Below are 144,179 nucleotides of genomic sequence, written 5' to 3' on the forward strand. Positions count from 1 at the left end.
TTATGAAACGATTCAGGGAAGTCATACAATACAAATAATAATGACAACAACATGAAGAAAATATTGTAATTATACTACAAATGCTACTACTACTTATAATAATAATAATAATAATAATAATAATAATAATAAAAATAATAATAATAATAATAATAATAATAATAATAATAATAATAATAATAGTAACGATAATAATCATAATAAAAATTTGGTGGTTTTGGTAAGGACGTGCCTCGTATGGGCCAGTAAGCCTTCTGCAGTGTTCCTCAGTTCTTATGTTAATTGGAAGGAAAAGAATAAAAACAATTGGAGAAGCATGGCGAGAAAGATGAATAAGCATAATTATAAGATAAACATTATTATTATTATTATTATTATTATTATTATTATTATTATTATTATTATCAAAAAAAGCGCTAAACTACAAGGGCTATAAAGATAGAGAACAGAGTAAGAGGAAATGAAGTAGTAAGAAGGAAAATGGAAAAAAAAAGTTTAAGATGAGAATTGTGAAATATGGAGTGAGCAGAGAGAAATAGAGAAAAAAGAGAAAGAACTTGAGTAGGAAGAGTCGGAAGTGGAAGAGGTCAATAATGACCAAGGAGCCAGCCATAAATAACACAGCAGCAGCGTGATAATTAATGTACTCTGACAACGAACGTAATTACAAGGGTCAGCTGATTACCTCAGTATTCAATATTGGTCTAAGGTTAGTGAGTTTATTGATTCACTGCCTATCTGTCTGTCTAATTGTCTATATGTCTCTCTGTTTGTCAAGCTGTTTGTATGTCTATCTCTCTGTCTCTGTCTTTTTTTTTTTACACAGGGTTTGACAAGGTTAAGGATCCCTAGCCTTATTGACAAGCTATTTACAGGTTAAGGATTCCTAACTTTATTGGCAAGCTAAGAGCTGTTACCTACATCAGCTCATTTGAAAGCGTTTTTATTGTTATGAGACATACAAGCAGGGAACAGGATGAAGTTGGAGCCATCTGTGGGCCAGCATTTTCATTTGATTAACTTACTTTATCTCGTTGACATCATAATGCTGTACGAATGTGTTCCATACTCGAGTCATCCTGGGTATATATGATCTCAGATGGAGTGATGTTCTGGAGAAGGGTACAGCCAGAGTGAAGTTGCTGCTTTCTGCCCGTCTTGTGGTACAGAAGCTTGTTTCTCGCTGTTCTCGAAGACGAGCCAAGTGTAGTACTTTGACAATGTTGGCCTTGTACATAACAGTAAGGCCACCCACATCCCTCCTATGTTGAAGGCTCTGCTGAAATGACAGATCTATCCAGGATGGGTCCAGGTGAGAGATGAGACGTCTTGCTCTGTTCTCTACTCTGTCAAGCAGTCGCAAATGAGAGGGGAAGGGGGGGCAGGCAAACCAAGAAAGTGGAGCATACTCAAGGTGTGAGCGTACTTTTGCCTCGTACAGAATCTTTCAACCCCTACTGTCAAGCAGATGCGAGATACGGCGAAGTGCTGTAAGCTTCCTGGTTGCCTTGTTTGCAAGATTTACAACGTAATTCTTCATGGTCAGTTTGGAGTTAAATTTCACCCCAAGTTCTCTCTCTCTCTCTCTCTCTCTCTCTCTCTCTCTCTCTCTCTCTCTCTCTCTCTCTCTCTCTCTCTCTCTCTCTCTCTCTCTCTCTCTCTCTCTCTCTCTCTCTCTTTCTCTCTCTCTCTCTCTCTCTCTCTCTCTCTCTCTATCTCTCTCTCTCTCTCTCACTAATTTTCGACTAACAGAAGGCTTTTCACTGGGTTTGGGTTAAGAGTTCCTGCCGTCATTTACAAGCTAAGAACTGTTCCCTACCTGAACTCATGTGAAAGCCAGGACGGAACCTGTTATGCTGTACGAACATGTTCCATTCTCGAGTCATTCGAGGAATGAATAATCTCAAATGAGGTGAAGTTCTGTCTTCTCGCTGACCTCGAAGTAGTCATGTGTTGAACCTCGACAATATTGTCCTTGTAAATTATTAATATATTATTATTATTATTATTATTATTATTATTATTATTATTATTATTATTTTATTATTTTATTATTTTTGTTATTATTGTTTTTATTATAATATCTTACAGGAATAACATCTTATAGGAATGAGGAAGAACCAGTTGTGAGTGTGGGGGAAGTGTGTGGTTCAATGGGTAGAATCTAAAGGGGTAAGGCAGCTGGGATTGATGGGATAAAGATAGAAATGTTAAAAGCAGGTGGGGATATAGTTTTGGAGTGGTTGGTGCAATTATTTAATAAATGTATGGAAGAGGGTAAGGTACCTAGGGATTGGCAGAGAGCATGCATAGTTCCTTTGTATAAAGGCAAAGGGACAAAAGAGTGTGTAAAAATTATAGGGGGATAAGTCTGTTGAGTATACCTGGTAAAGTGTATGGTAGAGTTATTATTGAAAGAATTAAGAGTAAGACGGAGAGTAGGATAGCAGACGAACAAGGAGGCTTTAGGAAAGGTAGGGGATGTGTGGACCAGGACCAGGTGTTTACAGTGAAACATATACGTGAACAGTATTTAGATAAGGATGAAGAGGTTTTTGTGGCATTTACGGCTTTGGAAAAGGCGTATAATAGGATGGATAGTGGGGCAATGTGGCAGATGTTGCAGATGTATGGAATAGGAGGTAGGTTACTGAAAGCAGTGAAGAGTTTTTACGAGGATAGTGAGGCTCAAGTTAGAGTATGTAGGAGAGAGGGAGATTATTTCCCAGTAAAAGTAGGCCTTAGACAAGGATGTGTGATGTCACCGTGGTTGTTCAATATGTTTATAGATGGGGTTGTAAGAGAAATGAATGCTCGGGTGTTGGTAAGAGGTGTGGACTTAAAAGGTAAAGAATGTAACACAAAGTGGGAGTTGTCACAGTTGCTCTTTGTCTGAAGAGAAGTTGCAGAGGTTGGTTGATGAGTTTGGTAGGTTATGTAAAAGAAGAAAATTAAAATTGAATATAGGAAAGAGTAAGGTGATAAGGATAACAAAAAAATAGGTAACGAAAGATTAGGTATCAGAAATAACAAAAAGGCACAATACCGTGACTGGAACGATACACAAATAACCCGCACATAAAAGACAGAAGCTTACGACGACGGTGTGACTTTGTCAATGGTCCAAGTCGGACCGAAACGTCGTCGTAAGCTTCTGTCTTTTATGTGCGGGTTATTTGTGTATTAGGTATCAGATTGAAGGGAGAGTGTATGGAGGAGGTGAATGTATTCAGATATTTGGGAGTGGACGTGTTAACAGATGGGTCTATGAAGGATGAGGTGAATCATAGAATTGATGAGGGGAAAAAAGTGAGTGGTGCACTGAGGAGTCTGTGGAGAGAAAGAACTTCATCCTTGAAAGCAAAGAGGGGAATGTATGAGAGTATACTTATACCAACACTCTTGTATGGGCGTGAGGTATCGGTAGTGAATGTTGCAACAAGGAGAAGGCTGGAGGCAGTGGAGATGTGATGTTTGAGGGGCAATGTGTGGTGCGAATATAATGCAGAGAATCCGTAGTTTGGACATTAGGAGGAGGTGTGGGATTACCAAAATTATTTTCCAGAGGACTGAGGATGGGTTATTCAGATGGTTTGGACATGAAGAGAGGCTGGAACGAAATAAATGACTTCGAGAATGTATAAATTTGTAATGGAGAGAAGGCGGGGTAGGGGCCGGCCTAGGAAGGGATGGAGGGAGGGGGTAAAGGAGGTTTTGTGTGCGAGGGGCTTGGACTTCCAGCAAGCGTGTGTGAGTGTTAGATTGGAGCGAATGGAGACAAATGGCTTTTAGAACTTGACGTGCTGTTGGAGTGTAAGCAAGGTAGCATTTATGAAGGGATTCAGGGAAACCTGCAGGCCGTACTTGAGTCCTGGAGATGGGAAGTACAGTGTCTGCACTCTGAAGGAGGGATGTTATTGCTGCAGTTTTATAACTGTAGTGTAAAGCACCCCTCTGGCAAGACAGTGATGGAGTGAATGATGAAAGTTTTTCTTTTTCGGACCACCCTGCCTTGGTGGGAGACGGCCGATTTGTTAATAAAATAAAAAAAATAATTATTACTATTATTATTAGTAGTAGTAGTATCAGTAGTTGTAGTAATAGTAGTAGTTGCAGTAGTATCAGTAGTAGTTGTAGTATTAGTAGTAGTTGTTGTATTAGTATTAGTAGTTGCAGTAGTAGTAGTAGTAGTAATAGTTATAGTAGTAGTTGTAGTAGTTGTAGTAATAGTTGTAGTAGTAGCAGTAGTAGTAGTAGTAGTAGTAGTAGTATAAGATAGTAGAGAATCTGGAATGGTATATAAATGACAATATATATATATATATATATATATATATATATATATATATACATATATATATATATATATATATATATATATATATATATATATATATACAACATCGCTTTTTAGGGTGTTTTTAAATTTAGCCAGACTAGACTTTCGTATTTTCAGAAAGTTCTCAGTAACATTTGAATTTTCTTTCTCCAAAATGTTAGCTTATAGCTCGAGAACATCTCATTCGATCAACTTCAAATTTTCAACAGGGCAAGATTCGAAGGACTGTTTGCATGAGTGACCGCCACCTCGGGTTGTGTTTCCATGTGATAACTAGTGGAAATCTTCAGTGATGGACTTCAACCTGACAACACTCGTATGTCCCACGTAGAAAGTTGTTGTATTTAATGAAGGCGTCCCGTAGCTCGATCGCTAGAGCACTCAACCCACACACTGAGGTCCGGAGATCGAATCTCCGGTACGGCTGGAAAACATTAGGAACGTGTTTATATAAGACACCTGCTGTCCTTGTTCACCCATCAGTATAAATGGGTACCTGGGTGTTAGTAGACTGGTGTGGGTCGCATCCTGGGACAAAACTGACCTAATTTGCGGAAATGCTCAGCATAACAAGCGGCTTTCTATATAGTAGTATGTCACTGATGTCAGCTATGGTCTGTATACCTTGTACATGTACTGGTAGTAAATAAAGATATTATTATTATTATTATTATTATTATTATTATTATTATTATTATTATTATTATTATGTAGTAGTAGTAGTAGTAGTAGTAGTAGCCATGGTGCCACTTTTTATCTCGACATGGTACAGTATTAACTCTGAATGCCTCTCTTTCCATAAGCGCTATTATGACCCATTCTGGTTTAGTGCTTTTCGTTGATTAAATTAAAGCTATTCCTCTCAAGAAACGGATAAAAACATTCTTGGCTTTAGGCTGGGTAGTTGCTCATTTTATTGAATTCTGAGCAATAACTAGAGAATGCCTTTACAGATCGGCCCTAAACTCTCAGAATTCATATGATTTCCTCAAAGGAAGCTACGCATCAATTTTAAATTGCGTAAGTTTCAAAATACTAATTTTAATGGCTCTTCTGATTAGAAATGACCCACAAAGTTTGTCTTTATTGGTTAAGTCATTGTTATGCTGCGATAAATAACGTCATTATACGTCATTATACGTAATACTTTGTTTTGTGGGACATGAAATATGATGAAGAAATGGTCTCTGAAGATATAAATGGTCTGGGGAAGACATAAATGGTCTGGGGAAGACATAAATGGTCTGGGGAAGACATAAATGGTCTGGGGAAGACATAAATGGTGTGGGGAAGACATAAATAGTCTGGGGAATACATAAATGGTGTGGGGAAGACATAAATGGTCTAGGGAAGACATAAATAGTGTGGGGAAGACATAAATAGTGTGGGGAAGACATAAATAGTGTGGGGAAGACATAAATAGTCTGGGGAAGACATAAATGGTCTGGGAAAGACATAAATGGTGTGGGAAGACATAAATGGTCTGGGGAAGACATAAATGGTCTAGAAAAGACATAAATGGTGTGGGGAAGACATAAATAGTCTGGGGAAGACATAAATGGTCTGGGGAAGACACAAATGGTCTGGGGAAGACATAAATGGTGTGGGGAAGATATAAATGGTCTGGGAAAGACATAAATGGTCTGGGGAAGACATAAATGGTCTGGGGAAGATATAAATGGTGTGGGGAAGACATAAATGGTCTAGGGAAGATATAAATGGTTTGGGGAAGATATAAATGGCGTGGGAAAGACATTAATGGTGTGGGGAAGACATAAATGGTCTGGGGTAGACATAAATAGTCTGGGAAAGACATAAATGGTCTGGGGAAGACATAAATGGTCTGGGGAAGATATAAATGATCTGGGGAAGACATAAATAGCCTGGGGAAGACTTAAATGGTCTGGAGAAGATATAAATGGTCTGGAGATGATATCAATGGTCTGGGGAAGACATAATTGGCCTGAGGAAGACATAATTGGCCTGGGGAAGACATAAATGGTCTGGGGAAGACATAAATGGTCTGGGGAAGACATAAATGGTCTGGGGAAGACATAAATGGTCTGGGGAAGACATAAATAGTGTGGGAAAGGCATAAATGGTCTGGGGAAGACATAAATGGTCTCGGGAAGACATAAATGGTCTGGGTAAGACATAAATGGTCTGGGTAAGACATAAATGGTCTGGGAAAGATATCAGTGGTTTGGGGCAGACATAAATGGTCTCGGGAAAACATTAATGGTCTGGGGGAGGATATTATAAATGGCCTGGGGAAGACTTCATAAATGGCCTATGAAGACATAAATGGTCTGGGGTTGACATAGATGGTCTGGAAAAGACATTGTAAATGGTCTCGGGAAGACATAAATGGTCTGGGGAAGACATAAATGGTCTGGGGAAGACATAAATAGTCTGGGGAAGACATAAATGGTCTGGGGAAGACGTAAATAGTCTGGGGAAGACGTAAATAGTCTGGGGAAGACATAAATGGTCTGGGGAAGACATAAATGGTCTGGGGAAGACATAAATGGTCTGGGGAAGACGTAAATGGTCTGGGGAAGACGTAAATGGTCTGGGGAAGACATAAATGGTCTGGGGAAGACATAAATGGTCTGGGGAAGACGTAAATGGTCTGGGGAAGACATAAATGGTCTGGGGAAGACATAAATGGTCTGGGGAAGACATAAATGGTCTGAGGAAGACATAAATGGTCTGGGGAAGACATAAATGGTCTGGGGAAGACATAAATGGTCTGGGGAAGACATAAATGGTCTGGGGAAGACATAAATGGTCTGGGGAAGAGATAAATGGTCTGGGGAAGACATAAATGGTCTGGGGAAGACATAAATGGTCTGGGGAAGAGATAAATGGTCTGGGGAAGACATAAATGGTCTGGGGAAGACATAAATGGTCTGGGGAAGACATAAATGGTCTGGGGAAGAGATAAATGGTCTGGGGAAGACATAAATAGTCTGGGGAAGAGATAAATGGTCTGGGGAAGAGATCAATGGTCTGGGGAAGACATAAATGGTCTGGGGAAGAGATAAATGGTCTGGGGAAGACATAAATGGTCTGGGGAAGACATAAATGGTCTGGGGAAGACATAAATGGTCTGGGGAAGACAGAAATGATCTGGGGAAGACATAAATGGTCTGGGGAAGAGATAAATGGTCTGGGGAAGAGATCAATGGTCTGGGGAAGACATAAATGGTCTGGGGAAGAGATAAATGGTCTGGGGAAGACATAAATAGTCTGGGGAAGAGATAAATGGTCTGGGGAAGAGATCAATGGTCTGGGGAAGACATAAATGGTCTGGGGAAGAGATAAATGGTCTGGGGAAGACATAAATGGTGTGGGGAAGACATAAATGGTGTGGGGAAGACATAAATGGTGTGGGGAAGACATAAATGGTGTGGGGAAGACATAAATGGTGTGGGGAAGACATAAATGGTGTGGGGAAGACATAAATGGTGTGGGGAAGACATACAAGGTGTGGGGAAGACATAAATGGTGTGGGGAAGACATAAATGGTCTGGGGAAGACATAAATGGTCTGGGGAAGACATAAATGGTCTTGGGAAGACATAAATGGTGTGGGGAAGACATAAATGGTCTTGGGAAGACATAAATGGTGTGGGGAAGACATAAATGGTCTGGGGAAGACATAAATGGTCTGGGGAAGACATAAATGGTCTTGGGAAGACATAAATGGTGTGGGGAAGACATAAATGGTCTTGGGAAGACATAAATGGTGTGGGGAAGACATAAATGGTCATGGGTTAAAAAGGCTCCTAGTACATTGTGATGTATTATAGCTTACAGTTAATTATGAACTCATTTAATAAATGATCATCAGTTGTTTATGATTTATAAATACATTAATTATGTAGTCATAAAGCACTGTCAGTCTGAAAGCTTCTAAGAAATCAGCTGTGTAGTAAAATTTGTGGAAAGGTATTAGTTTCGTAGCCTACAGACTATCTTGGTGCTGGAGAAGAGAACAGACGTTAGTTGTGTAGTCTATAGCCTACCCTGGCGCTGGTGTAGTCCGGCTCCTCAGGGCTTTTAACACATGAGACCACCAAATATTTATGACCAATAACTCTACCCACTCTCCCTCTCTTCCCTCTCCTAGTCTTCTCCTCCCTCTCTTCCCTCTTTTAGTCTTCTCCTTCTCATTCTTCTTTTTTTTTTTTGCACAATGTTGTTGTATAAGTAGGTTAAGTAATATAACCACGTTTAAGTAGCTAAGAGATTGTTTAAAAGCCTTCAATAACATTATCTATTAATTCGCTATGTCTCCTTGAAATAGTTATTATATTCTTTTAACACGCCAGCCTCCTTCCACCGAGATAGTGACCCAAGAACAAGCAAACACCGTCGCTGTTACCATGTATAGGAGTGTAGATGGTTCATTACCTTTGTAACTTGCCATGATTATGACCAGATCTACCTGGAGTTCATTACCTTTGTAACTTGCCATGATTATGACCAGATCTACCTGGAATTCATTACCTTTGTAACTAGTTCAGCTATCATAACTTTGGGGTCCAGTCCCTGGATCCATTATGTACCTCTGAAATCTTTTGACAATGTTTATAAAATTGCTCACAAACAGTGTCCAGAATATCTTGCTGTCAATTTTGTCTAGGTTGGGAACCAAAGCAATCATAGTACTAGGGGGAGAGAGCACAACTTTGTAGTACCCACAGTCAGTGGCCAGGCTTCAAACACCTTTTATTGTATAGCAATAAAGGAATGGAACAGACTGCCCGCACATGTCAAAGCCAGTCATAGCATGAACCAGTTCAAGAAGAGTGCCAAAAGGTGTCTGATGAATGTAGCTACAGAAAGGGAGGGGAATGATTTTCTAATTTTTAGTTAACATACGTGTAAATTTTACCTTATTCCTAGTAATGACCCTCGTATTGTAGATAGTCTTAATGACCCTCGTGTAGTAGATAGTCTTTTTAGTATGATAATAAGATGTTATCTTCATTATAGAATAATAAGAAAATATTATAACCTTTATATTATAATAATAAGGTAAAAGGACACCAATGGAAATAAGTCACTCTGACTGACTTTTTTGGGTTATCCTAGGTTCTCTACACATATGCTGCTATGTATGATAATTCTATGTAACTGTATTTGTGTATACCTGAATAAACTTACTTACTTACTTACTTGCCCACAGGATGGGTATGGGGTACATAAACATATTAAACTGTTACTCCTTCAATCTGTCTTGTCAGCAGCGTACTGCCTGACAGTTCAAATTACTTTACCAACTGCAGCATCCTTCAGACTGTGATGAATGGTTTTGAAAACTGACAAGTTGAAGAACTGAGTGTCTCAATCCTTCAGACTGAAAGATAAGATTTTTGTTAGTGCAATAACCAAAACGTGCCAAATAAAATCGTATAATATACACACCACACATTGCAGTCAAACACGGCATCTCTCCTGCCTCCGCCTCCTAATCTCTGCAATATTCAGAACACATGCTTCATTCCTATATAAGAGTGTGGTGCCACTATAATCTTTAAAGTGTCAGGAGCCCAAGACTGTTCAACTGCCTCCCAGCATACATAAGGGAGATTACCAATAGACCTCTGGCTGTCTTTAAGAAGGCACTGAACAGGCACCTATAGTCAGTACCTGATCAGCCAGGCCGTGGTTTATTATCCCCACAATTACCTCAGTGCACCATCCACTTTTTACCTCTCGTCATTATTATTGTTCTCTATATCTCTCAGAGAACCATCCATCGAATAACTGAAAATTATTTCTTTCAATAATAAATATTTACATTTCATCAGTGAAAGTGGTGTAAATATACAGGAAAATTTAAATACAAATGTGTTGTTGTAAATACACACACACACACACACTCACACATATTTATTTATTCATTTATTTTTTTGGTTATTTATTTTAATGGTACAAGGAACATATGCTTACATATTTATGAGTACCAGAATTTCCATAAATGTAATATTTCGGAATGTTTGGAGAAACACAAATATAAGTAGTGGATATTCTTGAGCACCTCGGACTCAGGTCGGGAACCCACGATGCAGCAGGTATTCCCTCTCTGGATTACCTCACTGAGGAACTGGAAGAGAAAGGTAGCAGTCCTCGGGTCTCTGGTGGTTTTGATGAGTCTGAAGCCCAGGTTTTTAATGAAACAAGTGGCAGGATTCATCCAGGAACCAAGTGTTTCTGGACCTATAGGGACGAAGTGGCACTGGTGGGCCAGATCCCTGTATTTGTTGAGGTCGTGATCTTCTCTGTGATCAGTAGCACCGCCCTGCTGGTCACAGAATGTATGGGTCGGCCTATGTAGATACACATGTATACTGCAGTTCCACACCAGCAGTCTTCTATTTGTCCAGGGATATTGTGTGATCCCAGCATCCAGGGATATTGTGTGATACCAGCATCAAGGGATATTGTGTGATCCCATCATCCAGGGATATTGTGTGATACCAGCATCCAGGGATATTGTGTGATCCCATCATCCAGGGATATTGTGTGATTCCATCATCCAGGGATATTGTGTGATCCCAGCATCCAGGGATATTGTGTGATCCCAGCATCCAGGGATATTGTGTGATCCCAGCATCCAGGGATATTGTGTGATACCAGCATCCAGGGATATTGTGTGATCCCAGCATCAAGGGATATTGTGTGATCCCATCATCCAGGGATATTGTGTGATACCATCATCCAGGGATATTGTGTGATCCCAGCATCCAGGGATATTGTGTGATCCCATCATCCAGGGATATTGTGTGATCCCAGCATCCAAGGATATTGTGTGATCCCATCATCCAGGGATATTGTGTGATCCCATCATCCAGGGATATTGTGTGATCCCAGCATCCAGGGATATTGTGTGATACCAGCATCCAGGGATATAGTGTGATACCATCATCCAGGGATATAATGTGATACCATCATGGTGATAGGCAGGCACATCCAGGGGGCTGGGTAGTACATATCTAGGTTCTCTCTAAGCTGGGCACAGGGCTGTAGCAAGGCTTCTCTTGACTTCACTACTTTTTACATGCCAGCCTTCGAAACTTGAACAGTTCACAACATGCAGACCGTACAGGTCGACTACTGTTGAGCTGCAAATAGTACCGTAGTAGGTAGCCTGTGGGTCAAGCCGTGTGCCAGCCACAGAGAATGAGAATTGTTTAAAAAAAGTCACCCGAGTGACACGCACTCACTGCTAAAAGGCTAACTTTCTCATTAGCAGAGCTGCTGCAGTCTTTTTCATGATGGGCTGTCCTAAGTGGAATGTTTATTATTGTTTGTTGTAGTTATAAGCTGGTGATTAACATGCTTAAAAGTGGCAGACATCTTCTCTCTTGTATAAGTAAATGACAGAGTACAGTCGTCAACATAGGATGGGGATTCTTGGACGGGAAGTAGGTCAACCTCACTTTCATGTGGAAAACTGTCACCACAAAGTGGATTGTCGACTCTCTCTCTCTCTCTCTCTCTCTCTCTCTCTCTCTCTCTCTCTCGATCGCTCGCTCGCTCTGTCTGTCTGTCTGTCTGTCTGTTTGTCTGTCTGTCTGTCTCTTTTACCCAGGGTTTGACAAGGTTAAGGATTCCTAACTTTATTGGCAAGCTAAGAGCTGTTATCTACATCAGCTCATTTGAAAGCATTTTTATTGTTATGAAACATACAAGTAAGGAACAGGATGAAGTTGGAGCCATCTGTGAGCCAGCATTTTCATCTGATCAACTGACTTTCTCTCTCTCTCCCTCTCTCTCTCTCTCTCTCTCTGTCTCTCTCTCTCTCTCTCTCTCTCTCTCTCTCTCTCTCTCTCTCTCTCTCTCTCTCTCTCTCTCTCTCTCTCTCTCTCTCTCTTTTACAGAGGGATTTACAAGATTTATGGATTCCTCACTTTATTTACAAGCTAAGGGGTGTTACCTACATCACCTCATTTGAAAGTCTTTTTATTGTTATGAGACACACATAGCAAACAGTATGAAGTTGGAGCCATCTGTGGGCCAACGATTTCATTTGGTCAACTGACTTTATTACATTGATGTCGTAATGCTGTTCTAACATGTTCTAGAGTCATCATATTAATAAATGATCTCAGATGAAGCAATGTTCTGGAGAAGAGTACGGAGTGCAGTTGCTGCTTGCTGCCCGTCTTGTGGTGTAGACGCTCTCTTCTCGCTGTCCTCGGAGTGGAGCCAATACTGGCCTTGTACATAACAGTAAGGCCATCTACATCCCTTCGGTGTAGAAGTCGCAGATGAGAAGGGAAAGGGGAAAAGGGCAGGCAGTCCAAGAAAGTGGAGCATACTCTAGGTATGAGCATACTTGTGCCTTGTAGAGAATCTTGCAACGTGGTTCGTCATAATCAGTTTGAAGTTAGATTTCACCCTACGGATATCAACTTCATCCCACGGGTACCAGTACTCTTCTATTATTTCTTACCACCGATTCAGCATTACCATCATGGTGCATATTGAACCATCATTTGTGTTTTTTTACAGGAGCAAATGTGACCTACCATCGTTTTCCCCAGGCTGATATAGCTGTAGGCTGGTGTAACTTAGAGCAGCTGACATTTCCTTTCTTGGATAAGTAAATGTCAGATTACAGTCGACGGAATATGCATGAGATTCTGGGATGAGATGGAAAAGGTCATTGAAGTAGACATTCATTAACAATGGCCCGAGCAAACTCCCTCGTAGAACGTTTTCACCAGTAGTGTGTCTTGTTGACTCTGTACCATTCACAACTACTCTTAGGTAATCACCGAGGAGGCATAGAGCAGAACAAGCAACTCCTGGTGCTTGTAGTTTTGCCAAGAGTCCCTGGTGCCATTCTCGGTCGAAAGCACCAGCAATATCCAGTGCTACTACACTGCTGATCTTGGATCCATCCAGCGACTCGTGCCACTTAATGGAGAGGTTTAACAGCAGATTAGCACTTTTATTTTTTACACAGGGTTTAACAACGTTAGGTTAAGGTTCCTAACTTTATTTACAAACATCAGCTTACATAAAAGCCTTTTTAGTGTTATGAAACATACAAATAGGGAACATAATGAAGTTGGAGCCATCTGTGGGCTAATGAATTCATTTGGTCAACTGACTATATTTCGTTGACGTCGTTATGCTGTATAAACATGTTCCAGACACGCGTCATCCTAGGAATAAATGATGTCAGATGAAGCGATGCTCTGGAGAAAGGCACAGAGTGTAGTTGTTGTTTGTTGCCCATCAAGTGGTGTAGAAGTTCGCTTCTCGTTGTCCAGGGAGTGGAGCCAAGTGTAGTACTTTCACAGTATTGGCCTTGTACATAACGGTAAGGCTGCCCACCTCCCTCCTGTGTTGAAGTCTCTCTCTCTCTCTCTCTCTCTCTCTCTCTCTCTCTCTCTCTCTCTCTCTCTCTCTCTCTCTCTCTCTCTCTCTCTCTCTCTCTCTCTCTCTCTCTCTCTCTCATAAAATGGTTTTTGAGAGTGTAGGTTACGTGTCTCTCCTTATTTACAAGTTATAATCTGTTATATACTTCAGTTCATTTGAAAGCCTTTTATTGCTACGATACATATAAACAAGGAACAGGATGAAGTTAAAGCCATTTGTTAGCCAGCGATTTCATTTGGTCAATTGACTTTAGTTCATCGACGTTGTAGTGCTGTACGACCATGTTCCTGATAAAGGCACAATAGAGTGTAGTTGCTGTTTGCTGCCCATCATGTTGTGTACATGCTGTCTTCTCGTTGTCTCCAAAGTGAAAATATCTATCTTGCACTGAACAGTAAAGCCCTGCACATCTCTCTGATGCTGAAGGATCTGGTGATATGACAGCTCTATCAAAGCTAGGTCAAGACTTCAGATAAGTAGTCTTGTTTGGTTCTCTGTTCTGTCTAAAAGTCGTTGATGAGTCGAAGAGCAGGCAATCCAGGAAAGTAATGCACACTGACGGCGTGAGAACTCTAGTGCCTTGTACCGAGCTTTACATCCTCTGTTGTCGAGAAGGAACGATATACACCTTAATGCGTTAGCTTCTGTGCTGCCCTGCTTGCAAGCTTTACCACTTGGTTCTTCATAGACATTCTGGAGTCAAATTTCACCACTAAGGTATACACCTCATCCCCGGGTTCTACTACTCCTTCATTTAATCCTGCCACTGTATCTTTTCAGAAGCAAATGAAGCCTGCCATCGTTTTTCCCAGGCTGACATGACTGAAAGCTGGTGACACAAGTGCCTGGCAGCAGCTGGCATTTCCTTGCTTGATAAGTAAATGTCAGAGTACAGTCATCTGCTTAGGCATGGGATTCTAGGATGAGTTGATGGAGGTCATCGAAATAGACATTCCGTTACAATAGACCAGGCACACTTGTAGAACACTCGCACCACTGAGTGTCTTGTTGACTCTATACTCTTGAGAACTACTCTTAGAGACCTTGTAAGTAATCACTATGGAGGTGTAGTACTGAGATACAAATTCCAGTGCTTGCAATTTTTGCCGTGAGTCTCTGGTGCCATACTCAGTCAAAAGTATCAGCAATATCCAATGCTACTACACAGCAGCAGCAAAGAGACCTTTTCTTAAGCATATTGACGGTCACAAACAAACGAGTGGCAGTAAAAAAAAATTATTTGCAGAGAGATTACTGTCTCAAGAATCTTGACAGTGATTGACAAGTGACACTGTTCTGTTGTTGGTGATTTTTGCTCTGCTCTTCTTCTTATAAACCAGGACTGTATTTACCTTTCTCCACAGAGAAGGTTATAATAATCTGCACATCTACTCGACAATCTTGGGCTCATCTCATCCGAGCCTACGGAGATTTAAAGAGATACATTTCATTCTGTCTTACTGTTGCCTTTGACAAATTTGAAAGTTCTTGCGAGGTTCCATAACTGAATCAAGAACTTGTATCTCAGCATCACAGTGTTCAACAAACAGGTCAGTATTTTATTATTGCTGGTATGGATAGTTTCGATGTGGAACAATTTCATTAAGTAACTATCCTTGCCGGTCCTTGACAAAGGACTATCTGGTTTCGGAACTCAATCTTTTTGATGGCAATTTTCATTTCGTGTCAATCTTCCATCTACAAATGGCCCAGTTCTGGGGTTCTTTCAAAGGCTTACCTGTGCAGGTTCCTGTTATAGACAGTGGGATGCCTCTTGTACCTTCTCCAAGCTTTCGTTGCTTCTCGGCATCGAAAGCCAAACCAAGGCTGATTTTAATTATTCGATACAAACTGCTCATGATGGATGTACTTGCAATGAAGATTAAGCATATGTTTAGAGAAGAGAATTCCAATCGGCAGCAAGCTCCGAGCAAAGAGCCGGCCAGGTTTCTCTCCCGTGACAGCCTGATTATGTTCTGATTCTTCACCTAGTTCCAAACAGCACCGTAATCACATGAACCAACATAACGATAAATTAGACACATGTGCAACTCTTGGATATCTTTATTGCGGAAACGTTTCGCCACACAGTGGCTTTATCAGTCCATACAAAGGAGAATCTTGAAGAACAGGAGGAGAATGAGGTAATCAGTCCCTCAACCTTGAGTCGATGTGGTCAGTCCATCAATCTATTCAAGATTGATGGACTGACCACATCGACTCAAGGTTGAGGGACTGATTACCTCATTCTCCTCCTGTTCTTCAAGATTCTCCTTTGTATGGACTGATGAAGCCACTGTGTGGCGAAACGTTTCCGCAATAAAGATACCCAAGAGTTGCACATGTGTCTAATTTATCAACATGTCGGTTCTCTGAACCATTCATCTACAAACCAACATAACCAAGAGGAAAGATAAGTCAACAAATTATTCATATCACACACTGTAAGTGAGTCATCAAAATTCCTCTTAATATGTTGGTTAAAGTCACTAACAATTATAATCTGTTGATACACAAATAACCCGCACGTAGAGCTTCTCTCTTCTATGTGCGGGTTATTTGTGTATCGTTCCAGTCACGGTATTGTGCCTTTTTTTGTTATTAATCTGTTGATATTTATGCTAAAACAGAATGGAGTCCCAATTTTTCATCAGGAATTTGATAGTCTTCTTCCTGCCTTTGAAGTCTGTACGTTGTATTTGCTAGTTTGGAGCTTATAAGGTTTAAGCATAGTCTGAAGAAATTATTTCTTGATTAGGAATAGCAGTGCCAATGTGCAGGGCATGTTACACTTTTATCAAAGTATATGCCAACGCCTCCTCCCTAACCTTGCCTGGCTCGTCGCATCCATGAAGTGTAGCCAGGAATTCCAGCAAAATTATCCGGAATCCTGTCGTCTCAATAACGGCGATCATGTCGGGACGATGAATGTTCACGATGCTGTACGTGAGTTCACCAACATTGAATTTGAAGCCCTTAATGTTGACAGGATGATACTACGCTGGCTTCTCATGTTTGTATTCAACTTGACTCAACAGGAGACAGGTAGGCCACAGTAGCACCCACTGGAATGTAGCTCTCTGGTCTTGATTAATTCACGAAACCATCTGCTGAGCTGAGATAGGAGTAGCTGGTAAGGAGACGTGTAAAAGTGTCCCTTCTCCTGAAGTTGGTGGTAGTTGGTAGTGGGTAGTTAGTAGCTGGTAGTGGGTAGTAAGTAAACGTCATATTCTCTCCAACTCTAAAGAACTGGTGATCTTATATGTAATGGGACTCTGTTCTGTATCTTCTTGTGGTTGTAGTTACACCTGATATCTCGCAGTTATCAGCGGTGTGCCTCCGGTAACAGTGGGAACACTGCTGTAGTATGTGGAGGGTGCTGCTCTGTTTCCTGCATCACTTGTGTTTCCTGCATCACTTGTGTTTCCTGCATCACTTGTGTTTCCTGCATCACTTATGTTTCCTGCACCAGTTGTGTTACCTGCACCACTTGTGTTCCCTGCACCACTTGTGTTCCCTGCACCACTTGTGTTCCCTGCATCACTTGTGTTCCCTGCACCACTTGTGTTCCCTGCACCACTTGTGTTCCCTGCACCACTTGTGTTCCCTGCACCACTTGTGTTCCCTGCACCACTTGTGTTTCCTGCAGCACTTGTGTTTCGCTGATAATTCGGCAACTGATTTCTTAGTGTGTTGTGGTGCTAAGTCTGGTTCTGGTGGTGCTGGTGCTGATGCTGGTGCTGGTTCTGGTGGTGCTGATGCTGGTGCTGGTTCTGGTGGTGCTGATGCTGGTGCTGGTTCTGGTGGTGCTGATGCTGGTGCTGGTTCTGGTGGTCCTGATGCTGGTGCTGGTTCTGGTGGTGCTGATGCTGGTGCTGGTTCTGGTGGTGCTGGTGCTGATGCTGGTGCTGGTTCTGGTGGTGCTGATGCTGGTGCTGGTTCTGGTGGTGCTGGTGCTGGTTCTGGTGGTGCTGGTGCTGATGCTGGTGCTGGTTCTGGTGGTGCTGGTGCTGATGCTGGTTCTGGTTTTGGTGCTGGTTCTGGTGCTGGTTCTGGTGGTGCTGGTGATGATGCTGGTTCTGGTTTTGGTGCTGGTTCTGGTGGTGCTGGTGCTGGTTTTGGTGCTGGTTCTGGTGGTGCTGGTGATGATGCTGGATCTAGTGCTGGTTCTGGTGGTGCTGGTGCTGATGCTGGTTATGATGCTGTTGCTGGTTCTGGTGGTGCTGATGCTGGTTCTGGTGCTGGTGGTGCTGGTGCTGATGCTGGTGCTGGTTCTGGTGGTGCTGGTGCTGATGTTGGTTCTGATGCTGGTTCTGGTGGTGCTGGTTCTGATGCTGGTTCTGATGCTGGTGCTGTGCTGGCTCTGATGCTGGTGCTGGTTCTGGTGGTGCTGGTTCTGTTGGCGGTGATGATGTTGGTGCTGGTGGTGCTGGTTCTGTTGGTGGTGGTGACGCTAGTGCTGGTGATGTTGGTTCTGTTGGTGGTGGTGGTGCTGTTGGTGCTGGTGATGCTGGTTCTGTTGGTGGTGGTGGTGGTGCTGGCTCTGTTGGTGGTGGTGGTCCTGGTGGTGGTGCTGGTGGTGCTGGTGATGCTGGTTCTGTTGGCGGTGCTGGTGGTGCCGGCTCTGTTGGTGGTGGTGCTGGTGATGCTGGTGGTGGTGCTGGTGATGCTGGTGGTGGTGCTGGTGATGCTGGTTCTGTTGGCGGTGCTGGTGGTGCCGGCTCTGTTGGTGGTGGTGCTGGTGATGCTGGTGGTGGTGCTGGTGGTGCTGGTTCTGTTGGCGGTGCTGGTGGTGCCGGCTCTGTTGGTGGTGGTGGTGGTGGTGCTGGTGATGGTGGTGGTGGTGCTGATGCTCCTGGTGATCACATACGTGGTGAGTGTTGTCCTGGGTCTGGGTTGGTAGGATAGCAGACTCCTCCTCTTCTTCCTCCTCCTTCTCCTCCTACTTTTTCTTCCACCTATCACTTCCACTTTCTTTCCCTTTCCTCTTTCGCTGCAATTTCTTCCAAACTTTTCTCCACCTTTTTTCCTTATCTTTCTGTCTTGCTTTTTCATGCTTCCTCTACACTGCCATCCTTCCCTTTATTTATTCTCCCTTTTCATCTCAGCTTTTCCTCCCTCCATTTTCTTTAACTCCCCCTCTCTCCTCTCCCTTTCTCTTCTCCCTTCTTCCATTCCCCTCATCCTTTCTTCCCCTCCTGTTTCTCATCTCCCCTTCCTCTCCTTCCTTTTCCCCTCATTTCCTTCGCTACTCCACCTCCTTTTCACCCCTCCCTCGGTAACTCCATTCTCAGCTTTAACTCCATTTTTCCACTTCACTTTACCCCTCGTAACGCAGTATTAAAATTTACCTTCAAGTTTACGACTCTGTTGTTGGAGGATCTTATAGGTGCTGGTTGAGGCAGGAGAGAGTTTCATTGGAGAGAGGCAGAAAAAAATGGCAGGGACTTTGAGGGATATCGGTGGGGTGAGGGAGATTATGGTTCGACGGTGATTATAGAAGAGGTGGAAGAGGGTGAGTGTCGGAGAGTATCCCTTTGGAGCCTGTTTATTATCTTTCTTTTTTTATGGATATGTTCAGTTTTTCAGTAAGAGTAAAATTTGATGCATTAGCAAATTGCTGCTACACTATTCTATACGACAGCAATGTTACCCTTTTATGTTCCATCACACAAGGTAGATTTCATACTACCTCACTTGGGAGACTTCAGCAGTGTAGTCGTCATATCTTCCAGACTAAGTTCGGCAGCTGAAGGAGATTCAGAAATTTCATCGCAGAGGATCTGGAGTTTCTAGTATTCTTTTAATTACCATATCTTAGGATGACTTATCCCACACACGGGGAAAACGGACACAGCTGGGCACCAAAACTCATGTATTGTAGCCAGAAGAAAAAGATCTGGCGAGAAACTGGAACATTACAATACATACATATACACGCATACTTACAATTATACATACCAGAGTGAGCCATGGTTTACCCGGAGGTGTGCTAGAGCATGGAAAAAGTATAGGAGGTAGAGAACTCAGGAAAACAAGTTGGGATGAAGAGCAGAAATGAATGTGCATGGACAAGGAGAGAGGCCCAGCGACAATACGACATACTGTGGAGAAATTTTCTCCAGGAGGGGGGTATCAGCCCCCTTCAGCCCTTTCAGCCCTGAGGGGCCACTAGAAGGGGCGAGCGTCTTGTTTACTGCTAGAGTGAGTAATTGATCACAGATGCTATGCGTGGTCAAATGACCTCTGCTCCTTGCAGGGGTGTTGCAACGTGTATTTTTATAAGAGACAGTACATCTCTTATTTAGCAGGACAATTAAGGAAAATCCTGCTCCCACTTTATTACCATAGTAAAGATATTGTACATTGTTGTCTATGATTAAGACAGCAAGAAACAAACATTCTGCTTTGCTTCATCGAGGAGGTGTCAAGGATGCAAGGTACTAGGTCAGCGTTTTTTTTGTGTATTAGGGCAGTGACGGCATGGAGCGGTGTGACGACGCTAGACTAACTTTGACTCTACTACGAGACACTGACGCCAGGATAACCAGCAAAGGACACTGATCTGTGCGTTAGTGTGAATAAAGTGTCTCACACAACACAATAAACACTTAGAGAAGTGTGATCAGCTTCTCTTGTGATACATTGTGAACAATAAAGACGAATCTTGTTGAACATAGTGTACCAGTGTGCGTTTCCTAGACAATGGAAGACGTGGACATCCAAGGACACTTCAGCTTCTATCAAGTCACCGATATCTGTCGAAGGTGTTGAGAACACCATAGCTCACGTTACAAAGAGCAAGGTATGTTACGAATTTCTTGTAGATCGGGGGATTGCACAATTCTTGAGTCACAAGGAGTTTGTAATCAACCTATAATCGGCAGTAAGGTGTGGACTTTTGAGTCCAAACAAGTAAGTATTATGTCAGCCATCATCGAATGAAATATGCTGGCATAACACCCCCTAGGGGTAATTTATACTTACAAATTGTATCTCTTGACAGCCCACTGTTGTGATGGTTTCGACAGCATCTAGACCTCGTCTGCAGGGGCGGCTGTGTAGACGACTTGCTGTCATTTATCAGCTAAGTGTTCATTATATGTCATAATAAACATGGCAGGTAAGGCCAAAAATTCTCAACAGAGCTTTGGTCGTGCTCGAACCGGATAAAGACCACACTGTGGTCCAAATATGTTGTACTACAGTGTACAAATAACCTATGAGCCAAGGTCCTTCGAAAAAAGCTGTAAAACTAGTGTTTTACAATATAAATCAGTATAAATGAGTCCCTCCAGACTCAATCACAGAGAATGGGCAGCCAAAAGAAAACGGGCGCTCACCCAGCGTTCACCCAAAAGAAAACGGGCGCTCACCCAGCGGACACCCAAAGAAAACGGGAGCTGGGTGACTCACCCACACCCTGCATCAACTGCTCCAATCTGGAGAAATCGCTGAATAAGACAACACCCAAGTGATGTTGTTTGTCTGAGTGTATATATATACACACAGTGTTTATAATGTTTATAGACAGAAATTAAGAGACAAGATTGTGTTAAAGTTTGTTTCTTATAGATCTACCTGTTATATTAAAGGAACTTATATATAAAGTGTAAGCTTTCAAATATATATTAACAGTGAAATTTATATATGTGTAAGTAATATTCACGTGTGATTACAGTTATACAGTGACATTTATAGTGTATAGTGAATGAAGTGTATAACGTTATTTACGATTAATCATCATGGTCAGGCTGACACAGCAAACTCTAAGCCGTAAACATCAGCCACATGTACCCTGTACCCTCATGGTCATTAACCCTGAGGTTAAGCTTAGTGAGTCAGTAGTGTCTGACTCGATTATCGCTGACTTAAGCATAACAAAAACTCAGCTGTCTATAGCAGTACAGTGTTTTATAAACACTCTAAGTGTGGTGCTAGAATTTTCAGTATACCATTAAAATGGCTTGTTTGAAAACTCAGTTTCAGTCTTTACAGACTAAGATTACACAATTAGAAAATCTAATTTCAGTCTGTCTAGGATTAACTCAAGATACAAACATAGATTTTGATGATCTTGAGGTCAAGTTTGAATTATTTACACAACGTCTGGAAATAATTAATTCAGACTATACACATTATGAAAATAAATTTCTTGAATCAGATCCATCTGAAGATGAAATTAAAAATGTTTTGGATACTTTTAGTGATCAACAATTAAGGTGGACAGGAGTACAGGCTATCTGCCGTAAAACTCTGTCACAGAGACCTACTAGTGGTCAAACACCTGTTACACCTGTAACAACAACAAGTGTCCCATTACCAAGCTTACCTACATTGTCATTACCTATTTTCCAAGGTCATAATTATGAAGAATTCATTAGTGGTTTTCAATCCATAGTAAATTCACGAACTGACATAGATGAGATTGCTAAGTTTAATTATCTTAAATGTCTTGTGAAGGGAGAACCCTATGAACTGATTAAGTCATTTCCGGTGGTTAAAGGCAATTATCAAATAGCCTTACGTGTCTTAGCAGACAATTACTTCGATGCTGACAAGGCTAGAGTTAGACATGCAGTCTTAATATCAAGCTTGAAGCCACCCAAACATTGTTTTTCAGACTTACAGGCATTTAGAATCACATTAGACAATAGTCTCAGATCTCTAGGTGCTAAATATGACCTAAGACAATGTGATTGGTTTATCAGTGGTATTGTACAGGATAAGCTGTCACCACAAACTATTGAACGATTAAATATTATGTTCAATAAACGCTATTTCACTCGTGAAGAAATTAGCAATGGTTTACAAACAATAGTTTCATGCATGCAAGCAACGAGACAAGATGAAAAATCCACAAATCCAGTGGATAATAAACCTTCAACTCAGTATAAAAAGAGTATACCTACTCCCACTAAACCACATAATGGGAAATCCCATATAGGCATTTATCAAGCTGTGAATACAACAGACAGTAAACAAACTGTCACACATAAACGTACTCCAAAATGTGTACTTTGTGATGGAACACATTGGACACAGTATTGTATTCAATACACATCAATAGAGGCACGTAAACAACGTATTCATCAGCTGAAAAGATGCATCAAGTGTTTAGGTGAACACAAGGGAGGAAAATGCTCACTGAAGAAGTGTTTTAAATGCAAGGGTATGCATCATACAGCATTATGCCCAAATACTTTTGCTGAACAGCAGCAGACTTCCACAGAATCAGGAAGTCAACAAGCAACAGCATTAAATGTGAGAGATAAGTTTAAAGCAACTGCTCTCCCGATAGCTCGAGTTGAGTTATCTAATAAATTACACAAAACCAATGTGCTAACACTATTTGATCAAGGCTCACAAAGGTCCTTCATAAGAAGATCAGTATTGCAGAAACTGAATAAACAACCCTATGCCAAAATACAGTTAGATATAGCTGGTTTTTTCCATAATTCTGGTAAACAGACATATGACCTAGCCAAAATCACTGTTGGTCTAGGAAACAGGAAAAAGACAGTAGAAGCTGTGGTAGTAGATGATTTGCCTAAATCTGTGCAGATCCAGGGATTAAAAGAAACAGTTGCAGCACTGAAAGCAGCTAAGGTCAAGTTAGCCTGTCCTGACATACAGACGGACACAATTAGTCCAATTGATTTAATCATTGGAAGTGATTATTATCACTGTTTTGTGCAAAATATAGTAAGTAAACATGATGTTCACTTGCTGAAAACAGCAGGAGGCCACATGATATGTGGTCCTATTCCCTCTCAAAGTGGGAAAGAAGCTGATATTGATTCAGTGGAAAATGTACTAGTTACGAGAATAACCGCTGATCATGTACCACAGCAAAAATTATCATTACTGGAAGAAATGAATGAACCAGTTGATAAGTTGTGGGATTTAGATGCGATAGGTATTGATGTAAATAAACCAAGCCCACAAGAGTCTCAGACTTATAACCAATATTTGGACACTGTCAAATATAAAGATGGACAGTATTGGGTTAGGTTACCATGGAAATTAAATCCACCACATCTGCCTAGCAATTATCGCATGGCTTTCGGACAGATGAAAGCACAAATACATGAGCTCAGGAAGAATCCAGAGCTACTGACTGTCTATGATAATATCATACAAGAACAGTTGGACAATAAATTCATTGAGGAAATAGTCGAAGATAAGTTGAAGACAGAAGCTCATTATCTCCCGCACCATGGAGTCAGAAAAGATTCTGAAACCACTCCACTACGTGTTGTATATAATTGCAGCGCACGTGCAAATAAAGATGTAGCAAGTCTTAATGACTGTCTGATGACCGGACCCTCACTAACTGAGAAGCTTGGAGACGTGCTTATGAAATTTCGCACAAACCCATATGCCTACACGGCTGATATTTCCAAAGCTTTCTTAAGAGTAGGACTACAAGAAATAGATAGAGATTATACTCGATTCTTGTGGCCTGAAAACCCACATGATCCTCAAAGTCCTGTGAAAACTTATCGTTTCAAATCAGTATTATTTGGTGCAACATCCTCTCCATTCTTACTAGAAGCTACTCTAAATACACATTTGAAGAAATCTGAAAGTCCCTTCAAACAAACCTTAAATAAAAGTTTCTATGTGGACAATCTTCAAGGTACTGTGAATAAAGAGGAGGATTTGAAATCCTTATACAGAGAAGCTAACAAGGAGATGAAAGAAGCAAATATGCCTCTAAGGATGTGGAATACAAATTCAAAGCAATTAAGGGAACTTATCAAAGAAGATTTCCCTGAAACTGAAATTCCTGATTGCAACAATATGCTGGGACTTAATTGGAACACACAGGAAGATACTCTGAGTCTCAAAAAGATAAACAATAAATCATGCAGTACACTCACTAAACGTAGTTTACTGTCAGAGGTATCACAATGTTTTGATCCTCTAGGACTCGTCTCACCAATTACCATAAAAGGTAAAATGCTTATGCAAGATGCATGGAAACTCAAAATTGGATGGGATGAGAACTTGCCTCTAGAAATGAGTCAAGCATGGGATGAAATATCCAAGGAGTTTAAACAACTTCATCAAATTAAATTTCCCAGACAAATAGGTCAAGAGGGAAACAAGTACACATTACATGTGTTCTGTGATGCGTCAACCAGAGGTTATGGCGCTGTAGCTTACATAAGTAATGCTGAAGGAAGTACACTAATTACTTCAAAGGCCAGGGTAGCACCCTTGAAGGTCAGAACAGTACCACAATTGGAACTGACAGCACTCTATGTAGGTACAAAATTAGCTGTCTATCTCAACAAAGTACTTGATCATCTCACTATTGAGAAAACCGTGATCTGGAGTGATAATGAGGCAGTTCTCCAGTGGTTAAGAAATAATAAGAGTAAGTTGGTCTATGTACAGAACAGAGTAGCAGAAATAAAAGAGATGCAGAGAGATTATCTCTTTCTTCACGTCTCTACCCAAGAGAATCCAGCTGACATGTTGTCACGTGGTGTCCCACTTAAGAAATTTGTGGATAATAAATTATGGCTCCACGGACCGAACTGGCTCTCTGATGAAAATAACTGGCCTCAGCAAAAAGCTCACATTATGCCAGAAGAAACAGTCTGCTTGAACACAGCAGAAATAAGTTGTGTAAATACTGCAGACACAACAGAAATAGTCATTGATGGATCTAAATACTCATCTTTGGGTAAACTCTTAAGAGTTACAGCTCTTGTCTTTAAATTCATTAAAGGAATTAAACCTGATTATGAATGTCTTGAACCCATTAAATACTGGGTGAAACTAATACAGAAAGATGTTTTCTCTACAGAATATAAATTTCTAGAAACACAAGATAAATCCCCAAAGAAACTTGCCATGATTAATTCTTTAGGACTTTATCTCGACTCAGAAAGGATTATAAGATGTCGAGGAAGAATTCATAATTCTTCACTACCTAAAGAAGCCATACATCCAATATTGATCCCCAAGAATCATTGGCTAACAAAACTGATTGTGCAAAACGCCCACAGTAACGTGTTACATGGTGGGGTAGCTGACACGCTTTGTCATATACGACAATCCTACTGGATACCTCAAGGTCGACAAAGTGTGAAAAAACAAATAAAGGACTGTATTACTTGTCGTCACTACGATATGCGAGTATGTCAGTATCCAGGTCCACCTCCATATCCCTCTGAAAGAGTTTGTCATGTCACTCCATTTGAGGTGACAGGTGTAGATTACACTGGACCAATAATTTTAACCAAAACAGTTGACAAAGTTCCCATCAAGGTGTACATCTGTTTGTTCACTTGTGCTACAACTAGAGCAGTACATCTAGAAGTAGCCACTGACATGTCTGCTGAAACCTTTATCAAATTATTCAGAAGGTTTGCAGCCAGAAGGGCATGTCCCAGACTGATGATTTCAGATAATGCAACGAACTTTGTTGCTGGTGCTGCTTATATAAGCAAGATCTTTGATCAACCAGAAGTACAACAGATGCTGAATCAACGCAGATGTCGTTGGAGATACATTCCTCCTAAATCTCCATGGCACGGCGGATTTTATGAAAGAATGATCGGCATTGTAAAACGTTGTTTAAGGAAGACTCTTCATCGTCAGAGAATAGACTTAGAAGAATTCCGTACAGTTGTGACTGAAATAGAAAATAGAGTCAACAACAGACCTCTAACTTATGTTACCGATGATCTGGACAATTTAGAAGTGTTAAGTCCATCTCATTTACTCCATGGCAGAAGGCTCGAACCTGTTCCTCCCATGAATGATAAAGAAATCATAGAGGATCCTACTTATTTCGAACCTGAGCAACTCAGACGTAAATTCAAACACCTTAATAAAGTGATTGAACGTTGGGAGAAAATTTGGCGAGAAGACTATCTCACCTCATTGAGAGAACACTTCTATGGAGCTGGTATTCCTGAAAATCATAAGTCCTTAAGACCTGGTGACATAGTGATTATCGACAATGATGGTCCGAGGTCCCAATGGCCACTTGGAAAAATTGTGACCATATATCCTGATGCAAATGGAATCATCAGGACAGTTGATGTTTTGAGCAAAGGTGTAGTGAATAAGCGGACAATAAATAAACTAGTGCCGTTAGAATTACACAGTGTTGAAAACAAAATTAGTGATTCTCCAGACACCACACAGACTAAAGCTGTTCAGAAAAGACAAGCAGCAGTGGTGGCGAGTGAGAAAATTAAATTAATGTTAAGTGATGAATAGTTCACCTGCAGCGAACCTCCGCCGCCCCCCAGTGTGGAGAAATTTTCTCCAGGAGGGGGGTATCAGCCCCCTTCAGCCCTTTCAGCCCTGAGGGGCCACTAGAAGGGGCGAGCGTCTTGTTTACTTCTAGAGTGAGTAATTGATCACAGATGCTATGCGTGGTCAAATGACCTCTGCTCCTTGCAGGGGTGTTGCAACGTGTATTTTTATAAGAGACAGTACATCTCTTATTTAGCAGGACAATTAAGGAAAATCCTGCTCCCACTTTATTACCATAGTAAAGATATTGTACATTGTTGTCTATGATTAAGACAGCAAGAAACAAACATTCTGCTTTGCTTCATCGAGGAGGTGTCAAGGATGCAAGGTACTAGGTCAGCGTTTTTTTTGTGTATTAGGGCAGTGACGGCATGGAGCGGTGTGACGACGCCAGACTAACTTTGACTCTACTACGAGACACTGACGCCAGGATAACCAGCAAAGGACACTGATCTGTGCATTAGTGTGAATAAAGTGTCTCACACAACACAATAAACACTTAGAGAAGTGTGATCAGCTTCTCTTGTGATACATTGTGAACAATAAAGACGAATCTTGTTGAACATAGTGTACCAGTGTGCGTTTCCTAGACAATGGAAGACGTGGACATCCAAGGACACTTCAGCTTCTATCAAGTCACCGATATCTGTCGAAGGTGTTGAGAACACCATAGCTCACGTTACAAAGAGCAAGGTATGTTACGAATTTCTTGTAGATCGGGGGATTGCGCAATTCTTGAGTCACAAGGAGTTTGTAATCAACCTATAATCGGCAGTAAGGTGTGGACTTTTGAGTCCAAACAAGTAAGTATTATGTCAGCCATCATCGAATGAAATATGCTGGCATAACACCCCCTAGGGGTAATTTATACTTACAAATTGTATCTCTTGACAGCCCACTGTTGTGATGGTTTCGACAGCATCTAGACCTCGTCTGCAGGGGCGGCTGTGTAGACGACTTGCTGTCATTTATCAGCTAAGTGTTCATTATATGTCATAATAAACACGGCAGGTAAGGCCAAAAATTCTCAACACATACCATCAAAAACCAGATCTGAGCCAAAGTTGTTATAGAGTCACAGCAGAAGGAAAACAACAGTTAAGTCGTGAAATACAGCAACAGCAGCAACCTCCAAGCTCCGTACTTTTCTCCAACTATCAGAGCCACCAATGCTCCTATGATGACCTAGTTACAAGCAAAACTGCACTACCCAACGTAGCACCCAGAATGACCAAAGATTACCAACAGTGAAACCTGCAAATCGAAAATAATAGAGATCAAAGGAAGACTGCCCTCAAACCCAAAGCAACACCCCGCTGCCAGCCGAACAACGTAACCCTAAGCTTTGTATAACTACAACTTCTTAACTACAACAATTCCTGTAGTATTATGAGGGGCAATCTCAGAGGAAACAGCACCAAGGCCAGCAAGAAAACACCGAAAAATCACATATTCAAAAAGTGTAGCCAGGAGGACGCCGGCCCAGCTACCACCCCTCTCACTACCGCTCAAGGCCACACCACAACAATAACAACAAACATGGCTGCCGCGTGATTGACATGTGTTGATTTACCTGCAGGGTGAGCCCATCTGTCATGTCCGTCCAGATGACAGCGTGGGGTGGGAGGACAGAGATCAGAGTGATCCAGAGAGTGAACAAAAAGAAAGTGGGATAAATAGTAAATACATAGTTAAATGTGACGGAAATAGGAGAATAAGAAAGAGGATCCAAGTACTAGAAAAAGACTTCCTGACCTTCATCATAAAGTAACCACCGAACCCATTGATGTTGTGTGTCTACAAGAGTGCAGTCCCTGAAAAATCCCAACCCCCTAAATTACCATCATTTGTTGCATATAACCTCAAATCTACTAACTCTTGTGTTCTGTATATTAAAAAATCACTTCCCCATCAACTTCTTGCACATAAGAAAACAGAGGGGCTACAATATCACGGTGTTAGGATTTATATAGGGAACTCTGCTCTCAACATATTTAATTTGAATGCTCCTGCTGATAAATTTAATTACTTGGAGCTCCCAACTTGTGCTCATTCTGAGCCTACTCTTATTATTGGCGATTACAATGCGAGACACAAAAGCATTGGAAACTCACAGTTTGGTAATCATAATGGTAATCAACTGTTGTCACTCTTAAACAGTCATGATAATGTCCAAATTGTAGGTGACCTTGAACCCACACATATCTATGGAGGCGTCCTTGATCTGTGTCTGGGCTTCAACATTACTTCTGCCATCTGTGAGTCTTCCATTGTAACAGATATAGTGTCTGATCATTTCCCTAGGCTAACCTCTCTAGATATTGGTAATACTACCCTTCCTGGTGGGATATTCAAACGGAAACGTTTTAATGTTCCCACTGATCAGCATGATGACTTTGTTGCACATGTGACTGACTGGTATAATTCCTATGAGTGTTCATCTGTAGAGACCTTTAACAATGATCTTGTGAGCAGTATTCAGAACTACTTAGAGCCGTCACTGAAACCTCTTGGTACTCTAAACCCAACAAACTTCCATAATAATCATACCTCCTTCAAAAACCATACTTATTACAATGATTCTAAACTTCGTACACTGAAACGTACTGCTTGCAGACTAGGCCTAGCCTATAGAAAACATCGTACCCCTGGAATGCTGAGGCTCTTCCAAACTGCCCTTGCTGCTGCCAGAGAGCGTATGACAGAGCTGCGGCAAACCGACTGGGAAAAATTTGTCAACGGTCTTAATGCTCACACCCCACTTAGCCGGGCATGGAGGGACATAAATAGAATTAAGGGTAACCGAACTGGGCAGATCGCGCACCCTCATCCCTTGCATAGGGCGAATGAGTTAGTCAGTGCTTGGGCTGCTACATCTAGCTATGACAATCTTCCCAGTACCACACAGGCAAAATTAAATGACAAATATGATGCAAGGGAGAGACTTGTTTGCTTTATGCTCAGCAAGGCAGATGATTGCAACATTCCTTTCACTAATTATGAACTTGATGCAGCACTAACTAAGGGCAACTCCACGTCGCCTGGTGAGGATGGTATTACTTACAACATACTCAGATTGCTGTGTCGAGTACCAGGTAATCCCTCAATCTTGGACCAGCAGCCTCATCATTCCAATTCCTAAGCCCAATCAACAAAATGCATTTCGCCCAATATCTCTTACTAGCTGCTTGTGTAAAACATTTGAGAGAATGATTCTTAATCGTCTCATGTACAGAATCAAACAATTTTTGTCTCCCCGGTTACATGGTTTCATGCATGGAAGGAGCGTGCATCATTGCATAGCCACCTTTCTCACCCTGCACACTGACAGCTCCTACACTACCTTCCTTGACCTTAAATCCGCTTTCGATGTAGCCAACCGACATGTAATAATTAGTGAACTTGCCAGAATGGATGTTGGAGGATGGCTTCTCCGCTGGATTAAAGGCTACCTGTCCAACAGAAAATCGTCTGTGTTGTTCCAGGGACATAGAAGTGTAACTAAAGACTTTGAATTAGGAACCCTACAGGGAGGTGTGCTCAGTCCCACACTGTTCAATATTCAAATTAATGCATTACTTAATGCTATGCCTAGTCAGCCCCATAATTATGTGATTAGTTTTGCTGATGATATAATGATTCACACCACCGGATTCTCCAACACCCAAAACATTCTTAATCATGTACTAGCCTCGTATCAGGACCTGGGGTTGATAATCTCTACTGATAAAACAAAGATACTCAATAGGCGTCCTCCTCGACAGAGAGGCACAGTTCGTCAGATCCAATTGCATGATGGGTCTCTTCTAGAATATGTAAGCAGATACAGGTATCTAGGCTTTGAGGTTCCACTACTTGGACCTGTTGTAACAAGACTTTGTCGCCAATACAAAGAACGACTAAGAGCACTTAGAGTTGTGGCAGGGCTTCACCCCAGGTATGGTGCTAATGTTAAAATTGTGAAAATGATGTATCTTGCTTATATTAGATCATTGGTTGATTATGCTGCGCCACTACTTGCTCTTGTGTCTGACTGGAAGCTTGGAGGGCTGGAAAAACTGCAGAACGAAGCAATGAGGATCATCCTAGGATGCCCTCGTACTGCCAAAATTTTAAATATGCAAAAAGAACTTGATATTCCAAGCATCAGAGATCGTGTTACTGAAAGAAATATCCTAATTGGGGTTAATATGCTCAGGCAAGCTCATTCAAACCCCTGCACAGAAGCCCTCCAAACTTTCCTCAGCACTGGTGAACACTCCTCCAGATGGATCGAAAAGACTGGAACCGACCTCCGCATGAATCAGATACATGATCTATGTCAAGTAAGGCAACAGTGGCACTTCTCCGCTCCATGGAATATTACCCCATTCCAAACTACCATTCCTCCATTTCCCCCCAAACTACTTCTTAAATCACAACCAAAACTTCGCCTTGAAGCCAAACATGAGGCCTTAAGCTGTATTGATAACTTAGTCACACAGCACACACTCTCGCAAATTATTTACGTTGATGGTTCTGTTCACCAATCCACTGGTGCAGCTGGTAGTGCTGCTGTTGTCGTACAGAGTGATGGCTCTCTTAAAGAAATTGGAGCACGCATCAATAATTGGGCCTCTACCCTTCAGACAGAACTGTTTGCCATACTCCTTGCACTGAAATGCATCTATGTATCAAAGATTGACAGTTTAATTGTAACTGATTCTCTGTCATCCATAAATGCTCTCAACTCATTAAGCATAAATTGTGGCATGCTTGTGTCAGAAGCCAGACACAGGTATGGTAGGATTGTGGACAGTGGAGTCAGAGTGCACATGCTGTGGATTCCATCTCACATTGGTCTTCAGATGCATGATAGAACTGATAAATTGGCTAAGCTGTATGCTTTCAAAGAGGGAGTAGATTACAATCTTGGCTTGTCAGGTAGTAGTTTGAGAACAATAATACGAAAAGAACTTCAGCTGAATTTTATGGACTTAAGGCTCAGGGAGATTGACACCAGTGAGTCCATCTATCATCATTCTATCATGCAGGAGGAGCCACATGTCTATGGTGCATCCAACAAAATAAGCAGACTCTTGGATGTCACTACCGCCCGGCTCCGGCTGGGTTACAAGTATCTTTGGCAGGTTAAATCACCACCACCAGATGTAGACCAAACGAAATGTAAACTTTGCCAGATGGATTATTGTCACACCCTGCGTCATTATGTACTGGAGTGCGATAAAATTAATGAATTTAGAAACAACTCACTCAGAAGTGTTCAAGAAATGGCTAAGTATTTTATCCACAGTGGTATATTACAGACCATTCTGGAGAAATACCCTGACTTTGCTAGCTGTAAATAAAGCATTACCACATATGTGCATGTGTGTGTGTGTGTGTGTGTGTGTGTGTGTGTGTGTGTGTGTGTGTGTTTGTGTGTATGTGTATGAGTGTGTGAGTGTGTGTGTGTGTGTGTGTGTGTGTGTGTGTGTGTGTGTGTGTGTGTGTGTGTGTGTGTGTGAGTATGAGTGTGTGTGTGTGTATGAGTGTGTGTGTGTGTATGAGTGTGTGTGCGTGTGTGTGTATGAGTTTGTGTGTATGTGTGTGTGTGTGTGTGTGTGTGTGTGTGTGTTTATGTGTGTGTGTGTATGAATTTGTATGTGTGTGTGTGTGTGTGAGAGAGACTCAACAATCAACATTTGCACCAATAACTCACTACAGTTGTGACCGGGTGTGGAAGTGTGAATTGCTCATTACTCTAAAATTTGTTCATGATTGCAGCCATGTATACACGTAAGTAACCATTCTTACAGTATTCATTACCTTTGTAACTTGTGAGTTCATTACCTTTGTAACTTGTGAGTCCATTACCTTGTACCTAGTTCAGCCATCAAAACTTTGGAGCCCGGTCCCTGGACCCATTGTGTACCTCTGTAATCTGTAAATACCTTTGTAACTTGTCATGATTGTGACTAGACCTACCTGGAGTTCATTACCTTTGTAAATTGTGAGTTCATTACCTTTGTAAATTGTGAATTCATTACCTCTGTAACTTGCTCAGCTATCAAAACTTTGAGGCCCAGTCCCTGGACCCATTATGTACCTCTGTAATCTTTTGACTACCGCCCACAGGATGGGTATGGGGTGCATAATAAACATATTAAACTAACTGCCACCAGCCCATCCTCCCCTCTCTTCCCCGGATTCAACCTACCAAGTAGTCTCTCAGGTATGACCAACGATCCAGATACCCTAAAGTCATGCATCTCCACCTTAGTTATTGAAAATATGAATCTTCGAGAGACGCTAACAAAACAAGACACCAGGATGACACAACTCGAGAACAAAATCCTCAGTCTTGAACAAAAGTTATCAACACCAGGAATGACTAACTGTGACAAGACCATCCAAACAGTCATAAATAGCCATATAGAACAAATAATATCTCTTAATACAAAGGTTGAGGAAGCAGTAAAAGAATGGAAGAACAACTTAGATAACCAGTTCAGTGACTACTTTGCTCTCCAAGAAGATAAAACTGAACAAGATAAACTATCGGACGCAGTAATAGTTAACAGTCCACTTTTTCCCAGTGATATGAACCAAACGAACAGTAAAGAAATTACTCTCCAGATCATAAGGGACCAAACAAAAGTTACATTACCAGAGTCAGAAATAAAGGAAGCCAGGTTACTAGGATCCTATGATAGAAAAAGTGTTATGCTTAGATTCCACTCACATGACAGGAAAAAAGACTTAATAATTGCATCTATTAAAGTAAAGAAAGATGTATACATAAACGAGTGTCTTACCAAAAAACGTCAGAACCTCCTGTATAGAGTCAGAAAACTTAAGCGGGAGAATAATGACAATACACCAATGCTTCACACGGGATGGGAAAATTCTAGTTAGGAAAACGAATGTAGGTCAACAACTGTACACAATCACGAACGAGAATGATCTATCACGATTTCTCAGGGATACTAATCTTACAGAGAATAACTAAACAATGTCCAACTTAAAAGCCTACGTAATGTAGTGTATGTTTTGCTCCATTATTGTTCAAATTTCATAGTACAATCTCTTGTGCAAGACAGGTATACAATACCGACAAGATGAAAGTTAAGACACTTGTGCAACATCTGGTTATCTTTATTGTAGACGTTTCGCCATCCAGTGGATTTATCAATACAAATTCTTGGACATAATTAGAAAAAAGAACTATATACAAAAGATGAGGTAATCAGTCCCTCAGCCTTGGAGGTGGTGTTTACAACACCGTGGTTGTAGAGATTCTGAATCTCTACAACCACGGTGTTGTAAACACCACCTCCAAGGCTGAGGGACTGATTACCTCATCTTTTGTATATAGTTCTTCTGTTTTCTTATTATGTCCAAGAATTTGTATTGATAAAGCCACTGGATGGCGAAACGTCTACAATAAAGACAACCAGATGTTGCACAAGTGTCTTACAATCTCTTGGTAATTAAATAATCAACTACCTCATTATGTGATTTTACTAGTAAGCATAAGTCACCTTATGTAATTTTCTTATTTACTATTGTTTGCTTAAATATTAGCTGAATTGATACTTTCTCTGTCCATATTACTACCTCATATTTTTTAAATACTATCAATTGATTTTACTTACTAAAATTAATAATTACCATTTTTACTATCAGTACAATTTACTCTTAACATTTTTGACATCATTTAATTACCATTACTTGTCTAATTACCATAACCTGTTTTAATACCACATTTACTATCTTAGAGTACTCTTAAATACCTTGTACTGCCAAATAACCTCTAGTATAACTACCAGTGCAATACTGAATCCAAATAACTGTTCTTAAAATTTAATACTTGAAATAAACATTACTTTTTCACTTTTATGTAATCATTATTACTTACTAAAATTTTATTAAACATCATATTTACTACAAGTCAATTATACTTTTGTATATTAATCATTATTTTATACTTTTCATAACATTTTATTGCCAAATTTTCAAGTTTGTATATTCAACTCCAACCTTTATATTATCCTTTGTACCTGTGTACCTGTCTACCATCTTACCATCATATTATAACCAAGTCATTGCCATTGTTATTTTTTACTTATAATTCTTTTGGTACTTTAATTTGTGAATTTTATTTTGTAAATTTAAATCTAGTTATATTCTTGATCTTGTTAACAACCTATACCAGACCCTAGTGCAATTGTTCTTGTTAACAACCTATATCAGACCCTAGTGCAATTGTTCTTGTTAACAACCTATATCAGACCCTAGTGCAATTGTTCTTGTTAACAACCTATATCAGACCCTAGTGCAATTGTTCTTGTTAACAACCTATATCAGACCCTAGTGCAATTGTTCTTGTTAACAACCTATATCAGACCCTAGTGCAATTGTTCTTGTTAACAACCTATATCAGACCCTAGTGCAATTGTTCTTGTTAACAACCTATATCAGACCCTAGTGCAATTGTTCTTGTTAACAACCTATATCAGACCCTAGTGCAATTGTTCTTGTTAACAACCTATATCAGACCCTAGTGCAATTGTTCTTGTTAACAACCTATATCAGACCCTAGTGCAATTGTTCTTGTTAACAACCTATATCAGACCCTAGTGCAATTGTTCTAGTTAACAACCTATATCAGACCCTAGAGCAATTGTTCTTGTTAACAACCTATATCAGACCCTAGTGCAATTGTTCTTGTTAACAACCTATATCAGACCCTAGTGCAATTGTTCTTGTTAACAACCTATATCAGACCCTAGTGCAATTGTTCTTGTTAACAACCTATATCAGACCCTAGTGCAATTGTTCTTGTTAACAACCTATATCAGACCCTAGTGCAATTGTTCTTGTTAACAACCTATATCAGACCCTAGTGCAATTGTTCTTGTTAACAACCTATATCAGACCCTAGTGCAATTGTTCTTGTTAACAACCTATATCAGACCCTAGTGCAATTGTTCTTGTTAACAACCTATATCAGACCCTAGTGCAATTGTTCTTGTTAACAACCTATATCAGACCCTAGTGCAATTGTTCTTGTTAACAACCTATATCAGACCCTAGTGCAATTGTTCTTGTTAACAACCTATATCAGAAGTGCAATTGTTCTTGTTAACAACCTATATCAGACCCTAGTGCAATTGTTCTTGTTAACAACCTATATCAGACCCTAGTGCAATTGTTCTTGTTAACAACCTATATCAGACCCTGGTGCAATTGTACTTGATAACAACCTATATCAGACCCTAGTGCAACAACCTATGACCCTAGTGCAATTGTTCTTGTTAACAACCTATATCAGACCCTAGTGCAATTGTTCTTGTTAACAACCTATATCAGACCCTAGTGCAATTGTTCTTGTTAACAAATATCAGACCCTAGTGCAATAGTTCTTGTTAACAACCTATATCAGACCCTAGTGTAATTGTTTGTTAACTTGACCCTAGTGCAACAACAACCTATATCAGACCCTAGTGCAATTGTTCTTGTTAACCTATATCAGACCCTAGTGCAATTGTTCTTGTTAACAACCTATATCAGACCCTAGTGCAATTGTTCTTGTTAACAACCTATATCAGACCCTAGTGCAATTGTTCTAGTTAACAACCTATATCAGACCCTAGTGCAATTGTTCTTAACAACCTAAAACAGACCCAAGTGCAACAACCTATATCAGCCCCTAGTGCAATTGTTCTTGTTAACAACCTATATCAGACCCTAGTGCAATTGTTCTTGTTAACAACCTATATCAGACCCTAGTGCAATTGTTCTTGTTAACAACCTATATCAGACCCTAGTGCAATTGTTCTTGTTAACAACCTATATCAGACCCTAGTGCAATTGTTCTTGTTAACAACCTATATCAGACCCTAGTGCAATTGTTCTTGTTAACAACCTATATCAGACCCTAGTGCAATTGTTCTTGTTAACAACCTATATCAGACCCTAGTGCAATTGTTCTTGTTAACAACTATATCACACCCTAGTGCAATTGTTCTTGTTAACCTTTATCAGACCCTAGTGCAATTGTTCTTGTTAACAACCTATATCAGACCCTAGTGCAATTGTTCTTGTTAACAACCTATATCAGACCCTAGTGCAATTGTTCTTGTTAACAACCTATATCAGACCCTAGTGCAATTGTTCTTGTTAACAACCTATATCAGACCCTAGTGCAATTGTTCTTGTTAACAACCTATATCAGACCCTAGTGCAATTGTTCTTGTTAACAACCTATATCAGACCCTAGTGCAATTGTTCTTGTTAACAACCTATATCAGACCCTAGTGCAATTGTTCTTGTTAACAACCTATATCAGACCCTAGTGCAATTGTTCTTGTTAACAACCTATATCAGACCCTAGTGCAATTGTTCTTGTTAACAACCTATATCAGACCCTAGTGCAATTGTTCTTGTTAACAACCTATATCAGACCCTAGTGCAATTGTTCTTGTTAACAACCTATATCAGACCCTAGTGCAATTGTTCTAGTTAACAACCTATATCAGACCCTAGTGCAATTGTTCTAGTTAACAACCTATATCAGACCCTAGTGCAATTGTTCTAGTTAACAACCTATATCAGACCCTAGTGCAATTGTTCTAACAACCTATATCAGACCCTAGTGCAATTGTTCTAGTTAACAACCTATATCAGACCCTAGTGCAATTGTTCTAGTTAACAACCTATATCAGACCCTAGTGCAATTGTTCTAGTTAACAACCTATATCAGACCCTAGTGCAATTGTTCTTGTTAACAACCTATATCAGACCCTAGTGCAATTGTTCTTGTTAACAACCTATATCAGACCCTAGTGCAATTGTTCTTGTTAACAACCTATATCAGACCCTAGTGCAATTGTTCTAGTTAACAACCTATATCAGACCCTAGTGCAATTGTTCTTGTTAACAACCTATATCAGACCCTAGTGCAATTGTTCTTGTTAACAACCTATATCAGACCCTAGTGCAATTGTTCTTGTTAACAACCTATATCAGACCCTAGTGCAATTGTTCTTGTTAACAACCTATATCAGACCCTAGTGCAATTGTTCTTGTTAACAACCTATATCAGACCCTAGTGCAATTGTTCTAGTTAACAACCTATATCAGACCCTAGTGCAATTGTTCTTGTTAACAACCTATATCAGACCCTAGTGCAATTGTTCTTGTTAACAACCTATATCAGACCCTAGTGCAATTGTTCTTGTTAACAACCTATATCAGACCCTAGTGCAATTGTTCTTGTTAACAACCTATATCAGACCCTAGTGCAATTGTTCTTGTTAACAACCTATATCAGACCCTAGTGCAATTGTTCTTGTTAACAACCTATATCAGACCCTAGTGCAATTGTTCTTGTTAACAACCTATATCAGACCCTAGTGCAATTGTTCTTGTTAACAACCTATATCAGACCCTAGTGCAATTGTTCTAGTTAACAACCTATATCAGACCCTAGTGCAATTGTTCTTGTTAACAACCTATATCAGACCCTAGTGCAATTGTTCTTGTTAACAACCTATATCAGACCCTAGTGCAATTGTTCTTGTTAACAACCTATATCAGACCCTAGTGCAATTGTTCTTGTTAACAACCTATATCAGACCCTAGTGCAATTGTTCTTGTTAACAACCTATATCAGACCCTAGTGCAATTGTTCTTGTTAACAACCTATATCAGACCCTAGTGCAATTGTTCTTGTTAACAACCTATATCAGACCCTAGTGCAATTGTTCTTGTTAACAACCTATATCAGACCCTAGTGCAATTGTTCTTGTTAACAACCTATATCAGACCCTAGTGCAATTGTTCTTGTTAACAACCTATATCAGACCCTAGTGCAATTGTTCTTGTTAACAACCTATATCAGACCCTAGTGCAATTGTTCTTAACAACCTATATCAGACCCTAGTGCAATTGTTCTTGTTAACAACCTATATCAGACCCTAGTGCAATTGTTCTTGTTAACAACCTATATCAGACCCTAGTGCAATTGTTCTTGTTAACAACCTATATCAGACCCTAGTGCAATTGTTCTTGTTAACAACCTATATCAGACCCTAGTGCAATTGTTCTTGTTAACAACCTATATCAGACCCTAGTGCAATTGTTCTTGTTAACAACCTATATCAGACCCTAGTGCAATTGTTCTTGTTAACAACCTATATCAGACCCTAGTGCAATTGTTCTTGTTAACAACCTATATCAGACCCTAGTGCAATTGTTCTTGTTAACAACCTATATCAGACCCTAGTGCAATTGTTCTTGTTAACAACCTATATCAGACCCTAGTGCAATTGTTCTTGTTAACAACCTATATCAGACCCTAGTGCAATTGTTCTAGTTAACAACCTATATCAGACCCTAGTGCAATTGTTCTTGTTAACAACCTATATCAGACCCTAGTGCAATTGTTCTTGTTAACAACCTATATCAGACCCTAGTGCAATTGTTCTTGTTAACAACCTATATCAGACCCTAGTGCAATTGTTCTTGTTAACAACCTATATCAGACCCTAGTGCAATTGTTCTTGTTAACAACCTATATCAGACCCTAGTGCAATTGTTCTTGTTAACAACCTATATCAGACCCTAGTGCAATTGTTCTTGTTAACAACCTATATCAGACCCTAGTGCAATTGTTCTTGTTAACAACCTATATCAGACCCTAGTGCAATTGTTCTTGTTAACCTATATCAGACCCTAGTGCAATTGTTCTTGTTAACAACCTATATCAGACCCTAGTGCAATTGTTCTTGTTAACAACCTATATCAGACCCTAGTGCAATTGTTCTTGTTAACAACCTATATCAGACCCTAGTGCAATTGTTCTTGTTAACAACCTATATCAGACCCTAGTGCAATTGTTCTTGTTAACAACCTATATCAGACCCTAGTGCAATTGTTCTTGTTAACAACCTATATCAGACCCTAGTGCAATTGTTCTTGTTAACAACCTATATCAGACCCTAGTGCAATTGTTCTTGTTAACAACCTATATCAGACCCTAGTGCAATTGTTCTTGTTAACAACCTATATCAGACCCTAGTGCAATTGTTCTTGTTAACAACCTATATCAGACCCTAGTGCAATTGTTCTTGTTAACAACCTATATCAGACCCTAGTGCAATTGTTCTTGTTAACAACCTATATCAGACCCTAGTGCAATTGTTCTAGTTAACAACCTATATCAGACCCTAGTGCAATTGTTCTTGTTAACAACCTATATCAGACCCTAGTGCAATTGTTCTTGTTAACAACCTATATCAGACCCTAGTGCAATTGTTCTTGTTAACAACCTATATCAGACCCTAGTGCAATTGTTCTTGTTAACAACCTATATCAGACCCTAGTGCAATTGTTCTTGTTAACAACCTATATCAGACCCTAGTGCAATTGTTCTTGTTAACAACCTATATCAGACCCTAGTGCAATTGTTCTTGTTAACAACCTATATCAGACCCTAGTGCAATTGTTCTTGTTAACAACCTATATCAGACCCTAGTGCAATTGTTCTTGTTAACAACCTATATCAGACCCTAGTGCAATTGTTCTTGTTAACAACCTATATCAGACCCTAGTGCAATTGTTCTTGTTAACAACCTATATCAGACCCTAGTGCAATTGTTCTTGTTAACAACCTATATCAGACCCTAGTGCAATTGTTCTTGTTAACAACCTATATCAGACCCTAGTGCAATTGTTCTTGTTAACAACCTATATCAGACCCTAGTGCAATTGTTCTTGTTAACAACCTATATCAGACCCTAGTGCAATTGTTCTTGTTAACAACCTATATCAGACCCTAGTGCAATTGTTCTTGTTAACAACCTATATCAGACCCTAGTGCAATTGTTCTTGTTAACAACCTATATCAGACCCTAGTGCAATTGTTCTTGTTAACAACCTATATCAGACCCTAGTGCAATTGTTCTTGTTAACCTATATCAGACCCTAGTGCAATTGTTCTTTAACAACCTATATCAGTTAACAACCTATATCAGACCCTAGTGCAATTGTTCTAGTTAACAACCTATATCAGACCCTAGTGCAATTGTTCTTGTTAACAACCTATATCAGACCCTAGTGCAATTGTTCTTGTTAACAAGCTATATCAGACCCTAGTGCAATTGTTCTTGTTAACAACCTATATCAGACCCTAGTGCAATTGTTCTTGTTAACAACCTATATCAGACCCTAGTGCAATTGTTCTTGTTAACAACCTATATCAGACCCTAGTGCAATTGTTCTTGTTAACAACCTATATCAGACCCTAGTGCAATTGTTCTTGTTAACAACCTATATCAGACCCTAGTGCAATTGTTCTTGTTAACAACCTATATCAGACCCTAGTGCAATTGTACCAACAACCTCTAGTGTTAACAACCTATATCAGACCCTAGTGCAATTGTTCTTGTTAACAACCTATATCAGACCCTAGTGCAATTGCAAGTACCATTTTAATTTGTATTTTTATATTATAAGTTTATACCTAGTTGTACTTAGCTCATTCTAGCTCAATACTTAGACAACACCTAAACTAACTATACTTAGTTCTACTTTAGCTCATTCTAGCTCAGTACATAGACAACACCTAAACTAACTATACCTAGTTCTACTTTAGCTCATTCTAGCTCAGTACATAGACAACACCTAAACTAACTATACCTAGTTCTACTTTAGCTCATTCTAGCTCAGTACATAGACAACACCTAAACTAACTATACCTAGTTCTACTTTAGCTCATTCTAGCTCAATACTTAGACAACACCAAATTCATTATATTAGACCTTATTGCAATTACAAGAGTGAGTCTGGTACCACTTGTAATTTGTTTTTTTTTATAGTATTAGTTTATACCTAGTTGTACTTTAGCTCATTCTAGCACAACACATAGACAATATCAATTTCATTATGTTTATTAGTGACTATACTCTACATGACCAAAGTGCTTTAGCGGTATACTTATCCAAACCTCCCACCACTACAGATATCAGTATTAGAACTCACCACATAATACAGGATATAAACAACCACTATTTAAACCTTGAAGATGAATGATCACGATGACCCTGATCTAAACCTCCATAATCTAACACACAATCAAAACTTATTGGAAAGTAACTGCCTTTATTACACAGCATCACAAGCCAGCACTATCCTGAACACTGCTCAAAGTCTCTCAGTTCTTAACTACAACATCAGGTCCTTAAGCAAACACTATGATGACTTCCTAGCACTCCTTGAATCACTAAAGACACCCTTCTCCTGCATTATTCATACTGAGACCTGGCTTAAGCAGGACACAATTGATATCTACACACTACCAGGATACACAGCAATCCACAACTGCAGACCATACCAAGTTGGGGGTGGTACTGTAATCTATTACTCTAACCAACTATCTTGTATTAGCACTAATTGCTTTAGTGATGAATATGGGGAATACATTTTCACTAATTTTACTGTAAAAAACCTCAAGACGCCTATAACAATCGGTGCCATATACCGGATACCCCAAACAAACATCCCAAACTTCAGTGAGAATCTAAAGTCACTAATAACAAGAACAAGCACCACCTTCTCTTAGCTGGAGACTTCAATATCAATCTTAGCCTACCAGATGATCAGACTGTAACTGATTTCGTCAACAATATGAACAACACACTTCTCATACCAACAAGAACTAAACCAACCAGGCTCACTGAGACAAGTACAACCATAATAGACCACATATGGACCAATATACTAGCCCCCCTTAAATCAGGGATAATCACAGACAGCACTACAGACCACTACACAACCTTCCTCTTAACAAACATTAGTAAGCCACCACTCGAATACAACAAAGTTTCATTTAGACTCCATGACGAGGCCTCAATAAGGAAGTTCACAGTAGACCTAGAGACTGTTGACTGGCCTACAGAATTCTCCAATGCCAATGGTATTGACGATTGGACAGACATTTTTCTTAACAAAATACTTAGACTATACAACAAACATTGTCCCATAAAAACGAAACAGATCACGAATAAACGGCTTGGTTGCCCATGGCTAACCAACAGCATTCTGAAATCCATTGACAAGAAACATCAATATGAAAAGCAATATAGACAGGGCTTAATACACAAAGATATTCTTAAACAATATTCATCAGTTCTCACCAAATTAATAAAGAAAGCCAAACAACTATACTACTCCAGTAGATTCACTGACACAAGAGGAGATATAAAAAAGACCTGGAAAACACTTTCCCAGATTCTGGGGACCCACAAACTAAAAAAAAAACAAGAATATTGTTCTAACTAAACCTCATGAAACACCACTACATCCCACTGACACAACTAACAAGATAAACGACTTCTTCTCAAACATAGGATCTAATTTCGCCAGTAAAATCCCACGTACCAATGCCCGTGCCGGGGACTACCTAGATGGGAATTTCCCAAATTCCTTCTGTCTTGTACCAACTGAGCCCACGGAAGTCACCGCGATCATAAAGTCACTTAAAAATAACTCGGGGAATCTGTCTCACGTCCCACCATTATTGTACAAGCGAGCGGCCCATGTCCTTTCACATGCTATTACATTACTTTTTAACAAGTCACTAGAAACTAGCACTTTCCCGACACTACTCAAGACAGCAAGGGTTACACCAATACATAAAGGTGGTGACCCTACAGACGTAAACAACTATAGGCCAATATCAAACTTACCAGTGCTATCCAAAATCTTCGAGAAACTCGTGCACAGGAGACTATATTCATTTATAACGTCACAAAACATACTCAACCCCTGCCAGTTTGGATTCAGGAAAAATAAAAGCACTAATGATGCTAGACCTGCTTTACAAAGCACTGGAAAATAAGGAATATCCGCTAGGAATTTTTATTGACCTAAGAAAAGCGTTTGACACAGTAGACCAAGGCATCCTACTCCACAAACTTGACCACTATGGTATAAGAGGCCATGCGCTTGCATATTTTAAATCCTACCTTTCTAATAGGTATCAGTATGTCACCATTAAAGACACAGCCTCATCAATACGGCCACTTGATACTGGAGTTCCGCAGGGAAGTGTCCTTGGACCCCTGCTCTTCCTCATTTACATCAATGATCTTCCAAACATATCCCAACACCTGAAACCCATTCTCTTTGCTGACGACACGACTTATGTCATCTCCCACCCTAATTTTGCCACCCTCATCACCATTGTTAATTAACGAGGAGCTGCTCAAAATATCGACTTGGATGACAGCCAATAAACTTACACTTAACACTGGCAAAACCTACTATATTATGTTTGATAGCAGAGCAGGTGTTGCGCAACTTAACATTAAGATCGACAACACTCTAATTGCCAGACATAATGAGGGCAAATTCCTTGGCCTATACCTCGACAACAACCTAAATTTCAGCACCCATATCCAACACATAACAAAAAAAGTATCCAAAACAGTGGGGATCCTCTCCAAGATGCGATACGCAAACTGCCCTTCTCACACTATACCATTCACTTATATATCCATACCTCACCTATGCTATCTGTCTTGGGGTTCAACTGCAGCAGCACACCTAAAGCCAATAATAACCCAACAAAAAGCCGCAGTAAGAATAATCACTAAATCCCATCCTTGGCAACAACCCCCCCCCCACTCTTCATAGATCTTAACTTACTCCCTGTTCAGAACATCCACACTTACTACTGTGCAATCTGTATCTACAGGACCTTAAATTCCAATATTAACCTTGACCTAAAACGCTTTCTTGATAGTTGTGACAGGATCCACAGGCATAACACCACACACAAACATCTCTATGACATTCCCCGTATTCGACTAAACCTTTACAAAAATTCAATGTATTTCAAAGGACCTAAAATCTGGAACACCGTACCTGAAAACTCTAGAACTGCAGACACATTCATCACTTTCAGAATTATAGTTAGAAAACATCTTATCTCCCTGATCCACCCCGACAACTAACTACATGATAACCACCTGGTGGTTCACAATTACACTCACTCACCCACTGACTATAAACCCAGAAATACTAATCTTAATCTTAAAATAATAAATCCTAACTAGTCATAAGTTTGCCTATGATTCTCCAATAGACATTTTGTATTGTGCCAAAACAAAAACATTCACATTGCTAAACTCACAAATTATAATGTAGTCACCTAGCCTTAATACCATAATCTGTAAGGATTTAATGTTAAGAATTAATCTAAGTCTGCTCGAAATGCCTAGCCATGCTAGGTGTCCTAGTGGCCCCCTCTGTAATTAGTATTTTATAACATGTAAACCACACAATACCCAAAGCCTGTAAACCCCACATTGTAACCCATATAGAGAATAAACTTGAATTGAATTGAATTGAAAAAAGTAATCAGGCTGAGGAAGGCAGGAGGAGCTCATGGGGAACGACCGGGAAGTATCTGAAGAGCTCACCTCAAAAGGTATTCGCACAGAGATAGAAATACTTCCAGCAAACCGAAGCGATAGGGTGCACCAGCATGCTGGACACACTACATACAACCGAGGATGAGGTGAAGAAACTGCTAGGTGAACTAGATACCTCGAAGCCGGTGGACTAAGACAATATCTCTCCGTGGGTCCTGAGAAAGGGAGCCGATACACTGTGTTCCACTCACAGCAATATTCAGTATATTTATCGGAACAGGGCAACTGCCTGAGGTGTAGAAGACAGCAAATGTAGTTCCGATTTTTTTTAAATAAGAGACAAGCAGCACCATGCTACAGCCCAGTGTCGCTGACATGTATATTACATAGAGTTATGGACAAGACTATCTATCAGGAGAAGAGTGGTGGAGCACCTAGAAAGGAACTGGATCATACATGACAACAGTTCGGCTTCAGGGATGGAAAATCCTGCGTCACAAACCTACTTGAGTTCTACGACAAGGTAACGGAAATAAGACAGGAGAGAGACGGAGAGAGAGTGATGGGTAGATTGCATCTTCTTGGTCTGTAGGAAGGCTGTCGACACAGTACCACAGGAGACTGGTTGAAAAGCTGGAGAAGCAGGCAGGAATAGCAGGGAAAGCTCTGCGATGGATCAGGGAATACCTGGCAGGAATTAATAACGTGTGTTGGCACGTGAAAAGTTGCCAGGATGTATGTATGTGTCGAGTGGGGTTCTACAAGGGTCAGTCCTAGGTACGGTGTTGCTTCTGGAATATGTGAATGACATGACGGAAGGGATAGACTCAGAGGTGTCCCTGTTTGTAGATGATGTGGAACTAATGAGAAGAATACAAGCGGACGAGGATCTAGACAGGCAGCAAGCCTGATCCGACAAATGGCTCCTGGAGTTTAAACCCGCCAAATGCAAAATTATAAAGACTGGGAACGTTCAAAGAAGACCGCAGACGAAGTACAGCCTAGTGGATCAAAGGCTGCAAAACTCACTTAAAGGAAAAGGATCTTCCGGTGATTATCATACCGAACATAAGTATCGACTGAGGTGCACGTCAACCAAATAACTCTGCAGCATATGGGCGCCTAGTAAACCTACGAATAGCGTTTCGATATCTATGTAAGGAGTCGTTCTGGACCCTTACACCGCGTACGTCAGGCCCATACTGGAGTATGCAGCTCCAGTTTGGAACCCACACTTGGTCAAACACTTAAAGAAATTAGAGAAAATGTAAAGGTTTGCATCAAGACTAGTCCCAGAGCTAAGAGGGATGTCCTACGCGGAGAGGTTAAGGGAACTCAACCAGGCGACACTGGACGGCAGGAGGGATAGGGAAAACATGATAACGATGTATAAAATAATGAGAGAAAACGACAAGGTGGACAGGGCCAGAAATGGAGCACATCTGAAAGTTAAAAAATTCAGATGAGTCGTAGGGATGTTAGGAAGCATTTCTTCAGCCTTAGAGTTGTCAGAAAGTGGAACAATCTGGAGAGTGAGGTAGTGGAGGCAGTATCCGTACACAGATTTAAGAAGACCTACGAAAAGGCTCTTGGAGTAGTGAGACACTTGACCTAGTAGCGACCAGTGAAGAGGCGGGGCCAGGAGCTGTGAATCTATCCCTGCAACCACAAATAGGTGAGATTATACATACATAAATACATACACATACATACTTACATACATACATACATACATACATACATACATACATACATACAAAAAACATTAAAGCAGTGAGTGAAACAATTTATCTGGCTTGTGAGAGTAAACTTAAGACATCGTCTAGATCCACCCTGTGCTAGTGAAGTCACAACAAGTTGTGACTTCATAATGCTACCGAACAGATCAAAACTGAACCCTGGAAAATTATCTAAGGAAGGGGAGAAAAAAATTGGAGACGAAGGGAATGAAGAAAGATGCATAAATAGCATCAATATCAATAGGCTAAGAGACAGAAGATGAGGAAAAAACTTTAGTGAAAGTAGTCCCAGGCAGCCGTGATATATATAAAGCATGCAGAGGTACTGGTGACATGCAATGATCCTGAAGGGAAAGGAAGTGGAGGTCGCTTATCATATAGTCTCCAGGAGGCTGAAGGAAGAACAAATGAAATATCGGTGGTGGAAAACTAAGCTATTGAGGAAGCCAGTGTGTGCCAAGTATCAAATTATCAGAGAATCGGAATTTACTCATGGGACAAAATGTGACTCTTTTAACAAAACTGGCATAGGACGGGACTGTGACACGAGAAAAAAATGAAAAGGCAGGTGTAAAACTCTTGACGCATGTACCTAGATCAGGACAGTAGAGGTAAGAAGATGGAATAACTACTGTTGGGATAAAAAAGAAACATAGAGACTGGAAGGAAAATCAGGGAACACAGCGAAAGGGCGATGGAATACCCTCTAGGGGTCCACCACTGAAACCCTTGCAAAGATGATCCTCAAATCCCAGTCATTGTCTCCACCCAAATAAATACTCACAAAATGTACGGGTTGGGACATTTATTCGAGAAAACGCTTCTCCACTAGTGGATTATTCTTCTTATAAATGTCCTGAACTGTACATAAATGTCTTTTTTCACACATCTTGTCGGTATCACAATACCATTTTTCAATAAACCGTAACCCTTTCCAGTGCAAGAACCATCCACACAACCACACTTCATCTCAACATCCATTCTCCCTTTCCATCCTCCCACCCCTTCATCCAAAATCCTAACCCCTTAAAATGCAAAACCCATCCCTACACTTGCTCCTCACTCTTACTCCAACCCTCAACCCCCTACCTCCCCGATATGTCCTTTCAGCCCGTGTTCAGTAAGGACCAAGTAATGAGAGCACAGTATCAGACAGGTAACCTGAAGATGCGGAACTCAAATGTGCTTGGAATAACAAACAATGACAATAAATAGAACGAAGGTATATCAGAGATATTCCCAGACATAGATCTCACAGAAATAAAGTAACACAGAGATAAAGCTTAACCAACAGGCATGACCTACTTGCACTAGTGGGGTGTGTCCACTGGTTACTCAGCTTCCTGCTGCCCCACCTCACATGTCTGCAGCATATAAGCCGCTTCTCCGCACACACGCTATGCATTTCTAAAGGTTAATGGACTGAGCACATCGACTCAAGGCTGACGGACTGATTACCTCAAACTTCTTATTTTCCACCATTCATATCTGTACCGGACTGAGGAAGCCACTTTTTGGCGAAACGTCTCCAAATGTTGCAAAAGTGCCTAATTCTTCTTACAGAGATGATAACAGATGCAATAATCGCAGATGGATATTAGTTTGTGATGAAAGATAGAGGAAGCAAATTAGAAAAGAGTGGAGAGATGGGGAGATACGAAGAATAAATAAGGAAAAGTCTAATGACCGCTTGGTAGGCACACTCAAGACCTGGGAATCAAAGACAGTCGTAACAGTGAATACGACATCAGTAGAACAATAATGGACACTACTGAAGATGGCCAGAAGAGCTCACGTCAACGAAGTACAGCTACTGGTCATGACCGATATCAACCACTAGGAAACAGACTGGGAGACTCTGGATCCACATTGGTGACCGAAGAAGAGATCTGAGACGCTGGAGGTGGTGTTGAAACACTTTGTGCCCACAAGATAGTGGGACAAACCAAACCATCAAGGCTGGACTTGGCATTTTCTGTAAGTGATTCTTACATAGATGTCATTGAAAACCGGAAACCCCATTGGTATTAGCGACACACAGTACTGAGTACCAAATACCTTGAGGAATTAACTTTATTAACCAAGAGGCTTGTGGCCGTGGCCTAGTGGCTAAAGCTCTCGCTTCACACGGCGAGTGTCCAGGTTCGATTCCCGGCGAGGGTAGAAACACAAGTGTAACTGATGTGACATTTTATCGTGAACAAAGAGGCTGCGGATGTGTTAAAAAAAAAGAGGTTAATTTAACCCCCATTTTAGAGATTAAAATATTCTCGACACATATGAACACTCGGTTATCTTATTTCTAAAAACATTTCGGCAATCAGTGGCTATACCCATTCAATACAGAGGTGTTGTAACTTTAAACATTAGAATAAGAGGTAATCAGTCTATCAACTAAGATGAATTTGTGGTCACTTATACAGGAATCAGAGGAGGTGAAGCAGTTGAAGGTAACGTCACTGTGAGCGGACCCACTAGTGGGAGTAGATCATGCCCAAGGATTGGATCAGAGGTTAGCAAACAAGTTGAAGGATATATCTTCTGTACCAAAACTCCATGGTATTGGTGTCAGACGGGTATAACAGCAGAAGAGGTATGCAATATCGACCAGCTGATGAACAAGACATGTACAACACCTGGGTATGATTATTCTCAGGACGTTTCACCCACCAGTGACTTTATCAGCAATACAGAGGTATTTGAAGGTGCTGAAAATAGAGACAGTGAAACACGAAAAAATCTGTCCCTCGACCTAAATGAAAAACATAGACAGGAAGACAGTAGGAGTCATGGTATGTGCCTTTCTGTTCTTTAGAAGTCAGGTGAGATGAAGAAGTTTACGAAGCTCTGACCCAGTTCTTGGTCTCGACCTTTTTCCACTGGTAACTATGAATTCAACTGCTGCACCTCACCAAACTGCTTGTTTCTTGGGTGGCATTGAAAATAGGGATGGTCAAATGTTTGTTAGTGGGATGAATTGTAAAGGACCTGCCTAGTATGGGCCAACAGGCCTGCTGCAGTGTTCCTCCTTTCTTATGTTCTTATGTTCTTATAAGCTACCATCTTCCTGTCTTTACTTCAGATTCATCATCTAGGCGGCTAGAGGACTGATTACCTTGTCTCCTACTGTCCCCACTTTCAACACCATCGAATACCTTTGTATGTACTAATGAAGCCAGTGGATGAGAAGAAACATCGGTATGGAGATACGCAGCTGATGCTCATTTGTCGTTTTCATCAAATTGTATTCTCGTATGATGGCTAAATTGTCAGTAGTGTTACTGTATACTTGTGTAGTATACTTAGTTAATCCCAGCTACTTATAGTAGCTACTTATAGTAGGCATAGCAGACTCGTGAGGTGTAATAACCCTAGTGTTCTCAATAAACATTAAACCCCATTAATCAACAAAGATAAGGATAGGGTTTTAGATAAGAATATTCTGTCACCTCTGACGTTCCTGCCAACCCAATTCAAATTTCAAGAAAAGTTATTTCGTATCTTGACCTCCAAGCTTAAGTGCTAACATTATTAACCTATAATTTCTCTTCTAGCTATAATTTACCTACCAGCTTTAATTACCTTCACAGCAATACATTCCATTTCAGTTGTAATTTCCCCCAGCTATAATTTTCCCCAGATATAATTCCCCCAGCTATAATTTCCCCCAGGTATAATTTCCCCAGATATAATTTCCATCCCATGTGCAGTTCCTCACCAAAAACTTTGTCGATGTGTCCTCTTATTGAATAGTTAATATTAAATCCGATGTTTTAGTCAAATGTTGAAAAAAACAGAAAAATGATAACTCTGCATACAAAAGCCTAAACCAACGGAAAATTTTCGGAAAACGAAATTTCACCAAGACGGTCTTGCTCTCTGAAGATTGTGGCCAAAGAGGCTTTATACCTCAGAGCCGAGTCCCAGGCTTCCAGTTTCCGTACCTTCGCTCACACGGAAGCAGGCAAGCTTCACCCTTATACCCCGGGGGCACAAAGGTCACCAAACGACCTGAAGAAAACGCCGAATGAATGCGACAGAGCGACGGAGAATAATGGAAAAACTCGGCTTAGCTAAACTTGGGCGGCACGAGACTGTATTTATCAATGTTTGTGATATATTGGTGAACGTTATGAAGAACATGTGAGGATTGTTCTTTATAAGGCAGGTGTTTGACTGTATTTATTAAATATATTGCTAGTATTATAGTACCAAGTCTGGAGGTTATTATTGTTTGTGTGTGTGTGTGTGTGTGTGTTGTGTGTGTGTGTGTGTGTGTGTGTGTGTGTGTTGTGTGTGTGTGTGTGTGTGTGTGTGTGTGTGTGTGTGTTGTGTGTAGTGTGTTGTACTCACCTATTTGTGGTTGCAGGGGTCGATTCATAGCTCCTGGCCCCGCCTCTTCGCTGATTGCTACTAGGTCCTCTCTCTCCCTGCTTCATGAGCTTTATCATACCTCGCCTTAAAACTATGTATGGTTCCCGCCTCCACTACTTCACTTTCTAGGCTATTACACGGCCTGACTACTCTATGACTGAAGAAATACTTCCTAACATCCCTTTGATTCATCTGAGTCGTCACCTTCCAATTGTGACCTCTTGTGTCTGTGTCCCATCTCTGGAACATCCCGTCTTTGTCCATCTCGTATATTCCGCGCAGTATTTTATATGTCGTTATCATGTCTCCCCTGACCCTCCTGGCCTCCAGTGTCGTCAGGCCGATTTCCCTCAACCTTTCTTCGTAGGACAATCCCCGTAGCTCTGGGACTAGTCTTGTTACAAACCTTTGCACTTTCTCCAATTTCTTGACGTGCTTGACTAGGTGTGGATTCCAAACTGGTGCTGCATACTCCAGTATGGGCCTGACGAAAATGGTATACAGAGTCTTGAACGAATCCTTACTGAGGTATCGGAACGGTATCCGTAGGTTTGCCAGGCGCCCGTATGCTGCAGCAGTTATCTGATTGATGTACTCCTCAAGAGATATGCTCGGTGTTATACTCACCCCCAGATCTTTTTCCTTGAGTGAGGTTTGCAGACTTTGGCCATCTAAACTATATTGTGTCTGCGGTCTTCTTTCCCCTTCCCCAATCTTCATGACTTTACATTTGGCAGGGTTAAACTCAAGGAGCCAGTTGCTGGACCAGGCTTGTAGCCTGTCCAGGTCTCTTTGTAGTCCTGCCTGATCCTCATCCGATTTGATTCTTCTCATTAACTTCACATCATCCGCAAACAAGGACTCTTCTGAGTCTATCCCTTCCGTTATGTCATTCACATATACCAAGAGCAGCACAGGTCCTAGGACTGACCCCTGTGGAACCCCGCTTGTCACAGGCGCCCACTCTGACACCTCGTCACGTACCATGACTCGTTGTTGCCTCCCTGTCAGGTATTCTCTGATCCATTGCAGTGCCTTTCCTGTTATGTGTGCCTGATCCTCTAGCTTTTGCAGTAACCTCTTGTGAGGAACTGTGTCGAAGGCCTTCTTGCAGTCCAAAAAAATGCAGTCGATCCACCCCTCTCTCTCTTGTCTTACTTCTGTCACCTTGTCATAAAACTCTAGTAGGTTTGTGACACAGGATTTTCTCTCCCTGAAACCATGCTGGTTGTCAATTATACACTTGTTTCTTTCCAGGTGCTCCACCACTCTCCTCCTGATGATCTTCTCCATGACCTTGCATACTATACACGTTAGTGATACAGGTCTGTAGTTTAGTGCCTCATGTCTGTCTCCCTTTTTAAAAATTGGGACTACATTTGCCATCTTCCATACCTCGGGGAGTTGCCCAGTTTCAAATGATGTGTTGAAGATCTTTGTTAATGGTACACACAATATCTCTGCTCCCTCTTTAAGGACCCACGGAGAGATGTCTGGTCCCACCGCCTTTGAGGTGTCAAGTTCGCATAGCAGCTTCTTCACCTCCTCCTTGGTTATATGTACCTCATCCAGCACTTGCTGGTGCACCCCCCCTGCTCTGATTTTCTGGAGTCCTACTGGTTTCCACTGTAAATACTTCTTTAAATCTCGTGTTGAGCTCCTGACATACCTCCCGGTCGTTTCTTGTGAATTCCCCATCACCCTTCCTCAGTCTGATTACCTGGTCCTTGACTGTTGTTTTCCTCCTGATGTGGCTGTACAACAGCTTCGGGCCAGTCTTGACTTTCAATGCTATGCCATTTTCGTATTGCCGCTGAGCCTCCCTTCTTATCTGTGCATATTCGTTTCTGGATCTTCGGCTAATCTCTTTATTTTCCTGAGTTCTCTGTCTTCTGTACCTTTTCCATTCTCTAGTACACCTAGTTTTTGCCTCCCTACACCTTTGGGTGAACCAAGGACTCGTTCTGTTCTTCCCATTATTTCTGTTTCCCTTGGGAACAAACCTCTCCTCTGCCTCCTTGCATTTTGTTGCGACATAGTCCATCATTTCTTGTACTGGTTTTCCTGTCAGTTCCCTCTCCCACTGAATGTCTTGAAAGAAGTTCCTCAAGCCTGAGTAGTTCCCCCTTTTGTAGTTTGGTTTTTCCCACCCTATTCCTGCTGCTCTCCCCACTTGGAGCTCAACTATGTAGTCGAAGCACAGAACCACATGATCACTAGCTCCCAGGGGCCTTTCATACATGATATCCTCGATGTCAGAACTACTCAAGGTGAATACAAGGTCCAGTCTTGCTGGTTCATCCTCTCCTCTCTCTCTGGTAGTGTCTCTAACATGTTGATGCATGAGGTTTTCCAGTACCACATCCATCATCTTGGCTCTCCATGTTTCGGGACCCCCATGGGGCTCCAGGTTTTCCCAATCAATCTCCTCGTGATTGAAATCACCTATAACTAGTAACTTTGCTCCCCCCATGTGTGCTCTCCTGGCCACCTCGGCTAGTGTGTCGACCATTGCTCTGTTGCTCTCATCGTATTCTTCTCTTGGCCTCCTGCAGTTCTGTGGTGGGTTGTACATTACCGCAATTATCACCTTATGTCCCTGAGACTGGATTGTTCCTGCTAAGTAGTCCCTTTCGCCCGTGCCGTCCATTCCTTCCATTTTCTCAAACCCCCACTGGTTTTTAATGAGCAGTGCAACTCCTCCTCCCCCTCTCTTCCCTCTGTCTTTCCTGAGGATTTGATATCCGGATGGAAAGATTGAATCTGTTATTATTCTGGTGAGTTTTGTTTGTGTGTGTGTGTGTGTGTGTACTCACCTATTTGTGGTTGCAGGGGTCGAGTCCAAGCTCCTGGCCCCGCCTCTTCACTGGTCGCTACTAGGTCACTCTCCCTGAACCGTGAGCTGTATCATACCTCTGTTTAAAGCTATGTATGGATCCTGCCTCCACTACATCGCTTCCTAAACTATTCCCCTTCCTGACTACTCTGTGGCTGAAGAAATACTTTCTAACATCTGTGTCTTCAAATTCCAACTGTGTCCCCTTGTTACTGTGTCCAATCTCTGGAACATCCTGTCTTTGTCCACCTTGTCAATTCCTCTCAGTATTTTGTATGTCGTTATCATGTCCCCCCTATCTCTCCTGTCCTCCAGTGTCGTCAGGTTGATTTCCCTTAACCTCTCCTCGTAGGACATACCTCTTAGCTCTGGGACTAGTCTTGTTGCAAACCTTTGCACTTTCTCTAGTTTCTTCACGTGCTTGGCTAGATGTGGGTTCCAAACTGGTGCCGCATACTCCAATATGGGCCTAACGTACACGGTGTACAGGGTCCTGAACGATTCCTTATTAAGATGTCGGAATGCTGTTCTGAGGTTTGCTAGGCGCCCATATGCTGCAGCAGTTATTTGGTTGATGTGCGCTTCAGGAGATGTGCCTGGTGTTATACTCACCCCAAGATCTTTTTCCTTGAGTGAGGTTTGTAGTCTCTGGCTGTGAGGGAAAAGTTCAATAGATAGGAGTAGCGAGGAAGTATATAGTAACAATAGCTTCATTGCTGGCTACTTGTTAAGGTAGGTTAAGTCCAGCTCCCGCTATTCCCCCCCCCCCTTTTTCCCCCTCCCCGAAAGTGATAGTTTGATTGCCGGCTGCTTGTTAAGGTAGGGTAAGTCTAGCTGCCGGTATCCCTTCCCCTCCCTCTTCCCCCCCCCCCCGAAAGGTGACGTGTGGGGCTCCGGCCAAACAGTAATCACTAGACTCACAAGCTCCCAGCACTACTGTAAGTACACGCCTGATCATATTTTAGTGGACTTATTGGTTGAAAGCTTCACTTTTGACCAATAATTAACTTAGTCCTTTCAGTCTTGATCAGTTAAATGTTTTAATAATCACCACATCTTTTAGGTATTGTACTTATCATGGAGAGTGATTTCTTAAGCAGAGGGTAATCTGTCTCTCTTTACAGCTTTGAATGACAGAGAGGGTCACCTGCCAACCAACGAGAAGAATAGAAGGAGACGGACTAACGTCCTGAGACATCCCATGTTTAATCTACTTACCTGTTATGTAGGCCAACGCAAGACCTAACCCTTCATCACAGCAGTGGTAACGAACCTGTTTTCCTGTCATCTGAAGTAATTATTCATGGCTATACTCTGTGAAGAACGAGCCAGTGGTGGTCACCAACATCTGCTACCTCCCCCCCCCCCACATCAGCAACGGCTACGATTTCAACAACACTCAGTGTCACCAACACTTGACACCCCATTACCACGATATACCTATATTAGCGTTGAGTTCAAATGTAATTTTTTTTTTCATTTCATTTTTCATTTTTCTTTCAATTAGGATACCCATTCATGTTTTATTGTTTTACATTTTCCGTTTCTAAATAATAAAGTGTTTATCATTGTCTGTTATTATTTCTTTTTCTATTTATTAATTTTCCTGAGGAGGAGCCAGCCTTGGTAATACTGACTGAAGTTGTTACAGGGCTGAGTAAGCCTTCACACTGGCCCCCCTAGACTGTACTCCGTCTGCGGTCTTCTTTGCCTTTCCCCAATCTTCATGACTTTGCACTTGGTGGGGTTGAACTCCAAGAGCCAATTGCTGGACCAGGTCTGGAGCCTGTCTAGATCCCTTTGTAGTTCTGCCTGGTCTTCGATCGAATGAATTCTTCACATCAAATTCACGTCGTCTGCAAACAGGGACACCTCAGAGTCTATTCCTTCCGTCATGTCGTTCACAAATACCAGAAACAGCACTGGTCCTAGGACTGACCCCTGTGGGACCCCGCTGGTCACAGGTGCCCACTCTGACACCTCGCCACGTACCATGACTCGCTGCTGTCTTCCTGACAAGTATTCCCTGATCCATTGTAGTGCCTTCCCTGTTATCCCTGTTTGGTCCTCCAGTTTTTGCACTAATCTCTTGTGTGGAACTGTGTCAAACGCCTTCTTGCAGTCCAAGAAAATGCAATCCACCCACCCCTCTCTCTCTTGTCTTACTGCTGTCACCATGTCATAGAACTCCAATAGGTTTGTGACACAGGATTTCCCGTCCCTGAAACCATGTTGGCTGCTGTTGATGAGATCATTCCTTTCTAGGTGTTCCACCACTCTTATCCTGATAATCTCCATGACTTTGCATACTATACATGTCAGTGACACTGGTCTGTAGTTTAGTGCTTCATGTCTGTCTCCTTTTTTAAAGATTGGGACTACAATTGCTGTCTTCCATGCCTCAGGCAATCTCCCTGTTTCGATTGATGTATTGAATATTGTTGATAGGGGTACACATAGTGCCTCTGCTCCCTCTTTCAGGACCCATGGAGAGATGTTATCCGGCCCCATTGCCTTTGAGGTATCTAGCTCACTCAGAAGCCTCTTCACTTCTTCCTCGGTTGTGTGTACTGTGTCCAGCACTTGATGGTGTGCCCCAACTCTCCGTCTTTCTGGAGCCCTTTCTGTCTCCTCTGTGAACACTTCTTTAAATCTCTTGTTGAGTTCCTCACATATTTCACGGTCATTTCTTGTTGTCTCTCCTCCTTCCTTCCTTAGCCTGATTACCTGGTCCTTGACTGTTGTTTTCCTCCTGATGTGGCTGTATAACAGCTTCGGGTCAGATTTGGCTTTTGCTGATATGTCATTTTCATATTGTCTTTGGGCCTCCCTTCTTATCTGTGCATATTCATTTCTGACTCTACGATTGCTCTCCTTATTCTCCTGGGCCCTTTGCCTTCTATATTTCTTCCATTCCCTAGCACACTTGGTTTTTGCCTCCCTGCACCTTTGGGTGAACCATGGGATCGTCCTGGCTTTTTCATTAATCCTGTTACCCTTGGGTACAAACCTCTCCTCAGCCTCCTTGCACATTGTTGCTACATATTCCATCATCTCATTAACTGGCTTCCATGCCAGTTCTCTGTCCCACTGAACCCTGTTCAGGAAGTTCCTCATTTCCATGTAGTCCCCTTTCTTGTAGTTTGGCTTCATTCGTCCTGGCCTTCCTGCTTCCCCCCTCCACTTGTAGCTCTACTGTGTATTCGAAGCTTAAAACCACATGATCACTGGCACCAAGGGGTCTTTCATATGTGATGTCCTCAATGTCTGCACTACTCAAGGTGAATACTAGGTCCAGTCTTGCTGGTTCATCCTCTCCTCTCTCTCTCTCTTGTAGTGTCCCTTACGTGTTGGTGCATGAAGTTTTCCAGTACCACCTCCATCATCTTAGCCCTCCATGTGTCTTGGCCCCCATGTGGCTCCAAGTTCTCCCAATCGATCTTCTTGTGGTTAATTAAAGTCACCCATGATCAGGAGCTTTGCCCTGCATGCATGAGCTCTTCTGGCCACTGCAGCCAGTGTGTCAACCATCGCTCTATTGCTCTCGTCATACTCTTGCCTTGGTCTTCTGCTGTTCTGTGGGGGGTTATACATCACTGTGTGTGTGTGTGTGTGTGTGTGTGTGTGTGTGTGTGTGTGTGTGTGTGTGTGTGTTTGTTTGTGCTTGCTTGTGTGTTTGTGTGTTTGTCTGTGTGTTTGTGTGTGTGTTTGTGTGTTTGTGTGTGTGTGTGTGTGTGTGTGTTTGTGTGTGTGTGTGTGTGTGTTTGTGTGTGTGTATTGTGTGTGTGTATTGTGTGTGTGTGTTGTGTGTGTATTGTGTGCGTGTATTGTGTGTGTGTGTGTGTGTGTATGGTTCTGGGTGTGCATGTGTGTGTGTGTGTATGGTTCTGGGTGTGCATGTGTGTGTGTGTGTACTCACCTAGTTGAGGTTGCAGGGGTGTGTGTGCGTGTATTGTGTGTGTGTATTGTGTGTGTGTGTGTGTGTGTGTGTGTGTGTGTGTGTGTGTGTGTGTGTGTGTGTGTGTGAACTCACCTAATTGTGGTTGCAGGGGTCGAGACACAGCTCCTGGCCCCGCCTCTTCACTGATCGCTTCTGGGTCCTCTGCTTCCCGAGCTTTGTCATACCTCGTCTTAAAACTATGTATGGTTTCTGCCTCCACTACATCACTTGTTAGGCTATTCCACTTCCTGACGACTCTATGACTGAAGAAATAATTCCCAACATCCCTATGACTCGTCTGAGTCTTCAGCTTCCAATTATGACCCCTTGTTTCTGCGTCCCCTCTCTGGAACAACCTGACTGTGTCTACCTTATCTATTCCACGCAGTATTGTGTATGTCTTTATCATGTCTCCCCTGACCCGTCTGTCCTCCAATGTCGTCAGTCCAATTTCCCTCACCCTTTCTTCGTAGGACATACCCCTGCGCTCCGGAACTTGCCTTGTTGCAAACCTTTGCACTTTCTCTAATTTCTTGACTTGCTTGACCAGGTATGGCTTCCAAACTGGAGTTGCATACTCCAGTATGGGCCTGATGTACACCGTGTACAGTGCCTTGAACGATTCCTTACTAAGGTATCAGAACGCTATTCTCAGGTTTGCCAGGCGCTCGTATGCTGCAGCAGTTATCTGGTTGATGTGTGCCTCCGGAGACATGCTCGGTGTTATGGTCACCCCAAGATTTTTCTCCTTGAGCGAGGTTTGCAGTCCTTGGCCACCTAGTCTATACTCTGTCTGCGGTCTTCTTTGCCCTTCTCCGATCTTCATGACTTTGCACTTGGCAGGGTTGAATTCAAGAAGCCAGTTGCTGGACCACGTGTCCAGCCTGTCCAGGTCTCTTTGAAGTCCTGCCTGGTCCTCATCTAATTTAATTCTCCTCAATAACTTCACATCATCTGCGAACAGGGATACCTCTGAGTCTATCCCTTCCATCATGTCATTCACATATACCAGAAATAGCACCGGTCCTATGGCCGACCCCTGTGGAACCCCGCCCGTCACAGGTGCCCACTCTGATACCTTATCCCGTATCATGACTCGTTGTTGCCTCCCTCTCAGGTATTCTCTGATCCATTGCAGTGCCCTCCCTGTTATACGCACCTGATCCTCTAGTTTCTGCACCAGTCTCTTGTGAGGAACTGAGTCGAAGACCTTCTTGCAGTCCAAGAAAATGCAATCAATCCACCCCTCTCTCTCGTGTCGCACTTCTGTAACTTTGTCATAGAGCTCCAGAAGGCTTGTGACACAGGATTTGCCTTCCATGAATCCATGCTGGTTATGGTTTATAATTTTGTTCCGTTCCAGGTGCTCCACCACTCTCGTCCTGATAATCTTCTCCATGACTTTGCATATTATACAGGTCAGTGACACTGGTCTGTAATTTAGTGCCTCTTTTCTGTCTCCTTTTTAAAAAATGGGAACTACATTTGCGGTCTTCCATACCTCAGGTAGTTGCCCAGTTTCAAGGGATGTGTTAAAGATTGTGGTTAATGGCACACACAGTATATCTGCTCCCTCTCTGAGGACCCACTGGGAGATGTTGTCCGGTCCCATTGCCTTTGAGGTATCAAGGTCACTTAGCAGTTTCTTCACCTCATCAGTTGTGTACATATCGTCCAGCACCTGTTGGTCTATTCCCTGTTGGTGCCCCCCTCTGTCCTATCTTCCCAGAGTCCTTTCTGTCTCCAATGTGAATACTTCCTTAAATCTCCTGTTGAGCTCTTCGCATACCTCTTGATCGTTTCTTGTGAGTTCCCCACCTTCTTTCCTCAGCCTGATCACCTGGTCTTTGCCTGTCGTCTTTCTCTTAATGTGGCTAAACAGTTTCGGGTCAGACTTGGCTTTCGATGCTATGTCATTTTCGTACTGTTGCTGGGTCTCCCTCCTTATCTGTGCATATTCGTTTCTGGCTCTTCGACTGATCTCCTTGTTTTCCTGGGTCCTTTGCGTTCTATACCTCTTCCATTTTCTAATGCATTTAGTTATTGCCTCCCTGCACCTTTGGGCAAACCAAGGACTCACTTTGGTCTTCCCATTGTTTCTGTTGCCCTTGGGAACAAACCCTTCCACTGCCTCCTTGCATTTTGTTGTTAAATACTCCATTATTTCATTTATTGTCTTTCCTACCATTTCTCTGTCCCACTGCTCCTCCCGCAGGATGTTCCTCATACCTGTGTAGTCCCCCTTTTATAGTCTGGCTTTTCCCGTTCGACTCCTGTTACCCTCTCCACCTGTAACTCTACTATGTAATCCAAACTCAGGACTACGTGGTCAATAGCTCCGAGGGGGATCTCATATATGTGATATCATCAATGTCTGAGCTACTCAGGGTGAACACAAGGTCCAGTCTTGCTGGTTCTTCCTCCCCTCACTCTCTGATAGTGTCCCTGATATGTTGATGCATGAGGTTTTCCAGTACCATATCCATCATCTTGGCTCTCCATGTTTCGGGGCCCCCATGAGGCTCCAGGTTTTTCCCAATCGATCTCCCTGTGATTGAAATCACCCATAACCAGTAACTTTGCACGTTTGAGCTCTTCGTGCCACCTCACCCAGTGTCCACCATGAGTCTGTTGTTCTCATCATTTTCCTCTCTTGGCCTCCTGCAGTTCTGTGGTGGGTTATACATCACAGCAATGACTACCTTATGTTCTCCAGATTGAATTGTGCCTGCTATGTAGTCCCTTTCTCCAATCTCGTCCAAGTGTGTGTGTATGTGCGCATTTGTGTGTGTGTGTGTGTGTGTGTACTCACCTTATTGTACTCACCTAATTGTGGTTACAGGGGTCAAGACTCAGCTCCTGGCCCAGCCTCTTCACCGAGCGCTACTAGGTCCTCTCTCCCCCTGCTCCATGAGCTTTATCATACCTCGTCTTAAAACTATGTATAGTTCCTGCCTCCACTACATCGCTTGCCAGACTATTCCACTTCCTAACTACTCTATGACTGAAGAAATACTTCCTAACATCCCTTGTTTCTGGGTCCCATCTCTGGAACATCCTGTCTCTGTCCACCTTGTCTATTCCACGCAGTATTTTGTATGTCGTTATCATGTCTTCCCTGACCCTCCTGTCCTCCAGTGTTGTCAGACCGATTTCCCTTAACTTTTCTTCATAGGACATTCCCCTTAGTTCTGGAACTAGCCTTGTTGCAAACCTTTGCACTTTTTCTAATTTCTTGACGTGTTTGGCCAGATGTGGGTTCCAAACTGGTGCTGCGTACTCCAGTATGGGCCTGACGTACACAGTGTATAAAGTCTTGAACGATTCCTTACTGAGGTACCAGAACGCTATTCTCAGGTTTGCCAGGCGCCCATATGCTGCAGCAGTTATCTGGTTAATGTGTACTTCTGGCGATGTACTCGATATTATACTCATTCCTAGGTCTTCCTCCTTGAGTGAGGTTTGCAGCCTTTGGCCTCCTAGCCTATACTCTGTCTGCGGTCTTATTTGCCCTCCTCCGATCTTCATGACTTTGTATTTGGCGGGGTTAAATTCTAGGAGCCAGTTTCTGGACCACACATCCAACCTGTCCAGGTCTCTTTGTAGAGCTGTCTGGTCTGCATCTGATTTAGTTCTCCTTATTAACTTCACGTCATCTGCAAACAGGGACACTTTTGAGTCTATCCCTTCCGTCATATCGTTCACATATACCAAGAATAGCACTGGTCCCAGGACTGACCCCTGTGGGACCCCGCTTGTCACTGGCGCCCATTGTGATACCTCATCACAGACCATGACTCGCTGTTGCCTCCCTGTTAGGTATTCTCTGATCCATTGCAGTGCCCTTCCTGTTACACATGCCTGTTCCTCTAGCTTCTGTACTAATCTCTTGTGAGGAACTGTGTCGAAGGCCTTCTTGCAGTCCAAGAAAATGCAATCAACCCACCCCTCTCTCTCATTTCTTACTTCAATTACCTTGTCATAAAACTCTAGTAGGTTTGTGACACAGAATTTGCCTTCCATGAATCCGTTCTGGCTGTCGTTTATAATCTTGTTCTGCTCCAGGTGCTCCACCACTCTCCTCCTGATAATCTTTTCCAAGACTTTGCATACTATACATGTCAGTGACACTGGTCTATAATTTAGTGCTTCATTTCTGTCTCCCTTCTTTAAGATGGGGACTACATTTGTCTTCTTCCGTACTTCAGGTAGTTGCCCAGTTTCAAGGGAAGTGTTGAAGATTTTGGTTAGTGGCACACGTTGTGTCCCTGTTCCCTGTCTAAGGACCCATGGAGAGATGTCTGGTCCCACTGCCTTTGAGGTATCAAGGTCACTTAGGAGCTTCTCCACCTCCTCCTCAGTTGTGTGTAATTCATCCAACACTTGTTGGTATATCCCTTGTTGCTGTACCTCACTGTTTTGTCTTCCCGTTGTCCTTTCAGCCTACACTGTAAATACTTCCTGAAATCTCATGTTGAGCTCCTCACATACCTCCTGGTCGTTTCTTGTGAGCTCCCCACCTTCCTTCCTCAGCCTGATTACCTGGTCCTTGACTGTTGTCTTCCTCCTGATGTGGCTGTAGAGTAGTTTCGGATCAGACTTGACTTTCGATGCTAAGTCATTTTCGTACTGCCACTGCGCCTCTCTCCTTATCTGTGCATACTCGTTTCTGGCTCGTCTACTAATCTCTTTATTCTCCTGAGTCCTTTGCCTACTGTACTTTTTCCATTCTCTAGAGCACTTAGTTTTTGCCTCCCTGCACCTTCGGGTAAACCAAGGGCTTGTTCTGTCCTTCCCATTATGTCTGTTACCCTTGGGAACAAACCTTTCCTCTGCCTCCTTGCATTTTGTTGTGACAAAGTCCATCATTTCGTTTACTGATTTTCCTAAGATAAGATAAGATTTCGTTCGGATTTTTAACCCCGGAGGGTTAGCCACCCAGGATAACCCAAGAAAGTCAGTTCGTCATCGAGGACTGTCTAACTTATTTCCATTGGGGTCCTTAATCTTGTCCCCCAGGATGCGACCCACACCAGTCGACTGACACCCAGGTACCTATTTACTGCTAGGTGAACAGGACAATAGGTGTAAGGAAACGTGTTGGAATTTCCACCCGCCGGGAATCGAACCCGGGCCCTCCGTGTGTGAAGCTGGAGCTTTAGCCTCCAGACCATCTCCTGCTCCCACTGAACCTCCTGCAGGAAGATCCTCATTCCTGTGTAGTTCCCCCTTTTATAGTTTAGCTTTTCCCTTTCTACTTCTGTTACCCTCTCCACTTTTAGCTCCACGATGTATTCAAAGCTCATAACTACGTGGTCACTAACTCCAAGGGGCCTTTCATATGTGATGTGCTTAATGTCTGAGCTACTCAGGGTGAACATGAGGTCCAGTCTTGCTGGTTCATCCTACCCCCTCCTCTCTCTGGTAGTATCCCTAACATGTTGGTGCATGAGATTTGCCAGCACAATATCCATCATCTTGGCTCTCCATGTTTTGGGACCCCCATGTGGCTCCAGGTTTTTCCAATCAATCTCCCTGTGATTGAAGTCGCCCATGACCAGTAACTTCACTCTACTTGAGTGAGCCCTTCTTGCCACCTCAACTAGTGTCCACCATTGCTCTGTTGCACTCATCATATTCCACTCTTGGCCTCCTGCAGTTCTGTGGTGGGTTATACATCACTGCAATGACTGCCTTGTGTTACCCTGACTGAACTTTACCTATGTGAAAGAAAAGTTCAACAGATAGGAGTAGCAAGCGAGTATATAGTGACGATAGTTTGATTGCCGGCTGCTTGCTGAGGTAGGGTCGGTCTAGCTCCCGCTTTCCCCCCCCCCCCTTTTTCTCCACCCCGAAAGGTGACATGTGGGGCTCCAACCAAACATTAATCACTCGACTCACAGCTCCCAGCACAACTGTAAGTAAAAGCCTCTGCTTCTATTCTAGTGGACATATTGGTTGAAAGCTTCACTTTTGACCAATAATAAACTTAGTCCTTTCAGCCTTGATTTCCATGTTATGCTTTTAGATAATCACAATTTCTTTTAAATATTGTACTTATCATGGAGAGTGATTTCTTAAGCAGTGGGTAACCTTTGTCTCTTTCTATCTTGGAATGTCAGCTCGGGTCATCTGGCAACTAAAGAAACAGCGCTGAAGGAGACGAACTATACCTAAGTTCTGAGACGTCACCATTTTATCTGCATACCCAAGTGTAGTCAACCCCAGGCAACTACCTCTCATCTTTGCAGTGGTGAAAAACCTGCGTTCCTATCATATTGACGGACTATTCAAGGCTAGAGACTGTGAAGAACTAGTCGTTGGGTTGTCACTCAACACCTGTGACCCCCCATCATCAGCAACGGCTACAATTTCTACAACACGTGATGTCAACAACATCAGACACCCCAGTCTAACTGTATATATTAGCGTTGAATTCAGATATTTTTATATTTCATTTTTCATTTCTCTTTCAAGTAGGATAAAAATTCATATTTAATTGTTTTATATTTTCATTTCTAAATAATAAAGTGTTTATATTTGACTGTTATTATTCTTTCTATTCATTAATTTTCCTGGGCAGACGCCAACCTTGGTAATACTGAAGTTGTTACAGGGCTGAGTAAGCCTTCACAAGTGGCGACCTTGCCAGGATCAACTCTACTGAATCAAGATTCAACTCCATCTCAAATCTACCATTGGAACTTCAATGCCGCATACCACAGATGGTTACCACCAGCCATGAGTAATCATTCTCTATGGTAGGACTACAGTACAGGCATTTAAAAGATATGGTGGTTGTTATAGTCTCAATTTATTGTAAGTCAAGTCAAGGCAGGATATACTAGTTAATTCTGTCATCTTTATTCTTGAGCTTGAAACGATTTGGAGGATTAGACTCTAGGGACCCGAGATTTTCCAGTGACAAGTTGTTTCATTGAGCTCTGTTTATTATATCAAGGGAACTGTTGTAGGACACTCTTGATTTTTTGGTGAGAAGATTGGATGGTCAAGGGACCCCATTCTACTTGCTGTTTGGTCGGAGCTGGCATAGAACCCTCTGTTTTCTTTCATACATACTGTTTAATCGAAACAGGGATCGAACCCTCCTATTTGTTTACAGTTTGAGCGGAGCAGGAATTGAACCCTCCGTTTTCTTTGATATACTCGTTTCATTTTCTCCTGGTAGTTTAAGTTATTCTTGCAAGTATGAAGGAATACCAGTTTTGGATGAATGCTGGGAGTAAGTTAGGAATAACGGGGGAAAATTGAGAAGTTTTCATTAGTGTTAAGATCCAGGAAATAATTGAAAAGGAAAGAATTGAGAGAGAAGAAAGACAGAAAGAGAAAGAGAGAACCAAGAAAGACAAAGAGAAAGAGATGAGAAAAAGGAGAGAGAGAGAGAATCGAGAGAGAGGAGAAAAAGGAGAGAGAGAGAATTGAAAGAGAGGAGAAAAAGGAGCCTGACAGACTTGATCATGAGGAGAGAGCTAAAGTATGTGAGGAACAAGTTAGGTTAAGAGAACTTGAGGAAAGAGCAAAAGATAGAGAACATGAGTTAAGAGAAAGAGAAAAAGATCGTGAGGTAGAGAAATCTCACCTTGAATTAGAAAATAAGAAGTTAACTTTTACAAAACAGCAATTAGAGGAAGGAGTAATTGAACATCATGCAGCTAGTGCACATATTCCAACACCTAATTTACCTCCCTTCGCAGAGGGGGAAGACATTACTTCATACATTATCTGGTTTGAAAATACCGCTACCCTCTGTGAATGGCCAGCTGACACCTGGGCTACCAGGTTAGGAATGTTATTTTCCGGTACAGCTTTGAATATCTATGCAACTTTGTCGCAGGATATCATATGTAATTATAGCCTACTTAAGAAAGCAATCCTTAAAGCATACCAAAAAAAAACACAAATTCTTATAGGAAAGATTTCAGGTATGCCACCTTACAGCATGGCCAAAACTTTCAGCAGTTACAGGTAACACTCTTTAGTTTGTTCGACTTTTGGATAGAGTTCAGGAATTGATGACAGTTATGAATCTCTTAGAGACTTCATGGTTGCTGACCAGTTCCTGACAGCTCTTCCTCACCAGATACGAACATTCATTAGAGAACGTAACCTGATTAAAGCTGAGGAAGTTGCTGAGGCCGCTGACTTGTATGCTGAGGCTCACAATTCCTATAAAGGCCTAAAGGGATCGATCCCTAAGGACAATGGTTCACCTGAACCAAAGATTATGAAGCCTACAGTAGAAAAAAAGTCACCAGCTATTATACCAACCTGTCATCTGTGTGGTGGTATCGGACATAAACGTCCCGATTGACCTTCCAAGAAAATAGAGAAAGTTGGTAGATGTTTTGTTGCCGGTAATGCCCAAGCACCCTTCTGTTCAGGAGCAGTTAATGGTATAAAAGTCTCAGACATATTACGTGACACTGGATGTACGTGCATCGTAATTTCAGATAAACTGTTCCCTTACTTTAAAACCTCTCGTGTGTCCTCTGTTCTTTCAGATTACTTGGGTCGTGAAAATACTTTCCCTGCAATACGTTGTTACTTGAAAACTAAATGGTTCACCAAATGGACTAATGCGGTACTAGCCCTTCAGAGGCGGATCTTTCGTCACCACCCGTAGATCTAAGTTTTCCAGCTCTTCCTTGCAAGTTCAATAATCCCCTTAACAATTCTGCACTGGAAGCTGCATTGTCTTGTACTGTTCATTTGGGGGTGGAAACAGATGATACTGCTCTCGATAGTGAGGTAGCAGGATCACCTGTCCACTCGTCAGGTGAAAATAAGGGTATTGCCTCCAGCACTCTCAATGTTTTGACTAGGGCTCAGACCATAACCCAGGCTTCTCCTACCTCCTCTTCTCCATCCGTAAGTACTTTTATTTTCCCAGATTTTATGTCCAAGGATGACTTTGTCAATATACAGCACAATTGCCCTTCACTTCGGAATTGTCATAATCAAACTTTTAACAACAAAGTTATCCATGGGAGATACGTATCTCATAAGTTTGAATATATTAATGGTACCTTATATAAATCTGTATTTAAATCTCATTCTTCAGTGATAGATTATTCCCTCCTTGTTGTTCCTAAACCATGTCGAGAGACTGTTCTTCAAATGGCTCATGATTTGCCAGTGACCGAACACTTAGCTCATCGTAAGACGTGGCATAAGCTCAAGCACACTTATTTTTGGCCAAGAATGTACTCTCAGGTTACAAAGAAGTATAGTTCTTGCAATAGGTGTCAGGTGCTTACTGCACAAAATACACACACTCCTAGTTCCTGTATAGTTATTAAATCTAAAACTTCCCTCCTGCAGAAACGAGATACTCCACCATAGAAAAGGAATGTTTGGCTCTTGTGTGGGGTATCTCCAAGCTTAAATTTTATTTACTGGGAAAAGAATTCATTTTAGAAACGGATCACAAACCTTTGATATACCTAGAAACTTTTAAGGGAACCAACAGTCGCCTCTTGAGGTGGACATTGGCTCTCCAAGCTTTTAAGTTCCATATTGTGTATATCAATGGTTCATCCAATTATTTCTCTGACTGGTTAAGTCGTGACAGTCAGTAGAGGATTTGTTGTCTTACACGACTTCCACATGTTAGAACTTTTTCCTCGCCTATTCTTCTTATACTCTTTGACTATAAGTCTTGGTATGGGGGAGTGTGAGGGAAAAGTTCAACAGATAGGAATATCGAGCAAGTACATGGTAACAATAGTTTGATGGCCGGCTGCTTGTTAAGGTAGGGTAAGTCTAGCTCCCACTATCCCCCCCGTCTCCCCCCCCCGAAAGGTGACGTGTGGGGCTCCGGTCAAACAGTAATCACTCGACTCACAGCTCCCAGCACTACTGTAAGCACACGTTTGATCATATTCTAGTGGACTTATTGGTTGAAAGCTTCACTTTTGACAAATAATTAACTTAGTCCTTTCAGTCTTGCTTTATGTTAAATGTCTTAATAATCACCACGTCTTTTAGGTATTGTACTTATCATGGAGAGTGATTTCTTAAGCAGTGGGTAACCTGTCTCTCTTCACAGCTTGGAATGACAGATTGGGTCACCTGCCAACCAACGAGAAGAATTGAAGGAGACGGACTAATGTCCAGAGACGTCCTATGTTGTATCTACTTACCTGTGTACATGTATGCCATCGCAGGACGTAACCCCTCATCACTGCAGCGGTAAAGAACCTGCTTTCCTGTCATCTGGACTGATTATTCACGGCTATACTCTGTGAAGAACGAGCCGTTGGGTTGTCACCAACACCTGCGACCCCCCCCCACAGCATCAGCAATGGCTACGATTTCTACAAGACGGTGTCAACCTCCACCAGACACCCCATTATCAATATATATATATATTAGCGTTGAGTTCAAATGTCATTTTTTCATTTCAATTTTCATTTTTCTTTCAAATAGGATATACCTTTCATGTTTCACTGTTTTATGTTTGCTTTAATAAATAATAAAGTGTTTATCTTTGTGAATTATTTCTTTTTCTATTCATTAATTTTCCTGAGGAGGAGCCAGCCTTGGTAATACTGTCTGAAGTTGTTACAGGGCTGAGTAAGCCTTCACAAGCCCATACTCTGTCTGCGGTCTTCCTTGCCCTTCTCCGGTCTCCATGACTTTGCATTTAGCGGGGTTAAATTCAAGGAGCCAGTTACTGGACCACGTGTCCAGCCTGTCCAGGTCTCTTTGTAGTCCTGCCTGAGCCTCAGTTAATTCTTATTAGCTTCACATCATCTGCGAACAAGGACACTTCTGTGTCTATCCCTTCCATCATGTCATTCACATATACCAAAAATAGCACTCGTCCCAGGACTGACCCCTGTGGGACCCCGCTAGTCACAGGCGCCCACTCTGACACCTCGTCACGTACCATGACTCATTGTTGCCTCCCTGTTAGGTATTCTCTGATCCATTGCAGTACCCTTCCTGTTATATGCGCCTGATGCTCTAGCTTCTGCACTAATCTCTTGTGAGGAACTGTGTCGAAGGCCTTCTTGCAGTCCAAGAAAATGCAATCAACCCACCCTATCAGTGAAGAGGAGGGGCCAGGAGCTAAGTCTCGCCCCTGCAGCCACAAATAGATGAGAACAAATATGCACACGCACACACACACACACGCGCACACACACGCACACACGCGCACACACTCACACACGCACACACTCACACACGCACACACACACACACACACACACACACACACACACACACACACACACACACACACACACACACACACACACACACACACACGCACAAACATCACAAACCCCACCCACACCGTGACAACCCCAACGCAAATGAACAATCCAAACCAAAACCCACACACTGTCCTCTCTGCCCCTACCCTCCACATCACAAACACCACCCCTACAGCAGCTCCCTATGGGCACTCTGCCCTCACCCCCCATCACAAACCCTACCCACACCACAAACCCCCATAGGCCCCCTCCAGGGCTCCTGCTCCCCCAACCCCAATATTCTCCCAGGACCACCATGATAGATAAACTGAAGGTTTGTCACACGATCACAGACGGAATAACGAATAAATACGAGGAGTGGCATGAAAGAATTAGAAGTCCCCAGACATCATAGCAGTCACAGAAACGAAACTCACTGAGACAATAACAGACGCAGTCTTCTCACTGGGATATCAGATCCTGAGGAAAGATAGTAGAGGGGGAGGAGAGGTCGCACTTCTCATAAAAAGCCGATGAAGTTTTCAGGAAATGGAAGGCATGGACGAGACTGGAGAAAGGGACTACATAGCAGGCACAATTCAGTCTGGGGAACATAAGATAGTCATTGCAATGATGTATAACCCACCACAGAACTGCAGGAGGCCAAGAGAGGAGTACGAAGAGAACAACAAAGTGATGGTGGACACACTGGCTGAGGTGGCACGAAGAGCCCAATCGTGCAGAGCAAAGTTACCGGTTATGGGTGATTTCAACCACAGGGGGATCGATTGGGAAAGCCTGGAGCATCATGGGGGTCCTGAAATATGGAGAGCCAAGATGATGGATGTGGTACTGGAAACCCTCATGCATCAACACGTCAGAGACACTACCAGAGAGTAGTACTTCAGACATTGAGGACATTACATATGAGAGACCCCTTGGAGCTAGTGATCACGTAGTTCTGGGTTTTGTTTACATAGTAGAGTTACAAGTGGAGAGGGCAACAGGAGTCGAATGGGAAAAGCCAAACTATAAAAGAGGGGACTACACAGGTATGAGGAACTTCCTGCGGGAGGTTCAGTGGGAGAGAGAACTATTCGGAAAGTCAGTAAACGAAATGATGGAATATGTAACAACAAAATGCAAGGAGACAAAGGAAAGGTTTGTTCCCAAGGGCAACAGAAACAATGGGAAGACCAAAGCAAGTCCTTGGTTTGCCCAAAGGTGTAGGGAGGCAAAACCTAAGTGCATTAGAGATTGGAAGAGGTACAGAAGGCAAAGCACCCAGGAAAATAAGGAGATCAGTCGACGAGCCAGAAACGAATATACACAGATAAGGAGGGAGGCCCAGTAACAGTACGAAAACGACATAGCATCGAAAGTCAAGTCTGACCCGAAACTGCTGTATAGCCACATTAGGAGGAAGACAACAGTCAAAGACCAGGTGATCAGACTCAGGAAAGAAGGTGGGGAACCCACCGAGGAGCTCAATTCGAGATTTAAGGAAGTATTCACAGTGGAGACAGGAAGGACTCTGGAAAGACAGGACAGAGGGGGACACCAACAAGGAATATAGTAAGAAGTGCTGAATGACATACACACAACTGAGGAGGAGGTGAAGAAGCTACTAAGTGACCTTGATACCTCAAAGGCAATTGGACCGGACATCTCCCCGTGGGTCCTTAGAGAGGGAGCAGAAATGCTGTGTGTGCCATTAACCACAGTCTTCAACATCCCTTGAAACTGGGCAACTACCTGAGGTATGGAAGACTGCAATTGTAGTTCCCATTTTTAAAAAAGGAGACAGAAAAGAGGCACTAAACTACAGGCCAGTGTCACTGACGTGCATAGTATGCAAAGTCATGGAAAAGATTGTCAGGAGGAGAATGGCGAAGCACCAGGAATGGAACAAGTTTATAAACGACAACCAGCACAGATTCATGGAAGGCATATCCTGTGTCACAAACCTTCTGGAGTTTCATGACAAAGTTACAGAAGTAAGACACGAGAGAGAGAGGGTGGGTTGATTGCATTTTCTTGAACAGCAAGAAGGCCTTCGACACCGTTCCTCACAAGAAATTAGTGCAGAAACTAGAGGATCAGGCGCGAATACCTGACAGGGAGGCAATAACGAGTCATGGTACGTGATGAGGTATCAGAGTGGGCACCTGTGACGAGCGGGGTCCCACAGGGGTCGGTCCTAGAACCAGTGCTATTTTTGGTATATGTGAATAACATGATGGAAGGGATACACTCAGAGGTGTCCCTGTTCGCAGATAATGTGAAGTTAATGATGAGAATTAAATCAGATGAGGATCGGGCAGGACTACAATGAGACCTGGACAGGCTGGAGACATGGTCCAACAACTGGCTTCCCGAATTCAACCCTGCCAAATGCAAAGTCAAGAAGATCGGAGATGGGGAAAGACGACCGCAGACAGAGTACGGGCTAGGTGGCCAAAGACTGCAAACCTCGCTCAAGGAGAAAGATCTTGGGGTGAGTATAACACCGAGCGCGTCTCCGGAAGCACACATCAGCCAGATAACTACTGCAGCATATGGGCGCCTGGCAAACCTGAGATTAGCGTTCCGATACCTAAGTAAAGAATCTTTCAAGACAGTGTACACCGTGTACGTCAGGCCCATACTGGAGTATGCAGCGCCAGTTGGGAACCCGCACCGAGTCAAGCACTTTAAGAAATTAGAGAAAGTGCATAGGTTTGCAACAAGGTTAGTTCCAGAGCTAAGGGGAATGTCCTACGACGAAAGCTTAAAGGAAATCGGCCTGACAACACTGGAAGACAGGAGGATTAGGGGAGACATGATAACGACATACAAAATACTGCGTGGTATAGACAAGGTGGACAGAGACAAGATGTTCCAGAGAGGGGACACACAAACAAGGGGTCACTCTTGGAAGTTGAAGACTCAGATGAGTCACAGGGATGTTAGGAAGTATTTCTTCAGTCATAGAGTTGTCAGGAAGTAAGAATAGTCTGGCGAGTGATGTAGTGGAGGCAGGAACCATACATAGCTTAAAGACGAGGTATGATAAAGCTCATGGAGCAGGGAGAGAGAGGACCTAGTAGCAGTGGGTGAAGAAGCGGGGCCAGGAGCTGAGTCTCGACCCCTGCAACCACAATTAGGTGAGTACATATACACGCGCGCGCGCGCGCAAACACACACACACACAGGGATGTTAGGAAGTATTTCTTCAGCCACAGAGTAGTCAGGAAGTGGAATAGTTTGGGAAACGATGTAGTGGAGGCAGGATCCATACATAGCTTTAAGCAGAGGTATGATAAAGCTCATGATTCAGGGAGAGTGACCTAGTAGCGATCAGTGAAGAGGCGGGGCCAGGAGCTTGGACTCGACCCTTGCAACCTCAACTAGGTGAGTACATCTAGGTGAGTACACACACACACACACACACACACTGATAAAACGAATTAAAACTCGAGCGTGTATGTAAAGTGGTTTTGCCTTTTTTTTCAAACGTGATCCGAGTTTGTCAATTTGAGCAGCAATCCATGCCTGAAGTTCATCAGTTCTGACGATTGATTTATCCTTCGTAATTTATGAACGTGATGACTTGTCTGCATGCATATTGCTCATACCGCCAGACCAGAAATATTCACTAATTACACTCGCAGCACTGACTTTCCCGTCACATAAAAACGTTAATTTCTCTACGTAGTGTGTGCAGTGTTTCGTCAGAAAAAATCTACATTGTGAGTATAGTGAGTAAAAGAGATAATGCACGATATTTTGTAATGTTTTTATAAAGTATTCGTAGAAGTTCAAGATATATGAATCATGGTCGTCCTCGACCATGATTGACTGGAAAAACTCAGTCTCTCTCTCTCTCAGGAACAAGGCACAGAATACAGAATTAAAACATATTTATACATGTAGACATGGACCAAAAAAATTTCTACAGTGAGGGAAAAAAAAGGTGGGGTGTGGTAAATATCGTGGTCTGTTACAACCCAGGAGTCCCAAAGGCCTGTTATCCTGGGTGTAAAGGGAGCAAAATAAACACAGCAGAAAAACTTTTGACTTATATTATCCTTCACCAATTTAGAATAGAAGTATGTACACTATATACACTATGTATAACAATAGGTATTAGTGCACTCCACGGTAAGCATGGCAGAATAGAAGCCACTAGAGAGCAGACCGTGCTTCAACCAGCTCTAGAATGGGAATGACAAGGGCAGACAGGTGAGTGGTACCCACAACACCTCTGCGATTGCCAAAACCATCTTCTCATTGGCTGGAACCTGGGTACTGATTGAACGACGGGGCCCCATCGTCAACCCTTAGCCAATGGTTCGCTGGTTGGGGGAGATAGCCTGTCAATGAGGGTGTGTACATGCGCCGAATAAAGATTTCGTACTCTTTGCATGCCACACCCCCACCCAGAGAGGGCTCAGAATTAGGCTGCCACCTCCCAGTGGTAACCGTGCCGCCATGGCACCAAATAATGGGACTGCCTTTCCACTCAACCATCCAACTCTTAGATATAGCTCAGCTTTTTTCGTGACAAAAAGCCAAACCCTAAACTCAGAGCCAGACAGCAGTCAGTCGGGCTAACATAGGTCCAAGACATGGGTGGACGGTAGCCCGTGTCCCCTCACTAAAAAAAACCCACACAAGGGGACAAAAAAAAGAACTTAAACTGGTCACCACAGACACCCTAACACATCCTAACCTAATATATAATTATAATTATAATATAGAGTAACATTGTTAGACTCTAGATAAAGAGTCTGCCAACTTATTTTCTTTGCCGGCAATGTGTAATATTCTGAGAGAATAAGGTTTCAGTCATAGACTCCATCTCATGAGCCTCGTATCGTAGTCCTTCATGGCTTGAAGATATACTAGAGGGTTGTGATCACTGTAGACAGTGACCACCTGCATAAACGTAACATCGTAAACACGTAAACATCGAAGTGCTCCAAGCAAGTACCAGCGCGAGGGTTTCCTTTTCAATGGTAGAGTAAGCCCTCTGATGCAGCTGGAACTTGGCAGAGAAGAAGGCTGCAGGCTGCAACTCCTCATCCCCATTTTGCAACAATACTGCCCCAACCCCAGACTCACAAGCATCAACCTGTAATGAGAAAGGTTTGGAGAAGTCTGGAGACAAAAGTATGGGTGCAGTGCACAGTAATCTTTTTGCTTTATCAAAAGCGCCTTGACAATCTGGGGTCCAATCAAAGGGAACTTTGTGACTGGTAAGAGAGGTAAGAGGGGCTACGATATCTGAAAAATTCTTACAGAATCTTCTGTAAAATCCTATAATGCCTAGGAAACGTTGAAGAGATTTCCTATCATGTTGAACTGTATAATCTTTAATTACAAAATTTAGGAGCAACTTTACCACTACCTACTTCATGGCCTAGAAAAGTAACAGTGGCCTGGCCAAAGAAAGACTTAGATAAATTAACAGTTAAATGGGAACTCTGAAAGGTCTCAAAGAGAGCCTTAAGTCTAAATAGGTGTTGATCCCAAGCATCAGACACCACAACAATATCATCCAGGTACACTGCGTGCCTTCAAGTTCATTAATAGCCTGATGGATAAGTTTCTGGAATGAAGAGGGGGAGTTTTTCATTCCGAAGGGGGTAACTGTATATTAATAATGACCTCCTGGAATTACGAAGGCAGAGATTTTCTTTGCCTTATCCGTCAAAGGTACCTGATAGTAACCTTTAAGGACATCTAACTTGGACACAATAGTAGCCTTACCCACAAAGTCAATTACGTTATCCAGACGAGGAAGAGGGTAAGCATCTGTGATTGTGACCTCATTCACCTTACGGTAGTCTGTACACATACGAAAACCTCCATCAGCTTTTTTAACAAGGATGCACGGTGAAGCCCATGGACTAGATGACTCCTCCACTAACCCATGCTAAAACAGAAATTCTACCTCCTGCTGAAGTAGCTTCTGCTTTTCAGGATTAGCTCTGTAGGGGGAGAGTTTAATAGGTTTAGAGTTTCCCACATCTACGTCATGATAACCTAACGTACATTTTTTCGGGGCATCCGAAAAAAATATCAGGGTATGACTGTAGAAGCGCAGTTAAACCTGTTGCTTGAGTTTCACACACCCCCACCATTAAAGGGCTTTGGTCCTTCAGGAGGACAGAGTTAGGAAGTTTGACATTTATTTCAGAAAGAGTGCAAAGAGTCAGAGTCGTCCTCAGAGGTAGAGGACAGAGTCATTACTGGGACTTTATCTGGTGTATGAAAAGATTTTAATTGATTAATGTGGTAAGTTTTAGTTTTTGAGGTCTTATCAAGGGGAGCTACCACATAATTTACATAAGATAATTTACTTACAATTTGCATAGGTCCCGTAAATCTAGCTTTCAAATTGTGGCCAGGTATAGGGTCCTGCACCAACACCTTGTCTCCTGGATGGAAGGAGCGGAATTGTGCATTTCTGTCATACCTCTGTTTCATTTTATTTTGAGCTGCCTTTAGGTTAGCCATGGCTAACTGACGTGCCACCTGCAACCTTGAAGATGGATTGTAGAGTGTTGAGCTAACGTCTTCTCCCATCCATCCTTCTTTGAGCACCCAAAGAGGACCTCGTACATTGTGCCCAAAGATCAGCTCAAACGGACTACACCCGGTAGACTCCTGCACAGTTTCTCTTATTGAAAACAGCAACGAAGGTAGTGATTCATCCCAGTCTGTAGGAAAATGCATACAAAAAGTTCTCATCATGGTTTTTAACGTCTGATGGAATCTTTCCAAGGCACCTTGAGACTGAGGATGATAGGCAGTGGATAAGTTGTGGATTATCCCTAACCTAGTTAATGCTTCCCTGATTGCTTTGGCAGTGAAGTTAGTACCTTGATCACTTTGAATAGATTTAGGAATGCCAAAACAAGATATAAATCTGGTTAAAGCTTTGAGAATAGCTTTAGTATTAATACTGCGCATGGGAATCACTTCAGGGTATCTAGTTACTCTATCCATAATGGTAAATAAGTACTGATTTCCAGACTTTGACGTAGGTAGTGGACCTACGCAGTCTATGATTAAATCTGCAAAAGGTTCTCCATCAGCAGGTATAGGTTGGAGAGGTGCAGGTTTAATGGAATGTCCAGGTTTCCCAACTTGCTGACATTCTCTGCAACACTTGATATGATTCTTAGCATCCTGCCTTAATTTTGGCCAATAGAATTCTTTTGTGATTCTAAATAATGTTTTAGTAATTCCTAGGTGACGTCCTAATGAAGTATTATGAGCTGTATTCAATATTTGAGGTCTAAACTTAGTTGGAACTACTAACCTGTCTCACAGTTGCCGGCCTTCTATCTCCTTACCAGTCTCAGTGCAAATCAAGTAGTCGTTTTTAAGTTTATACTTGACCGGATGATGCAAAAAGTATTTACCTATGGCTGCCTGAAAAGCGAAATTCAAAGAAGGATCCTTTCGTTGTTCCTCCCGGAAGGACAGTCCCTCGGGCATGGAAACAGAGATATCTGGCAATCCTGCAACCCTGGAATAGGAACGCTTGATCTGGGTCTGGTCACTTGATCTACGAGGCCCTGGCCAGTTTACCTCGTAAAACAAATTGGCTATTCCAAGATCGGATTCGTCTAAGGATAGGTCAGCATTCTCGCCAGACAACCCTTGGGATGTTGCCCGAGTTATGGCCAACACCGGAGAAGTGTTAATCATTATGGGTTCAGGACATACACTAGCAGTGGTAATGTTATTACCCAGTAATAACATGGCATCTTTCATGGGGAATCCCTCGGATACATCCACAGTCAAGTATCCAGTATAATATTTGCACCGTACATAAATTCTGTGCAAGGGAACAGAAAATATAGCTCCTCCAAATGCTTCCAGCAAAACAGAGGAATTCAATTAGGTGTTCTTTGAAAGGGGTAATATTCCCTCTCTTATAAGTGAGCAATATGCTCCAGTATCTCTAAAGGTTCTGACTTAAGTTGTTTTTGAGTTTTCCTGAAAGGAAATAAGACTCTGATAGTAATAAGGAACCATCCCTTTCTCTACTTCTTTCAGGGACATGTTACTAGGGATATTATAGATTTTCCTCATGGGTCGGGGTTTGTGGGGGCAATTGGGACGGATGCGACCTACTTTATTACAAAGGTAGCAGACGACAGGTTTGCCCTTAACTCCCTGCTGACGTTGCAACTGGTGTCGCTCTGGCTGGTGTCTCTCTGGATACTGTTGTCGAGTTACTCCATGTTGAGTGGTTTGTCTCTCACCAGGTGGACAATAAGTTGAGAAGCGTGGCTCACCATGTGACTTAGTTGGCTGACGTAGACGTTCTCCCTCCGGCTGGCACTTCATCCTCCAAGGTTGACGATCTCTGCTCATGCCAGGCTGTTGAAAAGAGATGGGACCACTCGGACAAGGAGCGGTTAGTTTCAAAGGTATCAGCCAACTTGGCTGCCTCCAATGCAATGATTAAGTCACGATCCTGCAGAAAGACTCTAACCTCTGGCTCCACAGGCTCCAGCAGGTTGTCAACCAGAATAAGCTGGTAAAAGCTTTGGTCTGCTGTCGCACAAAATCAACCAGGGATTGACCAAGCTGTCGTCTGTCTAACTTGAAGAGTTTCCTATACTTAGCTGGGATACATGTATATGCTCTCAAAACTGTGGTCTTCACTTTATAATCGGAAAAATCAGTGTCATTTAAATCTGACGTAAATTCCTGTGCCTTACCAAACAATGCTGTGTGAACCAAGGATGCCCAATGCTGTTCCGGCCACCTCAAGGCTCGTGCCTGATTTCCGAAACTTTCGAAAAATTGTTCTGGTTCGACCTCATTGAAGCGGGGAACAAGCTGTACTGCTTTCTGTAAACTAAAGCCATTTACAACTTGCGAGAACTGCCTTCTTTCTTTTTCCCTATCAAACTCTTCCTTGGCAAATGCCCTCTATTCCCTAGTCTGTTCAAGATTGATTTTCGCCAACTCAAGTGCCAACGCCGCTGATTCGCCTTGAAACAACCCTGCTGCACTAGACTGACGATTTTGCTCCATTGATGTATCATCTTCCTCCTGCGAGAACATCGGAGTTTTATTCCTGGCTCCGGTAGAGGGAGGATTCTGATGTGCCATCTCCTCTTCCAGAAGTTTGTCGGTGATCAGTGAACGCAGTTGAGCAGCTGTGAGAGTGCGTTCGTATTCAATGCCAATGGAACGAGCAATTTGCCAACGACGCTGTACGGACAATTTAGGCAAATTAAATAAAGTATATGCCGACACCAGACGTCTGACTTGTCTAGGTGGCATACCCCAATGTATAAGTTATTTGCTATGCACAGTACGTTTGCAGAATACCCCAACGTACACGTTATTTGCAGAACATGCTTAGCTATGCACAGTACGATTGCAGAATACGCACATACGCTTACAAGGTGGATACACAATAACAAAGGTGATTGCAAAATCTTCACACAAGATTGACCATAGTGAAGCGAGCACACCGAACACGCTAGTAGCGAGCTGTTGAACGATCATACAATAGCAAGGCTGACCATAGCAAGGCAATTGACACGCAAAGTTTGTAAAGCGTTGGCAAAGCTAATGCCATGCCAGACAGCAAGGTACACAATGTTCCTGCTTCCAGCGTCACCGTAGGCTCAACCCGTGCTCTAAGTCCAGCTCCAGCTCTTGGACAGGCTACCCATATTACAACCCAGGAGCAAAATAAACACAGCAGAAAAACTTTTGAATTGTATTATCATTCACCAATTTAGAACAGAAGTATGTACACTATATACACTATGTACAACAATAGGTATTAGTGCACTCCACGGTAAGCAAGGCAGAATAGAAGCCACTGGAGAGCAGACCGTGCTTCAACCAGCTCTAGAATGGGAATGACAAGGGCAGACAGGTGAGTGGTACCCACAACACCTCTGCGATTGCCAAAACCATCTTCTCATTGGCTGGAACTTGGGTACTGATTGAACGACGGGATCCCATCGTCAACCCTTAGCCCCTGGTTCGCTGGTTGGGGGAGATAGCCTGTCAATGAGGGTGTGTACATGCGCCGATAAAGATTACGTACTCTTTGCATGCCACATGGTCTATGGCAGTGAGCCTCGGTGGGTGTCACTGCACGTCTTCCTGCGTTTGGACAGATGCTGCAACACAGGAGATATCGCTGCAGCTGACCTGTGGCGTAAAGGAGTATGGTCTCCTCTGGAACAGTGAAGCAGTCATCGTGGAGTAGTCGTTGCAGTGTTCACTTATCCTGGGGCACAAGCTGCTGGTGCCCTCGAGTGAGGCATCATCAGTACTCAGCAACTGGACAGGACTTCTGGCAAGCGATTCAGGAGGACATTTCTTGACTGGTACTGTCGCTAGGACAGTCACTGCCGGCGAGTGAAGTGAGTCGTGGCAGAGACGACTCAGACGACACATCTGGGAGTCGTAGCAGCAATGAGTAGGTACGATATCAACTTTCCCTCCTTCACCGTTCTCACGCTTCGCTCTCATTATCGTAAATCCCTGAATGGGAAAATATTAACGAACGACTCTCTGATCGCTGGTTCAAACCCCACCCGTGGAATGGTTTGAATGTGTGATGCAATTCTGTCATCGCTGAGACATTTATACTCCAGTGTTTCTCTTCCTGACGGAGATTATCACCTAGAAAGGAATATGGCCGTTCGTACCGTGTCGATGTTTTTATTATTGCGCCAATATATTCATGATCCTTCATTATAGTTTGGTAATACTATACCATGAATACCTGTAAAGTAAATCCACGATTACGTATTGTGATGGTATATACTGCTGATTTATTGACGTCAACACTGGTGAGACGTCCACGATCATGTTCTACCTTAGTGCTTTGCTTTTAATGATTATTGATTCTGTGAAAAGCAATTCGTGAGTACTGGTGATTCTTTTTATTATGACATCTACAGTAGTACGTAATAAGAATAAACTCAAGTACTCTTCTACTGTTTATTCGTTACAGGAATTACAGAGATAATTTGAGAATAATAGTATGCTACGTAATTTTAACGCTCTTCATGTAAAAACAACTAGTTAACCAAGTATGATTTTTTGTCTCACTGCAAAATGGTAAACAGGACTGAATCGCTAAAAAAAAATATAAAAATAAATAGCCTATAGATCCCAGCAACTTTCACAGCCGCTTATATCTTTGTTATAAAGCTTGCATTAAGAGAAAACACTATAATGATCCTGTCTATGTCGTAGTGCTTGAGAGAAACTATAAAGTCAAGGGAAGGAATCATTACAAATGAACGATGCAGTAAAAATCTGATGGATGAACCGATTTAGTGTTTCAGTGAGGTTTATGGTGGAAATAAGAATCGACTGGCACTGGGAGTATTCATCCTATGTGGGAGTAAGATTCATCCAGTGTGGGAGTAAGATTCATCCAGTGTGGGAGTAAGATTCATCCAGTGTGGGAGTAAGATTTATCCAGTGTGGGAGTAAGATTTATCCAATGTGGGAGTAAGATTCATCCAATGTGGGAGTAAGATTCATCCAGTGTGGGAGTAAGATTCATCCAGTGTGGGAGTAAGATTCATCCAGTGTGGGAGTAAGATTCATCCAGTGTGGGAGTAAGATTCATCCAGTGTGGGAGTAAGATTCATCCAGTGTGGGAGTAAGATTCATCCAGTGTGGGAGTAAGATTCATCCAGTGTGGGAGTAAGATTCATCCAATGTGGGAGTAAGATTCATCCAGTGTGGGAGTAAGATTCATCCAGTGTGGGAGTAAGATTCATCCAGTGTTGGAGTAAGATTCATCCAGTGTGGGAGTAAGATTCATCCAGTGTGGGAGTAAGATTCATCCAGTGTGGGAGTAAGATTCATCCAATGTGGGAGTAAGATTCATCCAATGTGGGAGTAAGATTCATCCAGTGTGGGAGTAAGATTCATCCAGTGTGGGAGTAAGATTCATCCAATGTGGGAGTAAGATTCATCCAATGTGGGAGTAAGATTTATCCAATGTGGGAGTAAGATTCATCCAATGTGGGAGTAAGATTCATCCAATGTGGGAGTAAGATTCATCCAATGTGGTAGTAAGATTCATCCAGTGTGGGAGTAAGATTCATCCAATGTGAGAGTAAGATTCATCCAGTGTGGGAGTAAGATTCATCCAATGTGAGAGTATGATTCATCCAGTGTGGGAGTAAGATTCATCCAGTGTGGGAGTAAGATACATCCAATGTGAGAGTAAGATTCATCCAGTGTGGGAGTAAGATTCAACCAGTGTGGGAGTAAGATGCAACCAGTGTGGGAGTAAGATTCATCCAATGTGAGAGTAAGATTTATCCAATGTGGGAGTAAGATTCATCCAATGTGAGAGTGAGATTCATCCAGTGTGGGAATAAGATTCATCCAGTGTGGGAGTAAGATACATCCAATGTGAGAGTAAGATTCATCCAGTGTGGGAGTAAGATTCAACCAGTGTGGGAGTAAGATTCATCGAATGTGGGAGTAAGATTCAACAAGTGTGGGAGTAAGATTCACCCAATGTGGGAGTAAGATTCATCCAATTTGGGAGTAAGATTCAACAAGTGTGGGAGTAAGATTCAACAAGTGTGGGAGTAAGATTCAACAAGTGTGGGAGTAAGATTCAACCAGTGTGGGAGTAAGATTCAACCAGTGTGGGAGTAAGATTCATCCAATGTGGGAGTAAGATTCATCCAGTGTGGGAGTAAGATTCAACCAGTGTGGGAGTAAGATTCAACCAGTGTGGGAGTAAGATTCATCCAATGTGGGAGTAAGATTCACCCAATGTGGGAGTAAGATTCAACCAGTGTGGGAGTAAGATTCATCCAATGTGGGAGTAATATTCATCCAATGTGAGAGTAAGATTCATCCAATGTGGGAGTAAGATTCATCCAATGTCAGAGAAAGATTCATCCAATTTGGGAGTAAGATTCAACAAGTGTGGGAGTAAGATTCAACAAGTGTGGAGTAAGATTCAACAAGTGTGGGAGTAAGATTCAACAAGTGTGGGAGTAAGATTCAACCAGTGTGGGAGTAAGATTCAACAAGTGTGGAAGTAAGATTCAACAAGTGTGGGAGTAAGATTCAACCAGTGTGGGAGTAAGATTCAACCAGTGTGGGAGTAAGATTCATCCAATGTGGGAGTAAGATTCATCCAATTTGGGAGTAAGATTCAACAAGTGTGGGAGTAAGATTCAACCAGTGTGGGAGTAAGATTCAACCAATGTGGGAGTAATATTCATCCAATGTGGGAGTAAGATTCAACAAGTGTGGGAGTAAGATTCAACAAGTGTGGGAGTAAGATTCAACAAGTGTGCGAGTAAGATTCAACAAGTGTGGGAGTAAGATTCAACAAGTGTGGGAGTAAGATTCAACAAGTGTGGGAGTAAGATTCAACAAGTGTGGGAGTAAGACTCAACCAGTGTGGGAGTAAGATTCAACAAGTGTGGGAGTAAGATTCAACAAGTGTGGGAGTAAGATTCAACAAGTGTGGGAGTAAGATTCAACAAGTGTGGGAGTAAGATTCAACAAGTGTGGGAGTAAGATTCAACAAGTGTGGGAGTAAGATTCAACAAGTGTGGGAGTAGGATTCAACAAGTGTGGGAGTAAGATTCAACAAGTGTGGGAGTAAGATTCAACCAGTGTGGGGGTAAGATTCAACAAGTGTGGGAGTAAGATTCAGCAAGTGTGGGAGTAAGATTCAACAAGTGTGGGAGTAAGATTCAACAAGTGTGGGAGTAAGATTCAACAAGTGTGGAAGTAAGATTCAACAAGTGTGGGAGTAAGATTCAACAAGTGTGGGAGTAAGATTCAACAAGTGTGGGAGTAAGATTCAACAAGTGTGGGAGTAAGATTCAACAAGTGTGGGAGTAAGATTCAACCAGTGTGGGAGTAAGATTCAACAAGTGTGGGAGTAAGATTCAACAAGTGTGGGAGTAAGATTCAACAAGTGTGGGAGTAAGATTCAACAAGTGTGGGAGTAAGATTCAACAAGTGTGGGAGTAAGATTCAACAAGTGTGGGAGTAAGATTCAACAAGTGTGGGAGTAAGATTCAACAAGTGTGCGAGTAAGATTCAACAAGTGTGCGAGTAAGATTCAACAAGTGTGGGAGTAAGATTCAACAAGTGTGCGAGTAAGATTCAACAAGTGTGGGAGTAAGATTCAACAAGTGTGGGAGTAGGATTCAAAAAGTGTGGGAGTAAGATTCAACAAGTGTGGGAGTAAGATTCAACAAGTGTGGGAGTAAGATTCAACAAGTATGGGAGTAAGATTCAACCAGTGTGGGAGTAAGATTCAACAAGTGTGGGAGTAAGATTCAACAAGTGTGGGAGTAAGATTCAACAAGTGTGGGAGTAAGATTCAACAAGTGTGGGAGTAAGATTCAACAAGTATGCGAGTAAGATTCAACAAGCGTGGGAGTAAGATTCAACAAGTGTGGGAGTAAGATTCAACAAGTGTGGGAGTAAGATTCAACAAGTGTGGGAGTAAGATTCAACAAGTGTGGGAGAAGGATTCAACAAATGTGGGAGTAAGATTCAACAAGTGTGGGAGTTCAACAAGCGTGGGAGTAAGATTCAACAAGTGTGGGAGTAAGATTCAACAAGTGTGGGAGTAAGATTCAACAAGTGTGGGAGTAAGATTCAACAAGTGTGGGAGTAAGATTCAACAAGTGTGGGAGTAAGATTCAACAAGTGTAAGATTCAACCAGTGTGGGAGTAAGTGTGGGAGTAAGATTCAACAAGTTTGGGAGTAAGATTCAACCAGTGTGGGAGTAAGATTCAACCAGTGTGGGAGTAAGATTCAACAAGTGTGGGAGTAAGATTCAACAAGTGTGGGAGTAAGATTCAACAAGTGTGGGAGTAAGATTCAACAAGTGTGGGAGTAAGATTCAACAAGTGTGGGAGTAAGATTCAACAAGTGTGGGAGTAAGATTCAACAAGTGTGGGAGTAAGATTCAACAAGTGTGGGAGTAAGATTCAACAAGTGTGCGAGTAAGATTCAACAAGTGTGGGAGTAAGATTCAACAAGTGTGGGAGTAAGATTCAACAAGTGTGGGAGTAAGATTCAACAAGTGTGGGAGTAAGATTCAACAAGTGTGGGAGTAAGATTCAACCAGTGTGGGAGTAAGATTCAACAAGTGTGGGAGTAAGATTCAACAAGTGTGGGAGTAAGATTCAACAAGTGTGGGAGTAAGATTCAACAAGTGTGGGAGTAAGATTCAACAAGTGTGGGAGTAAGATTCAACAAGTGTGGGAGTAAGATTCAACAAGTGTGGGAGTAAGATTCAACAAGTGTGCGAGTAAGATTCAACAAGTGTGGGAGTAAGATTCAACAAGTGTGGGAGTAAGATTCAACAAGTGTGGGAGTAAGATTCAACAAGTGTGGGAGTAAGATTCAACAAGTGTGGGAGTAAGATTCAACAAGTGTGGGAGTAAGATTCAACAAGTGTGGGAGTAAGATTCAACAAGTGTGGGAGTAAGATTCAACAAGTGTGGGAGTAAGATTCAACAAGTGTGCGAGTAAGATTCAACAAGTGTGGGAGTAAGATTCAACAAGTGTGGGAGTAAGATTCAACAAGTGTGGGAGTAAGATTCAACAAGTGTGGGAGTAAGATTCAACAAGTGTGGGAGTAAGATTCAACAAGTGTGGGAGTAAGATTCAACAAGTGTGGGAGTAAGATTCAACAAGTGTGGGAGTAAGATTCAACAAGTGTGGGAGTAAGATTCAACAAGTGTGCGAGTAAGATTCAACAAGTGTGGGAGTAAGAATCAACAAGTGTGGGAGTAAGATTCAACAAGTGTGGGAGTAAGATTCAACAAGTGTGGGAGTAAGATTCAACAAGTGTGGGAGTAAGATTCAACAAGTGTGGGAGTAAGATTCAACAAGTGTGGGAGTAGGATTCAACAAGTGTGGAGTAAGATTCAACAAGTGTGGAGTAAGATTCAACAAGTGTGCGAGTAAGATTCAACAAGTGTGGGAGTAAGATTCAACAAGTGTGGGAGTAGGATCAACAAGTGTGGGAGTAAGATTCAACAAGTGTGGGAGTAAGATTCAACAAGTGTGGGAGTAAGATTCAACAAGAGTAAGATTCAACAAGTGTGCGAGTAAGATTCAACAAGTGTGGGAGTAAGATTCAACAAGTGTGGGAGTAGGATTCAACAAGTGTGGGAGTAAGATTCAACAAGTGTGGGAGTAAGATTCAACAAGTGTGGGAGTAAGATTCAACAAGTGTGGGAGTAAGATTCAACAAGTGTGGGAGTAAGATTCAACAAGTGTGCGAGTAAGATTCAACAAGTGTGGGAGTGAGATTCAGATAGCATCATTGTACTGAGACAATAATGAAGGTTACTGCACCTTCACTTCTCTACAATTGCTTCATTATATGTTAGAATGTGATTAAAATATTGAGACTGACGCAACAAAGTATTTAGAACCTTAATTTTTAAGTACTGGAAATTGTGAGAACTGTTACTTTGTGAGAACTGTTATATTGTGAGGACTGTTACTTTGAGAGAACTGTTATATTGTGAGAACTGTTACTTTGTGAGAACTGTTACTTTGTGAGAACTGTTATATTGTGAGAACTGTTACTTTGTGAGAACTGTTATATTGTGAGAACTGTTACTTTGAGAACTGTTAGTGAGAACTGTTACTTTGTGAGAACTGTTACTTTGTGAGAACTGTTATATTGTGAGGACTGTTACTTTGTGAGAACTGTTATATTGTGAGAACTGTTACTTTGTGAGAACTGTTATATTGTGAGAACTGTTACTTTGTGAGAACTGTTACTTTGTGAGAACTGTTATATTGTGAAAACTGTTACTTTGTGAGAACTGTTATATTGTGAGAACTGTTACTTTGTGAGAACTGTTATAGTGTGAGAACTGTTACTTTGTGAGAACTTGTGAGAACTGTTACTTTGTGAGAACTGTTATATTGTGAGGACTGTTACTTTGTGAGAACTGTTATATTGTGAGAACTGTTACTTTGTGAGAACTGTTATATTGTGAGAACTGTTACTTTGTGAGAACTGTTATATTGTGAGGACTGTTATTGTGAGAACTGTTACTTTGTGAGAACTGTTATATTGTGAGAACTGTTACTTTGTGAGAACTGTTATATTGTGAGAACTGTTACTTTGTGAGAACTGTTATATTGTGAGAACTGTTACTTTGTGAGAACTGTTATATTGTGAGAACTGTTACTTTGTGAGAACTGTTATATTGTGAAAACTGTTATATTGTGAGAACTGTTACTTTGTGAGAACTGTTACTTTGTGAGAACTGTTATATTGTGAGAACTGTTATATTGTGAGAACTGTTACTTTGTGAGAACTGTTACTTTGTGAGAACTGTTATATTGTGAGAGCTGTTATATTTTGAGAACTGTTATATTGTGAGAACTGTTATATTGTGAGATCTGTTATATTGTGAGATCTGTTATATTGTGAGATCTGTTATATTGTGAGAACTGTTATATTGTGAGAACTGTTATATTGTGAGAACTGTTATATTGTGAGAACTGTTATATTGTGAGAACTGTTATATTGTGAGAACTGTTATATTGTGAGAACTGTTATATTGTGAGAACTGTTACTTTGTGAGAACTGTTACTTTGTGAGAACTGTTATATTGTGAGAACTGTTACTTTGTGAGAACTGTTACTTTGTGAGAACTGTTACTTTGTGAGAACTGTTATATTGTGAGAACTGTTACTTTGTGAGAACTGTTATATTGTGAGGACTGTTACTTTGTGAGAACTGTTATATTGTGAGAACTGTTACTTTGTGAGAACTGTTACTTTGTGAGAACTGTTATATTGTGAGAGCTGTTATATTGTGAGAACTGTTATATTGTGAGAACTGTTATATTGTGAGAACTGTTATATTGTGAGAACTGTTATATTGTGAGAACTGTTATATTGTGAGAACTGTTATATTGTGAGAACTGTTATATTGTGAGGACTGTTACTTTGTGAGAACTGTTATATTGTGAGAACTGTTACTTTGTGAGAACTGTTACTTTGTGAGAACTGTTATATTGTGAGGACTGTTACTTTGTGAGAACTGTTATATTGTGAGAACTGTTACTTTGTGAGAACTGTTACTTTGTGAGAACTGTTATATTGTGAGAACTGTTACTTTGTGAGAACTGTTATATTGTGAGAACTGTTACTTTGTGAGAACTGTTATATTGTGAGAGCGGTTATATTGTGAGAACTGTTATATTGTGAGAACTGTTATATTGTGAGAACTGTTATATTGTGAGAACTGTTATATTGTGAGAACTGTTATACTGTGAGAACTGTTACTTTGTGAGAACTGTTACTTTGTGATTGTGAGAACTGTTATATTGTGAGAACTGTTATATTGTGAGAACTGTTATATTGTGAGAACTGTTATATTGTGAGAACTGTTATATTGTGAGAACTGTTATATTGTGAGAACTGTTATATTGTGAGAACTTTTATATTGTGAGAACTGTTATACTGTGAGAACTGTTATATTGTGAGAGCTGTTATATTGTGAGAACTGTTATATTGTGAGAACTGTTATATTGTGAGAACTTTACTATTGTGAGAACTGTTATATTGTGAGAACTGCTGTTACTTTGTGAGAACTGTTATATTGTGAGAACTGTTACTTTGTGAGAACTGTTATATTGTGAGAACTGTTATATTGTGAGGACTGTTATATTGTGAGAACTGTTATATTGTGAGAACTGCTGTTATATTGTGAGAACTGTTACTATTGTGAGAACTGTTATATTGTGAGAACTGTTACTATTGTTATATTGTGAGAACTGTTATATTGTGAGAACTGTTATATTGTGAGAACTGTTATATTGTGAGAACTGTTCTATTGTGAGAACTGTTAGGTTGTGAGAACTGTTATATTGTGTTACTTTGTGAGAACTGTTATATTGTGAGAGCTTGTGAGAACTGTTACTGTGTGAGAACTGTTATATTGTGAGAACTGTTATGTTGTGAGAACTGTTATATTGTGAGAACTGTTATGTTGTGAGAACTGTTATGTTGTGAGAACTATTATGTTGTGAGAACTGTTATATTGTGAGAACTGTTATATTGTGAGAACTGTTATATTGTGAGAACTTTTATATTGAGAGAACTGTTATACTGTGAGAACTGTTATATTGTTGTTACTTTGAGAACTGTTATATTGTGAGAACTGTTATATTGTGAGAACTGTTATAGGTTGTTATGTTGTGAGAACTTGTGAGAACTGTTATATTGTGAGAACTGTTATATTGTGAGCACTGTTACTTTGTGAGACCTGTTATATTGTGAGAACTGTTACTTTGTGAGAACTGTTATATTGTGAGAACTGTTACTTTGTGAGAACTGTTATATTGTGAGAGCGGTTATATTGTGAGAACTGTTATATTGTGAGAACTGTTATATTGTGAGAACTGTTATATTGTGAGAACTGTTATATTGTGAGAACTGTTATATTGTGAGAACTGTTATATTGTAAGAACTGTTATATTGTGAGAACTGTTATATTGTGAGAACTGTTATATTGTGAGAACTGTTACTTTGTGAGAACTGTTATATTGTGAGAACTGCTACTTTGTGAGAACTGTTACTTTGTGAGAACTGTTATATTGTGAGAGCTGTTATATTGTGAGAACTGTTATACTGTGAGAACTGTTATATTGTGAGAACTGTTATATTGTGAGAACTGTTATATTGTGTGAACTGTTATATTGTGAGAACTGTTATATTGTGAGAACTGTTATATTGTAAGAACTGTTATATTGTGAGAACTGTTATATTGTGAGAACTGTTATATTGTGAGGACTGTTACTTTGTGAGAACTGTTATATTGTGAGAACTGTTACTTTGTGAGAACTGTTATATTGTGAGGACTGTTACTTTGTGAGAACTGTTATATTGTGAGAACTGTTACTTTGTGAGAACTGTTACTTTGTGAGAACTGTTATATTGTGAGAACTGTTACTTTGTGAGAACTGTTATAATGTGAGAACTGTTACTTTGTGAGAACTGTTATATTGTGAGAACTGCTACTTTGTGAGAACTGTTACTTTGTGAGAACTGTTATATTGTGAGAGCTGTTATATTGTGAGAACTGTTATATTGTGAGAACTGTTATATTGTGAGAGCTGTTATATTGTGAGAACTGTTATATTGTGAGAACTGTTATATTGTGAGAACTGTTATATTGTGAGAACTGTTATATTGTGAGAACTTTTATATTGTGAGAACTGTTATTTTGTGAGAACTGTTACTTTGTGAGAACTGTTACTTTGTGAGAACTGTTACTTTGTGAGAACTGTTATATTGTGAGAACTGTTATGTTGTGAGAACTGTTATATTGTGAGAACTGTTATGTTGTGAGAACTGTTATGTTGTGAGAACTGTTATATTGTGAGAACTGTTATGTTGTGAGAAATGTTATGTTGTGAGAACTATTATGTTGTGAGAACTGGTATATTGTGAGAACTGTTTTGTTGTGAGAACTGTTATGTTGTGAGAACTGTTATATTGTGAGAACTGTTATATTGTGAGAACTGTTATATTGTGAGAACTGTTATATTGTGAGAACTGTTATATTGTGAGAACTGTTATATTGTGAGAACTGTTATATTGTGAGAACTGTTATATTGTGAGAACTGTTACTTTGTGAGAACTGTTATATTGTGAGAACTGCTACTTTGTGATAACTGTTACTTTGTGAGAACTGTTATATTGTGAGAGCTGTTATATTGTGAGAACTGTTATATTGTGAGAACTGTTATATTGTGAGAACTGTTATGTTGTGAGAACTATTATGTTGTGAGAACTGTTATGTTGTGAGAACTGTTATGTTGTGAGAACTGTTATGTTGTGAGAACTGTTATGTTGTGAGAACTGTTATATTGTGAGAACTGTTATATTGTGAGAACTGTTATATTGTGAGATCTGCTATATTGTGAGAACTGTTATATTGTGAGAACTGTTATATTGTGAGAACTGTTATATTGTGAGAACTGTTATATTGTAAGAACTGTTATATTGTGAGTACTGTTATATTGTGAGAACTGTTATATTGTGAGGACTGTTACTTTGTGAGAACTGTTATATTGTGAGAACTGTTACTTTGTGAGAACTGTTACTTTGTGAGAACTGTTACTTTGTGAGAACTGTTACTTTGTGAGAACTGTTACTTTGTGAGAACTGTTAATTTGTGAGAACTGTTATATTGTTAGAACTGCTACTTTGTGAGAACTGTTACTTTGTGAGAGCTGTTATATTGTGAGATCTGTTATATTGTGAGAACTGTTATATTGTGAGAACTGTTATATTTTGAGAACTGTTATATTGTGAGAACTGTTATATTGTGAGAACTGTTACTTTGTGAGAACTGTTATATTGTGAGAACTGTTATATTGTGAGAACTGTTATGTTGTGAGAACTGTTATGTTGTGAGAACTGTTATGTTGTGAGAACTGTTATGTTGTGAGAACTGTTATATTGTGAGAACTGTTTTATTGTGAGAACTGTTATATTGTGAGAACTGTTACTTTGTGAGAACTGTTATATTGTGAGAACTGTTACTTTGTGAGAACTGTTATATTGTGAGAACTGTTACTTTGTGAGAACTGTTATATTGTGAGAACTGTTACTTTGTGAGAACTGTTACTTTGTGAGAACTGTTATATTGTGAGAACTGTTATATTGTGAGAACTGTTACTTTGTTAGAACTGTTACTTTGTGAGAACTGTTATATTGTGAGAGCTGTTATATTTTGAGAACTGTTATATTGTGAGAACTGTTATATTGTGAGAACTGTTATATTGTGAGAACTGTTATATTGTGAGAACTGTAATATTGTGAGAACTGTTTTATTGTGAGAACTGTTATATTGTGAGAACTGTTATATTGTGAGAACTGTTATATTGTGAGAACTGTTATATTGTGAGAACTGTTATATTGTGAGGACTGTTACTTTGTGGGAACTGTTATATTGTGAGAACTGTTACTTTGTGAGAACTGTTACTTTGTGAGAACTGTTATATTGTGAGGACTGTTACTTTGTGAGAACTGTTATATTGTGAGAACTGTTACTTTGTGAGAACTGTTACTTTGTGAGAACTGTTATATTGTGAGAACTGTTACTTTGTGAGAACTGTTATATTGTGAGAACTGTTTGTGAGAACTGTTATATTGTGAGAACTGCTACTTTGTGAGAACTGTTACTTTGTGAGAACTGTTATATTGTGAGAGCTGTTTTATTGTGAGAACTGTTATATTGTGAGAACTGTTATATTGTGAGAACTGTTATATTGTGAGAACTGTTATATTGTGAGAACTGTTATATTGTGAGAACTGTTATATTGTGAGAACTGTTACTTTTTGAGAACTGTTATATTGTGAGGACTGTTACTTTGCGAGAACTGTTATATTGTGAGAACTGTTACTTTGTGAGAACTGTTACTTTGTGAGAACTGTTATATTGTGAGAACTGTTGCTTTGTGAGAACTGTTATATTGTGAGAACTGTTACTTTGTGTGAACTGTTATATTGTGAGAACTGCTACTTTGTGAGAACTGTTACTTTGTGAGAACTGTTATATTGTGAGAGCTGTTATATTGTGAGAAATGTTATATTGTGAGAACTGTTATATTGTGAGAACTGTTATATTGTGAGAACTGTTATATTGTGAGAACTGTTACTTTGAGAGAACTGTTACTTTGTGAGAACTGTTGCTTTGTGAGAACTGTTATATTGTGAGAACTGTTATGTTGTGAGAACTGTTATATTGTGAGAACTGTTATGTTGTGAGAGTTGTTATGTTGTGAGAACTGTTATATTGTGAGAACTGTTATGTTGTGAGAACTGTTATGTTGTGAGAACTATTATGTTGTGAGAACTGTTATGTTGTGAGAACTGTTATGTTGTGAGAACTGTTATGTTGTGAGAACTGTTATGTTGTGAGAACTGTTATATTGTGAGAACTGTTATATTGTGAGAACTGTTATATTGTGAGATCTGCTATATTGTGAGAACTGTTATATTGTGAGAATTGTTACTTTGAGAGAACTGTTATATTGTGAGAACTGCTACTTTGTCAGAACTGTTACTTTGTGAGAACTGTTATATTGTGAGAGCTGTTATATTGTGAGAACTGTTATATTGTGAGAACTGTTATATTGTGAGAACTGTTATATTGTGAGAACTGTTATATTGTGAGAACTGTTATATTGTAAGAACTGTTATATTGTGAGAACTGTTATATTGTGAGAACTGTTATATTGTGAGAACTGTTACTTTGTGAGAACTGTTATATTGTGAGAACTGCTACTTTGTGAGAACTGTTACTTTGTGAGAACTGTTATATTGTGAGAGCTGTTATATTGTGAGAACTGTTATATTGTGAGAACTGTTATATTGTGAGAACTGTTATATTGTGAGAACTGTTATATTGTGAGAACTGTTATATTGTGAGAACTGTTATATTGTAAGAACTGTTATATTGTGAGAACTGTTATATTGTGAGAACTGTTATATTGTGAGGACTGTTACTTTGTGAGAACTGTTATATTGTGAGAACTGTTACTTTGTGAGAACTGTTACTTTGTGAGAACTGTTATATTGTGAGGACTGTTACTTTGTGAGAACTGTTATATTGTGAGAACTGTTACTTTGTGAGAACTGTTACTTTGTGAGAACTGTTATATTGTGAGAACTGTTACTTTGTGAGAACTGTTATATTGTGAGAACTGTTACTTTGTGAGAACTGTTATATTGTGAGAACTGCTACTTTGTGAGAACTGTTACTTTGTGAGAACTGTTATATTGTGAGAGCTGTTATATTGTGAGAACTGTTATATTGTGAGAACTGTTATATTGTGAGAGCTGTTATATTGTGAGAACTGTTATATTGTGAGAACTGTTATATTGTGAGAACTGTTATATTGTGAGAACTGTTATATTGTGAGAACTGTTATATTGTGAGAACTGTTATATTGTGAGAACTGTTACTTTGTGAGAACTGTTACTTTGTGAGAACTGTTACTTTGTGAGAACTGTTATATTGTGAGAACTGTTATTTTGTGAGAACTGTTATATTGTGAGAACTGTTATGTTGTGAGAACTGTTATGTTGTGAGAACTGTTATATTGTGAGAACTGTTATGTTGTGAGAACTGTTATGTTGTGAGAACTATTATGTTGTGAGAACTGTTATATTGTGAGAACTGTTATGTTGTGAGAACTGTTATGTTGTGAGAACTGTTATGTTGTGAGAACTGTTATGTTGTGAGAACTGTTATGTTGTGAGAACTGTTATATTGTGAGAACTGTTATATTGTGAGAACTGTTATATTGTGAGAACTGTTATATTGTGAGAACTGTTATATTGTGAGAACTGTTATATTGTGAGAACTGTTATATTGTGAGAACTGTTATATTGTGAGAACTGTTACTTTGTGAGAACTGTTATATTGTGAGAACTGAGAACTGCTACTTTGTGATAACTGTTACTTTGTGAGAACTGTTATATTGTGAGAGCTGTTATATTGTGAGAACTGTTATATTGTGAGAACTGTTATATTGTGAGAACTGTTATATTGTGAGAACTGTTATATTGTGAGAACTGTTATATTGTAAGAACTGTTATATTGTGAGAACTGTTATATTGTGAGAACTGTTATATTGTGAGGACTGTTACTTTGTGAGAACTGTTATATTGTTAGAACTGTTACTTTGTGAGAACTGTTACTTTGTGAGAACTGTTATATTGTGAGAACTGTTACTTTGTGAGAACTGTTAATTTGTGAGAACTGTTATATTGTGAGAACTGCTACTTTGTGAGAACTGTTGCTTTGGGAGAACTGTTTTATTGTGAGAGCTGTTATATTGTGAGAACTGTTATATTGTGAGAACTGTTATATTTTGAGAACTGTTATATTTTGAGAACTGTTATATTGTGAGAACTGTTATATTGTGAGAACTGTTAGATTGTGAGAACTGTTATATTGTGAGAACTGTTATATTGTGAGAACTGTTACTTTGTGAGAACTGTTATATTGTGAGAACTGTTATATTGTGAGAACTGTTATGTTGTGAGAACTGTTATGTTGTGAGAACTGTTATGTTGTGAGAACTGTTATATTGTGAGAACTGTTTTATTGTGAGAACTGTTATATTGTGAGAACTGTTACTTTGTGAGAACTGTTATATTGTGAGAACTGTTACTTTGTGAGAACTGTTATATTGTGAGAACTGTTACTTTGTGAGAACTGTTATATTGTGAGAACTGTTACTTTGTGAGAACTGTTACTTTGTGAGAACTGTTATATTGTGAGAACTGTTATATTGTGAGAACTGTTACTTTGTGAGAACTGTTACTTTGTGAGAGCTGTTATATTGTGAGAGCTGTTATATTTTGAGAACTGTTATATTGTGAGAACTGTTATATTGTGAGAACTGTTATATTGTGAGAACTGTTATATTGTGAGAACTGTTATATTGTGAGAACTGTTTTATTGTGAGAACTGTTATATTGTGAGAACTGTTATATTGTGAGAACTGTTATATTGTGAGAACTGTTATATTGTGAGAACTGTTATATTGTGAGGACTGTTACTTTGTGGGAACTGTTATATTGTGAGAACTGTTACTTTGTGAGAACTGTTACTTTGTGAGAACTGTTATATTGTGAGGACTGTTACTTTGTGAGAACTGTTATATTGTGAGAACTTTTACTTTGTGAGAACTGTTACTTTGTGAGAACTGTTATATTGTGAGAACTGTTACTTTGTGAGAACTGTTATATTGTGAGAACTGTTACTTTGTGAGAACTGTTATATTGTGAGAACTGCTACTTTGTGAGAATGTTACTTTGTGAGAACTGTTATATTGTGAGAGCTGTTTTATTGTGAGAACTGTTATATTGTGAGAACTGTTATATTGTGAGAACTGTTATATTGTGAGAACTGTTATATTGTGAGAACTGTTATATTGTGAGAACTGTTATATTGTGAGGACTGTTACTTTGTGAGAACTGTTATATTGTGAGAACTGTTACTTTGTGAGAACTGTTACATTTTGAGAACTGTTGTATTGTGAGGACTGTTACTTTGTGAGAACTGTTATATTGTGAGAACTGTTACTTTGTGAGAACTGTTACTTTGTGAGAACTGTTATATTGTGAGAACTGTTGCTTTGTGAGAACTGGTATATTGTGAGAACTGTTACTTTGTGAGAACTGTTATATTGTGAGAACTGCTACTTTGTGAGAACTGTTACTTTGTGAGAACTGTTATATTGTGAGAGCTGTTATATTGTGAGAAATGTTATAGTGTGAGAACTGTTATATTGTGAGAACTGTTATATTGTGAGAACTGTTATATTGTGAGAACTGTTATATTGTGAGAACTGTTACTTTGTGAGAACTGTTACTTTGTGAGAACTGTTACTTTGTGAGAACTGTTATATTGTGAGAACTGTTATGTAGTGAGAACTATTATATTGTGAGAACTGTTATGTTGTGAGAGTTGTTATGTTGTGAGAACTGTTATATTGTGAGAACTGTTATGTTGTGAGAACTGTTATGTTGTGAGAACTATTATGTTGTGAGAACTGTTATGTTGTGAAAACTGTTATGTTGTGAGAACTGTTATCTTGTGAGAACTGTTATGTTGTGAGAACTGTTATATTGTGAGAACTGTTATATTGTGAGAACTGTTATATTGTGAGAACTGCTATATTGTGAGAACTGTTATATTGTGAGAATTGTTACTTTGTGAGAACTGTTATATTGTGAGAACTGCTACTTTGTCAGAACTGTTACTTTGTGAGAACTGTTATATTGTGAGAGCTGTTATATTGTGAGAACTGTTATATTGTGAGAACTGTTATATTGTGAGAACTGTTATATTGTGAGAACTGTTATATTGTGAGAACTGTTATATTGTGAGAACTGTTATATTGTAAGAACTGTTATATTGTGAGAACTGTTATATTGTGAGAACTGTTATATTGTGAGAACTGTTACTTTGTGAGAACTGTTATATTGTGAGAACTGCTACTTTGTGAGAACTGTTACTTTGTGAGAACTGTTATATTGTGAGAGCTGTTATATTGTGAGAACTGTTATATTGTGAGAACTGTTATATTGTGAGAACTGTTATATTGTGAAAACTGTTATATTGTGAGAACTGTTATATTGTGAGAACTGTTATATTGTGAGAACTGTTATATAGTAAGAACTGTTATATTGTGAGAACTGTTATATTGTGAGAACTGTTATATTGTGAGGACTGTTACTTTGTGAGAACTGTTATATTGTGAGAACTGTTACTTTGTGAGAACTGTTACTTTGTGAGAACTGTTATATTGTGAGGACTGTTACTTTGTGAGAACTGTTATATTGTGAGAACTGTTACTTTGTGAGAACTGTTACTTTGTGAGAACTGTTATATTGTGAGAACTGTTACTTTGTGAGAACTGTTATATTGTGAGAACTGTTACTTTGTGAGAACTGTTATATTATGAGAACTGCTACTTTGTGAGAACTGTTACTTTGTGAGAACTGTTATATTGTGAGAGCTGTTATATTGTGAGAACTGTTATATTGTGAGAACTGTTATATTGTGAGAGCTGTTATATTGTGAGAACTGTTATATTGTGAGAACTGTTACTTTGAGAGAACTGTTATATTGTGAGAACTGTTATATTGTGAGAACTGTTATGTTGTGAGAACTGTTATGTTGTGAGAACTGTTATGTTGTGAGAACTGTTATGTTGTGAGAACTGTTATGTTGTGAGAACTGTTATATTGTGAGAACTGTTTTATTGTGAGAACTGTTATATTGTGAGAACTGTTATATTGTGAGAACTGTTATATTGTGAGAACTGTTATATTGTGAGAACTGATATATTGTGAGAACTGTTATATTGTGAGAACTGTTATATTGTGAGAACTGTTATGTTGTGAGAACTGCTTTATTGTGAGAACTGTTACATTGTGAGAACTGTTACATTATGAAGACTGTTACTTTGTGAGAAGTGTTACATTGTGAGAACTGTTACTTTGTGAGAACTGTTACACTGTGAGAACTGTTACTTTGTGAGAACTGTTATATTGTGAGAACTGTTACATTGTGAGAATTGTTATATCTGCTCGAGTGAGCTCTTCTTGCCACCTCGGCCAGTGTGCCGACCATTGTTCTGTTGCTCTCTTCTTGGCCTCCAGCAGTTCTGTGTTTAATTATACATCACTGCAATGGCTACCTTATGTTCCCCAGACTGAATTGTTCCTACTATGTAGTCCCTTCCTCCAATCTTGTCCATGCCTTCCATTTCCTCAAATCTCCATCAGTCTTTTATGAGCAGTGCAACCCCTCCTTCCCCTTTGCTCCTTTTATCTTTCCTCGGGATCTGATATCCTGGTGGGAAGATTGTGTTTGTTATTGTCTCAGTGAGTTTCGTTTCGTTACTGCTATGATGTCTGGGGACTTCTCATTGATTCTTTCATGCCACTCCTCATATTTATTCGTTTTTCCATCAGTGTTTGTGTACCAAGCTTTCAACTTCTTTTCTAATACTGTGATCCTGGGAGATGATTAGGTTACATTTTGATCGGCAGCCCTGGTGGGGGCCTACGGGGGCTTGCAATGGGTTTAGGGGCTGTATGGGTTGAGTTTGTGGTGTTGGGGGTGGGGGCAGAGGGATCAGTGTGTGAGTGTCAGTTTAGATTGCTCACTTGCCTCGGGGTTATCGCGGTTGGAGTCCTTCTGCGGGTGTTTCTGGAGGGTGTATTTGCCCTTCCACCTGCATCTGGGTTCTGCTCATCTTTATCATTTCCTCTCATTCCTTCTTTCGTTTTTGTACTCTGTTTTTCAGTATCAATCTTTCCTCTTGTGTTCTGTTTCAATCGAGGTACACACTCTGGTACTCTTGTATGTCTCTCAGTCGTGCTTTCTCCTGCAGAATCATGGTTTGAGTTGATTCTGCCCTCAAAATTACTATGAAAGGTTGTTTCCATTCCCTTGCAAACCACCCATTTCTCTGAAAATTTGCCACCTGGGTCATGCTGCCCTCACCTATTGCTTTCATGATACTTTCAATCACTTTTTTCTCCTCCAGTTTCCTTTCATCAAGGAACACTCCAATGGAAGGAACTAAAACACCTTAGAGGATGCAATGGGAGACACAGTGGGAGGAGGAATGGGTGAGATCAGTTTTTGTCTACGGGATCCAGGAAGTTGAGGAGGAAAGGCGAGATCAGTTTTTGTCTACGGGCTCCGTAGACAAAACCTGATCTCGCCCTTTCCTCTTCAACTTCCTGGAGCCCTTAGACAAAAACTGATCTCGCCCTTTCCTCCTCCCACTGTGTCTCCCATTGCATCCTCTAAGGTGTTTTAGTTCCTGCCAAGGGAGTGTTCCTTCCTTCAAGCCCTTCCCTGGCAGAAGCCCCTATGCTCAGTGGACTGTCTTTCCTGCACAGTTGTTTCTGGCACCTGCAGGTGTCAGAGTCTCTGCATATGTCAAAGCCTCTTCATTGTCTTCAGACTTCTCATTTGTTCCTAGTGTGTTCCTCATCTTTGCCTTGGCCCCATGTGGGTTTGGTAGGGCCCATGTATGCAGTATAGCATCTATGCTTCCTCCAGGTCCCTTGTCTGTGCCTGATGCAGAAGTTCCTGATGTTATGTCTGTCCCATCATTTTTCTCTTTAAGCTGTTTCAGGTTTCTCAGTTCCTCTTCTAAGCACTGTATCTTAGCTTCTGCTTCTATGGCTTGTTGCTCCCACTACCTGCTCTCTGCACCTATCCTCTCCTCCATTTTCTTCCCAAGCTCTTCTAGTTTCCTTCCCAGACTTTCTCCCTTTTTTTGAGCTCTGCCTCCCAATCTTCCCTCCCAGGTTCCACCAAACCCCTGGTTCTTGGCCTTCTTGGGTAACCCATGGAAATCCAGAACAAACCTGTGAGCTCTCGAGTTGGTGTGTGTGATAGCTGGGTGTTGTAGGGAGGGGAAGGGGAGAAGGCAGGGCAAGGGAGAGAAGGATAGGAGATGGGAGGGGGGACAGCAGCAGGGAGAGATTAGAGAGAGAGAGAGAGAGAGAGAGAGAAAGAGAGAGAGAGAAAGAGAGAGAGAGAGCGAGAGAGAGAGAGAGAGGGAGAGAGAGAGAGAGAGAGAGAGAGGGAGAGGGAGAGGGATAGAGAGGGGGAGAGAGAGAAGGAGAGGAAGAGTGATAGGGTGTAGGGGGAGGAAGAAGGGGGGGAGGAGGGAGGAAATAGAGGTAACCTCTAGGGTAGGGTGTGGGTTTATGGCCCTCTTATTCATATGTGCGTGTGTGTGTGTGCCTTGTTGTCCTGTCTCCCACGCCTTCTTCCTTACTTTAGCAGTAAAACAGATCACTGTCTGACCTCTTGGGCTATCCCCAGGTTCCCCTCACTGTGCTGCTATGTATGGCAATCCTTGCACAGTACCTGTGTGTGCCTGAACTAACTAGCTTGTAGTATGGGTGTATTTGTCCTGGCATATGCGCCTGTGCGCTTCGCTGGATTCTACCTTAATTTTAGAAGTAAAACAGATCTATGTCTGACTTCTTGGGCTATCCTCAGTTTCTCTACTCAATGCTGCCATGTATGGCAATCCATATACAGTACCTGTGCGTGCCTGAATAAACTAGCTTGCAGTATAGATGTATATGTCCTGGCCTATGCGCCTGTGAGCTACTCTGATGTTTGTGGCACCATTGAAGTCCCTTTCCAGTTACTCCCCTTAACTAAGCGTTGAGTGCTCTATAATGATATTCAGCTCTCCAGAGCAGGATTTGTGTGTGTGTGTGTGTGTGTGTGTGTGTGTGTGTGTGTGTGTGTGTGTGTGTGTGTGTGTGTGTGTGTGTGTGTGTACTCACCTAATTGTGGTTGCAGAGGTCGAGACTCAATGATCGCTACTAGGTCCTCTCCCTCTCTGCTTCCTGAGCTTTGTCATACCTCTTCTTAAAACTATGTATGGTTCCTGCCTCCACTACTTCACTTGCTAGGCTATTCCACTTCCTGACGACTCTATGAGAAGAAATACTTCCTAACGTCCCAGTGACTCGTCTGAGACTTCAGCTTCCAGTTGTGACCCCTTGTTTCTGTGTCCCCTCTCTCGAACATCCTATCTCTGTCCACCTTGTCTATTCCCCTCAGTATCTTGTATGTCGTTATCATGTCTCCCCTGACCCTTCTGTCTTCCAGTGTCGTCAGTCCGATTTCCCTCAACCTTTCCTTGTACAACATTCCCCTGAGCTCTGGGACTAGCCTTGTTGCAAACCTTTGTACTTTCTCTAACTTCTTGACGTGCTTGACCAGGTGTGGGTTCCAGACTGGTGCTGCATACTCCAGTATGGGCCTAACATACACAGTGTACAGTGTCTTGAACGATTCCTTATTAAGGTATCGGAATGCTATTCTCAGGTTTGCCAGGCACCCGTATGCTGCAGCAGTTATTTGGTTGATGTGGGCCTCCGGTGACGTGCTCGGTGTTATGGTCACCCCAAGGTCTTTCTCCCTGAGTGAGGTCTGTAGTCTTTGTCCACCTAGCCTATACTCTGTCTGCGGTCTTCTTTGCCCCTCCCCAATCTTCATGACTTTGCATTTGGCAGGATTGAATTCGAGAAGCCAGTTTCTGGACCACATGTCCAGCCTGTCCAGGTCTCTTTGCAGTCCTGCCTCATCCTCATCCGATTTAATTCTTCTCATCACCTTCACATCATCTGTGAATAGGGACACTTCAGAGTCTATTCCTTCCATCATGTCGTTTGCATATATCAAAAATAGCACTGGTCCTAGAACTGACCCCTGTGGGACCCCGCTCGTCACAGGAGCCCACTGTGATACCTCTTCATGTACCATGACTCGTTGTTGCCTCCCTGTCAGGTATTCCCTGATCCATTGCAGTGCCCTCCCTGTTATATGCGCCTGATCCTTCAGCTTCTGCACTAATCTCTTGTGGGGAACTGTGTCAAAGGCCTTCCTGCAGTCTAGGAAAACGCAATCAACCCACCCCTCTCTCGTGTCTTACTTCTGTTACCTTGCCATAAAACTCCAGAAGGTTTGTGACACAGGATTTGCCTTCCATGAACCCATGCTGGTTTTCATTTATAATCTTGTTCCGTTCCAGGTGTTCCACCACTCTCCTCCTGATAATCTTCTCCATGACTTTGCACACAATACATGTCAGAGACACAGGTCTGCAGTTTAGTGCCTCATTTCTGTTTCCTTTCTTAAATATGGGGACTACATTTGCTGTCTTGAATTTCTCAGGTAGTTGCCCAGTTTCAAGGGATGTGTTGAAGATTGTGGTTAGAGGCACGCACAGCATCTCTGCTCCTTCTCTAAGGACCCATGGGGAGGTGTCCGGTCCCATCGCCTTTGAGGTATCAAAGTCACTTAGCAGCTTCTGCACCTCCTCCTCAGTTGTTCATATGTCTTCCAACACTTGTTGGTATATTCCCTCTTGATGTTCCCTTCTGTGCTGTCTTCCAGGAGCCCTTCCTGTCTTTACTGAAAAAACTTCCTTAAATCTCCTGTTTAGCTCCTCATATACCTCCTGATCATTTCTTGTGAGTTCTCCACCTTCTGTCCTCAGTCTGATCACCTGGTCTTTGACTGTTGTCTTCCTCCTGATGTGGCTCTACAACAGTTTCGGGTCAGTCTTGATTTTCGATGCTATGTTATTTTCATACTGTCGCTGGGCCTCCCTCCTTACCTGTGCATACTCGTTCCTGGCTCTGCGACTGATCTCCCTATTTTCATGTGTTCTCTGCCTTCTGTACTTTTTCCATTCTCTATTGCACTTCGTTTTTGCCTCCTTACACCGTCGGGTAAACCAGGAGCTCGTTCTGGTCTTCCCATTGTTTCTGTTGCCCTTGGGAATAAACCTTTCCACTGAGGCTGTTGATCAAAAGATTTTAGTAAGGCTTTTGATAGAGTTCCGCACTAATGACTGTTAAAGAAAGTGGCAGCTCATGGCATTCAGGGAAAAGTGCTCTCATGGATCGAGTCATGGCTCACAGACGGAAAGCAGAGAGCGTCCATAAATGGGGTTAAATCTGAGTGTGGATCTGTAACAAGTGGCGTACCACAGGGAACAGTCTTAGGCCCGTTGTTGTTTATAATATATATCAATGACCTTGATGAGGGTATTACTAATGATATGAGCAAATTCGCCGATGACACAAAGATAGGTAGGATAATTGATTCAAACTTAGATGTTAGGGAACTTCAGGAGGATTTAGACAAACTCTATTCTTGGTCAGAAAAGTGGCAGATGCAGTTCAATGTAGATAAATACAAGGTTCTGAAGCTCGGGACTGTCCATAACCCTAGCACTTATAAGTTAAATAATGTAGAACTTAGCCATACAAATTGCGAAAAGGACTTCGGGGTTATGGTGAGCAGCAACCTTAAACCAAGACAGCAGTGCCTAAGCGTACGTAATAAGACAAATAGATTATTGGGATTTATATCAAGAAGTGTAAGCAACAGAAGTCCAGAAGTTATGCTGCAGCTTTATACATCATTAGTAAGGCCTCACCTAGATTATGCAGATCAGTTATGGTCTCCATATTACAGAATGGACATAATTTCATTAGAAAACATTCAGCATAGAATGACTAAATTAATACATAGCATTAGAAATCTTCCTTATGAAGAAAGATTGAAGACTGTTAAATTATATTCACTTGTTAGACGAAGAATGAGGGGAGACCTGATCGAAGTGTATAAGTGGATGATGGGTATTAATAAAGAGGATATTAATAAGGTCTTGAGGATATCTCTCCAAGAGAGAACCCGCAGTAATGGATTTAAATTAGATAAGTTTAGATTTAGAAAGGACATAGGAAAGTATTGGTTTGGAAATAGGGTAGTTGATGAGTGGAACAGTCTACCTAGTTGGGTTATTGAGGCTAGGACTTTGGGTAGTTTCAAATTTAGGTTGGATAAATATATGAGTGGGAGGGGATGAATTTGAGTGAGACTTGCAAATGAGTGGATAGAGTTATCAGAGCTTATTTCTTGGGTAGCATTGAAAATTTGGTTGGGCAAATGTTTTGTTAGTGGGATGGATTGTAAAGGACCTGCCTAGTACTGGCAGTATGCTGTAGTGATCCTCCTTTCTTATGTTCTTATGTTCTTATCTTTGTAAATGGTCCAAGTCGAATCAAAGTGTCATCATAAGCTCCTCTCTCCTATGTGAGGGTTATTTGTGTATTGTTCCAGTCACGGTATTGTGCCTTTTTGTCCTTTACGCACTTATAACTATGTATGGATTCTGAGGTCATTCCATTTCTTGACTACATTGAGACCTACACAATGCTTCCTGTCATTCCTGTCTGCTTTATCAATTTCTTTGATTATTTTGTATATAGTTTTATCTCCCCTAGTAGTGTACAGATTCTCATACTCCTCAAAACTATATAGTCTATGAACTCGAATTATAGTCCTGACAGGACCAAATTAACCAAACCAGCGAGTTAAGCTTAAAAAAAAAAAGGGTATTTTCTGCCGAATTAGCAGAGTTTATTCCATAAATTTGCCAAAATCAATCTGAGCACAACTAAAAAAAACATACATATCATTGATTTTAAGTATTTTGAGTAAAATAAAATAAATTTGCACTGATCTATGATATATATACATATAGCAGAGGTTGGCTAAAAAAAAACCTTAGGATTGGTAGATAAGGTTTCTAAGTTGGGTAGTTACGTTCCTGAAAACTGTATGTAACATGTACTGAAGAGCATATGGACACAATTGGGTTATGCTCATGGGACCCCAAAGGACAAATTTCACGCTCTTGTAAATATGAATTATTTAATTCATGTTAAAAATTATATTCAAATAAAAATGAAAATGGTGAGTTTCGGTGGGGAGAAATAAATGGGGTTATGTCAGGAGTATCTGAGAGTGAGCTAAGGAAGAGGTAGCATAATGTTGAAGGATCAGTTATAGAAGGAGAAGAGGGAAAATAAATATGTAAATTCAAGGATTATGTGGATTAAAATAAGGGTCGGATGCTAAAAGTGGGTCATAATAAGCGTGTATGCACCAGGAGAAGAGAGGAGTGTAGAGGAGAGAGATTTTGGGAGATGTTAAGCAAATGTATAGGAACCTTTGAACCAACTGAGAGAGTAATTGTGGAAGTGAACCTAAATGCTAAAGTAGGAAAAACATTTAGAGAGGTTTGGTAGGTAAGTTTGGGGAGCCAGGTGTAAATGTTAATGGGAGCCCTTTGATTGAACTTTGTATAGAAAGGGGGTTTAGTTATAGGTAATACATATTTTAAGAAAAAGAAGATAAATATACAAGATATGATGTAGGGCAAAATGACAGTAGTTTGTTGGATTATGTATTGGTAGATAAAAGACTGTTGAGTAGACTTCAAGATGTACATGTTTATAGAGGGGCTAAAGATATATCAGATCACTTTTCAGTTGTAGCTAGAATATAAAAGGTAGATTGGATACAAGAAAAATAGAAGCAGCAGGTACGAGAGAGGTTAAGGTGTATAAACTAAAAGAGGCAGTTAGGGTAAGATATAAACTATTGGAGGATAGATGGGCTAGTGAGAGTATAGGAAATGGGGTCGAAGATATATGGGTAGGTATAAGAATGTAGTGTTAGAGTGTTCAGCAGAAGTTTGTGGTTACAGAAAAGTGGGTGCGGGAGGGAAGAAGAGTGATTGGTGGAATGATGTAAAGAGAGTAGTAAGGGAGAAAAAGTTAGCATATGAGAGGTTTTCACAAAGTAGAAGTGATGCAAGGAGGGAAGAGTATATGGAGAGAGAAAAAAAAGTGGTTAAGAGAGTGGTGAAGCTATGTAAAAAGAGAGCAAATGAGAGAGTGGGTGAGTTGTTATCAACAAATTTTGTTGAAAATAAGAAAAAGTTTTGGAGTGAGATTAACAAGTTAAGGAAGCCTAAAGAACAAATGGATTTGTCAGTTAAAAATAGGAGAGAAGAGTTATTAAATGGAGAGTTAGAGGTATCAGGAAGATGTAAGGAATATTTTAAGGAATTGTTAAATGTTGATGAAGATAAGGAAGCTGTGATTTCGCGCATAGGGCAAGGAGGAATTGCATCTTGTAGGAGTGAGGAAGAGCCAGTAGTGAGTGAGGGGAAAGTTCGTGAGGCAGTAGGTAGAATGAAAGAGGGTAAGGCAGCTGGGATTGATGGGATAAAGATAGAAATGCTAAAAGCAGGTGGGGATATAGTTTTGAAGTGGTTTGAGCTATTACTTAATAAATGTATGGAAAAGGGTAAGGTACCTAGGGATTGGCAGAGATCATGCATAGTTCCTTTGTAAAAAGGCAAAGGGAACAAAAGAGAATGCAAAATTATAGGGGAATAAGTCTGTGGAAAATACTGTATGTATTTTCCAGAAATACAGTATTTTATATGTAAATTGATGGCCTATATTGTATTTAATAAAAAATGTCATAAAAAATGGGAAGCTCGGCGCCTGCGCGGTCGAGCAGGGAAGAGTCACCATTGTGTTTTTGAATGAACCAAGAAAACGTTAGTGAAAATAAGAATTTTCGTCGCTCTAGTGGTTATATTGGGCTTACACCTCTCAAATAGGAGCCGAAATTGTTGGATGTGCATTTCTGCATAATTTGAGCATTAAATCGATTTACAGGACAGCTCCAGGAACCTCAGATAAGCTATCTAAATTACGTTTGTAATTCTGGCCAGTATTATCATCATAAATTTAGTTAGAGGGAGGTTTTTGAGTATTATACAGAGTAATCTCCAGAGATTATAAATTCTCGTTCTGTTATATAAATGTGTATATGTAATCATTTATTAATTTTAATATACAGTCCACAAAAATTATAATAATTTTTCCAGAATTCCTGGTGTGTATGTACATTTCATTTGCAATTAATATAGATCTTGAGCAACTTGTGGAGAGATAGATGGTAGGTATCGAAGGGGGACATTTTTGCTACCTAGGTGTCCTAAAAATTCCTACTTGTCTCTGTAACTTTGATAAATAATAATTATCTTTGTTATCATTTACTTGTATGTATGTAATGAATTCATCCAGGTAAATGTAATTTTCCATAAAGTCTGTTGAGTATACCTGGTAAAGTGTATGGTAGAAATATTATTCAAAGAATTAAGAGTAAGACAGAGAGAACGATAGATGAACAAGGAGGTTTTAGGAAAAGTAGGGGGTGTGTAGACCAAGTGTTTACAGTGAAACATATAGGTGAACAGCATTTAGATAAGGCTAAAGAGGTTTTTGTGGCATTTATGGATTTGGAAAAGGCGTATGACATGGTGGATTGGGGGGAAATGAGGCAGATGTTGCTGGTGTATGTATGGAATAGAAGGTAGGTTAATGAAAGCAGTGAATAGTTTTTATGAGGATAGTGAGGCTCAGGTTAGAGTATGTAGTAAAATTGGGCCTTAGACAAGGATGTGTGATGTCACCGTGGTTTTTCAATATATTTACAGATGGAGTTGTAAGAGAAGTGAATGCGAGGGTCTTGGCAAGACGTGAGGAGTTAAATGATAAAGAATCAAACTCAAAGTGGGAGTTGTCACAGTTGCTTTTTGCGGATGACACTGTGCTTTTGGGAGAGTGTGACGAGAAGTTGCATAGGTTTGTGGATGAGTTTGGTAGGGTGTGCAAAAGAACAAAATTAAATGTGAATATAAGAAAGAATAAGTTTATGAAGATAACAAAAAGATTAGGTGACAAAAGAGTGGATATCAGATTGGAGGGAGAGAGTATGGAGGAGGTGAATGTATTCATATATTTGGGAGTGGACGTGTCAGCGGATGGGTCTATGAAAGATGAGGTGAATCATAGAAATGATGAGGGGAAAAGGGTAAGCGGTGCACTTAAGAGTCTGTGGAGAAAAAGAACATTGTCCTTGGAAGCAAAGAGGGGAATGTATGAGAGTATAGTTTTACCAACGCTCTTATATGGGTGTGAAGCATGGGTGGCGAATGTTGCAACGAGGAGAAGGCTGGAGGCAGTGGAGATGTCATGTCTGAGGGCAATGTGTGGTGTGAATATAGTGCAGAGAATTCGTAGTTTGGAAGTTAGGATTGCCAACAGACCCCTGGCAGTCTTCAAGCTGGCACTGGACAAGCACCTAAAGTCGGTTCCTGGCCAGCCGGGCTGTGGCTCGTACGTTGGTTTGCGTGCAGCCAGCAGCAACAGCCTGGTTGATCAGGCTCTGATCCACCAGGAGGCCTGGTCACAGACCGGGCCGCGGGGGCGTTGACCCCCGGAACTCTCTCCAAGTAAACTCCAGGTAGGAGGAAGTGCAGAATTGCCAAAACTGTTGTCCAGAGCGCTGAGGAAGGGTTGGTGAGGTGGTTCGGACATGTAGAGAGAATGGAACGAAACAGAATGACTTCGAGAGTGTATAAATCTGTTGTGGAGGGAAGGCGGGGTAGAGGTCGGCCTAGGAAAGGTTGGAGGGGGTAAAGGAGGTTTTGTGAGCGAGGGGCTTGGACTTCCAGCAAGCAAGCGTGAACATATTTGATAGGAGTGAATGGAGACAAATGGTTTTTAATACTTGACGTGGTGTTGGAGTGTAAGCAAAGTAGCATTTATGAAGGGATTCAGGGAAACCAGCAGGCCAGACTTGAGTCCTGGAGATGGGAAGTACAGTGTCAACACTCTGAAAGATGTCTGTTAATGCTGCAGTTTTATAACTGTAGTGTAAAGCACGCCTCTGGCAAAACAGTGATGGAGTGAATAATGAAAGTTTTTCTTTTTCGGGCCACCCTGCCTTGGTGGTAGACGGCCGATTTGTTAATAAAATAAAATAAAAATATTCAAACAAAAAATGAAAATAACGTATCATGTCTCTCATTTATTCAGTGATAGAAATAAGAGTAGGAAGGAGCAGTGAGATGTGGCGATGGAGAGAATACGGAATGAGCAGAAGTAAACATTGCTCACACCCTTGTACATCATTATTTATCACCGATTTCGAGTTTGTATTTGAAGTAAGTTCTGTATACACATTATAACCAGGGTCCTCTCATCGTTTTATCCTTGATTATTCAAATGAAGAGACGCAGAGAATTCATAAATAGTGACGATGATGTCTCTCAGACAGTTAAAAAACAAAACTAATGTTCTTTATATTTAGTTTCCTCTCATTATATCCCTCATCATGCAAATGGAAGGAAGCGAAGGCTATATAAACTTGGGAGTCCCTCTTAATTTCTAGATAAACATTATCTGCAGAATATATATATATATATATATATATATATATATATATATATATATATATAGAGATATATATGCAATAAGATCACAGTAAACAGGTGATTTCAGAATATGAAAACAACCACTGTGAAAGAATAGAGAAATTCCAAGCGCTTTCGTGACTACTCACTTTATCAAGGAACAATGAAAGTAGAGCATCAACGGAAGGTATATGAAGGATCTAGCCCACATCTCACTATCAGATCCCACAACAAAGGAACACCTGACACGCCACTCATAAGAAAGAGAACACTGCAGAAGGCCCGCCGTCCCAACTATACAGGTCCTTCACACAACCCACCAACAAACTATTCTACCCAAGAAATAAGAATTTTAAAAATTATTATTTGTCCAATGTATTATTAAATTCTTCCCAAATTCTATTAATTATAAATGGATCTAATTTGCATAAACCAAAGGAAATATTCATATTATTGTCAAAACTCCTTTTTATGAAACAAGATTCAATTATATTCCTGTCGACCATGGACTTGCTTGATACAACTTTCTCAACTTTTTGAAAATCAATTGGATGGTTAAAATCTCTCACATGAATAAATAGAGCATTGGAATCTTGTCCAGTTCTAATGCTATATTTATGTTGTTTTAATCTTAGTTCGAGATTTTTACCAGTTTGACCGTAATAAACTTTATCGCAAATTTTACAAGGAATCTTATAGACACATCCATCAGCATTTTGGGGGGAATTCTTTATCAAAAGTTTTTTTTACTGTATCAAGAATTTTGAATACAACTTTAATATTAAAAGTCTTAAGAGAAGGCATATCAACCAAGTTTTCATGGTAAGGGAGAACCAACATATTTTTATTGTTGAATATGGCTGGTTGTCCCTTTTTGAATTGTAAAAAGTATTTCTAGCAACTTTAAAAGATTTATCAATTACGTTTCTTGGGTATTTCAAATCATTACCTATTTCATAAATTTTGGATATTTCCTCATCTATGAACTCTGGACTACAAATTCGAAAAGCTCTCAAAATATTGATGAGAAAACATACAGTTTAACTCTGTCTTTATGAGAAGAATAATAGTGGACATAGGAACAGTTATTTGTAGGTTTTCTGTAAATTTTAAATTTGAATTCATTATTACCCTTAATAATTAAAACATCTAGAAAAGGCAATGAGTTATTTTCTTCAAACTCAACAGTAAAGTTTATAGAATGGGCTAAGCTATTTAATTTGCCAAGGAAATGGTGTATATTTACATTTTTGGGCATAATACACAAAATATCATCAACATATCTGAACCATTTAGCTCTATTAGGGAGGATTGTGTTAAGCAATCTTGTTTCAAAAAATTCCATGTATAGGTTACTAAGAATGGGTGAAAGAGGATTTCCCATTGCCATACCAAACTTCTGAGTGTAAAACTTATCATTAAATACAAATTTTGCATCAACAATGCAAAGTTTAATAAGTTTAATGATAGTAGGAACTGGCAATGGTAAATCGTAATTAGAGAGTTCTTCAGATAAGAAACTTAATAAATCATCAACAGGAACTTTCGTAAACAAGGAAGTAACATCAAAACTAACCATGTTAAAATCATTTAAGTCAGTCAAGGAGCTTAATTTATCAACTAAATCTATGTTATTTTTAACATAAAAGTTAGAAATTTTGCCAACAATAGGGCTCAAAATATCAACAAGCCATTTGGATAATTTATATGAAACTGATCCTATGGAGCTAATAATTGGTCTGACTGGATTCCCTGGTTTGTGTGTTTTTATTAGTCCATACATGTAAGGTAAAGATGGATTAGTGGAAGTAAATTGTTTGACTAATTCATCTTTGCCTTTCAGTAGAAGTTTTATTGTTTTATTGAAATTGCTGTTAACGGTTTCTAGGGGATTTTTTCTAAGTTTAGAATAGGTTTCAGTATCATCTAAGAGATTATTCATTTTTTTCTTGGTAATCTCTTAGATGATAATGAAACCTATTCTAAACTTAGAAAAAATCCCCTAGAAACCGTTAACAACAATTTCAATAAAACAATAAAACTTCTACTGAAAGGCAAAGATGAATTAGTCAAACAATTTACTTCCACTATGCCTTCTCTTCTTAAGACTTTTAATATTAAAGTTATATTCAAAATTCTTGATACAGTAAAAAAACTTTTGATAAAGAATTCCCCCCAAAATGCTGATGGATGTGTCTATAAGATCCCTTGTAAAATTTGCGATAAAGTTTATTACGGTCAAACTGGTAAAAATCTCAAACTATGATTAAAACAACATAAATATAGCATTAGACCTGGACAAGATTCCAATGCTCTATTTATTCATGTGAGAGATTTTAACCATCCAATTGATTTTCAAAAAGTTGAGAAAGTTGTATCAAGCAAGTCCATGGTCGACAGGAATATAATTGAATCTTGTTTCATAAAAAGGAGTTTTGACAATAATATGAATATTTCCTTTGGTTTATATAAATTAGATCCATTTATAATTAATAGAATTTGGGAAGAATTTAATAATACATTGGACAAATAATAATTTTTTAAATTCTTATTTCTTGGGTAGAATAGTTTGTTGGTGGGTTGTGTGAAGGACCTGTCTAGTTGGGCCGGCGGGCCTTCTGCAGTGTTCTCTTTCTTATGAGTGGCGTGTCAGGTGTTCCTTTGTTGTGGGATCTGATAGTGAGGTGTGGGCTAGACCCTTCATATACCTTCCTTTGATGCTCTACTTTCATTGTTCCTTGATAATGTGAGTAGTCACGAAAGCGCTTGGAATTTCTCTATTCTTTCACAGTGGTTGTTTTACATATATATATATATATATATATATATATATATATATATATATATATATATATATATATATATATATATATATATACACGAATAAACAGAAAGATGAGTGGAAGGCTTGAACAATGCCTCTTGTGGTGGCAAGTCCAGTATCAAGTTTAAGAAAAAGCTTGCAGCTTCTTTCCTAAGCTTGTTTACTTTCTATATTTTGCTTCCTCTTACCTCATTTTGCTTACTGTGTGTTACTACCTCTTACCTCATTTTGCTTACTGTGTGTCACTAACTGTGTGTCACTACCTCTTACCTCACATTGTTTACTGTGTGTCACTACCTCTTACCTCATTTTGCTTACTGTGTGTCACTACCTCTTACCTCATTTTGCTTACTGTGTGTCACTACCTCTTACCTCATTTTGCTTACTGTGTGTCACTACCTCTTACCTCATTTTGCTTACTGTGTGTCACTACCTCTTACCTCATTTTGCTTACTGTGTGTCACTACCTCTTACCTCATTTTGCTTACTGTGTGTCACTACCTCTTACCTCATTTTGCTTACTGTGTGTCACTACCTCTTACCTCATTTTGTTTACTGTGTGTCACTACCTCTTACCTCATTTTGCTTACTGTGTGTCACTACCTCTTACCTCATTTTGCTTACTGTGTGTCACTACCTCTTACCTCATTTTGCTTACTGTGTGTCACTACCTCTTACCTCATTTTGCTTACTGTGTGTTACTACCTCTTACCTCATTTTGCTTACTGTGTGTTACTACCTCTTACCTCATTTTGCTTACTGTGTGTCACTACCTCTTACCTCATTTTGCTTACTGTGTGTCACTACCTCTTACCTCATTTTGTTTACTGTGTGTCACTACCTCTTACCTCATTTTGTTTACTGTGTGTCACTACCTCTTACCTCATTTTGCTTACTGTGTGTTACTACCTCTTACCTCACATTGTTTACTGTGTGTCACTACCTCGCCTTGTTTCGTGGGTCAACGCCCCCGCTGCCCGGTCTGCGACCAGGCCTCACTGTTGATCAGGGTCTGATCAAACAGGCTGTTACTGTTGGCTGCACGCAGATCGACGTACGAACCACAGCCCGACTGGTCAGGTACTGACTTTAGGTGCCTGTCCAGTGCCTTCTTGAAGACAGCCAGGGGTCTATTGGTAATCCCCCTTATGTATGCTGGGAGGCAGTTGAATAGTCTTGGGCCCCGGACACTTACTGTGTTGTCTCTCAGTGTACTCGTGGTGCCCCTGCTTTTCATTGCAGGTGTGTTGCATATCCTGCCGAGGCTATTGCTTTCATAGGGAATGATCTTGATGTGCAAATTTGGTACTGATCTCTCTAGGATTTTCCAAGTGTATATTATCATGTATCTTTCTCGCCTGCGTTCCAGAGAATATAATTCAAGGAACTTCAACCGTTCCCAATAATTTAGGTGTTTTACCGTACTTACGTGTGCCATGAAGGTTCTCTGTACATTCTCCAGGTCAGCAGTTTTGCCTGCCTTGAAAGGCACCGTTAGTGTACAGCAATATTCCAGTCTAGAGAGAGCAAGCGATTTGAAGAGAATCATCATGGGCTTGGAATCCCTAGTTTTGAAGGTTCTCATTATCTGTCCTATCATTTTTCTAGCAGATGAGGTAGATACATTGTTATGATCTTCGAAAGTGTGATTCTCTGACATTATCACTCCCAGTTCCTTCACATTAGTTTTTCGCTCTATTGTGTGGTTGGAATTTGTTTTATATCCCGATATAGTTTTAATTTCCTCAAGTTTTTCCATATCGGAGTAATTGAAATTTCCCTTCGCTGAACTTCATATTGTTTTCTACGGCCAATTTAAAGATTTGGTTGATGTCCGCCTGGTGTCTTGCAGTGTCTTCAGTGGAGGACACTGTCATGCAAATTCGGGTGTCATCCGCATAGGAAGACACGGTGCTGTGTCTGACATCTCTGTCTGTCAGATATGATGATGATTAACAGGATGGGAGCGAGTTTATTGAACTATTACTCTTTGTACTCTATTTGTTATGAAACTATAATCCATCTACCAACTTTTCCTGTTACTGCTTTAACATGCATTTTGTGCGCTATTGCACAATGGTCGCACTTGTATTTTGTTTGTCCTCTAGAGCATCCAAGACCTTGTCATAGTAATCCAGTAGTTGGGACAGGCATGAGCTGCCTGGGTTGTGTAACTGATGGGTATCTAGGTAGGTGGTGATCTTGCGTCTTAGAACCTTTTCAAAGATTTTTGTGGTATGGGACGCTAGCGCTATCGGTCTGTAATTCTTTGCTATTGTTTTAGTGTCCCGTTTGTGAAGGGGGATGACTCCTGTGTCCACGCTCCCTCTCCATAGAATGCTTAAGGCAAGCGACAGGGGTTTCTTGCAGTTCTTGATGAACACGGAGTTCCACGAGTCTGAGCCTGGGGCAGAGTACATTTGCATGTCAATTATTGCCTTTTCTTGTACCTCTTACCTCACTTTTTCACATCTTACTAAATGTTGCAACTTCTTGACTCACCTTGTTGAGGAATTTAAGGCATATACAAGAAAGAGGGAGAGAGAGAAAGAGATCTTTTTCTTTTTCTCCCTCCCTCCTCTGACTCCGTTTTCTTCCTTCCTTCCTCTCTTACAAATACCACCTCTCTTGATAATTATCATTCCCTGTCGTCAGGCGTCATCGCACTGAGTTAATGCTTCATAATTACTTAATCCAATATAAATAACGTGACGAAATATATCGTCCAGTTCATATATGTATATAACATCAACGTGTTATTAGTTCAATAATTTACCTGATAATTGTACTTTTTCAAAATGATGGGAATTTATAAAAGTTAGAAACTATAGATAGTGAGTGATTGATAATTCTGTGATCCAGATTTGACAATAATTACTTACAAAACTCGCATCATTGGTTGCCAGAATTGTATTTTCGGAATTTATTCCGATGAATTATGAAATCTGTGTGTATGACAGTCTGTAGTTCGAAAATGTTGACACATGTTCGGCCAAAAAATGTCGAAATCTCTGGGTGTATATATCCTGTGTGTTATTTAAACCTACTTAAATCTCGGGGTGATTTAATATATCATCTACGCTCAGACTCTATCACTCTATCAAAATACTAATTTCTATTAATATTATTGTACTTAATCATTCAATCAGGTTAAATCAATCTAAATCCATCAATTTATCTATATAATTATATCAGCATCACGAGAGGGGTTCATATATTTTTTTTAGATCATAACAATAAATTTAGGTGTCAGTCAAGGGTCCCTGAACGTAGCACAAATACAAATATGTTGTTAGGTAAGACACATATGCAACAGTTAGGTATCTTTATTTCGAAACGTTTCGCCTACACAGTAGGCTTCTTCAGTCGAGTACAGAAAAGTTTGATAGAAGCAGAAGATACTTGAAGACGATGTAATCAGTCCATCACCCTTAAAGTTTTGAGGTGGTCAGTCCCTCAGTCTGGAGAAGAGCATTGTTCCGTAGTCTGAAACAATATGGAGATGAAGTGGCAGGATGGAGCCTTATATAGCGTAATTCACGTCTGTCGTAAAGTGTTTATCTTTGAGATAATGTTAGCTTGGTTATTACTGTCTGTTATCAAATTAGGTTATAATCATTTTTATTTCTACAAGTATATGTACGAGGTGTACAGACTTAACTGAGAACAATTATATACTATTATATACAATTATATACTATTATATACTATTATATGGAAAGCCGCTTGTTATGCAGAGCATTTCGGGCAAATTAGGTCAACTTTGTCCCCAGGATGCGACCCATACCAGTCGACTAACACCCAGGTATCTATTTTAGTGCTAGGTGAACAGGGACAGCAGGTGTCTTAAGGAAACACGTCCTAATATTTCCACCTCTACTGGGGATCGATCCCTGGACCTCAGTGTGTGAGCTGAGTGCGCTAGCACTCACGAAACTGGGGCTTTTGATCATCTGACGAGGCCTTCCGCTGGCTTACCCATCCATCACTTAAAAATTAATGTGATGATAAATGAAAACTAATCACTGACGCCTCAGTCGAGGCCACTAAGACGTAAGTGATTTTTGGTTTATTTAAATGAGAATAAAGAGCTAAACCCCTCTGGGTTACATAACTCCTAGGGAATGAAAGTCATTCAGTTTCTGGGTTCGATTCCCAGTACGGGTAGAAACATTGGGCGTGTTTCTTTACACCGGTTGTCTATGTTCACCCATCAGTAAAATGGGTACCTGGGTGTTAGTGGACTGGTGTGGGTCGCATCCTGGGTGTTAGTGGACTGGTGTGGGTCGCATCCTGGGTGTTAGTGGACTGGTGTGGGTCGCATCCTGGGTGTTAGTGGACTGGTGTGGGTCGCATCCTGGGTGTTAGTGGACTGGTGTGGGTCGCATCCTGGGTTTTAGTGGACTGGTGTGGGTCGCATCCTGGGTGTTAGTGGACTGGTGTGGGTCGCATCCTGGGACAAAACTGACCTAATTTGCGGGAAATGCTCAGCATAACAAGCGGCTTTCTATATAGCAGTATGTTATCCACCTCCTTCCAAGTTTGTGACGCTAAATTGTATGAATGATTGGAATTGCATGTCATATAATTTGTCAAAGTTTACAGTAACTGCAGCTCGGTATACCTCCTCTTGGCTTCCAGTGCAGAAATTTATGACTGTGTTTGTGTACTCATCTGTATGTGGATGGAGAGGTCGAGTCACAGCCGCTGGTCCTGCTTCTTTGTTAGTCGCTACTAAGTCCACTGTGTGTGTACTCACCTCACCTATTTGTACTCATTTGTTGCAGGTGCCGATTCGAAGCTCCTGGTTCCGCACCTTCGCTAGTCCCGTAGTTCGATCGCTAGCGCACTCAGCTCGCATACTGATGTCCGGAGTTCGAATCTCCGGTACAGCTGGAAAACTTTAGGGACTTGTTTCCATAAGACACCTGCTGTCCCTTTTCACCCATCAGTATACAGTGGGTACCTGAATGTTAATTGACTGGTGTGGGTCGCATCCCGGGACAGAAATGACCTAATTTGCCCGAAATGCTCAGCATAACAAGCGGCTTTCTATATAGCAATATATCATTCATGTCAGCTACGCCTGTTTACCTTGTACATGTACTTGTAGAAATAAAGATATTATTATTACTACTACTACTAGGTCAACTCTTTCCCTGCTACAAGAAAAATACCGTACGTCATCTTTAATGGAACTATGATAGTTGGGATAATTCAGTAATGGTCCCAAATTTTCTCTTAGCAGATTACAATGGGCTTAGAGAACACCTATCATCTGTGGACTGGTGTAACGAAGAGAGCTATCAATGTGACAGTTTTCCAAACACTAAACAATAGGCTCAAACATCTTTTAGTGCGAAAGGAATTTATAGCCGTATCAAAAGAGGTAAGGGCCATTTCATAAATCTATTTACATTAAAAGGGAAGCTAAAAAAGAGAATAAGAAGAGCTCAACAGGACTGTGAAACTGAAGTGGTAAATGATTCGAAAACAAATTCGAAAGGCTTTTTCTAGGTACATAGGTCAAAGTTGAGAGAAAAGTTAGGTTCTCTTAAAACTCTGGACGCAAACAATATCCCAGTAATTAATTTTTATAATAGGCCTGAAGAAAATAAATTATGTAATATCAGTCACTAGGGATATGGTAAACAAGGGCAAAATGGAACTTTGTGCAACGTTAACTAACCTTTTAAGTATACATCTTTGTCTAAAAAGAAACGTTAACAAACACTAGGTAACAGGACCGAAACGTGTTCTAATAAAAGTGTCCTAGTGTTTGCTCATGTGTCTTTTTCGACCAAATTGTCTGGATCACTTACCAAGGTTTAACTAATATGTCACTTCAGACAGGTGTAGTGTCTCAGACGTGCAAGATGACTAATGTAATTCCTATTTTTAAACCTGGGGACAAGTTATTATCGTCAAATTACTGTACAATAAACCCGACGTCAATTATAGGCAAATTACTAGTCAATTATAGCTGATATGATAAGAAGCCATCTTGATAAGTATAATTTGTTCTATGATACTCAGCATGGATTCACGAGGGGCCGCTCCTGCCTAAGTAATTTACTGATTTTCTTCAGTAAAGCTATTGAGGCAGTTGACCATGATAAAGAATACATTATTTACTTTGATTTTGGGTAAAGCTTTTGATAGTGCCCACACAAAAGACTTAAAGAAAATGGCAGTTCATGGTATCAGGGAAAAGCCCTTTCATGGATCGAGTCATGGCTCACCAACAGGGCGCAGAGGGTCTGCATAAATAGGGTGAAATCTGAGTAGGGATTAGTCACAAGTGGCGTTCGACAAGGATAGGTTTTAGGCTCATTGTTGTTCATAATATAAATTAATGACCTTGACGAGGTAATTACAAGTGATATGAGCAAATTCGGTGACAAAACACCTATTCAAGGGAAGGGGGGGCTCCTTGATGTGGCAAAGAGGTTCTTGGTCTAAGGAATTAGACTTTTTGGTCTCCTTCCTCAGACCGAGCCTAATTACCCCCCTCTCCAGGTAAACTCCAGGTATGCCAATCCTCAGAGTAGTTTTTAGTGGGATGGACTGTATTCTGTTAGTGGGATGGATTGCGAAGGACCTGTCTAGTATGGCCCAACAGGCTTACTGCAGTGTTCCTCCTTTATGTTCTTATGAGTAGGGCTGTATATGAGTTATTAGAGTTGTTAAAGTTCAATCCATGGGTGGCATTAAAAATGGGCTGGACAAATATTTTTGTTAGTGAGTTTGGGTTTGAGAAGGACCTACCTAACACTGGCCAGCAGGCCTCTGCAGTATTCCTCTTATGGTCTTAAATACATGGGTGGGAGTGGTTGATTTTGAGAAGGACGTGCTTAGTGTGGGCCATTGAACCTGCTGCAGTGGTCTTTCAGTTTTATGAGTCACGACGACCTCCATCCACTCCAACACTCAAGTCATCTCATGACTTTTGTGGGTAGATCTGTCGTCACATAAATACACATATTTTTAAAAAATAATTAAAAAAAAATTTATCTATATTTCCATAACTTACCGGGTAGCATTAAAGTGAAAATTTTGGATAGCTTTAAAAATAGGCTAGACAAGTGCATGAGTGGGTGTGAGTCGAACCTGCCTAGAATGGGCCAGTAGGCCTGTTGCAGCGATGAAACCATAAATGCCAATAAAAAAAATTACCTTAAACATTATTTACAGATTACCATAGAAAATTCTCACAAAGATTTTTCACTCCAAAGAGAATTTAACTCCGGGTTCACACATATTTCTCACCACAAAACTCTGCATAATTCGCTGCCAATCAGTGCCTCCCCCGTCCCCTTGAATTTCCATAATTATAACTAAATGAAAACCGACAACAAACTTCCACACGAGTCTGGAACAAGTCCGGCCTTCAAGGATTTTTCCAGAGCCAATTAAATTATAATTTAATGTAATCTGACCTTTCCACATTATTATTATAATCAAAAAGAAGCGCTAAGCCACAAGGGCTATGCAGCGCTGCTGACCTTTCCACAAAATAGATTTTAACTCGTATTAAGTTACCTGGATCAAAGTTCTTCACAACTGTCATATATTATAATGCTTATTATATTTTGATATATTCTTAGGTTCTAATTATTTATACACTTTTACACACACAATGTATATAATTGAAAATTAACGTAACATTATTATTATTATTATTATTATTATTATTAAAATATTATTATTGTTATTATTATTATTACTATTATTATTATTATTATTATTTTTAATAAAATATTTATTATTATTATTGGTGAAACGATTATAATAATAATCACAGCATTATTAACAACTGTGGGAACAATAACAAAAGCCAACAACAATAACCAGAGGCTGACGAGGCATGAATGAACTTATGAATATAAAATGACTGATAAAAACTTTTTTTTTCTGTATTAGCTCTTCTGATGGTATATAAATTAATGTCTCCCAAACCCGCCTTATCAGGAGGCAGGTGTGGGGGTCTCACTCCCCACACCCACCATATCAGACGAGTCTGAAGACCACAATACTTACAATCACCTTGTCAGGAGATGAGTCTGGAGACTCGATACCCAGAGCCACCTTGTCAGAAGAGTGTGTGTTGACTCAGTCCTCATCCTGCTCATCAGGTGGGTGTAGGGAACTCATATCCCTGCTGTATCAGGAATCGGGTGAACGTAACCTACTAAAATAAATAAAATAAATATATTTCTACATGTACACTGTATACAGGCCTAGTTGGCATCAATGACATACTACTATATAGAAAGCCCCTTGTTATGCAGAGCATTTCGGGCAAATTAGGTCAGTTTTGTCCCAGGAATCGACCCACACCAGCCCACTAACACCCAGGTACCCATTATTACTGATGGGTGAACATAGACAACCGGTGTAAGGGAACACGTTCAATGTTTCTACCCTCGCCGGGAATCGAACCTGGACACTCACCGTGTGAAGCGAGAGATTCTACCACTAGGCCACGGGGGCCACCGTAGTGAATCTAAGATATAATTTGGTTTATTTTAATTGGGATGAATATTCTTATTAAAACTAATTATATTATCTTGAACAAGTGATACAAGATGCAAAACAACCACGAGGGCAGTTGAATGATAGTTCTAGGCCTTTTGTGTAGCATCCATCACATCTTGCAATGTTACTGAAAAGAGGAGGTTCAAGCAAACATGATCACAAGGAATGCCTTTACTGGAGTGAGGTAGAGAGGTTGTAGGCAGGTGGAAGGAAGTGCCTCCAGGCATACCAATACCCATAGCCAGAAATATTGAATGTTATAGTATTATAAAAACATCCAGCCCACAGACACTGATATTGTAATAACCTAACGAACGTGACGTGACAATTATCAAAATTCAGTCAGACTACGCTGTGATATAAATACCTTTACATACCAAATATAGATGTCACTGGCAATTATCTTAGGAGTTTCTGCACTTCTAAAAAATTGGTCCATTTCAAGGGACACATTTAAAGGGAGACATCTGTAAGTTACACAAAGGGAGACAACCACAGTTTATCTCACAAGCTTTTGAGACAAACACTAGATATGATATAAATGACTTTACATACCAAATAGATAGATCTGGTTACTGTCTTAGGAATTTTCACACATCTTGAAAAGGAGTCCATTTAAAGGGACTCGCTTAGAGGAGAGGCTTCTGTGATTTCAAGGAAGACGGCCATAGATTGTCTATTCCACAGGATTCTGAAGCAGACACTGGTAACCATCAGAAAAAGCAGGAAAAAAGGGGCCCTAATTCCTCGGTGTGGCACTTCAACTAAGACAGTCTAACACATTCGTATTCCAGTTTTTGGCTATGTACAATTGCCTCATCAAAAAAATTAATCAAGTTTGAACGGCTCGCCACTGTTATTGTAAAATTAGCATTTATCATGCTTTATAATTGCCGATTCTACAATATTTCATTTAAGCCAAGAGTAACAAGGGACAAAGACTTGCTTCCAATCAATTTGCCAGGTTAGTGAAAGCTCTAATGTGGCCGAAAATCACGCTCGACTCCCTTGCAGTACATATAAAATAACAGTGTTGTGATATCCTAACATCTAGAGGTTTGCCAGTCTGTCCCACTTCAGATATGTTGCATCCATTGCAACCAATTTATGGGCATTCAGCAGGATAGATAAATTCTCATTGTTATCCAAGGCTTAGCTTTACGATAAGTTTTTCCTAGCTGCCAGCAATGCTGATTCCACAAATTCATTAAGGTATCTCAGTTTTATGGCAATGTCAAATTTTTCCTGATTTCTTCATCTGGGAACTTGGGGTTGCACACACTGTATCCTCTCAGAAACATAGTAAGGAAAACACTCCTTTAACTTGTGTTTCATGGTTGAAACAGTAGTGAATGTATGAGCACACATTGGTGGTCTTCCCATACACTATAAACTATAAACATAAATTTCCTATCAACCCGGTGTATCAACACGTCTAAGAATGGAAGTTTAGAATCTACTTCTTTCTCCTTGGTGAATTTAATAGACTTAAGTCTTGTTCATAATGTATCCAGGGGAATATCATTTGGCCAAAAACACAAGATGTCACTCACATATCTGAACCATTTAGCTTTACAAGTCAGGATATCTTTCAACAGCCTAGAACCGAAAAATTCCATTTACAGATTGCTCAATAGGGGAGACAATGGATTACCCATAGCCATTCCCTGCCTTTGAGGATAGTATTTTCCCTCAAACTCAAACTTGCAGTCAAATACACACGTCTTAATCAGTTCAATAATGGAATTTTTATCAAAATGCAAGGAGAACTTCTAAGTCTTCTTCCAAATAAGACAGCAAGTCGGGAAGAGGAACACTAGTGAACAGCGCCGTGACATCAAAACTTACTGGTGTAAAAATCGTTAGACATTCAAATTCAAATTCAAATTCAAAGTTTATTCTCTATAAGGATTACAATGCTGAGTTTACAGAAATTTGGTTATTGTTTGGTTTACATGTAGTAAAATTGTGATTACAGAGTGTACCACTAGAACGCTTAGCATGGCTAGGCATTTCGGGCATACAAAATATTACAAATTATGAGGTAAGTTGGTATTATGGCTAAGTGACTAAATACTAGTTTGTGAGTTTAGCAATGTGAATGCTTTTGTTTTGGCACTGTACATAGTTTCAGTATTGGAGTATCACAGGATTCATTATTTTAAGACTGAGATTAATATTTTTGTTTATGGTCAAATGAGTGAGCGACATTTTGCAATTTGTCATGAGATCAACATTGTTTTTACATGTTCTTCAAAAATGTTCCAAACAAATGGAGTTAGTATTATTGTCAACCATTTTGACAATGCATATGTCGCCGATTCTACAGAGCTAACAATAAGTCTCCCTGGAAAACCGGATTTGTAGACTTTAATCAGTGTTCCTGGAGTATACCTGGAGAGGGTGTGGGGGTCAGTGCCCCCGCGGCCGGGTCTGTAACTAGGCCATGCGGTGGATCAGGGCCTCATCAGCCAAGCTGATGCTGCTGGCCGCACATAAACCGATGTACGAACCACAGCCTGGCTGGTCAGATGCTGACTTCAGGTGCCTGTTCAGCGCCTTTTTGAAGACAGCCTGGGGTCTATTGGTAATCCCCCTTATGTATGCTGGGAGGCAGCTGAACAATCTTTGGCCCCTGACAGTTACTTTGTTATCTCTTAGCGTGCTCATGGCGCCCCTCCTTTTCAATGGAGTCTTTTGCCTTCGTAGGGAGTGATTTTCATATGTAAATATCGTACTAATGCCCCTAGGATTTTCCAAGTGTATATTATCATGAATCTTTCTAGCCTGCATTCAGGGGAATACAGTCAACGAACTTCAATCATTCCCAGTAATTTAGTTTTTTTTTATCGTACTTATGTGTGCCGTGAAGGTTCTCTGTACATTATCCAGGTCAGCAGTTTCACCTGCCTTGCTAGGCGCCATTAGTGTACAGCAATATTCCAGCCTAGAGAGAACAAGTGATCTGAAGAGAATCATGGGCTTAGCATCCCTAGCTTTGAAGGTTCTCATTATCCATCATATCATTTTTCTAGTAGATGTGGTAGATACATTGTTTTGGTTTTTGAAAGTGAGATCCTCTAACATTATCACTCCCAGTTCTTTCACATTAGTTTCTCGCTCTATTGTGTGGTTGGAATTTGTTTTATTCGCCGAAATAGTTTTAATTTTCTCAAGTTTCCCATATCGGAATAATTTAAAATTTTCTTCATTGAACTTCGTACTGTTCTCTGTGGTCTACTTACAGATTTGGCTGATGTCCGCTTGGAGTCTTGCAATGCCTTCGACGGAGGACACTGTAATGCAGATTTGGGTATCATCTGCAAAGGAAGACAAAGTGCTGTGGCTGACATCTTTGTCAGATATGAGGACCAGAATGGGGACGAGTACTGTGCCTTGTGGTACAGAACTTTTCACTGTAGCTGCCTCAGACTTTACTCTGTTTGTTATTACTCTTTGTGTTCTATTTGTTAGTTAGTTATAGATCCATCTACCAACTTTTCCTGTTATTCCTTCATCACGCACTTTGTGTACTATTACACCATGATCGCACTTGTCGAAGGGTTTTACAGTCTTTGTATACTACATCTGAATTTTGTCTTCTAGAGCATCCAGGACCTTCATAGTGGTCCAGTAGTTGGGAAAGGCAGGAGAAACCTGCACTAAACCCATGTTGCCCTGGGTTGTTTAAGTCCACCTCATGGTGAGCAAAAATTCACGACGCTTTAACCAGCTGGATCATAAAATCCTACAAGAATCATGCACCCAGCAGAGCTAGGTGTTGCACCGTGATCCAAGAACATATGGTGTGGATGCCTCAGAGCTAATTTCATTCCCCGTTCTGTGTACTAGCCTCCACAAGCAGTATATATAGTATTGTAACCACGAACAAGTGGTATTTAATAAAAGCACTGCGACTAGCCGGGGAATGGAACCCGTGTTGTTTTAGCCAGTTTCATGGTGGGCAAAACACCTAGCTCTTCTGGGTGCGTGATTCTTGTACGATTGTACGGTCTAGCGGGTTAGTGTCGTGAATTTTCGCTCACCATGAGGCGTTCTAAAACAACACAGGTTCGATCCCCTGGCTAGTCGCAGTCTTGTTCGTATCGCGGTCTGTAAATTACCAGTCCAACGCCCCAGGCTTCTAAGAGGATGGAATTGGAGCTAGTACTTTACTATATTCCATTAGAGGCACCATCTGTAACTCAACTGAACTATTCCTTCAGCCCAAAAGCTTTAATCGTAGATCATTCTTGCTTCCCTCAAGGCTATGTACTCTATGAACTCCAAGAATAGATCCTGTCCAAGCATAGAGCCAAGAATAGATCTACTACTGAAGCTCCTGGACTGAAAGAAGGAGTTCAGATGGGTTACAGATGGTGCCTCTGACGAAATATAGTACAATAAGCACTTTCCGACTCCTTCCTCTTAGAAACCCGTCAGTCAGTTTACAGACCGCGATTTGCGTCCCCCATCCATCTTTGTTCATTATAACATTGTTCATTATAACTTAATCTGAGTTCGTACACTATATGGCCTTGAGGGAGACAATCAGCATAATAGAGATTGTATATAAAAGCCTATCCCTCGGGGTGATTTTCTCTAAATATCATAAACATTCTAGTCAAATTTTACCCCTAGAATGTCCATCTCATCGTCAGGTTCTATCACTTCCACTCATTGATACTACCACTTCTGCATTAATATCATGCTGCCTAGAGGCCGTCATCATTTGTATTTTCTCAGAAACAAATGCAACCTCCCACCTTGTTTCCCTGGCTCATATACATGTAATTGTTGATGAGTGGAACAGTCTGCCTAGTAGGGTTACTGAAGCTAAACATCTTCAAGGGGGGACTACTTGGCGTGGTGAAGAGGCTCTTGGTCTGAGGAATTAGACCTGTTGGTCTCCTTCCTCAGACCGAACCTAATTACCCCCAATAACCCCTCCCTTCTTCTTTTCCTCCTCCTCCTCCCCACCCCTCCCTATTACCCTTCCTCTTTTTTTTTTCCACAGGCATGCTAGTTCCTGGGTAGGAGAAAGGGTACTGGGGTCCATCCCATTCCATTGAGGTTCTTGGTGGTGGTGTAGTTTACCGTGGAATCTGGATCGCCTGGAGATGTCCCAGTCCCTCTCCGGTCTCCCGGGGAGTGCCTTTGGGTATCTTTCGGGCGACGGGTGTATCTCTGGAAGCCACCTTTCGGATTCCTGGGGTGATGACCGAAGGAGGTATGCTTTGTGGCGGATATCCGGCCGCCCTCTCTTTTGTCCACCGAGGTAGCTCGGCAGATGTGAGGTTACTATCCCAGATTGCTGGTTTACTGGCATGATGGGTAGGGTAAGGCATGGGTTCCATGCTGCATCTGCACTACTTGCGGTGCTGAGGTCCTCTTGGGCTCAGAGGGAGATTTCTGGCCCTCTCATTCCTCCCAGGAACTATCCCTCCCCGGTCCCCCCTTTTTTTATTCTCTTTTTTATTTTTATTTTCTTCTTTCTTTTTTTCTTAAAAACAAAAAGAAAGAAGTAACCTAACCATGGAAGCCCTAGTCCATGAACCTGCTACCCCCGGGCCCCTTCTTGATACCGCCAGGGCCGGATTAAGAAGTCTCCAGGCCCTAGGCTATTCAGATTGGCGGGGCCCCTTTGAGTTACGGGTAAGCGAAGCGACCCCTTCCAGCTTGGGGGTGGGGGGGGTCGATGTGAGCCTGTTTAAGGTCTAATTAAATATATTCTGGCTATTTAGATTAAATTTAATAGGGAAAGTACATCAAGACAACCAAAACCATTTACCAACAGCCATTATAACTATCTTGTTAAATCATGCATTTTAAAGAGAATAAACTCAAGACAGCATAGTATTACTAGATTAGTCTATTAAAGTAGTGACATCATGTACCTATTATATTCAGCATAACCACTACAGCACTATTATTCCCTGTATAAATCACTGACCATTATTGTTATCATTGCATCATGCATAAGACTATCAAATCAAATAAACTCAAGAAAGTAAAGAATTGTTTATATTCACAGGCACTTCTTAAATAAACTTTTTTCTGGATTTCATATTGGCAAAATCATCAATTATATTCTGAAAATCAATATTTCTTGTTAGATCAGGCTCAATGGTCAACAAGGCTAGGTTACACAATTTGTCTTGGCTCATTGTTGAACGGAGCTGGTTTTTCACTCTTTTCAAAACAGAAAATGAACGTTCTCCTTCACAGTTAGTAGCTGGAAGTGTTAGGTAAAGGCGATACACTATGTCAACATTAGGGAAGGTTTCTGAGATACCTGCATTTCTTAAATGTTTCAAAGCAGCTGAGGGCGCACATTTTTCAGGTGGAGCTTTAATCTGATTCATATACCCAGAAAAATGAACTATTTCTTCAACAAATGTGTCCTGAACATCTGCTGAAAGGTGTTGTTGCAACTTTAATGCAGCTTCTCTCAATTCTGCATCTGGCATAGTAGTAATTTTGAACAGAAATCCAAACTTGTCATTGAGATTCTGGTAGATTTCTTTTCTTTTCACCAATTCTGTAATCAGTGAATCCAGAATGACGAAGTATGTAGCTGTCTTACATTTCTGCCTTGGTAGCAACACAATTTCATTGTCTGGCTCTTCAAAATTGCGTTTCCTCTTCCTTGACCACTGATGATCAGCCCGGTAACTGTAGTCTTTCACCAGCAGTTTAGCTTTCTCTTCAAACATTTCAAAAGCTTCATCATTGCGAAGTGAGCTTACAAATTCCTCTAAGCCTGCATAGAGGTTAGCACAAGTAGCCATTTCAATATCAATTTTCTGAAGTGTCTTGTTCGTGGCATTTAACCGTTCCAGTATACAGTCCCAAAGCACACAGAGTAAGGCCAATTCAAAATCTTCCAATTTTGATGCTAAGCTGGCTGCTTCGCTTCTTGTAGTTGCTGTCTGGTCTTCATCCTCTGCTATTTGGATTAAAGCAGAACGTATTTCAGCAAAGCTGTCTTTCAAAGCATGTGTTGCATCATGCTGCGCTGACCACCTTGTTGTTGATAATGATTTGATGACATCTCCATGAATGGTTGACTTGAGTATACTCCACCGATGCGTTGAAGCAGAGAAAAAATTAAAGAGTGCTTGTAAAAGTCCAAAAAATGAAACTGCAGCGACACAACACTCTGCAGCACATGACCCAACAAGATTAAGAGAATGTGCTGAGCAGGGCACATATTCAGCAAGTGGGTTGATTTGCTTGATACGGGCTTGCAATCCATTATATTTACCCGACATGTTACTTGCATTGTCGTAGCTCTGGCCACGGCAATCCATAATAGAGAGATCATGTTCAAGCAGAGTATCTAGTACTACATTCATCATTGTTTCTCCATCATGGCCTGAAAGAGGAATGAATTTTATAAAGCGCTCTACAGGCTTACCACTGGAGTCGACAAAGCGAACAATGAATGTCAATTGATCTGTATGTGAAATATCTGGTGTTGAATCTACACTTATTGCAAAGTATTTTGCAGTTTTCACAGCTGCTATGATGTTATTGAGGACCTTCTTAGTCATCAGTTCAATAAATTCATTGCATATAGTAGATGACATGTAAGATACAGTGCCTCTTCCTGCATTCCCAAGGCGTGACACATGATTTGCTAAGAATGGATCGAATTGTGCTAACAGTTCTATGATCCCTAGGAAATTGCCATTGTTTTCCGAACCAAAAACCTAATTTTCTCCATGGAAAGCAAGTCCTCTTAGAGCTAAGAATTTTACAACAGCAACAACTCTTTCTAGAACTTTTCTCCAATAAGTGCGCTCTTTTTCAGTTTGATTTTCCAAATGAGAATCCAATAAGCCTTTTTTCTGTGCACGAAATACACTTGCTAAAATGCAGCTCCTGTGAGTGGTGCTGTTTTCATGTTCCTCGAAACGCTAGGAATTTTTCCAGTCATTGAACCCCTGTGTGAAGGTATTTTCTTTGGTAGAAAATAGCTTGCATGCTGAACAGTACACTTTTCCTGAGCTTTCAGAGTATACCATCCATGATCTTTTCACAGTTTCTGAATTTGCAAGCTTCCTATAAAACATAGATGACTTTAAACAAAGACGACTTCCATCATCATAAATCCTTGCTGATTTCCTAAAGTCAATGTTCAGAGTTTGACTGAAGTTTTCTGCAATGAAAGCATTACGTAGAGAATCTGGGATTACATTTGGCCATGAGGCAGGATCTTTTAAGACAAATCCTGTGGATGAAATGTCCGTTGAGACATTGAGAGGAGACACAAAAGAAGATGCTGAGAAATAATGGAGGGAGGGCTTCCTGTATGATCTGACGTATCTGCAGATTCAACTGTACTGGTAACATCAGAAACTGTTTTCGTGAGCATGTCTGTGATCTTTCTGCAGCTTCCTACATCTTTCTTTTTCTGTTCTTCTTCTTGAATTTTCTTCTTTCTTTTCTGTGACCCACTCGCATAAGAACGTCCAGCATCACGTTCACGAGATGCCATAATGAGAATGTATCACTGTCTGTAATCATGCAAATACAATTTTTTCATTATCAATTATTATTAATTTTTTAATTATTTTTAATTTTTTTTTCTGTCAATTGGGGGGATATGGCCCTTGTAGCCCCCTTTCCTCTGGCTGCGCATCTAAAAATTCAAAACGTTACCAGAAAGGAGTCATATACAGAACTTTTACCATAGATTAGGTTAGTGATTTGGGCTACGAATATTTTACTAATTCATCCTCCTTGATCTCCAATTTACTTAAACAGAAATCATACTGAGTCCAAGAACAATGCACAATGCTATTTATATTACCATTTTCATAACTAAACTAATCATTATGTTTTGCATGATATATGGCCTACCACCATAGATAAGGACATGAGAATTAAAGAATGCAGGGACAATTTTCAGTTTCACCCAACCAACGATTTTCTGATGTGGCTTATGTGTTTCTGGGGAAATATGTAGTAAATTAATTGATGTTCTACATCACTTCCGTCGCAACTTGAAAACTAAGCATTTGCGACGGAAGTGATGTAGAACATCAATCAATTGAGATCTGTTATTGAAATGATAAAGACTTAAAGACAGGACAAAGTGGTTTTAAAACCTACAAACGGAAGTCAGTTTGCGTTTTTAGGTTTTTCTTTATAGTATTTTTACCAAAAATGCGTCTTTACTGGTCCATGCGTCTTTACTGGTCAAGTAACCCTATCAGGTACCTCCCTTAACATTTAGAGGAGAAAACAAACATTTATCCATACACATCAATGTCTATCAACAACACTTCAGTTAATTTGTCACAGTACAAGTCTAGATAACGTGTAATTACTACAGAAAATTGGAGAGGAATCTCCCATACTCACCCATTAGCGGGAAAACACAGCTGTTCTGATGTAAACAAAGGCGTGTTGAGTGTTGCCATCTATGGTTAGGTTTATTTATTTTTATTTTATTTTATTTCATTATTTATTTTTGTTTTAATTAATTTTTAAAAATCAATTTTACTCTCCAAACACTTGAACTTTTTTAGGTAGGGACCCCTTTGCACTTGCACCATGTGTGCAGTCTTGGATGAGCCCCTGAACCCCTTGGACCGTGGGGCCCCCAAATGTGCAGGGCCCCCAAATGCCTGGGGCCCTAGGCAAATGCCTAGTTTGCCTATGCGGTAATCCAGCCCTGGATACCGCACCCCGTTCTGACCCCGCCTCGTCTTTGGACCACTCTTCGGACTCTCCTAATGCCTCTGTACCTCTTTCTGGTGCTGTTTCCTCACCCGCTTCAGGTACTGAGGTCTCGACTGACTCCTTCGATTTATGTGACCTCCGCTCTCCTTTGACTATGCTTCCGGCCTCTCCCTCTACAGTGCGGCAATTTTCGAATCGCCGGCCCATTCCAAGTCGGACCAACTCTGGTCCCACGCCTAAATGCCAACGACAATTACCTGCTGATGATACTTCTCCACCTTCTCGTTCTTCTCAGAAAAGATCGACACATCCTGCACTCCCTTTCCACGCTCAGTTTCAGAATGCACAATGGACTAAATTCTTCACTTTATGGCCGACTTCCTCTATTGCCTATCTTTCCGACCATAGTATTGGCAAGGCACTCCTATGCCATGTTGGTAAAGATATTTCTTTTCATGATCTTAAGAGTGGTACGTGCATCATCACTGTACAGAATTCTACCCAAGCTCATGATCTTTCTCTTCTTTCCCATATCGATACTGTTCCTATCACTATTGAAAAACATCATTCCCTCAATTCTTGTAGTGGTACCGTCATTCTGCCCCATACCATAGTTCAACAAAATTTCCAGACATGTGGCAATGACATTCTTGAACAGCTGGAACTCCAAGATCTCCCAATCCTCGAGGTAGACACTCATGTTCTTCCTGCCCGCGGGCAGAGAGGATACCCTAGCAATGTGGCTCGTTTAACTTTTGACAGCCGTGAACTCCCATCCTCAGTTTATGTAGCAGAACATCGGTTACAAGTTCGAAAGGTGATCCCTACATTGCAACAGTGTAGAAATTGCTGGCAATTTAGCCACCCAGCGAAATATTGCAGATGTAGGCCACTAGTAGAGGTAAGAATGAAGTCGTTGTGAGGTCAGGTCCCTCTGACCTGTGTAGGCGAAACGTTTCGAAATAAAGATACCTAACTGTTGCATATGTGTCTTACCTAACAACCTGTCGGTATTTTGTACCATTTTAATGTTCACTCTGTCAGACACTGCAACACAAGGGTATCTTGGTACAGACCTGAAATCAACTTGGACTACTTCTACTAGTGAGAATAGCTGGTTTTGAGAGGGACCTGACCTCACAACGACTTCATTCTTACCTCTACTAGTGGCCTACATCTCACCTCGTGGCGGTATATAAGGCTCAATCCTGTCACTTCAACTCCATATTGTTTTAGACTATGGAACAATGCTCTTCTCCAGACTGAGGGACTGACCACCTCAAAACTTCAAGGGTGATGGACTGATTACATCATCTTCAAGATTCTTCTGCTTCTAACAACTTTTCTGTACTCGACTGAAGAAGCCTACTGTGTAGGCGAAACGTTTCGAAATAAAGATACCTAACTGTTGCATATGTCTTACCTAACAACATCTTTATCGTTGCCAACCATGACCTATTTACAGTGGAATATACATGGCCTCAGGGGTAATCGGGGTGAGCTTCAGATGTTACTCTCCCAGTTTTCCCCTGTTGGTGTTTTCTTACAGGAACCAAAATTACACTCTGCTGTTATCTATCCCATCTCAGGCTATAATTTATTGTATTCTTCAGATCCTTTTCCTGATGGGACCTTTAATGAAAGTGCCGCCCTTCTACGCACTGATATTCCGTACCATCAGCTAATTGTTCGTACTTCGCTGCATTACACAGCAGCCCGTATCCACTTGCATAGGTGGTATACGCTCTGTTCTTTATATCTGTCTCCTTCTCGGGCATTATCTATCCCAGATATTGCCTTTCTTGTTTCGTCATTACCGCCACAGCTTCTGTATTAAATACAGGTGCTTACACCCATTTTGATCCTCGGACTCACACTCTATCTTGCATCTATCTCTCAGTCTGCTCTTCCTCCGCTGCATTAGACTTCACCTGGTCTGTTCTCCTGGATTTACATGACAGCAATCATTTCCCAATCATTCTTACTTCCCCTTCATATTCACCACCTCTTCGTATCCCACGCTGGCAATTTGATCAGGCAAATTGGAACCTTTACTCACAACTAACTGTTTTTAGTGAGGTTCCTTCTTCGTCCTCCATTAATGAGCTTTTACACCTCTTCTCGTCCTCCGTTTTAACCGCAGCTTCTCATTCTATACCCAAACTTCGGGCAGGCATTCTCAGAAATGCGTGTCTTGGTGGTCTCCTGCTTGTGCTCGTGCAGTACGTTTGAAACGCACTGCGTGGGGCAGGTACCGGTACAATAGAACCACGGAGAGACTTCTTGATTTTAAGCAGAAGCGTGCGATCGCTCGCCGTGTCATCCGTGACGCTAAATGCACTTCCTGGCGAGATTATGTCTCCACCATCATCTCTGCTTCCTCTATGAGTGCAGTCTGGAAAAAAGTACGAAAACTGAGTGGTAAATATTCTCCTGACCCGGCTCCTGTTCTGCAGGTTGGCAGTGTTGATATAGCAAACCCACTTGATGTTGCCAATGAAAATGGCAATCAGCTGGTACGTATTTCTCAGGGGCTCCATCTATGCCCCTCGTTTCTTTCCTCAAAGTCTGCCAGAGAGTTAGCACCCTTGGACTTTTCTTCTCTCAGAGAAGAACAATATAATGTGCTTTTACACTTCAAGAACTGGAGGCAACACTCTCAGCTTGCCGATCATCGGCAGCAGGGCCCGACGACATTCATATTCGTATGCTACAACATTTACATCAGTAAGCCCTTGCAGTCTTATTACGCCTTTTCAATCTTATTAGGTCACAAGGAGTTCTTCCACAGCTGTGGAAATCTGCCATTGTTCTCCCTTTCCGCAAACCAGGCACTACGGGACATGAAGCCTCCCACTATCGTCCCATTGCTCTTACCAGTGCAGTTTGCAAAGTGACGGAACGCCTGGTAAATAGATGTTTAGTGTGGTATTTAGAGACACACAACAGTCTCTCCACTCGTCAATATGGCTTTCGTAAGGGACGTTCTACCATAGACCCCTTACTACGCTTGGATACGTATGTTCGTAATGCCTTTGCAAATAACCACTCAGTTATTGCCATATTTTTTGACCTTGAGAAGGCATGTGACACAACTTGGAGGTATAATATTTTGGGCCAAGCCCACTCCTTAGGCCTTCGAGGCAATCTACCATCCTTCCTTAAGAAATTTTTAACCGACAGACATTTCCGTGTTCTGGTTAATAATGTGCTCTCCCCGGACTTTATCCAAGCTGAAGGTGTCCCCCAGGGATGTGTTCTGAGCACAACACTTTTTCTCCTTGCTATAAATGATTTGGCCTCTAGTCTTCCATCCAATATTTGGTCATCACTCCATGTTGATAACTTTGCTATTGCATGTGCAGGCACTGACTGTCACCTCATTACAGTTTCTCTCCAACATGCGGTCGACCGTGTTTCCAATTGGGCCACCACACATGGGTTTAAATTTTCCAGTATCAAAACTCAACAAATTACTTTCACTAGATGCTCTGTCATCTCCGATCATCCTTTGTACCTCTATGGCTCACGTATCCCTTAACGTGATACAGTCAGGTTTCTGGGCCTCTTTGACCGTAGGTTATCCTGGAAACCTCACATTACCTCTCTGAAGGTAACTTGTCACAGCCGGCTGAATCTTCTTAAAACCCTTGCTCATCTTTCATGGGGAGCTGATCGTCGAACTTTCCTTCGCCTACATTCCTCCCTCATTTTATCGAAACTTGATTATGGTGACCAGATCTATTCAGCGGCCTCTCCTGCTACTCTCTCTAGCCTTAACCCCATTCATCACCAAGGATTACGTTTATGCCTTGGTGCTTTTCGCTCTTCCACTGTTGAGAGCCTCTATGCAGAAGCGAACGTTCCATCCTTATCCAATCGACGTGATGCCCATTGCCTTCGCTACTATGTACGCTCTCATGATCTCCGCAATCCTTCCATTTATAGAATGGTCACTGATGTTAGTAGACATTCTTTATGTGTTCGCCGCCCCTGTTTGCTCCGTCCCTTCGCCCTTCGCCTACATTCGCTCTTGTCTTCTCTTCAATTACCACCTCTCTATGTTCATGTAGCATCTCACTTTTCCCTACCCCCCTGGGAAGTTCCAGCTGTTCGAGTCTGTTCTTTCTCACTCCCTTGCTTGAAAGCCCAACTGTCTACGGTAGCTTCCCGCTCTCTTTTTCTTGACCACTTCCACTCTCATTCTCATGCCATTGCAGTGTACACAGATGGCTCTAAGTCTTCTGACAGCGTAGGATTCGCAGCAATGTTTCCGGACAGCGTCATACGAGGACATTTACTATCTTCGGCTAGTATCTTTACTGCTGAATTGTATGCCATTCTTGCAGCACTTATCCGTATTGCATCTATGCCTATGTCATCATTTGTGGTTGTCTCAGACTCCCTTAGTGCTTTACAGGCTATACAGAAATTTGATACACCTCACCCCTTAGTCCTCCATATCCAACTTTGGCTACGCCGCATCTCTTCCAAGCATAAAGATATTGTTTTTTGTTGGGTCCCTGGTCATGTTGACGTACAGGGCAATGAACAGGCAGAACTGCTGCGCGGTCAGCAGTATATGACCTACCAGTTTCATATAGAGGTGTTCCATTTATGGACTATTTTGCTGCAATAGCTACCCACCTTCACACCCGTTGGCAACAACGTTGGTCTACTCTGCTCGGTAACAAACTTCAATCTATTAAACCGAGTATAGGTTACTGGCCATCTTCTTGTCACCAGTGTCGAGGTTGGGAGACTACTCTCTCCCGTCTTCGCATTGGCCATACTCGTCTTATTCATCGTTATCTCATGGAGAGGCGCCCTGCTCCTCTCTGTGAGAATTGTCAGGTTCCATTATCGGTTAGCCACATTCTATTAGACTGCCCACTTTATCAACGAGCACGCAGAATATACCTCCAACGTCGTCTTCTCTCTGCTGCTCTCTCTTTACCTTCCATTCTCGCTGATTTACCCACCTTTCATCCGGACTCTCTCATTGACTTTTTGACAACAACTGACTTACTTCACAAACTCTGATGATACCTTCAGCCCTTTCTACCTCAATCTCTTGCTGCCCTCTACCCCCGCACTATCCCCTGCCCCGCTGTTTTCTGTAACCTACTGATCATCCCTCCCCCCTTCTACCGCCCTATACCCACACTTCCTTCCCTACCCTGCAGCGCTATATAGTCCTTGTGGCTTTGCGCTTCTTTTTGATTATAATAATATTGAAGCTAATACGTTGAGTAGTTTCAAATTTAGGTTGGATAGATGCATGAATGAGAGGGGTTGGATTTGAGTGAGACTTGCGTAATGAGTAAATAGAATCATCAAAACGTATTTCTTGGATAGCATTGTAAATTGGGTTGGGCAAATATTTTGTTAGTGGGAAGAATTGTTAAGAACCTGCCTAGTATGGGTCAACAGGCCTGCTGCAGTGTTCCTCCTTTCTTATGTTCTTATGTGAGCTGGTGATTGATGTACCTGAGAGTAACTGGTATTTCCTCTCTTGGATAAGTGATTGCCAGAGGACAGTCGTCTGTACAGAACAACCATCTGTTTGATTCATAGCGCTGTATGACCCTGGTGGGTTTAGCGCTTGGTTTTGATAATGTGTGTGTGATTCATTCATAACAATGAATCAGGCACACTTCCCTGTGGAACACTGACGCCGATTGATTGTTTAATTCAATGTCTCGTTGAGAACTACTCTTAGAGATTTAACTTGAATGTAATCACTAAAGAGTAATGAAGAAACTCGAACGTTTAGTCAAAAGCTTCAAGTGTTTGCAGGTTTGTCAAGAATCCCTGGTGCCATACTCGACCGATAGCACCAACAATGTCCAGTGCTACTACACAGCTAATCTTTGATTCATCCAGCGACTGGTGCCACATAGTGAAAAGATTAACAGATAATCAGCAACAGAATGGTTTTTTCTGAAACCATATTGAGACGTTGTCTGTTACAAAATGCGACATCTATTAAGTGAATATATATCAAGAGTATAGTTATAGCAACGCTCTTGTATGGGTGTGAAGCATGAGTGTTGAATGATGCAACAAGGAGAAGGCTGGAGGCAGTGGAGATGTCGTGTCTGAGGGCAATGTGTGGTGTGAATATAATGCAGAGAAGCCGTAGTTTGGAAATTAGGAGGTGCGGAATTACCAAAACTATTATCCAGAGGACTGAGGAGGGGTTATTGAGGTAGTTTGGACATGCGGAGAGAGTGGAACTAAATAGAATGACTTCCAGAGCGTATAAATCTACATTGGAGGGAAGGCGCAGTAGGGATTGGCCTAGGTAAGGTTGGAGGGAGGGGGCAAAGGAGGTTTTGTGTGCGAGGAGCTTGGACTTCCAGCAAGCTTCCGTGAGCATGTTAGGAGCGAATGGAGACAAATGGCTTTTAGGACTTGACGTGCTGTTGGAGTGAAAGCAAGGTAGCATTTATAAAGGGATTCAGGGAAACCAGCAGGCTGGACTTGATTCTTGGAGATGGTAAGTACAGTGTCTGCATTCTGAAGGAGGGGTGTTAATGTTACAGTTTTATAACTGTAGTGTAAAGCACGCCTCTGGCAAGACAGTGATGGAGTGAATGATGAGAGTTTTTCTTTTTCGGGCCACCCTGCCTTGGTGGGAAACGGTCAGTGTGTTAATAGTAAAAAATATATAATATCTCCATACAATATAAAGTCAACTTTTTGAACTCCCTCTAGCATCTAGCCTGATTCTGGCTTTGTAAGTTTGTCAAGGTAGATTCTAGTCCAGGTATCCCATAAATTATGTAGCTTCTCAACAGCACTAATTGGATTGCAAATGAGTACAAGCCAAACTAATAAAATTGGAGATCTTTAATAACAAAGGTGGTAATACAGCTAATGTAATTTGAATAATTAACGAGTATTTCATACTCGTTATATCTTGGAGTATATCATATTTACTTACATATACCTATTGTGCTTAACATATATATGGTACTATAAGCACTTCAGATAAAATACAGAACACTGTAATAACCTTACATACTCATAAGTACAAGAGAAATATAGGCGTGTAAGTGTATGTGTTTGTGAGTGCTCAGTATGTGTTCAGATTGATTCAACATGGAATGTGACTGACAACAGGAAGTCCTTAAATGAGGTAACTTCTGGACCATCGAGGAAATCAAACAACTTACTTGAACAATATGACAACCCAATAGCTAAACAGGAGTAATGCTCTAAGCAGCAGTGAACAGCATAGCGTCAGACAAGGAATCAAGAACATGGCGACCTTAACTGTGGACCTTCGGCAGATCCTCCATAAAAAAAAACAAGAAACCTCCCTTAATGAAACTGAGTTGAGCAATTCCAAATTCCCATCTGTGACAGTGCATAGATGCCAAAACAATGTACGTCGAGAGTTGAACTCAGGACCAGAGATATAAAGTGCCTCATGGTACACAACATCTGAAAACCTTAAATATCACTAAGTCTAAATAATGCTCTGTGAACAGAGTTGCACAGAGTTATATGTCCGAGCTCACCAACGGAGACATGCTCTACAAAAGCAGTGTAAATAACACGAGCTAAGGAGAACACCAGTCCCCCAGACAGAGAAGAGATGCAGGTATTTCCTCCAGACTCAGCGAGAAAGAGAAGCAGAGCGGCAGATCCAATGACTGGACACTGGCACCAGCTTACCCCTGGCATCAATGGCGAAATAAGCAGGCAGGTATTTGGCAGCATTGGCAGCCAATCAGAACTATCCTTTATCGACCATAGTGAATAATGTAGCTGCCACATCCTGCCTACATACATAAGCTATTTCATGAAATTTTCGCTTTATCTATTAAGGAAAAAATCAGCAATTATTAGATGAAAAAGCAATATACACAATAATTATGGTTCCCTTTCTCCGAGGTCGCAACACAGTAAAAAAAAAAAACTATCTGCCGTGACCCTTGTGGTTTAGCGCTTCTTTTCGATAATAATAACAATCTGCAGCGAGAATTTTGTGACTAACAGGTGTGACATTAGTTTCTTTCTCTCTCTCTCTCTCTCTCTCTCTCTCTCTCTCTCTCTCTCTCTCTCTCTCTCTCTCTCTCTCGCTACCTTTTCATTAATAAGTCTGCCAGATGACCCTCATAATAAGCTGCTTAACGGAGAGATCGCCAAATTAATTATTCAGCGGCCATAATGCAGTTCTAGTGTTCCACCTGCGCTGCCATTGTTGACATAAGCGGCTCCTTCAATACACAATTCCACCAGCTTTTAAATTTAGTTAATTTTATTAAAGTACTGATACACTTCTCCCTCGCTCTGTTTCAGTTATTTTCTACACTGTAGAATAAATTAATATTATAATAGTAAGACTTTTGTTTCTGATCGTGTCAGTAAATATTGTTAGATTTCTTTTGTGTTTTACATAAAACTTATTTGATAATCAATTTATTCTTTAATATTTCGAACAAACACATTGTTTCAGTTCTATGTCACCATCGACACCATGCCCTGCCCTTCTAGGGTAGGGTAGGTGCCTGAGCCAGAGCTTGCAGCTCACATGACTGTCATTCCCATTAGTCCCTTTGGGGCGGGGATGGCAGACCAGAGAGGCCTAGCTTGTGGCTAGGCCTGGGGACAGTTGGTTCCAAAGATGAGGAGGAACTTGTGCCTCCTCCCATGGGAGACTTAGGTCTCAGACACTCCCTAAAGAGGGAGCCAAGGCCGGGCCACCACTTGGAAAAGTCCCGGGCCGGGAGAATACCGGAGAATATTTAATAATAAAAATCTATGTCACCGATCGACACCATGCCCAGCCCTTCTAGGGTAGGGTAGGTGCCTGAGCCAGAGCTTGCAGCTCACAAGCCTGCCATTCCATTATGGGAGGCTGCCGGATAAGCCGGGCTGTGGTTCGTACGTTGGATTGCGTGTGGCCAGCAATAACAGCCTCGTAGATCAGGCTCTGATCCACAGAGAGGCCTGGTCGTGGACAGGGCCGCGGGGGCGTTGATCTCCGGAATGCCCTCCAGGTAGACTCCAGGTAGGGGCATGGCAGACCAGAGAGGCCTAGCTTCTCCCTACGAGCCCTGTGAGGGCGGGGAATGTGGCTAGGCCTGGGGACAGTTGGTCCCAAAGATGAGGGGGTACTTGTACCTCCTTCAATGGGAGACTTAGGTCTCAGACACTCCCTAAAGAGGGAGCCAAGGCCGGGCCACCACTTGGAAAAGGCCCGGGCCGGGAGAATACCGGCGAATCTTTAATAAATAATCTATGTCACCTTCCGAATTACAATAAGTCATGGTTCTATGACCATAATTTTTAAAGAGGTGGACCGGTAAGCCAGCGGAAGGCCTCAGTCAGATGACCGAAGCTCCAAACGCGGGTCATCATCTAAGACCAGCGTCCGGAAACACTTGTCCTTCTCCCTGACGAACCAAACCTGTTTCTGCTCTGCACGTAAAAATAATAACAATTATATTGTTTTTTATATGCGATGCGGAGGAAGATTTCACTTATTTCTCAAGTATCGTGAACTGCAACGTTTTTAATGCATCGATATAACGCGAATGTTTATACAGAACAAGCCAGTGTGTTCATTGTTTACACTGAACAAGCCAGTGTGTTCATTGTTTACACTGAACAAGCCAGTGTGTCCATTGTTTACACTGAACAAGCCAGTGTGTTCATTGTTTACACTGAACAAGCCAGTGTGTCCATTGTTTACACTGAACAAGCCAGTGTGTTCATTGTATATACAGAACAAGCCAGTGTGTTCATTGTTTACACTGAACAAGCCAGTGTGTCCATTGTTTACACTGAACAAGCCAGTGTGTCCATTGTTTACACTGAACAAGCCAGTGTGTTCATTGTATATACAGAACAAGCCAGTGTGTTCATTGTTTACACTGAACAAGCCAGTGTGTTCATTGTATATACAGAACAAGCCAGTGTGTTCATTGTTTACACTGAACAAGCCAGTGTGTTCATTGTTTACACTGAACAAGCCAGTGTGTTCATTGTTTACACTGAACAAGTCAGCGTGTTCATTGTTTACACTGAACAAGCCAGTGTGTTCATTGTTTACACTGAACAAGCCAGTGTGTTCATTGTTTACACTGAACAAGTCAGCGTGTTCATTGTTTACACTGAACAAGCCAGTGTGTTCATTGTTTATACAGAACAATCCGGTGTGTTCATTGTTTACACTGAACAAGCCAGTGTGTTCATTGTATATACAGAACAAGCCAGTGTGTTCATTGTTTACACTGAACAAGCCAGTGTGTCCATTGTTTACACTGAACAAGCCAGTGTGTTCATTGTTTACACTGAACAAGCCAGTGTGTTCATTGTTTACACTGAACAAGCCAGTGTGTTCATTGTTTACACTGAACAAGCCAGTGTGTTCATAGTTTACACAGAACAAGCCAGTGTGTTCATTGTTTACACTGAACAAGCCAGTGTGTTCATACTTTACACAGAACAAGTCAGTGTGTTCATTGTTTACACTGAACAAGCCAGTGTGTTCATTGATTACACAGAACAAGCCAGTGTGTTCATTGTTTATACAGAACAAGCCAGTGTGTTCATTGTTTACACAGAACAAGCCAGTGTGTTCATTGTTTACACAGAACAAGCCAGTGTGTTCATAGTTTACACAGAACAAGCCAGTCTGTTCATTGTTTACACTGAACAAGCCAGTCTGTTCATTGTTTACATAGAACAAGCCAGAGTGTTCATTGTTTATACAAAACAAGCCAGTGTGTTCATTGTTTACACAGAACAAGCCAGTGTGTTCATTGTTTACACAGAACAAGCCAGTGTGTTCATTGTTTACACAGAACAAGCCAGTGTGTTGTGTACAATTAGGCGAGCACAACCAGCCGTGTGCAGCTAGATGAGCACAACTAGCCGTGTGCCGCTAGCTGAGCACAACTAGCCGTGTGTAGCTAGAAGAGCACAACTAGCCGTGTGTAGCTAGATGAGCACAACTAGCCGTGTGTAGCTAGATGAGCACAACTAGCCGTGTGTAGCTAGATGAGCACAACTAGCCGTGTGTAGCTAGATGAGCACAACTAGCCGTGTGTAGCAAGATGAGCACAACTACCCGTGTGTAGCTAGATGAGCACAACTAGCCGTGTGTAGCTAGATGAGCACAACTAGCCCAGTGTAGCTAGATGAGCACAACTAGCCCAGTGTAGCTAGAAGAGCTCAACTAGCCGTTTGTAGCTAGATGAGCACAACTAGCCGTGTGTAGCTAGATGAGCACAACTAGCCGTGTGTAGCTAGATGAGCACAACTAGCCGTGTGTAGTTAGATGAGCACAACTAGCCCTGTGTAGCTAGATGAGCACAACTAGCCGTGTGTAGTTAGATGAGCACAACTAGCCGTGTGCAGCTAGATAAGCACAACTAGCCGTGTGTAGCTAGATGAGCACAACTAGCCGTGTGTAGTTAGATGAGCACAACTAGCCGTGTGTAGTTAGATGAGCACAACTAGCCCTGTGTAGCTAGATGAGCACAACTAGCCGTGTGTAGCTAGATAAGCACAACTAGCCGTGTGTAGCTAGATGAGCACAACTAGCCGTGTGTAGTTAGATGAGCACAACTAGCCGTGTGTAGCTAAATGAGCACAACTAGCCGTGTGTAGTTAGATGAGCACAACTAGCCGTGTGTAGCTAGATGAGCACAACTAGCCGTGTGTAGCTAGATGAGCACAACTAGCCGTGTGTAGCTAGATGAGCACAACTAGTCGTGTGTAGCTAGATGAGCACAACTAGCCGTGTGTAGCTAGATGAGCACAACTAGTCGTGTGTAGTTAGATGAGCACAACTAGCCGTGTGTAGCTAGATGAGCACAACTAGCCGTGTGTAGCTAGATGAGCACAACTAGCCCTGTGTAGCTAGATGAGCACAACTAGCCGTGTGTAGTTAGATGAGTACAACTAGCCCTGTGTAGCTAGATGAGCACAACTAGCCGTGTGTAGCTAGATGAGCACAACTAGTCGTGTGTAGCTAGATGAGCACAACTAGCCGTGTGTAGTGAGATGAGCACAACTAGCCGTGTGTAGCTAGATGAGCACAACTAGTCGTGTGTAGTTAGATGAGCACAACTAGCCGTGTGTAGCTAGATGAGCACAACTAGCCGTGTGTAGTTAGATGAGCACAACTAGCCCTGTGTAGCTAGATGAGCACAACTAGCCGTGTGCAGCTAGATGAGCACAACTAGCCGTGTGTAGCTAGATGAGCACAACTAGCCGTGTGTAGTTAGATGAGCACAACTAGCCCTGTGTAGCTAGATGAGCACAACTAGCCGAGTGCAGCTAGATGAGCACAACTAGCCGTGTCAAGTTAGATGAGCACAACTAGCCGTGTGTAGCTAGATGAGCACAACTAGCAGTGTGTATTTAGATGAGCACAACTAGCCCTGTGTAGCTAGATGAGCACAACTAGCCGTGTGAAGCTAGATGAGCACAACTAACCCTGTGTAGCTAGATGAGCACAACTAGCCGTGTGTAGTTAGATGAGCATAACTAGCCGTGTGTAGCTAGATGAGCACAACTAGCCGTGTATAGTTAGATGAGCATAACTAGCCGTGTGTAGTTAGATAAGCGCAACTAGCCGTGTGTAGCTAGATGAGCACAACTAGCCGTGAGTAGCTAGATGAGCACAACTAGCCGTGTGTAGCTAGATGAGCACAACTAGCCGTGTGTAGCTAGATGGACACAACTAGCCGTGTGTAGCTAGATGAGCACAACTAGCCGTTTGTAGCTAGATGAGCACAACTAGCCGTGAGCCGCTAGATGAGCACAACTAGCCGTGTGTAGCTAGATGAGCACAACTAGCCGTGTGTAGCTAGATGGACACAACTAGCCGTGTGTAGCTAGATGAGCACAGCTTGCCGTGTGTAGCTAGGTGAGCACAACTAGCCCTGTGTAGCTAGATGAGCACAACTTGCCGTGTGTAGCTAGATGAGCACAACTAGCCGTGTCAAGTTAGATGAGCACAACTAGCCGTGTGTAGCTAGATGAGCACAACTAGCAGTGTGTAGTTAGATGAGCACAACTAGCCCTGTGTAGCTAGATGAGCACAACTAGCCGTGTGCCGCTAGATGAGCACAACTAACCCTGTGTAGCTAGATGAGCACAACTAACCCTGTGTAGCTAGATGAGCACAACTAGCCGTGTGTAGCTAGATGAGCACAACTAGCCGTGTGTAGCTAGATGGACACAACTAGCCGTGTGTAGCTAGATGAGCACAGCTAGCCGTGTGTAGCTAGGTGAGCACAACTAGCCGTGTGTAGCTAGATGAGCACAACTTGCCGTGTGTAGCTAGATGAGCACAACTAGCCGTGTCAAGTTAGATGAGCACAACTAGCCGTGTGTAGCTAGATGAGCACAACTAGCAGTGTGTAGTTAGATGAGCACAACTAGCCCTGTGTAGCTAGATGAGCACAACTAGCCGTGTGAAGCTAGATGAGCACAACTAACCCTGTGTAGCTAGATGAGCACAACTAACCCTGTGTAGCTAGATGAGCACAACTAGCCGTGTGTAGCTAGGTGAGCACAACTAGCCGTGTGTAGCTAGATGAGCACAACTAGCCGTGTGTAGCTAGATGAGCACAACTAGCCGTGTGTAGCTAGATGAGCACAACTAGCCGTGTGTAGCTAGGTGAGCACAACTAGCCGTGTGTAGCTAGATGAGCACAACTAGCCGTGTGTAGCTAGATGAGCACAACTAGCCGTGTCAAGTTAGATGAGCACAACTAGCCGTGTGTAGCTAGATGAGCACAACTAGCAGTGTGTAGTTAGATGAGCACAACTAGCCCTGTGTAGCTAGATGAGCACAACTAGCCGTGTGAAGCTAGATGAGCACAACTAACCCTGTGTAGATAGATGAGCACAACTAACCCTGTATAGCTAGATGAGCACAACTAGCCGTGTGTAGCTAGGTGAGCACAACTAGCCGTGTGTAGCTAGATGAGCACAACTAGCCGTGTGTAGCTAGATGAGCACAACTAGCCGTGTGTAGCTAGATGAGCACAACTAACCCTGTGTAGCTAGATGAGCACAACTAGCCGTGTGTAGTTAGATGAGCACAACTACCCGTGTGTAGCTAGATGAGCACAACTAGCCGTGTGTAGCTAGGTGAGCACAACTAGCCGTGTGTAGCTAGATGAGCACAACTAGCCGTGTGTAGTTAGATGAGCACAACTAGCCGTGTGTAGTTAGATGAGCACAACTAGCCGTGTGTAGTTAGATGAGCACAACTACCCGTGTGTAGCTAGATGAGCACAACTAGCCGTGTGTAGTTAGATGAGCACAACTAGCCC

Source organism: Cherax quadricarinatus, chromosome 9 (assembly GCF_038502225.1).
Source record: "Cherax quadricarinatus isolate ZL_2023a chromosome 9, ASM3850222v1, whole genome shotgun sequence".
Classification (NCBI taxonomy): Eukaryota; Metazoa; Arthropoda; class Malacostraca; order Decapoda; family Parastacidae; genus Cherax; species Cherax quadricarinatus.